The sequence below is a fragment of the Nuphar pumila genome, chromosome 14, assembly GCF_984573655.1.
Source record: "Nuphar pumila chromosome 14, dmNupPumi1.hap1.1, whole genome shotgun sequence".
NCBI classification, from domain to species: domain Eukaryota; kingdom Viridiplantae; phylum Streptophyta; class Magnoliopsida; order Nymphaeales; family Nymphaeaceae; genus Nuphar; species Nuphar pumila.
The window spans coordinates 34996530-35140708 of NC_143262.1; the positions used below are offsets into that span (position 1 = coordinate 34996530).

A 144179-nucleotide genomic window follows, 5' to 3' on the forward strand; every position below is an offset into this window, starting at 1 on the left:
TCCATTTTTTTGGTTTTTGGTGTTATCTTTCTATTTTTTGTATTTTTAGAATAAAATTCTAAAGTTTTACGAGAAACCAAAGATTAAACTAATTTTTTTGTGTTTTTGCAAAAAAATATTTACAAAAGAGAAATTTTCTGAGAATTAAAAACTATTTTGAGAAAAATTCTTCAGAAAATGGGTTTTGATCCGGATTTTGAGGAAATATGGATTTAAAGTGCTGGATTCGGATCCGGGGTTGATTTTGAATATATCGATATGAATTTTTAATTCAGAGAATCTGAAGAAATGACTTGATTTTCTCAGAAAATGAGGTTAGGGGCAAAAATGGTCATTTTTTTCAAAACTTTGAAAAATTTGGGGTGTTCACACTTACCAAGACTCGATTTCTTTTAAAAGTATATAAAAATAAAAGCCGAAAAGTAGAGAGGGGGAGGAAGGCGCACCTCAAGGGCTGGCCGACGATTTTGGGGGTAGAAAAGTGCAAATTTTTACCTTGAATCTCATGCCATGCACGTCCTTTTGTTGCTAGAACCCTTTTTTTGCTACAACACATTGGAAACTGAATATTCGAAGGGGGAGAATCAGTGGAGTAGCAAAGAGATCGATCAGTTATAGGGGGAGAGTTTCTCAGCCACTGATCATGATGGTAGATGGTGGTTCGCACCAAATTCGAGGTTGAAGCATACAACTGTAGGTACCTACAGTAAATAATAGATCCCAAACAACAAAAAGAAAAGAAAAAACAATGAAAAACAATATGGAAAGGATAAAAAAAAGAAGGAAGAAGAAGAAAACTGCAAGATGAGAAAAAAAGGAAGAGGAAGAAGAAGAAGGGAAAGGGTTGAAAGAAGATGGCATGAAACCCTCGGCAAAATACGTGTTCTCAGGTATGGACGTTCCTGTTTAAAGAAAATTTTATTACTAATTCAAAAACAAGGCTAAATATAAAACTATTTCTAAAAACTACCTTAAATTTTCTAAAATTGTTAAAAGCCTATGCGCTACTTCAAGGAGGGCTTTTTCAAAAAATTTCTTTTTGGATCTATGGACCTTAGTTCAGCTAGAGTGTGGATCAGGGTCCATTAGGTATGGTTTTGGATCGGGTATGGATCCAATTCGCATTGGTACAGATTCGATTTCCTCGAAAAGGCTCTAATTTCCTCGTTTTAACTCAAATTCTGATGAGATTCAAACCAAAACTTCTTTGTACCTAAAAGATCATAAACACAGGTACTTAAGCTATAAAATCACATATAATTGCATGAATTTATGATAAAATGATATGCATTTCATGCATTATCATATCATATCAAAAAAATCATGCATAATAGTCAATATTGCATAAGAGAGGATTGAATCTAAGGAGCATCTCATGCTCGGGATACACCTAACTATCCCCGGCTCCCACTACCAACCGACTTATGGCTCAGAGTCCTCGAGGATGTCTGCTCGTTGCCCTTTGTAGGAGACCACATGTCGTTGTGCCCCTAGTGGATAAGGAAGTTTCTGGACGGTTGGCCTCTGCTCGAACTGGTACTAGGGGTCTCCCTTGAGACAACCCGATCATTGGTGTAGGAGCACAACCACCAAGCTGCTCTATCTCCTTGTGTGCATAGGTCAAGAGCATATCTATCTGCGCATGAAGCTTCTTGACAAGCCCAGCTTCCGAAGTGCATACTGCAACTTCTTGCAGTACTCCATATGCTTTTTTATCTACAGTTTTTTTTAAAAGACAGTGTTAGAATTTCAAAAAGAATATTTGTCAAAAGTTTGAATTTCTAAAAAGAAAAAAAAAGTGGGTCTATGAGCATAAATAGGGTATGAATTTTATATTATTATTCTAAATGCTAAAGGCATATATTCCCTATTAAAAAAAAGGAGAGAAGAGTGACAAAGGCAAGGAAGAGACTATGGTACCTTGAAGCCAACAACAATCTCCAGGCGATCCAACTCCGCAAGTACCTAGGTCTGTGCAGCTATGCCACCCTCCTCAAAAGCTAAGTACCAAGCCTTTTGAGACTCCTCCAAAAGTAGCTCACAACTTATCAAGTGTGGCATCCCGCTCGAACACATCATCCTCCAGACTCCAAATATGTGCCTAATATAGTTCCTCTCGCTGAATCAGTCAACCAAGTCAATGAGTCAAGTGGCAAAAGCATGAAAGGAAAAAAAATGATGAAAGCAAAAGAGTACCTCAAAGTCTCGGGGAGGCTCTGAACCAACTAGCGACCCGAAACGATGTCAGTTTTCGGGCTGGCTCATCTCCCATAATATGCTCAAAATGGTTCTAGTGATGCTCGCCTATCAACTCCTCATAATAAAAAACATCAGCCGCTCTAAAATCTCTTAAGAAAGTTGCACCCTACCCAGAAACCTTTGTCCTGCGCTCTAGCTACTGCCACTCCCTCTTGGCCCATTCTATGGCAAAGTGGGCCCAACTGTACAAAGGAGTATCATTGTAAGTAGTTAGTGTCATCCTCAAGACGCTCCCAAGGTGCTCCCTGTAGCACCCAAGCTGCTCAGTTCTGCTAGGCAGTGCCAGCCTTTGTCATCTTCTCAACTCTTAAATTGTACCAAGGGACAATGTAAATCCGAGTACCTGACGATGCTATAGGGATGCCCTGGTGAAGGCTGAACTGGCTCATCACCCGGTCAGGATAGTAAGGCTTCCAAATCTGTTCAAACAAGAGGACACAAGGATCACAGTCCCACAGGAGGGCAACTCCCAATGATTGCTCCTCCTCTAAAGTATACAGCCTCTAAATCACCTGAAAAGAAAAGAAAGCAAGTCAGGATAGAAGTCAAAAGTAGAGAAAAGATGCTAGAAAGCAAAAGAAGAAGAAAAGAAGTCATACCTTGAAGTGATCTAGCTAGTCAATCGTTGCCCGTAGAGCTGACTGCGAGTGCTCCATCTTCGAATGAGGATCCATCCACCAAGCTAGTCTCGGATAACCCATACGTGGTAGAACCACCACCTTGTTGACAGAGATCCATGTGTACCCCCACAACTGAAAAGGTTTAGAAGGAAAAGTCAAAGGTATTCACCAAAAAAAGTAGAAAGACCAGGTGCAAAAAGAAAGAAAAGAGTACCTCAAGTAGGAGAGTGCAACCCATGATTGCATCTGTGGTCTTCCTCAGCACAAATTGACTGAAGTAAAAGTAAAAATGATGGAATGTACTACTACACCAATTATATCGGGAAAGCTCCAATGCATACTCCAAGAATCTGACAGGCACCCACGTGTCATCACCCGAAGGAAAAATCATGGCACCCATCGTATACAAAATGTAGTCAGGGCGACAAAATAGAAAGAGGATGATGAATGTCGGTCACAAAAGCAGCAAAATATGTCAGCAACAAACTCATCAAGACCATGTTATCTAAAGGAAACCAGCTCAAAAAATTCATGTTGGATCCCTACCAGAATGCACCATCAGATTTAGACCCAATAGGAGGCCCATTAAAAGATGGACCTCATTCAGGGTAATGGTCATCTCACCCCAAAAAAAGTGAAAGGTGTTGGTCTCTTACTTTTACCTCTAAACCAAAGTCAGAATTAGCTTGCAGTTGGCCAAAGTCATCCTGAAGTGAGCCAAAGGACAAAAGTTGATCTCATCAATGGAATCCATCAACTCAGAATTGTCGTGAAGTCTCTAGGTCTGCAGCAAGTCGTGGTGCGATCATACCCTCTTCTTTGGAATGTACTGAAAAGAAAGAATACCAGTCAACAAAGGACTTGAAAATTAACAGAAAACCCATACAAAGGATAAAGGCATACCTTGCCCACGAGGGCTAAGCTAGATACATGACACTCTTGGTCTGGCAGAAAGGCCCAACCAATAAAAGAAAAGAAACATCAGAGTGAAAGGACAACTATTATCGATGCCTTCATGGCACCGAGAAAAGAATCGCCACAGATGGAGAAGCCCCTTCGCCTGCCAAAGATTCTTGGACAAACTGTTCTTAACCCTCTCTCAGGATGGTCCTATAGGGAAGAACTACGATCTCCACAGGCTCTACACTCCCCCCTGAAGTAGATCTCACAAGAGAAGTCAATCTCTTTCCATCACATGCTGCAGTGACCAGTCTCTCCCCGAAAAGACCAGGTATGTCTATCGTCAAACACTACAAGAAAAATGTGGATTAGCGACGGATAGCCGCACAAACGCTATTTGTCGCTAATCCATCGCTAACATATTTAACGACAAAAAGCGTCCATCGCATAATCCTAGTCGCTAAAATGCGACAAAATTTATTTGTCGCCAATCCATTGCTAATTTGAGACGGATTAGCAACGGATCATGTCTGTCGCTAATCCATCGCTAAATAAGGATTGATTTGGTTTTGTGAAGGAATATATTCTATTGCTAAAATTTAACAATGAATATGTATCTGTCGTTAATGTCCATCACCAATTTAGCGAGGGATTAGCGACGGATTAAATTTCATCGCAAAACATCGACTGATTTAAATTGGCGACGGATATTAGCGACAAATAATATCCGTCGTAAATTTTTTTTAAAAATTATTATTTTTTAAGTATGAATATCGAGAAAAATTCTCATTATATAATTTATATAACATATGTATAAAAAACAAAGTACACATAAAAAATACATATACAAAGCAGGTGAAATAAATTTAACACAAGTTATAAGTTAAACAAATTTCACAACCCAGTACAGTCCTTGCCAAGTTCTAATTAGTTACAAGTACGTGAAACAAATTAAACACATGAATTTAATCCTCGCCAAGATTTGGGGCATCATCCTCTTCATTGTCTCGATTTGTTCCTCCATCCATGCCTCCATCATCTCCTCCATGCTGATCATCTCCAGCATCCTACAAGAGAACCAAAATGTTAGTATTGATAAACAAAATATAATAAAATAAATTATATGCAATGCACCTAATCTAATGCAATCAAAGTAAATGAATGAATGACACATAGACTAACAATAAAGTGAAGGACAATAGTAGAATTCAGATATGTGTTCTAAGACTGACAAAAAAAATTCATAGTGATTCAATCATGCTCATATGTGTTCTAAGGCAGCAAAAAAACTTTCATAGTTATTCAATCATGCATATATGTGTTTTAAGGTTCTAAAAAAACTTTTATATTGATTCAATCATGCATATATGTGTTATAAGGCAGTCAAAAAACTTTCATATATACTAATATTATGCTCATATGTGTTCTAAAGTTGTTATAGTGATGAAAGAATGCTTGTATGTGTTCTAAGGTTGTCAAAAAACTTTCATAGTGATTCAATCATGCATATATGTGTTATAAGGCAGTCAAAAAATTTTATAGTTATGAAATCATGCTTATATGTGTTGTAAGGTTGTCAAAAAAAATTCATAGTGATTCAATCATGCGTATATGTGTTATAAGGGTGTCATAAAAATCGTATAGTGATTCAATCATGCATATATGTGTTCTAAAGGTGTCAAAAAAAATTATAGTGATTCAATCATGCATATGTGTATTCAATCATGCATATATTAGCTTGAAATCTAACGACATGAAACAAATTACATGAATCTTTATACTTGATGGGCACCAAAGCTCATGTTGAATGCAGACGAAGTTTCTCTGTCCCGGAAAAAGTTACACAACTCATTATGGATAAGGTTGAGAATGACTTCATGTAAAAATTCATGCATTTTATCCTCAAGACGCTGACAGACACCATCCCAAGATATAGCAGAGTCAATCGAATGGTGGGAGTTGATGCTGGCAGCAGAACTCTGAGAGCCCTGGCTACAGGAGGAAACGACTGGTGTGGTATTCATGTTACTCTCCAACCCAAACACACGACCCTTTTTGGGTTCATTGGTTGCAGTCACCCATGCTGCAGGATCAAAAGGCGGATGCTGAGTAGAGTCATCACCATATCGCTCTACCATCTATTGCTCGTATGACTCCTACAAAGTAATGGTTACAATATAGATTAATAATTAAGAATTATAATGTTTATGATAATATAATTCATAGTAACTTGTATATTACAATATTTATTAATACAATAAATACATACCGGTGTCGCTCTCGCCTTCTCTTATACAAACTCTCTCGTGCTCTTACGTTTATGTGTTTCAACAAACACATCCTTGTAAGGCACAATGCCTCATTTTTTGGCTTCCTGCAAGGTTAAAGGATAAAAAAATCAATTAAAAAGTATGTAGAAATACTTATAAATTTGACAATATATATTGATGAGTTATCATTTTCTTTTGGTGGCTCCCAAAAGTCCTAAATCCACCTGTGTGTAGATGGGCATCGGGCATCTTCGCTCATTTTTGTGCAGCCTTTCTTGAGTAATTTCAAAATTCATTACCCACCCACTTATCTCTCATTTCCTTCCAATAATCTCTCATAATAGTAGAAGGGTCATGGCCCTTCCACTGTAGTGGATCATCTATCCCACCAACTGTTTTTATTGCTGCAGTCTTCATATTGTGCAACATGTCAACAAATCGATTGACAGTCACCTTCTGTCACAATACCCTCGCATCCTTCTCCTCGTTCGTAGTCGTGAAGTGATGCAAAGCCTATAAATACTTTCAAGAAGTTAACACACATGACTATAACAAAAAAATAAATATGAAATGCATTATTTATGATAAACGATTGCATACCATGAATGAGGATAATAATCTGTCCAACACTTTCTTCGGGTACTCTTTCCATTAAGCGACTGGTACTAGAAGATGCGGAAGTAGTGACTTCCTAATTTCTCGTATTACTTCTTGTGGCTCGAACCTCGCGCTACATATGAATTGATACACATTAACAATCGACTGTTGATATACACTATTTATAAGATAAGCATTGGACAAGTGACAATTAAATACTTACAGTTGACTATCGATATATACTATTTGAATAAGTCATCGTGTGTCAAACTGAGAAGACACTGCATCCGGCATTGTCTTGTGATGTGTATGAGTAGCTGGTGTAGGTGGGTTAAGTGTAGGTGAAAATCACCTACAGAACAATGAGTTAAAAATTCACACAATGCATATTTAAACTAATCAAGTATATAATTATTTAAATGATATACCTATCGAAGCATTACGTGAAGATGAAGGTTTAAACTGTCTATCACTGAGTTGGGATCCTATAAAGACGATTAACAAGTAACAATTTTTATATCAATATATAAGCAAAAACATAATGAATGCCTATATTTAAATATAACATAAAGACATCTACCTAATGATGTCCCACGGCCTCCACTTGGTCCTCGACCACTGGGTGCTCGACCACTGTTACCTCCACGAACCATATTCTAACAAATAAAAATGTTATTTGGATCAGTTACATGATATGCAATTCCATAGATACTTAATCAAATCAAAAATAACTTCATGCAAGCATGGATACAGTCACATCAAACATGACAATACATTCAAATCATTCATATTACATCAATGTCAAACATGTACCTGCAACAAACACACTCAAATATCCTGCTAACTACTACCATGACTAGCATGGTCTCCAAACTACAAAAATAAGAGCATATGAGAAAGTGATGTGGTATGTATTACAAGATGTATTTCACTAGCTCAAGTATGCTTCCTCATCACTTGTTTGACTTTCATATTCTTCTTCTTACTCCTCATCTTCGTCTTCTTTGTCTTCTTCTTCATTGGGCATTCATCCACTTGGTATATTATTTGGATCACATTCTTCCATACGTGTGTCATCGGATAATAGAGATGTGACATGCAAACCATGTGTGACATCGTGACTATAAGAGAAGTCATGCATATCATCTAATTGATAGTAATCACCATCTTCAACAATCTTGTCTTCTTGTAACTGATCTTCTCGGGGTATAGTTTAGATTTCACCTTGCAAACCGCCCACCATTCATTTCTATATGACTTCCTTGTATTCAGATATAAAGTATAGTAAACTTGTTGAGCTTGCGATACTAATATGAATGGTTCATATGTTCCAAACCTTGATTTATGATTCACCTCTACAATGCCTGAGGCTTTGTCGACTCGTGTTGCTATGGGATCAAACCAATGACACTTGAATAAAGTTACCCTGTTATTTAAGCCTAAGTAAGTCAACTCCATTATTTCTTTAATAACACCGTAGTAGTCAAGTTTATTTTCACCGTAACTGTTACTCTTGACACATACACTACTATTCATCGTTGACTTGTTTACACCATAGTCTTTTGTATGGAATCAATAATCATTTACGATGTATTTGTTGTAACATTGCACAACTTTAGTCAGACCATTTTGTAAATTACATATTCCTTGGTCATTAACATCACCATGTCGAACCTACAAGCATAAACAATGATTGTAAATATGATCAATTAAGTAACATATTGTTGTTTACACAGAAAGAATGCATGTCATCATCCTTACCAACTCTTTCAACCATGCCACAAACTTATTTTCGCGTTCTTTTTGTAATTCTGGATCAGTGAGATGGGAAAGTTCTTTTCGCAACTCCAGATCAAATTGCCTGCACTTAACAAATAATTATATTACCGAACCATGTACGTAGAGAACTTAGTGTAACATATTATGTATACTTACTCGATGTAGGGGTCGATCTCTAAGCAATTAAAAAGGATATAGATTTGTGTTGCATCTTGCTCTTGATCTTCCAAGAGTCTTAACCGGCAACTGCCAAAGGCATTCCCAAGTGGTTTAAATAGCGATAGTTTGTCAGCCATAATAACTTGATCTCTATCATCATTACGAGGTGGGCAAGTGTAACGTATTGGAATGTGAGGCTCAAAGTATATAGATGAGAAATTTGAAATCTCTTCTAAAATATACGCCTCACAAATTGAACCCTTCACTCTTGCTTTATTCTAAACCTTTTTTTTTGAGGTCAAACATGCATCTGTCAACAATATACATCTCGTAATACAATAAATTTCCAATAGCATTAGAGAGAAAAATATAAAAAAAAAAACCTTTCAAATGGGTACATCCACTGATATTGCACAAGACCACCAACCCTAAGTTCATATGGCAAGTGTATGATCACATGTTCCATAACGTCAAAAAATGTTGGAGGAAATATCTTCTCTAGCTGACAAATAGTAGTGACGACAGAATCCTCTAGATTCTTTACCTCAGTTACTACAACTTCCGATGCACACAATGTCTAAAAAATTGACTCAACTCGAATAATACCCCCCATATAGGTTTGTCTAACGTATTATGGAATGCTAGGGGAATAAACCGTTGCATGATAACATAACAATCATGGCTCTTCAACCCATATAATTGTTCCTCATCTATCTTCATTACCCGAACAATGTTAGAGACATATCCATCTAGAAATCTCAACTGTTTCAACCACTGGCATACCTGCTTTACTTGATCTGGTCCAAGCATGTACCTTGTATTTTGTTTCAGTACTTTGCCATTATACTCTTTGAGTTCCAATTCTGGTCTTTTACATATTACTTTTAAATCCATACGAGCCTTCGAATTATCCTTTATTTTCTCTTTGACATTCATTATCGTATTGGACATATTATCAAACACATTTTTCTTCGTATGCATCACATCAAAATTATGTCGTATCAATAAGGTCGGCTAATATGGTAGTTCCCAAAATATAGATTTCTTTGTCCAATTGTGATCCTTCCCAAATCCAAAGAAGGGCCTTGCACTAAAGGCATCTGTATGTCCATATGGAAAGTACCACAATCATCTTAAAATCTCTATGCCAGACAACCATAGGTGAACCATCTATTTCAGTTGTGCCTGCTTTGAACATATTTCTTTGTCATCAGAATGAATGGTCGCTGAGTAGAAATCAACGGTGACAATCAAACTAACATGGTTTCATTTCATGCATCAATCTAAAAGATTTTGTATCCTCTATATAGTACGGACATACCAACCTCCCATGTATGCTCCAACCAGATAACATACCATATGCAAAGAAGTCACTAATTGTCCATAGAACAATAACCTTCATATTGAAGTTTTATTTTTTTGGGCATCGTACGTGAGAACACCGTCATCCCACAGTATTTTCACTTCATCAATCAATGGCCTTAAATATACATCAAGATTTTGGCCTGGAGACGTTGGGTCAGGGATCAATAGAGACAAGAAAAGATTTTGACATTTTATACACAAGCTTGGAGAAAGGTTGTATGGGGTGACAAATACTGGCCAACACGAGTATGGGGTTGATCTACCCTCAAATGGATTAAATCCATCTGTACATAAATCGAGCCTAGCATTTCTCACTTCCATTGCGAAGGTCTGATGAGTACGATCAAAGTGCTTCCAAGCTTCCGCGTCAACAAAATATGTGATCTTGTCTTCATCATGTCGAACTTTTATTGCATGCCATCTCATGTGTGTAGCTGTCCTCGAAGACATACAATCGTTGCAATCTAGGGGTGAAAGGGAAGTAGCGGAGCGACTTGTATGACACTTCTTTTGACCTCGTGCTACCATTGCCCCTTGTCTTTGGATTGAATCGAGGATGCCCACATGATAGACATGATCTGCTATTTTCTTAATCTTTGAAATACAACATGCAGTGATTTGGACAAGCATCTATCTTTTTATACCTCATATCTAAAGCGTTGACCATCATAACCTTTGCACGATAGAAATTTTGTGGCAATTTCTCATATTTGGGCAACATACTCTTCACAATAGAGCACAAATGGTCAAAATATGATTGACTCAAATTATACTCGGACTTCAAATTCATTAGTTGAATAACTTCATACAAGATAGTGTGACTCTCGCAACCATTCCAAAGTGGCTCATCAACATCTCTAAGTAAATCATAAAATCTACTAGCTGCATCATTTGTTGCTTCTTCCTCTACCCGAGTTGGTACATCACTAAGACCCATAGCAGAACCCAATTCTGGTCCTACAGTATCAAATATCAAATCCACATATATATGGATTATCGTGCATCACATCCACCCATGCATCAAAATTGTTTCAAAATTCTTCACCATAAAGCATCCAATTCTGATAATCACTCATAAAACCCTTCCTGTATAGGTGATGTCTAACACCATGAGGTTCTATAAATCGATTGTTCTTACACATCGTGCAGAGGCACCTGATCCGACCTATGAGATCCACTGTACTGACACTTGCCATTGCAAATTTAATAAAACTGTCAACACTATCCATATATTCAATCGATACCTCATTGTCAACTATCCTATAGTACATCCATTAACAGTTGGCAGTCATTTTGTCGTATGATGTTACAGATATTATCCTAACTAGTTAAAAGAGAATTATAAGAATGCTATGATGAAGAAAATATCTAATTTATCAAGCATTCATGGTGGATGTAATGATTTAATATATCACACACACACACACACACACACACACACATATATATATATATGATGCCATTCAATCACAAGAACTACGATGCATGCATTGATAACTTAATATTTTCATGTGCAAAACCATTCATTTGAAGCATGTTTGAAGCATTGATAACTTATCATTCATTTTCATGTGCAAACCCATTCATAACACGATACATTCATTTAAAGCATGTTTTTATGATACAATTTCATATGAAAGGCATAATCAAATTGAAAATAACTTCATGCAAGCATGAATACAGACACATCAAACATCGAAATACATTCAAATCATTCATATCAAAACAATGTCAAACATGTACTTGCAACAAATACACTCTAATATCCCGCTAATTACTACAATGACTAGCATGAAATCCGAACTCCAAAAATAAGAACACTTCTATTTTCATACATTAAAATCATGCTCAGCATGATCTCCAAACACCATCAAAGCAGTTCCAGATATCCACAACTAAGTGAGTGTGTGAACAAAAAAATATTGCATTCAAGAAATTAAATAACCTGTGATGTGCTTGCATCACTTACTCACCATGAGTATTTACCTGATTTGCATTTTGCTTGTTTCTTTTCGCATAGCATTTTAAGTTGCATGTGATGTTTAGCATTAAGCATCACGCTTTTCGCTATGTTACGCACCTGCAATGCACATTACTCTTGTCGGCCAAAGACAAAGATACAGAGAGAAGCAGAAGAAAATAGGTGGAGCCCCCTACCAAAAAGTATCAGCGGCAGGGGACGCCCCCCCCTGCCGAAAAGTACCAATGGCAGGGGTGCGGGCCCCCTGTCGGCCGAGTAAACACAACGGCAGAGGGCGGATCCCTCTGCTGTTGTTGCTTAAACAAGGGCAGGGGGCAGAGCCCCTAACAAAAAATACCAGCAGCAGGGGTGCGGGCCCCCCTGTTGGCCGAGCAAACACAACTGCAGGGCCCCCTTGCCCGAAAATACCAGTGGCAGGGGGGCTCCGCCTCCTGCCGGCCGAGCAAACACAACGGCAGGGGGGCAGATCCCTCTGCCGCTGTTGCTTAAACAAGGTTTGGGGGGCTCCGCCCCCCTGTCAGAAAATACCAGTGGCAGGGAGGCGGGTCTCCTGTCGACAGATTGGAAAGAGGGACATAAGGGAGGTGCGAGGGTACGGGAGGCGAGCTCACTAACGTGGTCGCTGGTGGACTTCGATCGAGTTGCCGAAGCTGGAGGAACAAGTGGTGGGTCACCGGCGGGGTCGCTGAGGGAAGAAGGGGAGATGGCGTCGGTCGGTGTGGCCAGAGAGGGATGGGCGTCGGTCGGTGTGGCCGGAGAGAGAGGCGATCGCCGAAAGGTGGAGAAGGGAAGGGAGGAGGTTGCCAGAGAGAGAGGCAGTCGCCGGAAGGGAGAGAAGGGAAGGGAGGAGGTCGTCGGAAGGGAGATAAGGGAGGGTGAGCAACGAGAAGAGAGAAAGGAAAAGAAAGGGGGCTCACATTAGGGATTTACGGGAAATTTAGCGACAGATTCGCGATGGCAAAATTTTGTCGCAAACGTCATCGCAAATTTACGATGAAGTAATGACAAAAAATTCCTGCCGCTGATCCGTCGTGAAGTTGTGACGGCGTTTGAGACAAAATTTTTCTGTCACAAATCCATCGCTAATTAGCGCCGAAATCGCGGCAAAAATTTTTTCGTCCCTAATTCTGTAAATAATTCAAATGTTAGCGACAGATTGTTTTCTCTAGCTAATTCATCACAAGTTTGCGACAAAAAAAAATCCGTCGCAAATTGCCATCGCTAGTTAGAGTTTTTCTTGTAGTGAAATTATGTTTCTCATTTCAGCAGAGTCATTGGAACAATCTCTAACAACCTAAAGTTGTTGTCAAAGGACCTCTAATGACAACCTCATGTTGTCATGAAAGGGCCTCTAATGATGAATTATGTTGTCGTCAAAGGCTGGAAATAGTGTGACAAATATCGCAAGATTTATGAAAATCTTGTGATAATATTTCGAGAAATTGCTTGAATTTAAAACGACAATTTCTTGCGAGATTTTCAAAATATCATGAGATTTATAAAAAAACATAAATATCATGGTTTAAAAGTGATATTTACGTTTTAAATGGCCATTTATCGCAAAAAAATCCTGTATTTTCATTTTTAAATAATGTTTGTTAATATTTTCTTATAATTTTTTATAATTTTTAATTGATTTTTTATTGTCGAGATTTTGCCAAAATGTGAGATTTATGGAATTTTTTCAATTTTTGAAAAATGAAAAATTGCCGATAAAAACTTTTGTCACTATGGCTGGAAGAGATCGCTGATGATGAGTCAGCCTTGGCCCAGAAATGACTGTCATTGATGACAAGTATCGTTGTTGTCAGCTCTTAGACTGAGTCCGCTGACGATAACTCATCAGTGCAAGCATTATCATTAGTGCCTTCAGAATTGTCGTTAATACTAACGTCAACGACAAATTGTCGTCAACATCTCATGGTTTTCGATAATAGTTTGGCTATTCTTTTTTAAATCCTAAATCTAAATTTCTAAAATACCCCCAAAATACTTCTAAGCATGTTTTCAAGCATTTTAGGCCTAAAAGCTTGCATTTTTGCTAGGATTTTACCCAAAAACCCAATTTAGGGATTTTTTTGAAAAATGAAGGGTCAATGTTCGATTTGGCATTTTCATCCATGAAAAGAACCTCTATGCTTCTGTTTTTTACCCAAGAAAATGTTTGCACCAACCCAATTGGGCAAACATATCCAAAAAATCAAAAAAGGGAATTTTAAGAAAAAGGGTTTTTTGGCCTACCTCATACCCGCATGATTTTTTGAGGTTAAAAGGGTTTGCTTTGTGGAATCCGACACCCTTCCACTCGTAGAGGCCATGTGTTGCTAAAATACTTCAAATCTTTTTAGGAAAGGCTAGAAATTTTGAAAAATGGCAGAAAAATGTGCCCAATTTGGTTTTAAACATGACCTAGCACTAAATTGTCCTGCACCCGCGAATGTTGTTTGCCCTCTTAAGTTTGTGGTCAGCGAATTGGGTCGTTGGACCCAGGTCCAGTCCTCTAACGACAACTTAGGTTGTTAATCTTTTTGTTGCATTTCAAGTCCAAGTACCCAACTCCGATTTTCGATAATGACAACTTCTCATCTTAAATTGTCATTAGCGTCTACCTCGACTGACAACGTGAGTTGTCGTTGGACCATTTTCAGAGCATACTGCGGAGGCACATTGCATACATTGGTGCCCTCTTTTTCCCAACTCTGCATGCATCCGATACACATTCGCATTCATGCATAGTTTTCATGCGTATTCATTTACAAAAAAAAAAAAATCACAAAAATTTCATTCATTTATTGCATTTGTGAAAATTGCACAAAAGGGAAAAATATCATTCATTTTATTTATTCCAAGCATCAAAACATCATGCAAATTATAAAATCATCACTGAGGATCTCAAGGAGAGTAAGTGAAATCAAAATCGGGTCATACATTTTCCCACCAATGGTCAAGGTCAGCAGTAGTGCTAGAACCCTCAAAAGCCCTCAAAATTGGTATAGTAGAATGCTAATAAGAGGTAACCATGTACAAGCAAGCAATCCATTCATTGGAATCCAATTTAATTTCCTCCAGCTTGTCTTAAAAAAACCCAGTTAAACATGATTCCTTGAATTTATGAAAAATAGTGCAAGCACCGGTCATGATGATACATGATCCTGTAATAAGGATCTGCCAACCAGAGAACCTTTTGAGGAGTCGACATAGTGAACTTGAGTGGACCAAAAGTAACTGAGGGCAGAATATCCCAAGTGATAGAATCTTTAGTCAGGTCGTTGAGCAGTCTGCAATAAACTTTCAAGGATCGACATCTCAAAGATCTTGTGAAATCTGTGTATTTTTTTAGCAAGATACTCGTCGAAAGAACCTGAGAAGGGTGGAAATTTGAGAGGTGCTCATAGAACCAGATCTTCAAGAGAACCTTGATGCCAATAAAGCCCTTGTCTCGACGATATGTACAAGAACTCAAGCCGTAGCACAAACAAGCCAAAGCCGTTGTGCCCAATGAGAGGTGCCTTCCATGACAAGGCCAGGTCTTTAGCAAGTGAGCATGATGAAGGTCCATGAGCTCCTGAATCTCGTCAGAGACAACAAAGGCCACTAGGCATAGCTTAAAGTTACCCCTCAATCTCTTCACACTTTGCTCGAACAAGTTCGTGGTATCAGTAAAATTATGGTATGCCTCCCACAAGGATCGCAGAGACAAGCATGAGACCTCGTCATGATCCATATGCAGCCATTATGCCTCACCAGTCAGGTTTCACAAGGCAGTCTGCTCGTTGTAAGGAGGGCAATTCAGGAAAAAACAATACTCAATGGTCTGGTCCCGAGGAGGAGGAGTGAGCCTCAAAATGGTGATGCACTCATTTAGAGTAATCATCATCTTCCTCATCAGAAGCCAAAAGGTGTTGGTGCACAAATTTCACCATTTCGTGAGTGCCAAAATAAGGGCCCCATTCACCTTAAAGGAGCAAAGTCGAATGACCATCAGCAAATGAAAGAATATCAAGTACACCTTATGGAAAAACTTGAATATGGTACTCGATTCATAAACCAGGCAGGAAAGGTACTCGAGGGCACAATATCCCTCAAATTTTGTAAAAGAAAAGGGCAAAATCAATAAAGCGGCAAAAGGAAAAGGACAAACATAAAAAATTAGCCTTACCACGTCTCCTTCCTCTATGCAATGGTGCTCATGGGTCAGCCACAAAACATCAAAACAAGGAAAAATGTTAGATGAAAATATATAGAAAATTAAGAAAAAAGGCACACAAAATTGACTGATATAGAACCAAGCTCTCGAACTTTAAAAAAGTACCGAATATATGCTAATGATAAACTGGTTATCGTCAGAGCAAGGTCAGTTATTGTCAACAGAGTCGTCAAGTTCAGAAGTCATCATTAGCCCTCAGGGAAAGTTTTTAAAATGAAGAGCCTAATACCTTAACTTATTATCAGAGCAGAAAGAAAAGCCTCTAATGACAACCGAGTTATTGTCATCGACTTTGAAAACTTCTTTAACAACAAGTCAAGTTGTCCTCAGAGCAAAAAAAGATGGATTTCAAGTACAACCTTGCATTATCACTGGCATAAGTTGTCATTAGTGGCACCCGTAACGATAATCCAACTTGTTGTTAGCGGCTGTCTGGAATGATGAGCATCCTTGCCCCGACAGGTCCTCCCAGTAATCATTTTATGCACACTTTTTCACACATATCATGCATATTTCATCTATTTTATCATGCATATTGTATTTTCCTAACATGTTTCTTGCATGAATCTTAGTAAAACCCTTAAAAAAAACCTACCCAATCTCATCTTACGATTAACATTAGGTCCTTAGGTTGTCCTAACAGATTGATTGAGCAATCTAATACCCCTCTTGATGAGCACATGAACCATCCTAAACCCAGCATCTATCCCAAGGGCGCATCTCTGGACATCGGTTTCATTCTGTGTCAATAATGTCTCAATCTATTTGATGCTTTTTCCCCAAAAAGTTTGTCTATGTCTTCTTCTTTTTAGAAAAAGTCTTTGTCTTTGTCAAAAACATCAGTTGTCTTTAGTACGATTTCTAGCAACCAGTCACTTATTTTGTTTTTGCCTAATCGTGTTCAAGCAAGACTTCTTGCTTACAACATCGAGTTCAAGGAAAAGCCCTTGCGTGAAACATGGTGTTAGCTTAGTCTATAGTCCAACTATTTTGGCCAGACCTTTCTACCTATGTAGCGTGTCAGACGCCCAAGGAAGACCCTCACGTTAAGCTACATATACATCTTTATCTAACGTCAACTGTCAAGATGTCTATGTCTTTTAACAAAAGATCTCTTTTCAAAAATACTTTGTCAGAGTCGATCTTTCGCTCTCCTCAAAGGCCAATGTGTATACTTCTTTGTTATCGATCGAGCTTTGCATGCTTAATAACAAAGAAGGACATCTGTAGACACTCAATTTTTGACTGAGATGTTTTTTGTTTAAAAACTCATCTTTCTCCTAAGCAAAAATACTTTTAATATGATTTTTGACCCTCAAAACTATCTGTTTTAGATTTTGACCAAAAAAAAAGTTAAAGAAGAGGTTCTCAGCTTTTCACCAAGCCAAAAACCACCTTAATTGGGCATCAAAATCAAAAGTTATAATGAAAATAATTTTTCAGTCTCTAACGACAAGTTATAGTATCATTAGACCTCGTTGAATTGTCGTCAACAGTTCTTTGCAACCATCATCATCCATGAAGTGTCATCAGCATCCTTAAAGTGTCATTAGAGCATTTTTCCTTTCAAAGATATGATGTCACCATCCCCTGGTGACACTCTAAGTTGTCGTCAGAGCTCCACCGATTGTCACCAGGGCAAACACAAGTCATCAACCTAGGTCTAATGACAACCTAACTTGTCATTAGTGCCAAACTTGTTGTTAACGCTAGTTGTCATTAGTGTAACTTGTCGTTAACGTCTCCTGAGGCCAACTTGTCATCAATAACTATTTTGCACGCCCTTGGAATTGGTAAGCCTTCCAAAAAAATAGGAATAAAAGGCCATTCATTTAAAAATACATTTTCTTAAACTGAAACCCCAACCGAGAAAACTAAACCCGACTCGTTCGTTTGAACCTATGCTAGCCACAATCATCCATCTAGATTGATTTCGGATATGCAAGAAATGTATCTGGATCCACTTCAAAAGATGGGACATATTCTCCTCTGTTTAGAGGATCTGGAATTTTATGCATTCATGTTTATACTCTATTGAACCCTCTGTGAAACCTAGCCTATCCGACCTACTCTCTTCATCCTAGTCGACCTAGCCTGTAGTCCAGATAAGCCTCGTCTCATCTTCTTTGGAGCACGTACTTAGCCGAAGTACTACCTATGATCCCCCACACTTGTCAAACATCGTAGAAAGGGGCTACTTAAGCTCGAGGTAAGACATGGTTCCCATTTTTATTCATATTTTATTTATTTTATGTATTTCTTAAGATTGGATTTATCTAATGTGTTTACGCTTATCGTCTTTTATGATTTTTTTTAGTTTCAATGGCTCCCACCTCTGAACACGACTTTTTTTAGGTCTTAACTATGAAGGTACAAATGTCTCCAACGCCATCACCTAAAATAAAGATCAAGGATTCTTGGTTTAGCTGATCCCTACTCGTCAGAGGACGAAAGTCTCTTTACCTTGAAGACCAGTCCCTACACCTTCTCGAAATCTGAATCCATTTTGGATCTATTTTAAAAACAAATTTAAAGTGAAAAAACCTTGCTTTCTTTCATTCTTTTCAAAAATCGTGGGTAAAGGTATCTACAATAGACCAATGTGAAGGTCTCTTATGGTGCTTGGCTCATATAGGTAGAGAGGTCTAGCCAAATGAGGTTGGTCTACATACTAAGCTAGTACCTTGTTTCACATGAGGGTTTTCTCTTGATGTCAATAATTGTGAGCGAGAAGCCTTGTTGAGTGAGGTTGATGAATCCAATATCTGAAAATACTAAAAACAATATGGATGAAAGTAAATATATCCTGTCATGAAATAACTTTGTAAAAAATGGGGGTGTCTATAGGCATTTGGGAAGTTTGTGAACTGGTTTTGGAGAGAGTTCATTTAAGCAAGGCCCTACGAGGATATTATCTAGCTGAGTTTGGGTAAGTTTCAGAGCAACAATGAGTAATGGTTGTTTTGTGAACCGGATCCACATCAATTGTTTCATCTTGATCCATGTTAGATCTTTGTTCATTCCTTTGCTCTCACGTTTTCTCTGTAACTCGAACCATGATATCTTGGCTACCAAACAAAGTTGAGTAGATGCCAATCTGACTTTGCAAAAATCTAAGAATCGTTAGTGCTCGAACAAGTAATTTATCACACAGGTTCATTTAATGATGTTAATTGGATCTCGATAGTTTGAGAACTCTAAAATACCTAACTTGGTAGCAAATGCTTCAATGTTGTATACAACTTCAGTTTTGGGTGAGTTTGATGGCTTTGGGTCAAAAGTTTGATGGTTCATATGCAGTTTATAGGTTGGTTGAGAATTTTGGATTTTTTGGTAGTATTAGGTTGGGTTTGTAGGGTTTTGGGTTGGATCTCGGTGTGAAGGGGTTGGGTTTGGAAAAGCTAGAGTCGAATTTTGGGTCAAATCCACAATTTAAATGAGGATGTGGGCTGGGGAATTGGTTTTGATTAGTGAAATCAGTTTCAGTGCCATGAAAACCAAGGTGAATCGAATTTGATAAGGTATTAATCGAGCTGAATCGGTTCGGATTAGATCCGGTTCAGCCTTACCGACCCATTGTGCTAACGGGGGATGGGAGATGGTGTAGGTAGTTAGGGCTTGGAGCCACCCCACCCTCCCCAACTACATGGTTCATTGGGTGGTAGGAAGGCCTTGTCACCGGTGTGACAAAGTCTCGCCGGCCTCTCTTGTCTAATGAATAATCGTCAAAGAGGGATCGATCGGTGTCCCGGTAGTCTGTATGGGTAAAGAAAAGGTCAGAACCACCTCTCCCCATCGCTGGTTTGAGTGGCAGATCGGGAAGGGTTTTCACCAAGGGGGGAAATCCCGGCAGGCAAGCTTGGCCAGCGATAGGTGGCCGACCAGATGTTGGTCGATGGAGCTCCTCTTCCATGGTGTATTTGGTTCAGAGTTTGGCTGGGTTCCTATTAAGATTTGGTGGGCCAAAATAGGGGTGGTGGTGGGTGAAGATGGGGAAGCTCGTGGTGGTGGTGATTGCGTCATATACCTTTGGATGGGTGGTTGGGTAAGAGGGGAACAAAGAGGAGAAGGTGGGAGAAAAAGAAGGGACATGTGGTGGTGGAGGAGAAGAAAAAGATGAGAAAAATAGTGAGGGGCAATAGGGAGCGACCAAGGGGTTGATGGTCGAACCACAACAGTTGGCTGCCACCTCAATCACAACTCCACAATGCATCACTGGGGAGTGAATGAGTGCCTATGATCGTTCATAGGTGCACACTCCAACCACATAAAAATCTTCGTTAAATTGCGACACCACGGACATGGATGTATCACGGTAATGGTTGGGGGCCACTGTAGATTGTTGAAGTGATTGGGCATGCTGCTATGCTTGATGTTGATCCCGCTAGTTATAAAACATGTAATCTATAAAAACCCGCTCCCTAGGTTTAGATAGATGAATCCCATGAAACCAACAGGATCATCCCTCGAATGGGATCGAGACAATGATCGTTTGCTCTGATTCGATGTAAATCCAATTTATTAAAATATCATTCAACTAAAGATTATCTAAGAAAAAATAAAAAAAAATAAGAAAATAATGAGAAAATAAAGTAAAACTAAAAATAACTTATTTTAATATCCCAATCCACTGCTTAATTACAAAATCTCTCGTGTATAAATAACTAAAAATTTCTTAATTATGAATTAAACAAACTACCTAATTTCATAACCTTCTAAAAATAAAAAGATAAAACTTATCCTAACAATATGGATCAGACATAATGATCCAATATCCAAACAAAAAGATAAAAAAAATCTGAAAACTCAAATGGATATGAATGGACCCTGCTAGACCCAGTTCACTTTGCTCCATTCCTGCATCACATTGGCACTGACATGAGCAGGCCAGGGATCAAGTTTGGTCTATTGGATATGGATTATAGTTGAAATAGACAGAGGCAGGACCTTGGTTGGATCTTGGTCAAGATTTGGGTTTGGGCTAGAAATGCCCACAATGGGTGTGAGACTTCTAGCGCTCCAACCCTACGGAGCTTGTTGGCAAACATTGGCAATGGTCCCCAGCCCAGTCCAAGTAGCATCAAGTGAGGACTAGATATCCAAATGGATTGGGTTTGGTCAGATCCAATTCAAATAAAAAAATTTAATTATAGATATGGATCCTTTGATTGATAAGATCCAAATATGTATTCATGTAGGATTCGGGTTTGCTTAATCAGTTAGTTTCGAACTCACATTGGATTCAAATAAGTATTTTGTGATGAATCTGTGTTCAGATTTGAGTCAAACCCTATCAGTTTGAACCTTTACATGTAAAAGCTTGCCTGAATAGGATCTTATCAGAGCCGACTCTTATTAATCTTCTTCTACTTTCAGCATGTAAAATGTAAAAAAGAAAACAATCAAATGTCTTGCATAAATCTATTTACAAAAAGCTGCCACTTTTTTTTTTTCTGTCATTCTTTATTCTGAAGAGAAAACCTCCTGTACGCTTCCAGGGGAGGGATATTGCCCATCCATCTGTCCCAGTGAACCATCTATCGAAGCATTGCAATTGATTCTTTTTTTTTCTTTCTTTCTTTTTTCACTTTCATGTGCTGATGGGATCTGTGACTCTGTCTAACATCAACTTGCTTATAAAAAAACAAAAAGCTGCCTAACTTTATGTGTGTACATTACTACATTTCACGTTTTCAATCGATTTCTTTTACCCTCTTGTTTTAAAAACACAATTGGAATCACACGGTTGATCACGGTTTGGTAAACAAAAATTCAATAATTATATTTTTAACAAAAGAATATCAAATGAGTTATTCTCTAACAAAGATACTCATATACATTCGAATAAAGGATGGATGTAATAGTTGAAAAGTTGAGCAACTTTTATACATGGCTGATAAGTCTGGCATTTGGCGAGAGGACATGTATACCCCACCGTAACAATGTTACTCTCTCTCTCTCTTTCTCTCTTGGTGAGTGATCTGGAAATATTTTTTTTGGGGAAATCAAATTCGATTTCTAAAGGCTTCGCCCAACTGGTCATATCTCACAATTACATAGTAGGGGGAGGGGTTGATCTGCTTGTACTCTGAACTATGCACAATCACCATCTAGATTGTGATTGTTTTGCTTTTATGTTACTTTTTTGTTTCTCTCCCATCCAATATTTTGTTGGATGTATTTTGGTAATGTTGAATGGTGAATGTTCCTCTCTTTCTCTCTCTAGGCACAACTAATCATCAAATGGGGGAGCACCGTTACCGTACAAAAACAAAAAACCCTTTGGGCACATTCCATAGTAATATCAAAGTAAAATATCAATAGATTCAAAAAGCACAAATGAAACCCTGCATTGCACTGAATTAGGTTGTCGACGGTTGTGTTGGACCAAATTTGATTCAGACTCAGATGAAATCAGACTTGGACCAAATTTTTGGGTATGGTATAGGGTTTGAACTCAGATCTAAACTGGTTTATTATAATGACCCAGGTCTGGTATAAAATTTCACAAACTATACCTGAGTTCATGTATTAATCCGTCCTTCTGGTTCAGACCTGGGTCATCGTACCTCAATCCTATAGGGTTTGGTCCAAATCGGGTACGAATAAGACCGACCCGTTAACACCCTACACCGAATCGAGCGATATTGTTTACGAGGACTTGGCTAAGGGGTTGGCTCTTATTGTACATGTGAAGTTGAAAAGATTAGGTGCAATATGATTGCACAAGCACCTGATCCTGTCAGGTGTGGGGCCCAAGCCCAGAGGGCGATCGAGTGCTTAATGCACAATTTTTATTTTTGTGCAATCATATTGCACCCGAGTCCGGACTCCATGTTTTGGGAGGAGGGTATTATTCCTCACCGCAAGGCTCAAGTTAAGGATCCATTGATTACAGTGAAGTCATTGGGATTTATCAAACTAAGGACTCAGTAAATGAAGTGATGGGATCCATCTTAACATTCAATCTTAGCCGTTCAACGAACAGTTGGGATTAATTACATTCTCAGCTGATGTAAACTGATCTTAGCCATATATCCAGATGCATCAATTAGACGGTCAAGATCGACGTACCTCTGTGCCATATGTCAGGAGGGTTGGATCCTTTTTGAACGGCACTTACTACTGGAAATCTCTCTCTCTCTCTCTCGCCGTTACTGTGTTGGCTGCGGAGAATGGCGCTGTCTCTTCACTACCACACTCTCTCCTTACTTCCATCTTCCCCACCGCCCACCAAGCAACCCCATTTCGTTAAGCGTCTCTCTCCTCTTCCTACGCTCTCTCCACGGAAATCAGGTTTGGGGTTCAAACCGGCCGCGGCCAGAAGCCCTCTGCGCAGTGCCGCGGACTTCGCAGTGGGCGAGGACCTACCAGAGGATTACGGCGAGTGGTACCCCAGGAAGGAGGCTAAAGACCGAAGGCTTGCGGGCGTCTTGCTCCACCCCAGCTCCCTGCCGGGTCCCTACGGCATCGGCGATCTCGGCGACGGGGCGTTCCGCTTCCTGGATTGGCTGCATTCCGCCGGTTGCTCCGTTTGGCAGGTGAAAATTCGGTCATGGTGCCTTTTGATTAGCTGTTTCTTCGTCTTAATTGGACTGAATTTTTGGAATTGCGGTTGTTCGGTTGAAGGTTGTGGAATGTGTTTAGATTTTTTCTGCTAAATTAGCAACGCTTGGCCTGAATTGAATTTAGTTCAACCTGAATGGGGCCTTGAGTCTCGTTTGCTTTAATTAGGTTTTTCTGAACTTCATGGTTTTCTTGAAGATGTCGAACTCTATTTTGTATCTTAACCCTGAAAATTTTGTGCATTGGTAGTGATATTTGTATTCTTAGGAATACCTGTGGATTTACTTTTTTTTGTTGCATTTGTTACCCAATAACAGATAGGCTTGATGAATGTACATTCTACTTGAGCTTGTTATGAGAATGGTGATATTTGTTTCCCTATTCTCGCTGCCATTTCACCAAAATATGTCATGTTAGGGCCACGCCATTCTTTTATTGTATTTATTTCGTTTTTTTTTTCTGAATTCTTCCTTTTCTTAGTTGTTTCTGTTATTCACGGTCCTTTGACGGTTTATTTGTAATATTGCAATCATCTTTGTGTGATCATTCTTTTAAGTTTTTTCTTAATTTGAACAGGTTCTCCCTCTAGTTCCACCGGGGCGGAAAGGCGGTGAAGATGGGTCCCCCTATGCAGGCCAGGTATTATTTATGATAGTTGCACTAAGCGTAGTGTAAATGCCAGTAAGTTGCAAAGTCTAAATCAATTAGACAGTCATGTGCAGTAGCACAAGCAAAATGATGTACCTTGACAAGAGATGCTGTATTCTCATGGCTACAAGCTACTGATAGTTGTAGTTTGAATTTTTGCATTTGCATTTGCATTTGCATTTGAAAATTGTTTGAGAATTTATGCTATGTTGTGGATCCAAAATGGAGCTAAATCATAACAAAGTTATGTATGCATGACATATTGTCTGTTATGCTGTGCGGCGTTCAACTTCTTGTTTCAATGAATTCAGTTGGATTCAATTTCATCATCCAGTTTCCCCTACCAAACACTGGAGTTCTCATGTAAACTGTACTCTAGTTTTCCTCTTAGTACTGTGTAACTGCATTGTCATATAGCGGCTGAGTTGTCTGAGATGATATATACTTGGCTGCAGGATGCAAACTGTGGTAATACACTTCTTATTTCTCTGGAAGAACTTGTCAAAGATGGTTTACTGAAGGAGGAAGAACTCCCAGAGCCAATGTGAGGACTGTTGAGAGCTTTCATCGATATGCAAAGCATAAACTTTTTTGGAAAATGCTAATAATATTATTTGTGCTATATTTCTTAAATGCAAGGGATGAAGCATATGTGAGATTTGCAGATACTGCCGACATAAAAGATCCTTTGATTGAAAAGGTAACAATGTATAGGAAATTTTGCACTTGAACTTGTAACTTGCCTTTGCCTATTGTATTTGAAGACACCATGCACCGTAATTCGCTGGCCATGACACTGAAATGTTTCTTTGAAATTTGGTTAATATTTTTTTGGGTTATTTAGTGTTGGATACTTTTCCTCCCGAAGTAGCGATTCTATAGGACTTGCCTTTCTTCATTGTAGGAGTTTTTTTAAAATAGCTATTTCTCTCCATTATTAACTTGGTTGTCACGATGTATTTCACAGGTATGGTTCAAGATGTCTTCATCATACCCTTGATTTCTCTAAGCATCACATGGGCATTGCCAATATTAAAGTCATTTTGCACTGAGATTTCCATATAATAACTTCATTATTCTGCATAAATGAGAAATTTTACTTAATACATTATACTTTTACGAAGATACTACACACGCACACACATATATATATATTATTTTATTTATTTATTTATTTATTGTCTGCACCCTAATTTGAAGAATGACATCGAACTCAGACTTGGACTCAAGGGATTTGGGCTCATTTAGGTCTATCTGGATGGTTTGTTCCATCATCTTTTTAAGTTCTTAAAGACAGTTTTACTGGCTAACAAGCTTTTTTCCCTCTTGTTTTTTTCTCTTCCTCTCCCAACATCCTTCCTACTAAAATTTTGTCAACCAAGTGATGCCAGCATGGTTTTAAAGGACCCTCACTCAGGAGAGCCATTGCCAAACTTAAAAGAACAAAGATACATCTAACATGATATCATAACCCTAGTAGACAGCCAATTAATAACACTCTTTGACTTTGTCTCCTTTACAAATTCCTGAGAAGCAACTCACCTTCAATTTGTTTTCTATCATGTTGGTTAGTTGAACTTGGAAATTTCTTGGCTTCATTTTTATTAAGGGCATGCTTGAACATTTTCAGTAGATGCCTGATGTAGTATCGTGTATTTTTCCATAATTTTTAATTTGAAGAATGACATCGAACTCAGACTTGGACTCAAGGGATTTGGGCTCATTTAGGTCTATCTGGATGGTTTGTTCCATCATCTTCTTAAGTTCTTAAAGACAGTTTTACTGGCTAACAAGCTTTTTTCCCCCTTGTTTTTTTCTCTTCCTCTCCCAACATCCTTCCTACTAAAATTTTGTCAGCCAAGTGATGCCTGTTAGAAAGTGGCTTTGAATACATTAGGTTCAATAATGAACCCATACACATGCACATTAAGTGCGAATAAACCCATTTAAAGGGAACAACACAAGCACATAATGTGCTAACACATAAACCCACACAAGGGGCAAAAATATGACTTAAAGTCATAAGTTGAATATTATTGAAGAAAAGGAAGAAGAGGGTAAAAACCCCTTACAATGGAGCAAGAGCTCCTCCAAGTCTTAGGAAATACAAAGGGGAAATCCCCTATTTATAAGCACAAAAAGGAGCCACCTTGGGGGCTCCCAAAGGAGACGTTGGAGAGCCCCCAACGGTCACATTTGTGACCGTTGGGGGCTCCCAACGTCTCTATTGGGAGACCCCCAATGGTTTATGAAAACAAAAAATAAAAAAATAAAAACAGAAAAATTAAAGGAAAAATTACAATGCATATTCCAATTGGAATATGCGTAAAATGTTAAATTACAAGAATACCCTTGAGGGTATTTTAAGAAGATAAAAAATATATATATTTATATATATATATATATATATAAATAGAGATATGTATACATATATATATGTATACGTATCTTTATATATATATATAAATATATATATGTACATTTAAGGATTATATTTCAAAATATATGTGTACGAGTACACATATTTTAACACCCCCCCTCAATCTTTGCGGGGAAACGAAAAGATTGAAAAAAGGGGAAGACTCCAAGAGGCTTCGGCAATGATGCAATTGAAACTTGAAAATGCCTTCCTCCAATTGTCTTCTAAAGGGAACACATTTCCCGAACCATGCAGGGTACTTCTCTTTGTCCTATCTCCAAGATCCTGTGGAATAACAACAAAGAACAAGTAAAAAATATCTTTGCACTTTACTGAAATGGAACATTCCTAACAAGGTGCAAAATTTATGCATAATAGGATAATTACTCTTAGAAAAGAAAACCCAAAATTAAAAAGAAACAAATATCATGCTAAAGAGTGAGCGGAAACGAATTGCAAGAATGCATAATGCATTCATAAGGTCCAACATTGGACACACACAACCCCATAATGGGGAATAACAAAAAGGTCCACTAAGGGACACCACAATAAGCCTACGAAGAGGCATAAACTACATATGCTTTATTGAATGAGGGCCTCAAGGGCCATAATGAGCATATGCATTTACTATCATAAAATAAATTAATACTTAAAGAAATCATTAATGAACATGCTCCAAACATACTTTAGTCAAAAAATGAACCCAAGAGTTCAAAAGATTTTTGAAAGAACACTGATAAAAAGTCCAAAGGCATGACGAATATGATCTTCAATAAGAGGGGCTTTATAAAGATTAACATGCATAATATAGCTTTTTACATTTTTTAGGGAGAAGATCTATGCCAAACAAATGTTATAAATAAGAAGCATGATTTGACTAAGTATATTAAAACATTCACCCTAGATTCGAAAATGAATATCATTTGAGACAAAAAAAGACTTATTTTGTATATCAAATAAAAAAGTGGCCGAAAAACTGTAAGCACTTAATATATGCTAAAATATCAATTTGATTTAAAAACATATCATAGATATGATTCACTTGTATCTAAAAACACAAGAAATTTTGCAATTTTCAAAAGTAGTTCATCCACTACAAGCAACTACCTCATTAGCCCTCCAAAACCCGTAAATCAAGTGTATGAGCTACTAGATCAAGAATATTAATATAATGTCATTAAAGGCCCAAGACACACACAAAGGTGTGCAAAAGAACCTCTTGTCTACATATAATAATACTTGAAATGAGTGCATCTACGACAAGAACAAGAGAATACATGCCAACATGGACCAAAAGCATCTCTTGTCTACGTAAAAATACACTCAAAACCAAGTATGTTCAGCTACTAGAACAAGAGTAACAAGTCAACCATGGGCTAAAACACAATACATCTCTTGTGTAAAACCCACGTCAAAAAAAAAAAAAAAAATCGGACCCGAGCCGGGTCCGGTCGGGACCCGACCCGGGCCCGTTAACGGTAGGGTTTTAAAACCCGACACAGAGGGAGGAGTTGTTTAAAAACAAACCCTCCCCTGTGCGCCGCAACCCCTCACCCGCGCCGCTCCACTCCTCGGCAGGATAAGGAAACCCCTTGAGGGTTTCCCTGATTTTCTACCCTCCCCGAGCTCTTTAAGAGCATCACAGGAGGGGAGGATGGGCACACCCTCCCTTCTCTCCTCCTCCCCTCCCTCTCGACCCTCTTTGTGCCCTGCGCACAACAACACCACCGACGCCTCCCCTCTGATCCGATCGCCGCCGCCGCTGCAACCATCGCCGGTGACCTCGAAAGGTATGCCTTTTTCCCCTTCTCCTCCCCCTCTTCTAATCCCTCTCCTTTTGTGGCCATCGAAGGACCAGCAGGCGGCCTACGAGCCCCTGGCGCCTCTCTCTCTCTCTTGAGGTTGCCGGAGGGCCAATAAGGGGGCCAGTGGCCTCTGCGGCACTCCCCCCCCCCCCCCCTTGTTGCGAGCAGCGACCTCCGGCTACACCGCTAACGGCCGCCACTTGCCCCTCCTCTCTCCTCTTACGTTGGTTGCCTCAGCAGACAACCCGACAACCCTTGTTGCCTGAGTTTCTCGTAGCTGCCGACCTCCGACTGTCGGCCACCGTCGCTGGCCATCTCGCTCTTCGAGCTGGCATCAGCGACCCGCCACCTGCCACCATCTGTTCCCTCTCTCTGCTCATTTTTCTGGCAGGGGCCACTACCATTTCTCTTTCTGGTAGGGGCCGAAGGCCCCTGCCCTTCCTTTAAAGCCAGCAGGAGCCTTCGGCTTCTGCCTTCCTATTTTGGAACCCCAGCAGGGGCCGATGGCCCCTGCCTCTCTCTTAGTTGTCTGCCTGCCCTTCCTTTAAAGCCAGCAGGAGCCTTCGGCTCCTGCCTTCCCGTTTTGGAAACCCAGCAGGGGCCTTGCCCCTGCCTCTCTCTTAGTTGTCTGTCTACCCTTCTTTAAATATCCGACAAGGGTGGGTGGCCCCTGCACCTGTTTCCTTTGGCGGCATGGGTCATTGGAGCCTACCCCGTTCTGTTTAGGTCGGCAGGGACCGTTGATCCCTGCCTTGTTTTGTAGAGAAGCCGAGATCCCAGTCCTTGGTTGTCGTTTTCCCTATTCATTTAAATGCATACTAATAACGTACCTTTGCAGCTTACGCAACAGGTCCCGATCGTGCTCCGCGGCTCAACCCTCGTATTATCCTCACACGTAGGCGTACGCAGCTGCACGACATCCCAAGGTAGGGGAAAGTTGCGCAAAAAGGGCAGTATATGAATTGAATTAAGTTGAAATAACTAAAACAGTCATGCTAGATATGCCTAAGTCATACTTTATTTCCTTCCTGTACTTATCTGCCTTGCGTATTTACTTGCTTGCACACTTATTGGTTGAGATATAAATTCATACCGTGTTCCTTATTTGCACATTTACTTGCTTGCTTAGATATGTGACTGATGTATGGTTTCGTACCTCATGCCCTGTTTGCATAGTTACTTGCTGGTTTAGGTATTCAATCGATGTACAAATTTATACCTCGTGCGGTTTGCTTATACTTCTTTCGCTCAATGTGCGATTTTGCATGTCGAGTATTACTTAGTACTTTGCTATCACACTATAATGTTCTCATGCTCGCAGTTATGGTATACAAGTCGATGCAGCCTTCTATATATTCTGTCCTTGCTAATTTTTGAAGGATGCGAGTTGCACTTGTGCACAACAGTTCCTTTTAAAAGGATTCCTTATGCGAATCCAGTTTTCAGATGCACAGTTTTGCAAAGGCGAAAATTGGAAGTCTTGCAGGTTGCGAAAGTGCGCCTAAGTTTTTTCAAGACAATACTTTCGAATAAAATGTTTTACAACTATAATGTGATATTTTAATATGATTCAGAAACCCTGAAAAGGGTCACAACTTATCAAGGGTGCAACCTTGCAAAGCAAGCTCGAAGGTTTTGGGAGTTTCAATATATATCAAGTAAGTCTCTCAAATTGTTGTGTCTTTGGAGAACGGAAGCTAGACTCGCAACGATCTCCTGCATGCAATGTGTATCGTCACTTCAAAAGAGTGATTCGAGGCAAATCTCGTATCGTACAACATGCCATTGTGTTAATATAAATTAAAAGACTTGATCTTATGAAACAAAATAATTATTGTATCACTTCTCTTATAAAGGATAAATGTTGGGGTTTCTTTTGAGAAGCCATTTCCCCCGTTTATCGTAGTTGTATCTTTTAATAGGTATGGCCGTACCTTTGGACAGGTATGTCATGTTGGTGTTACAATGATCGGTTGAGAGGTATATGGTAACCTCGAAACGTGTTTTGGCACCTTATTGAAATCATGTAATGTTGATGATCGCCTAACAGGCAAGTGGCTCGTGAGGGTCTAAAGGACTAGAGCATGACAAATATGAAATTGAATGATTGTACTATGTACTTTTACAAAGCAGATGTGTTGGGGATTTCATATGAGAAATCCATTCCCCTCTCATCGTGATTGTACTTTTGAACATGTACGTTGTGTATTACGATGAGTAGGATGAGGGGTCCATGTTTACCTCGAACGTGCAATGGCGCGTATAACACACATAATGGTGATGGTTTCGCCTTCACAGGCAAGATGCTCGAGTGGGTCGAAAGACCAGAGCATGTAGAACGGGGCGGCGGTTAAGAAACCCCCGTCGTGCTCGTTCGACATGGTTCGTCAAGAGAGAGGACGGATGGTACAAAACTCCGATAGACAAGTCCTTTAATGGCAGTTACGGGCAAAAGACTCGGATTCCCCAGTCATCGGAGTTAGGGGAAATGGGCTACAAATGGTAGCTTACAGTTGGATGCATCCACAGACCACCTATGCCTTTGGGGATTTACTCTCTTGGTCACTGGCCATCCCCTTAGGAGCGGACTCAGTCAGCCATCCGGGTTATCTAAAACACATAGCATAATAAACCCCTGGACTGGTCTCGATTGTTTCTATGTTTCGTGCCCTGCGCGTACCCGCCTGGCCAGTTAATATCTAAACATAATTTAAATCAGATCACACAATTTGTTGAGTTATGCCCATATGAAAGTTATAGTGTGTAACAAGTTCAATACTTATGGAATTGCGTGTGTGGTTGATGTAGCATTGTATGTTGCTAGTTAAATTTATTATGAAGTTCTTTGCTTGTAATAGTTAGCCTACTTGTGTTAGTAAAATTTTTGTAAAAATTCTAGCATCGTACTCATGATAGTTTTCTCCATGACACTGCTGAAAGCAAATTGCTATTTAATTGCCTGTCTACTTGACATATTAAATTATTCTGCTTAATTATGTTTAATATTGTCATGTCTGTGCACCTACCAGTTTTTAGCGAAACTAACCCATTTTATGGGCAGGTAATGGATAGGTAATACAGTCTGCGATGGCGTGATGAGGTCAAGATAGAGCTCTTTCCTTGACGTTTCGCTCCTGAGGACATGTTGGTAAATTTGGTATAAAGGGTATTCCAAAATTTCTCTTTTTATTAAACCTTGAGTTACTAAAGCTGTTTTAGTAAACTTCTTCTCGGTTTCAACAAACAAATTCTCCATCATTGAAATTGCATTTCAAAACCATTTGATTTCAATAGTTGTGCGAAATTCGGCAAAGGAAAGTTTACGCTGTAATGCGCTCAAGGTCCATTGACTTGTGGTTTTAAAAATATCATTTTCCGCTGAAGTACTATTTAAACTCTGATTATTGTATGATTTCAAAGTTTTCTAAACTATTCTAAAAGTTACAAGTCCAGGATTTTTGGGGCGTTACAACTTGGTATCAGAGCGACAAGGAAAATAGTGATTCTTGACCATCCGACATCTGCATCGCAGAGTAAGTACTATCGATTTTGTTGTTTTGTACTTAATTTGATTAAAATATTTTACTTTGATTTAGATGTTGTATAATGAGATGAACGAGGCAATAAATGTTTTGACTGGAGCCGTTATGCATCTCCAATCTATGGTTCAGAACTTGAGTCATAGTGTGACTGGCGAAAACACCTTCCAGGGTCAGTGCGATAAACAAATGGATAACCATCAAGTTATCCCTAATCTATTGTACCCCCAAAATTCTATTGTTTGCTCTTTCTGTGGTAAGGTAGACCATTGAGTGAAAGAATGTCGGCATAAGCGAAAGTGCGATGGGTGGCAACTGATCACACAAGGCTTGCAGCAAGGGAAGCAGGTTAAAGATATTCAGAACAAAAAGTCAGTTGGTAATAAGGAAGTTAGCAAATGCCGACTTGCCAATGATAGAATGCAGGGATCCCCATCTAAGAAACAAAAGCAAGGCAAATGAATCAAGCTACATTGACCTTCTAGTCGAAAATGCTCAAAGTGTAATTATGGTCATTCAGGACAACTATGCCCTCGAGACACTGGAGGTTGTTTCTATTGCGGAAAGATGGGGCATTCCGTCAGAGTTTGTCGCAAGAAGGAAGCAGATCTGAAGAAGTGAACCGTGAAGGAAAGCCAACAACAACCCAAACTGCCTCACTAGTAGCAATGAAAGTAGGGAACCATGTTTTATTTTCATCATGACGGGTTAGGTAGGGAATTAGTGAATAAACACTTTAATAAGTTTGGGTAAGACTTTTTATTTTCCAGTACGGATCTTGTCAAGTAAAAGTTTATTAATGAAATTACGTATGAAGTTTGTTCAACCCAGACCCTTATGATTATGATGCTTATGCAGGTAAATGACATGTTACGCCTACAACTGATTAGTTTTTGAGTAGTTGACTTGTTACGCCTACAAATGATTAACTTTTAGGTGGTTGACTTATACGCCTATAAATCATTAGTTAGACTATTTAGAGGAATGACACCTCACGACTACAAACACTTAGTTTTTATGATATATCACGCCTACGTAGCGGTGTTGCAGGGAGTTGCATTATGATTGTTTGTGAGAATATATCATACTTGTATAGCATGATTGATGAATATCATATTGGACTAAAATGTCTTGTAGATCTGTGCGTGTGTTTCACACTGATATGGTCGAATGCGATGTGCTTTGAGGTAAAAATATATATGCATATGATGGTGCCATGATTTGGATGTCTTTGATGCATATAAAATTTGAATTCTGTGTGCATAAATCGAACCACGTAGTAGTTACGTATCTTAAGGTTTAGTGGATCCTTGTTATATACCAGATCACATTGTATAGAACTCATGCTTTGAGGTTAGATTTAGATAATGAAATGCTCCTGGTGGCAATGATATAATACACAGGATAATATGCTTTTGTATGATATGATTGAAATGCATGTGACCTCAAATTTTGAAAGTATGCGATATATGTTTAAGTTCAATAGTGAACTATGATTCTTGAAACCTTATTGGTGAAATGAGTGATTTTATGAATTGAATACCATATGAAGTGATGTGATGCTCATTGATAATATATATATATACTTTTGCCCATTATTGGTGGCTATCGACTCTGAGAGTCGTCGTTTGTTTTGATACATGTATCATTGATTTCGGTACCTGTTGAGGACCTTGTCCGCAAAGGATTCTCTGTGAAGGGTATGTATGATCAAGATCAGGTAATCCGACTAGAGTGGTGAATCTCTGTAAGGAAGTACACTGTCCAAGATCGGGTAGCCGCAAAGACGGTGAATTCCTGTGAGGAAGTATATTGTCCAAGACCAGGTAAACCTTCTAGGACGGTAATTCCTTGTGAGGTCGTACATTTCCCAGACCAGGTGATCCAGCGTAGAACTTGTAGATTTTGATTTCGTAGAGAATTATGGTGTGTTTCGATGCTCTTCTGAGAGCATTTGATATAGCTAGTTATGAATCTTTAAATTTGGCTTTCTATTGTAGCATGATTATATACTGGTTTTAAATTAGAGAATCAGATCCTTGCTGATTGTAGATCTTGATACGAGGTTATGTTTTTGTCTTCTATGAAAGATAGGGCCATTCTACGAATGATAACTTAAGCGAAGATAGGGCAACTGGCCATGTAAGGCCTTGAAATATGAGCATTAATTAAGGCTATTCCGGACATAGAGTCTGTTAGAATTAGTAAGGGTAACGAACGACAACCTGATTATGATATAGGACAGAAACTCCCGTTCAAGGAACGTAAACAAACTAGAGCAATGTCTTGTTGTGTCTCTTCATTCGTATCGAATCTAGTAGAAAGGTGATGAATAAAAATTCTTACAGTCTTCTGCAAAACCCTTTTTGTGACTCCGTATAAACTCTTGCGAAGACATAAATTATTAACAAAATTACCCACATTTTGTTCGATCGAGTTGTTGGCTTCGAACCTTTCTCAGGAATTTATTATGTGCTATCCTGATTACTTTAATAGCATACGTGTTTTAGATCACTCACACATATAGTGTATCCTCATTAACAACGATTAACTAAGAACCAGATTGTTGCAGATAATCTTTTAATGATATTTCGCGGACAAAATTCTTTTAAGAGGGGCAGGATGTAAAACCCACGTCAAAAAAAAAAAAAATCGGAATCGAGCCGGGTCGGGACCCGACCCGGGCCTGTTAACGGTAGGGTTTTAAAACCCGACACAGAGGGAGGAGTTGTTTAAAAACAAACCCTCCCCTGTGAACCGCAACCCCTCACCTGTGCCGCTCCACTCCTCGGCAGGATAAGGAAACCCCTTGAGGGTTTCCCTGATTTTCTACCCTCCCCGAGCTCTTTAAGAGCATCACAGGAGGGGAGGATGGGCGCACCCTCCCTTCTCTCCTCCTCCCCTGTAATAACCTTAATTTTTAGGTTTTTATTTAAATATATTATGATATATATTTCTTAACAATGTGATTTGGGCCCGGGATCCAAGTCGCAGATCCGGGGTCCATAAAGGGGTCTTTATATATGTATTTATCTCATAAAACATATATGTAATTACATAAGTGCAAAAATTTTCAATTTGGCGAATTATTTAAGAGATAACTACGTATATAATGTATGTATGGGCGTGGGATCCACATTTCGGATCCGATACCCAGATAGGATCCATTTGGATATAGGTAAAATACCCTATATATTCGTATACCTGATTAAAAATATATAAAAATATATATTATATGAGAATTTTTAGGGGATCCACGATTGGATCCATTTGGATCCAATCCATGGATGACCTAGTGGAAGGCAAGGGTCCGGTCAGGTTTGGATCCCGAGCCGCAGGTCGCAGACCCGGACCCGGCCCTCTCGTTAAAGAAAAAAAAAAAAGAATTTAAGTTTAAAAGGTAAGAAGCTCTTGGACCCGGGTCGAACCCGACCCGGATCCATAACCCGATAGGGTTTTTTAAAACCCTACATCGGGCTGCTCTTGTTTTAAAAGGAGGAAGGAGCAAGAATCGTGCCTAGGGCACGATTCCTGCCATTTCCAGAAAGGAAGGGGGGGCTCGGCTGGCGTAACCGAACCCCGCGCCTCTCGGAAGAGGGGGGTTTCGGCAATATAAAGGGAGGTGGAAGAGGGGGTCTCACCCTCTTCCCTCATCTTTCTCGTTTCTCCCTTCCCTCGTCTCTCTCTCTCTCTCGTGGGGGCGTGCATCAGAGTGGTGGAGGTCGCCGGCGAGCTTTGGCCACCCACAACCACCGAGGGCCGCGGCAATAAGTAGCCACACTCCCTGTCACGGTAGCAGGGAAGGGGCGACTCCAGCTAGCTCGTTGTTTCCGCCACGGCAGCCTTCGATTTGCCGGAAAGACCGTCGGAGAAATCTTCAACAAGGTACGGGTTCCCTCTTGCTTCAGATGAGAATTTGATCATAAGTTTGATTTTCATGTGGTGTTTTTGAGAGGAATTCCTGGGAAAAAGGGTAACTCTAAGTGTTTACCCTGAGATACGTAAAAGGGGTGTGGTAGATCTTGATTTTTTTTTTCTTGTATGTACAGTTTTCCACTCTATCTCTGGTGTTTGTGCTTCTTTTTACTGTTTGTTGCATTTCAGACTTGAAGCCAAGAATCTGCCCAAACCCAGACTCGTGTTTGGTTTGTAGTGTTCAGCATTGCTTACTTGTTAGCATTTTATTTCTGTTTTTTTTTTCTATGTTCGTTGCTCCCGTTCAGTTTTTAGGGTCGAGCATGGTGGTGGCCGGGACTCATCCGAGTGCATCAGTTAGGCATTTTTCGGCCTTAGCCCCAGCCGATTACATGTCGGCTGGATAACGATTTTGGGCCTGGTGTGGCTTCATTTTTGGACTGGGGTCACATATCCTCAAAAGAAGAGAAAAACAGAAGTTAGATGTCTATACATAACATTTTCGTGTGCTGGCAGCTTATTGAAAGAAAATTTTTATGACATATTATGTATATATATGTACATGTTATTACAGGCTCGTTGCATAATCATAAAAATATATATATTGTTAAATCAATATTTTTATATTGGGTCTTGTGTTGTTGAATCTGTTTTAAAAGAAAAAAAAAACAAATGAAACTAGTTAACAGGTCCAGCAGCTCTGAAAAATTAGCTTATGTTGGTTGATTACGAATTGATATGTCACACGGTCTGGTGTATGTTGGTATTTGTGTTTGGGTGAGACCGCCACAGTCTCGAATCATGGTAAAAAAAAAAAGTAAAACTGTGTGTGGTGCTCTTGTTAAGAAATTGTTGTTCTGCTGTGATAAAATTTTTGTTGGAGGTATAAACACAACCTCACGAAATCCAGATTTGATGGCCTGTACAGTTGCTGCTGATATGGTGGACAGCATGTTAAAAGATTTACGTGGTTAAATTTGTGAACGAACTCAGACCTATTTACATGCGCGGATTTCCTTTTTAGTATATATAAGCATAAAAGACCTTGAATTCTTTGGAGTTAGCATGTTGGACATGGATTTAAAATTGACCCCTTATGTAGTTTCTGTATCTATACAGATTTAAAGTTCTCTTACTAAATCTGTTTATGGTACATGTCCAGCTGAGCACAAGAGTCGGTGTGAACCGAGCTCTTGTTGGGTATGTCGAAACCAAGGGTACGACTGAAATTCAAAGGAGAGATGGGTTTGGATTTCGGGTTGATCTGTGGAGGGGGCTCCTGAATGAGTCTACTGCCCTGTCCTCAATCCTGTACATTAGGATAGGTAGATCACAATCAGGATATATATATTTATATATATTCAAGATTTCAATTAATATCTTATGAAGCTTTTGGTTATCTTATTTTCTCTATTGATCTGATTATTCATAAGTTGCCTATGTTTTGATACATGAAATGATTGAGTTTATGTTTAATATACAAATTTAGTTACGTGTTAATTATGTTGTTAATTTGGTTTCAATATATTGGCCGGGTCATTGCTTCTCAAATAAGACTACATTATATCTGTGTTAGTTCAGCTTTGCATGGTTATATTATTTTTACTCATGTGTAAGTGGTCATTTGCTTCATGATTGTTAAATTTCTTGGTAGCAAAATTGATTAATGTCTATGCCAGTAATTATGTAAATGTTGTTTTGCTTTTCATCATACTAGTTGTGAAACCTGGAATGTGAGCATGACTTAGTTATGGATAATTCTCCTTGGGTAAGAATACTGGAGTTATACACTCCCACATTCAAAGAAGTTACTTTGATTTATATCTGTATGAGAGGTGTGTGACACACACATAGAGGAAATGCATCTGTTTAATAAACGACATGCATATAGTCGAGTATGATTGCATGAGTGTATATGCTTTTGGCATTATTGGCATAGTGTTATGGGTAAACACTACTTGGTTTTATTATGTGATGCATCGATGGCCTAAATGGACCATCATCGGCCTGGAGAGTCGTGGGTTTGGTTTTCTTTTACTTATGTTTTAAATGCATCACTTAAACCACATAAGATGGTTTGGGCACATTATTATACTGTTCTAGTGGTTTATACGGGCTAGAGTCCCGAATGGGTCCCTGCAAGGGTGGATGCGGGGTTTTCACTTTACTTTTGCATATGTGTGGCAAACTTAAAGAAATAGACTTAATGAATAAGAACAGTGTAATATACATTCTGGGATATCTCATCTGGAGTATGAGAATCTTAGATATCCGGTCTTGGGGAGACTGTGAGGATACAAAAACTCCGTATGCGTTGTTGCCCCTGAACCCGATATTGAGGTTCTTCTCCTGGCCACGGTTTTAGGGAGAGCCCGCCACTTTACCCGGGAGTGGTGTGTTAATCACAGCTGTGAGTTTGTTTTGGTATACCAAGAAAGTGGCGCCAATGGATGCTGTTTTCCCTGGTGTCCCCGACTTTGGATGCTGTTTTCCAAGGTTCCGATGGATGGTGCTGTTTCCTGATATCGGTCGAGGGCTAAGTTTGGAACCCGGTAACAAAATACAAATTGTGTGAAGCTACCCCGGGAACCCTACTTAACCTCGGGGATTGTACCCGTTTGGTGTATCCGCGGGCCACTGTAATTAAAAAGAGGAACTTAAGGATGTGTGCATTTAATAGGACATGCATATGGAAAGAGGAAAACTTAAATGGAAGATAATAAATGGTTCATGCATTGCACACAAATCATGCATATTCCTGTTATGCATTAGTTCATGCATATTTACCTGTTCACTTAGTTGTTTATGTTGATCATTGTATGATGTTGATCTATTTTACATTTAATTGCCTTATTGATTAAGTTATGATCAATGTTGCATATTTCGTGTTCCCTCCTGTTAACTGTTTAATTATGCATGAATGGTTAATTGACTTAAGAATTGAGTATAATCGTATTCCTCAAAATATTACATGGATCTTATTTATGCTCTTTTTCTTATTTGATTCATTAGGGAAACCTGTACGCAGAATTCTTCGGATTTCTGACCCTCTTATTTTATTGGTTTTTCCCAGGCACAGGTGATCAGTGAAGTCGACTAGCTTCTGAGAGATACGAGGGTCACATTTGTTTCAGACGACTTCACTTACGGACAGAGTGGCTCTACTGTTATTTTCTTTTAGTTCTTCTGATTTCCTGTAGTTTGATATTTCATTTTTGACATGGAACATATTACTCTTATTGATTCATTAATAAAAGAATTCAGTGGATTGGTTATGATTGATAAATGTAAGTTGTTTTGTGGTGTGTGGTTATCCAACTGAAATTGGAACTGTAGGGACCCCAGGTCTCTGGGAAGTTTTCCGCGACTCTAAAAAAAAAAAAAATTCCGCATTTTTCAAAGGTAGGAGTTGGGGTCGTAACATCCCCTCCCTCTCGACCCTCTTTGTGCCCTGCGCACGACAACACCACCGACGCCTCCCCTCTGATCCGATCGCCGCCGCCGCTGCAACCATCGACGGTGACCTCGAAAGGTATGCTTTTTTCCCCTTCTCCTCCCCCTCTTCTAATCCCTCTCCTTCTGTGTCCATCGGAGGACCAGCAGGCGGCCTACGAGCCCCTGGCGCCTCTCTCTCTCTCTTGAGGTTGCCGGAGGGCCAATAGGGGGGCCAGTGGCCCCTGCGGCACTCCCCCCCCCCCCCTTGCTGCGAGCAGCGACCTTCGGCTACACCGCTAACGGCCGCCACTTGCCCCTCCTCTCTCCTCTTATGTCGGTTGCCTCAGTTGACAACCTGACAACCCTTGTTGTCTGAGTTTCTCGTAGCTTCCGACCTCCGACTGTCGGCCACCGTCGCTGGCCATCTCGCTCTTCGAGCTGGCATCAGCGACCCGCCACCTGCCACCATCTGTTCCCTCTCTCTGCTCATTTTTCTGGCAGGGGCCACTACCATTTCTCTTTCTGGTAGGGGCCGAAGGCCCCTGCCCTTCCTTTAAAGCCAGCAGGAGCCTTCGGCTCCTGCCTTCCTGTTTTGGAAACCCAGCAGGGGCCGATGGCCCCTGCCTTTCTCTTAGTTGTCTGCCTGCCCTTCCTTTAAAGCCAGCAGGAGCCTTCGGCTCCTGCCTTCCCGTTTTGGAAACCCAGCAGGGGCCTTGCCCCTGCCTCTCTCTTAGTTGTCTGTCTGCCCTTCTTTAAATATCCGACAGGGGTGAATGGCCCCTGCACCTGTTTCCTTTGGCGGCATGGGTCATTGGAGCCTACCCCGTTCTGTTTAGGTCGGCAGGGACCGTTGATCCCTGCCTTGTTTTGTAGAGAAGCCGAGATCCCAGTCCTTGGTTGCCGTTTTCCCTATTCATTTAAATGCATACTAATAACGTACCTTTGCAGCTTACGCAACAGGTCCCGATCGTGCTCCGCGGCTCAACCCTCGTATTATCCTCACACGTAGGCGTACGCAGCTGCACGACATCCCAAGGTAGGGGAAAGTTGCGCAAAAAGGCAGTATATGAATTGAATTAAGTTGAAATAACTAAAACAGTCATGCTAGATATGCTTAAGTCATACTTTATTTCCTTCCTGTACTTATCTGCCTTGCGTATTTACTTGCTTGCACGCTTATTGGTTGAGATATAAATTCATACCGTGTTCCTTATTTGCACATTTACTTGCTTGCTTAGATATGTGACTGATGTATGGTTTCGTACCTCATGCCCTGTTTGCATAGTTACTTGCTGGTTTAGGTATTCAATCGATGTACAAATTTATACCTCGTGCGGTTTGCTTATACTTCTTTCGCTCAATGTGAGATTTTGCATGTCGAGTATTACTTAGTACTTTGCTATCACACTATAATGTTCTCATGCTCGCAGTTATGGTATACAAGTCGATGCAGCCTTCTATATATTCTGTCCTTGCTAATTTTTGAAGGATGCGAGTTGCACTTGTGCACAACAGTTACTTTTAAAAGGATTCCTTATGCGAATCCAGTTTTCAGATGCACAGTTTTGCAAAGGCGAAAATTGGAAGTCTTGCAGGTTGCGAAAGTGCGACTAAGTTTTTTCAAGACAATACTTTCGAATAAAATGTTTTACAACTATAATGTGATATTTTAATATGATTCAGAAACCCTGAAAAGGGTCACAACTTATCAAGGGTGCAACCTTGCAAAGCAAGCTCGAAGGTTTTGGGAGTTTCAATATATATCAAGTAAGTCTCTCAAATTGCCGTGTCTTTGGAGAACGGAAGCTAGACTCGCAACGATCTCCTGCATGCAATGTGTATCGTCACTTCAAAAGAGTGATTCGAGGCAAATCTCGTATCGTACAACATGCCATTGTGTTAATATAAATTAAAAGACTTGATCTTATGAAACAAAATAATTATTGTATCACTTCTCTTATAAAGGATAAATGTTGGGGTTTCTTTTGAGAAGCCGTTTCCCCCGTTTATCGTAGTTGTATCTTTTAATAGGTATGGTCGTACCTTTGGACAGGTATGTCATGTTGGTGTTACGATGATCGGTTGAGAGGTATATGGTAACCTCGAAACGTGTTTTGACCCCTTATTGAAATCATGTAATGTTGATGATCGCCTAACAGGCAAGTGGCTCGTGAGGGTCTAAAGGACTAGAGCATGACAAATATGAAATTGAATGATTGTACTGTGTACTTTTACAAAGCAGATGTGTTGGGGATTTCATATGAGAAATCCATTCCCCTCTCATCGTGATTGTACTTTTGAACATGTACGTTGTGTATTACGATGAGTAGGATGAGGGGTCCATGTTTACCTCGAACGTGCAATGGCGCGTATAACACACATAATGGTGATGGTTTCGCCTTCACAGGCAAGATGCTCGAGTGGGTCGAAAGACCAGAGCATGTAGAACGGGGCGGCGGTTAAGAAACCCCCGTCATGCTCGTTCGACATGGTTCATCAAGAGAGAGGACGGATGGTACAAAACTCCGATGGACAGGTCCTTTAATGGCAGTTACGGGCAAAAGACTCGGATTCCCCAGTCATCGGAGTTAGGGGAAATGGGCTACAAATGGTAGCTTACAGTTGGATGCATCCACAGACCACCTATGCCTTTGGGGATTTACTCTCTTGGTCACTGGCCATCCCCTTAGGAGCGGACTCAGTCAGCCATCCGGGTTATCTAAAACACATAGCATAATAAACCCCTGGACTGGTCTCGATTGTTTCTATGTTTCGTGCCCTGCGCGTACCCGCCTGGCCGGTTAATATCGAAACATAATTTAAATCAGATCACACAATTTGTTGAGTTATGCCATATGAAAGTTATAGTGTGTAACAAGTTCAATACTTATGGAATTGCGTGTGATGTTGATGTAGCATTGTATGTTGCTAGTTAAATTTATTATGAAGTTCTTTGCTTGTAATAGTTAGCCTACTTGTGTTAGTAAAATGTTTGTAAAAATTCTAGCATCGTACTCATGATAGTTTTCTCCATGACACTGTTGAAAGCAAATTGCTATTTAATTGCTTGTCTACTTGACATATTAAATTATTCTACTTAATTATGTTTAATATTGTCATGTCTGTGCACCTATCAGTTTTTAGCGAAACTGACCCATTTTATGGACAGGTAATGGATAGGTAATACAGTCTGCGATGACACGATGGCGTGATGAGCTCAAGATAAAGCTCTTTCCCTGACGTTTCGCTCCTGAGGACATGTTGGTAAATTTGGTATAAAGGGTATTCCAAAATTTCTCTTTTTATTAAACCTTGAGTTACTAAAGCTGTTTTAGTAAACTTCTTCTCGGTTTCAACAAACAAATTCTCCATCATTGAAATTGCATTTCAAAACCATTTGATTTCAATAGTTGTGCGAAATTCGGCAAAGGAAAGTTTACGCTGTAATGCGCTCAAGGTCCATTGACTTGTGGTTTTAAAAATATCATTTTCCGCTGAAGTACTATTTAAACTCTGATTATTGTATGATTTCAAAGTTTTCTAAACTATTCTAAAAGTTACAAGTCCTGGATTTTTGGGGCGTTACATCTTGTCTACATAAGATGACACTTGAAATGAGTGAAAATAAGCCAACCATGGGCATACATCTCAGCGACTAGAACAAGGACACAAATGCCAACATAGGCTAAAATCACACACCATGGTGTGAATCAACGTGCCTTGTCTACATATAATAACACTCAAGACAAGTGTGTTCAGCTACTAGACCAAGAGAGCAAAATCCAACAAAGGGCTACCAACACACGAAGGTGTAATAAAATTCTTGTCTACGTATGATGACACTTAGATAAGGGACAAAAAAGGAGAAGACTTTTGATGCAATAAAACTTGTAACGATAAACATATATATAAATCACAAACCCTGAATCAATAGAGCAATATCTTTAAAAAAGAATACCCATAAAAATAACATTTTGGAATAAACAATGTAAAAGTATCTTCAACAAGATACAACAACCGATAGAACAATATTCTTGAAAAAAGTGTGTGAACATACGCACACCAAGAACATATGGAACACTTGTGCACAAAAGTACGAAATCACAAATGTGCAAATGCACTCATAATTTTCATAAACAATAAAAGGTTGGGCAATATTCCCTAAAACCTTGATTTTAATATACCTTAAAACATTTAAGGTTGCAAACATTATACATCCATCACATTTATATATAAATAAAAGCATCCATAAGATCAATGTCAAAAAACAAACGAGTGATACACTCATAATTAGAGATCATATACCGAATCATTCTAGAGTCCCAAGGTGCCCATAACTCACCTCAACCACCATCTATAATATGGTAAATGGACAATCTAGAATAACATAACACAAGGTGCCCATACCTCACCTCAAAAATCTCTAATATAACAATAGGGCCATAAAAGAATTGATGCATTATATAACATGTGATGGATAAAATAAGTGCCTTTAAAAGTCAAAAGAATACCTTGGCAACAAGCATAATGACATAAAGAATTCATCTTGGGATAATCAAGCTTTTAATCAAAGGAATCACAAGAACCGTAACGGTTCACAAAGAGAGTTTTAACTCAATACTCAAAGAAAGAATATTCAATAGTACTTGAAAATTTATAGATTTGGGATAAAAATCCCATACAAGTTTTAAATATCCTTTGATTGTGATGAAATATGCGGAAACGTACAAAGTGCTATACGTACTTACCATGTTTTATAATGATTTAAACAAAAAGAGTCAATTCATTATATTTTCATAAAAGCTCCACAATGTAAGAAATGTCTACAAAGAGACAATACACATGCAAGCACAAAAAGCTTTACAAAAGATGTGCACGGAGGCACTCATACAATACTTGAACAAATACACACCAAGGTGTAAACAAACATGCACTAAGGTATGTATTTCATAGAAAAGAGGAAATGCATACAAGCTCAAATATTTGAGAACCAAATGTATACAAAATACAAAAAATACACAAAAGGGAGCAAGTATGCATTTTATAAAAAGAGCAATCCTTGAGATTCTCAAACTTTAATTATGCAATTATATGCTTGACAAATGCAATTTAGGACAAAGAAGACCATATTATGGCCAACGTAGACATCTTTAGAGATATAAACAAGAGGTTTTGAAATCTTATGTGAAAAATACAAACCAACAAGTTTGTAAAGTTGCATTAATGAAATCTTTTATACCAAAAAGATGTAATAGACACACTATGCATTCTATAGAGTGTGAGAAATTCTTTTAAAAGATCCTTTACAATGGTTCGAACAACCTATTTATCACAAATAATTTTTCAAAAATCCTTTAAATAAACCAAAATCATTGAAACATCTTTAGGAGTTCTCATAAATAGATATCATTAACAAGAACTACTTAGGAAAAAGGTAAACTACAAAGATTTAGATGTGAGAAATTCTCATACAAGAATTATATCAAAATATAGTAAAGATCATTAATCAAGAAATCGTATTTAAAAAGTTAACTTATAGGTTAATCACAAAATTCTTATGAAAAATCATAAATCTCACATAATTGAAAAACAATTTTACAAAACATAAATTACTATTATATGTGATGAGGAATCGATAAATATATAACCAAGAATTATATATTTGAACAATAAACAAGTTTACCAAATTTAAAAGTAGATATTTTAAAAATATACGAACACGCGAAATGTGAAAGGAAATGATTCAACTATCAAAAAACACTAAATGTGCAAGAAAAATAGTTTCATAATGCATAATATGTTAAGGAAAAGAGATACATACCAAAAACTTCTAAAAAAAGAGAGGAACAATGAATACTTCACCATTTTCTTGAGCACCACGCTTTCCGTTGCGCCAAGAGACAACCCCATCGTAACCGGGCTCTGATACCATGTTAGAAAGTGGCTTTGAATACATTAGGTTCAATAATGAACCCATACACATGCACATTAAGTGCGAATAAACCCATTTAAAGGGAACAACACAAGCACATAATATGCTAACACATAAACCCACACAAGGGGCAAAAATATGACTTAAAGTCATAAGTTGAATATTATTGAAGAAAAGGAAGAAGAGGGTAAAAACCCCTTACAATGGAGCAAGAGCTCCTCCAAGTCTCAGGAAATACAAAGGGGAAATCTCCTATTTATAAGCACAAAAAGGAGCCACCTTGGGGGCTCCCAAAGGAGACGTTGGAGAGCCCCCAACGGTCACATTTGTGACCGTTGGGGGCTCCCAACGTCTCTATTGGGAGACCCCCAATGGTTTATGAAAACAAAAAATAAAAAAATAAAAACAGAAAAATTAAAGGAAAAATTACAATGCATATTCCAATTGGAATATGCGTAAAATGTCAAATTACAAGAATACCCTTGAGGGTATTTTAGGAAGATAACAAATATATATATTTATATATATATAAATAGAGATACGTATACATATATATATGTATACGTATCTTTATATATATATATATATATAAATATATATATATATATATATGTACATTTAAGGATTATATTTCAAAATATATGTGTACAAGTACACATATTTTAACAATGCCAGCATGGTTTTAAAAGACCCTCACTCAGGAGAGCCATTGCCAAACTTAAAAGAACAGAGATACATCTAACATGATATCATAACCCTAGTAGACAGCCAAATTAATAACACTCTTTGACTTTGTCTCCTTTACAAATTGCTGAGAAGCAACTCACCTTCAATTTGTTTTCTATCATGTTGGTTAGTTGAACTTGGAAATTTCTTGGCTTCATTTTTATTAAGGGCATGCTTGAACATTTTCAGTAGATGCCTGATGTAGTATCGTGTATTTTTCCATAATTTTTAAATTTGAAAATTCTGATTTTTAAATTAAGTATTTAATGAAATTGATAAAAATTATGGAAAATATATTTAAAAATAGTTGATGCCAGCTGGGTCTGGGCATGGCTCAGAGCCCAATGACAAAACCTAATTGAGCCAATTATTATTTGAGATTTTTTTTTGTTTTTAACCTTTAAATTCGAGTGAAAATTAAGTGAAATTTAGGTTAAATTTGGGCGAAATTTGGGGGTAAAAATAAAGTATGTGTATCGTTTGATGCACCTCATAATTCTAAGCATGTTGGTGTCCTGTTTTTCTAAAATCGGGTTACGGTTTGCCCGAAAATCACATTTTTCAAAAATGACCCGCCTCTATTTTTGCCTTTTTTTGAATTGGACCGGACTGGATCCGCTCCGTTTGATCCAATCTAATATGAATTTGGATCCAGTCTATGACCCATATTAACTAGGATCTGGTTCAGGTAGGATCCATATGGATCTTAGATATGAATTTGGATCTTGGATCTGGATATGAATCTGAAATCCATATATAGCTAATTTAAAACTTTAAAATTAAATTAAAATTTAAATTGGGTAGGTAGAGTGTGAAAAACTCTATAAATAGAGTATGTGTATACAAACACAATACTTAAAACAAGAAGTGTGCACAAAGGCACAAGGAGAACTCTCACAAGTGCACAAAGGCATGGATACACATGCATGAAAGCATGAAAAATAAGGAACTTCTTTTATTGAATGTCAAAGAGCTTTACAAAAAGCTTAAAGAAAACTAAAGGGGGGCACTCCTATTTATACAAATGGGAGACCATGGAGGGGCTCCAAATATGATTGTTGGGACCCCTCCAACGGTCATAATTAGGACTGTTGGAGGGCCCAACGATCATATCATGTGGACCCCTCCATGTGCTAAAAAACAAAAAGAATAAAAAGAAAAAATAAAGAAAAATAAAAGTAGAAAAATTACATACATATTCTATAAAAAAGAATGTGTAAAATGAGGGAAAAGACTAATTTACCTCTTCAGGTATAAATATATATTTATATACATATAATTAGATAGATACATATACATATATACGAGATATATATGTATATGTATCTCTCTCTCTCTCTATATATACAAATATATATAAAAGATACGATACAATTTAACACCCTCTCAAACTTAGGGTGACATAACCGAAAGTTTGCCAAGAAGAAAGTTGAACCGCGGAGAACACAGGGCTTTGGTGAAAAAAATCTGTCAACTGATATTTTGAAGTTACATATGGAAGATCTATGATTTCTTTCAGATATGCTTCTCGAACATAGTGACAATCCATTTAAATGTGTTTAGTCAGCTCATAAAATGTATGATTTTTGGCAATATAAATTGCACTCTTGTTATCACAGCATAGCTTGGTGGGCCGTTCTACATTGATCCCCATGTCTTCTAATAGCACAGCATAGCTTGGTGGGCCGTTCTACATTGATCCCCATGTCTTCTAATAGCTGATGAATCCATACAATTTCCATGGTAGTAGTTGCCATGACTCGATATTGAGCTTCGGTAGAAGATGAAAACACTTTTTGCTGCTTCTTATATCTTCATGAGATCAACGAGTCTCCTAAAAACACACAAAAATCAGTAGTGGAGTGACGGTTATTTGTGTCACCTCCCCAGTCAGAGTCAATATAACCAATTAATTTCAATTCAGTAGAAGATAAGAATACTTCCTTATTTAATGTACCATTTATGTATTTGATGATCTACAAAATGACACTTATGTGAACATATGTTGGTGCGTGTTGAAACTGACTTGCAGTATGAACTGCATGATAAATATCTGGTCTAGTAATACTTAGATACATCAACGATCCCACAAGCTGTCTGTAGGGAGTGGGATCTGTGAGGGGAATGCCATCATCAATTTTCATTTTGGCTCTTACTATAGCAGGAGTTTCACAAACTTTATCATCTATAATACCTGACCTGTCAAGGATCTCAGAGCCTAGCTTAGTTTGAAATAAAAAATACCTCTATGAGAGTATGTCACTTCAATACCCCAAAAATTTGTTAAAAATCCCAAGTCAGACATCTCAAATTTATCCTTTAAAATTGATTTTATTCTTTTAACTCCTTTAGTATCACTTTCAGTTATTAGCATATCATCCACATATAAAAGCAATATTACTATCCTTGCATTGGTTTTTCTAGCAAACAAAGCGGTATCAGTGAAACATGATGAGAATCCATTTTCTAACATTACAGAATTAAATCTATCATACCAAGCCTTGGAGGCATGTTTTAGACCATAAAGTACTTTACGAAGACGAAACACCTTTTCTTTGGGAGTCTCCATTCCTGACGGAGCATCCATATATACTTCTTCATTTAGATCACCATTTAAAAAGATGTTTTTAACATCCATCTGATAGATTTTTATTTGTTAATTGAAACAACAGTGATAAGGCATCTAACAGTGACCATTCGGGCGACATGGGCAAATGTTTCTTTATAGTCAACCACATATTTTTTACTATATCCCTTAGCAACTAGCCGAGCTTTATATCTCCCAAGAGATCTGTCGCTTTTAGTTTTTACCTTAAATACCCATCTACACCCTATTGATTTCTTTCTTTTGGGAAGATCTTGAAATTGCCAAGTTTTCGCCTTGTTAAGGGCTATAAGTTCACAATCCATTGCTTTTAACCATTCAACATTCTTTTTGGCTTCTTCGAAGTTTCTGGGCTCTACGTAAGAGTGAATGGCACTGAGACAAGCTTTATGTTTAGGTGTAAAAGAATCGTATGAGATGAACCTAGAAGGTACCTTTCTATTTCTTTCAGTTCTTCGTGGGTTTTCTTCATTTGTTGAAGTGGAGCCACTAGGTTCACTATACTTTTTTATTGCATTTCTAAAACTGCTTTTGTCTCTATGAGTATATGTTATAAGATCTCTCGATGCTCCTTCATCACTGTGTTGGTAGGTAGCTAGATGGAAGAAAATATTTTCCTCATCTTCATTATCGCTAGCCTCATTATGAGTGAGTTCATCATCACTATCATCATTTTTAGATAACAGCTCCAAAAAAAGGAATAATCCATATTTTCTTTATAAGGTTCACTTCTTTCAAAACCATTAACATTTTCCAGAAAGCTCACATTTCTAGAAACATATAATTTGTCATTCTTAACATCATAACATCGAAACCCTTTTTGGGTTTCAGAGTATCCAAGGAAAGCACATGTAATGACTTTTGGTGAGAGCTTGTCGTTCTTGTTAGTAAGAACACAACATTTGCAATCGAAAATTCTTAACCGACTATAGTCAGGTTCTTTGGTATACAATATTTTGAAAGGCGAGGTTTTGTTCAAATTTTTAGATGGTAGCCGATTTATAAGGTAGACAGATGTTAAAGCAACTTTGGCCCCAAACCCTTTTGGGATGTTTTGAGAAATGAGAAGGGTTCGAGTTGTCTCTATAATATGTCTATGTTTTCTTTCGGTGAATCTATTTTGTTGAGGAGTTTTCGGACAAGATCTTTGGTGAAGGATACCATGACTTTCAAGATAATTCTTGAATTCACTTGAAAGATATTCTCCCCCACAGTCAACAACAACAACAACAACAACAACTACGCCTTCATCCCAAAACAATTGGGGTCAGCGATATGAACCAAAAAAGAAATTCATTTTGGGTCTTCCACATGAATCCTTTTCCTCCAATCATTTCTATCCAACGCCATGTCCTCGGTGAGGTTCAAAGCATTCATATCATTTCCTATCATCTCCATCCAAGTCTTCCTAGGCCTACCCTGACCTCTTTTAACTAATATATTTTCCCATTTCTCCAACCTTCTAACTGGAGCATCATTAGGCCTTCGCCGAATATGTCCAAACCACCGTAAACGATTCTCTCGCATCTTATTTTTAATGGGTGCAACACCTACCTTCTTACGTATCTCTTCGTTCCGAATCTTATCTTTTATTGTATTTCCACACATCCATCTAAGCATCCGCATCTCAGCTACACTCATTTTTTGAATATGATGTCTCTTGGCAGCCCAACATTCCGTACCATATAGTAAAGCGGGTCTAATAGTCGTCCTATAAAACTTTCCCTTCAACCGCAATGGCATTCTACGATCGCACAACACTCCAGTAGCACTTTTCCATTTCATCCACCCAACCTTTATCCTATGATTTACATCTCCATCAATTTCTCCATACTTTTGAATGATGGATCCCAAATATTTGAAATAATCATTCACCGGTATATCTTGCTCACCAAGCTTCACTACACTCCCATCACTACTTCGTTGCTTACTAAACCGACATTCCATATATTCAGTCTTACTCTTACTCAACTTAAAACCTCTAGCTTCCAATGTCTGTCTCCATAATTCTAACTTAGCATTAACCCCAGCTCTAGACTCATCAATCAAAACAATATCATCAGCAAACAACATACAGCACGGTACATTTTCTTGAATTGATCTCGTAAGCTCATCCATCACTATCGCAAATAGGAAAGGGCTTAAAGCAGATCCTTTTAAAGATTTTTAAGTTTCCATTAAATTGATTTTTATTCATCATATGATAAGTTTTGAAAGTCGAAAAAACTTTATATTTGTGCTTAAGAAAAAATATCCAACAATATCTTGTGTAGTCGTCAACAAAGATTACATAATACGCAAAACCCCCTTTTGATAAAACTGGTGCCGGTCCCCATACATTCGAATGGACAAGTTCAAAAGGTCTTGTTGTAAACATAAATCTTTGACAAAAAGGTAATTTTTTCATTTTCCCAATAATACAATCGTTACAAGTGAAATCATTTTTACATAGGTGTTTAACAAAAGGTAAATAGGAAATTTTTACAACATTTGGATGTCCAAGTCTCTTGTGCCATACATTAATACCTTTTTGTTGGACAACATTACAAAAAGGGTTCTTTAGAATTTAAAGGGAATCGACATAATATAGATCTCCCTTTCTAGAGCCTTCCCCAATCAATCTCTCGGACCGGCGATCCTGTATCCAACATTTATTAGATGAAAAATTTATATCACACCCATGATTCGAGAGTTGAGAAACCAAAAGCAAGTTTAAGTTCAGTTTTGGTATAAATCTATTTTTTGGGATAAAGAACCCTTGTTTTTCAAAATTTTCAATTCCTTTTACTTAAAGAGAAGTTCCATCCGCGGTTGAAACAAAGGATGAAAAAAGATAAAGATTGTTTGAATATTCAGAAAAGGCACTAATACTTGGGGACATGAAATGAAGCACCCGAATCTAAGAGCCAAGTGGTCTTACCTGGAGGCAGTGTTATTAAAAATGCGCCTCAAGGCGCAAAAAGCACGCCTCGCCTCAAGGCGCAAAAAGCGCGCCTTTATGCCTTGAGGCGCAAGGGTAAAGCGCAAAACCCCCGAGGCGTGCGCCTCATAGGCCTTGAGGCGCACGCCTCGAGGCGAGGCGCGCCTCAGGAAGAGGCGTATACGCCTCAATGCATTTGGTCAAATGAGGGTCAAAACCCTCATTTGACCAAAAGTTAGGGCTTAAATAAACGCCCCGACTCTAATGAGGATGAAAACCCTCATTTTTTTCTTACGCCTGTTTTTTTTTCTCACAACAGTCGCACTCTCTCGGCTCTCACACAGTGGCGGAGCCAGAAGTTTTTCGTTGGGTGGGCAGACTTCGGGTGGTGATAATCGACCTCTATCGGTGGCACAATGGCTCGAAGTATCAGTCACGCATGGTGTTTGATCTCGCAGTACGCCCAAAAAGATCTGCAGATTCCTGTTTTTTTTTAGCCATATATGTTATGTCAGAAAATCTTGATCTACGAATCATGCATATGTGCGTGATTCATAGACCATAGTTGTCTGGTCTGCAGCAGTCGATCTAGTAGTTTGGGAGAGCGCAGTTGGTCCTCAATCTGCCTCGCATTATCGGCCAGATGAAGCCAGCGTGAGCACTGTTAAAATGTAAACTGCAATATATATATATATATATTATTTAATATTATTATATTTTCTTTTATTATTTTCTTTTTCTATTTTTTTATTTTCTTTTTTAGCATCTAGTTCAATAGAAACTAGATATTTTGATCCAGTCAAGTTCCTGTTGGAACTTGACTGTGCAAGTAGCTGTTGGACTGTAGTCCAACAGCTATAATAAATGCTGTTGGACTATAGTCCAACAGCTATAATAATAAATGCTGTTGGACTGTAGTCCAACAGCTATATTAAGAGACGTTGGAATCCAACGTCTCTTTTTGGAGAGCTCAAAATGAGCTCTCCTCTCTCTCCCATTGTTTTGTATATATAGGGGTGAACCCCTTCAATGTATATAACCATGCTTCTTAAGCATTTTGTTCATGAATAAAGTATTATTTATTTTTCAAGTGTTCTTCCCTTTATACCCTTTCAAGGGTCATGCTTGTAATGTCTCCAATAGACACTTGTTTGTGAGTTATTTGTGCATTTGTTGAAGACCACCATTTCATTTCATGGTATCAAAGCTACGAAATCCTTAGATCTTGAAGTGCTTCCGCCTCGATTTCCGTGCCACATTTACAAAAGGTGTTTCATCACCTTGTTCTTGGCTCAAGAAGATTTGTTTGAAGAAAGGCGAACTTGTGCTACAAAAAAAATTGGTTTTGTATCCTCTCTTATTCCTTTGTCTACTCTTTTTCTTTTCTTTTTATTTTTCTCTCTCTCTCCTCCTATTTATTCCTCTCTTACCATTGTAAAAGATGGATGACAATGATAAGATCACCATCATTCCTATGAAGCTAAATGATACTAACTATGTAATGTGGGCTTCGATTATGAAGCACCACATTTGGGGAAAAGGTTTATGGGGTATAGTGGATGGTTCTGATTTGGAACCTAAACTATCTCTTACCAAGAAAGAGCGTGATAAAGAGGTTCCTCTAACGGAAGAAGAGAAGAGTAAGGCGTTAGCCACTTATGAAAAGAAATGGAAAGAATGGACGATAGGGCATGCAAAAATTATGTCATGGCTCATCAATAGCATAAACATTAAAAAATGCTCTAGTCTAGCTAAGTTTGAGCATGCCGATAAGGCTTGGGAATACCTCAAAAACATGTATTCCCTTAAAGATATTGCACATGTATGCAATTTACAAGATAAAGTTCGGACAATGACTCAAAAAGATAAAACTATTCGAGAATATTATAATGAGTTGTCCGAACTTTGGGAAGAGTTGGCTCTTCTTGAGCCCAAATGGCATTGTGCCGAAGACATCGAGCTTTGCCAAAAGCAACTCGATATGGAACATTTCTATCAATTTGTGAATGGTCTAAGGCCGGAGTTTGAATCCACCAAATCGGCCCTTTTACATCGTGGAAAAATTCCTTCTATTGTTGATACTATAGAAGAGCTCACTATGGAGGAAAATAGACTTAGAAAAAGTACTCCAAAAGTTGATGATGACTCCGTTTTAGTTGTATCTAGACCGGAGAATCATACTCGTACTTACAAGCCGCCTCATTTTGGAAGGCAAAACGGCGACTTTGATAAAAGAAAAGTTATTTGTCATCATTGTCATGAACCGGGGCACTATAGGCCTCAATGTCCAAAGTTAAAAAGAAGAGAAGAAAAAAGAGTTGCATCTGTTGAATCTGAGTCAAAAGATCAAGATGCACCTGTCTATGGCTCAACTGATGGAAATCCTTCAACCTCTTCTCAAAGGGGTATCCTCCTCAACCGAAGCCTCAACTGGAGCGGCAGTTGCATCTTTCTTCGATCCAGGTAACTTTCCTTGGCTTTTAGATTCTGGTGCTTCTTTTCATATGACCCCAAATGTTAATAGTCTATCCGAATGTCTTAAAAATGACTCAAGTGTGTCAAAGGTTTTTACAGCCGATGGCACATCTCTCGAAGTAAAAGGAATAGGATGTTTTGAAAATCTTCAAAAATCCAAAAGATTTTTTATCCCAGAAGTTAGATATATCCCTAAACTTAATTTGAATCTCTTATCTGTCTCGCAAATATCTGATTATGGATGTAATATCTCCTTCTCTTCTCATGGTTGTTGGGTACAGGATCGCCAGTCAGGGAAGCTGATTGGGGAAGGCCATAGAGAAGGAGGACTTTATTACATGGACTTTTTGGAATTACCCAAGAATGCATTTTGTTATAATATTCAGAAATTAGAATTGGATTTATTGCACAAAAGGCTTGGCCATCCTCATATGTCTAAAATTCAATATTTTCCAAGTTTGAAAAAATTTTGTAATTCTGAAAATTTTTCTTGTAAAGACTGCATTCTTGGCAAAATGAAAAGGTTACCATTTCTTAGTAGAACTTTTGTTTCCTCACGACCACTTGAGTTAATACATTCGGATGTTTGGGGCCCCGCACCAGTTATTTCCAAAGGTGGTTATACATATTATGTCATTTTTGTTGATGACTTTTCTAGACATACTTGGATTTATTTTCTTAAACATAAATCTGATGTCTTTGCTAACTTCCAAATATTTCATAAAATGGTTAAAAATAAGTTTCAAAATGATATTTCTGTTTTTCTTACTGATTCAGGGGGAGAATTTATGTCCAACGAATTCAAAGACTATCTCAATTTACATGGTATTACACATCAAAGATCATGTCCACACACTCCACAACAGAATGGCCTAGCCGAACGCAAACATCAGCACATTATGGAAACTACTAGGACATTGCTAATTGCAAATCAAGTTCCAAAAAGTTTTTGGGCTGAAGCGGTCCTAACTGCCACCTACCTCATTAATAGGATGCCATCTTCCTCATTAAAGAATACAACTCCAATAGAAAAGCTTGTTAATTTAACTCCAGATTATTCTAGATTAAGAGTCTTTGGATGCAAATGTTTTGTTTTCACCAACAAAAATGATAAACTCTCTCCTCGTGCAATCCCATGTGCCTTTTTAGGATATGCTGATAATCAAAAAGGTTACAGGTGTTTCGATTTTCAAAATGACAAATTATATGTGTCAAGAAATGTATCTTTTTTGGAAAAAGAAAGCTTCTTTAAATTTGAAAAATCCAAGGATGTCACTGAATACTCGTTTTTAATTGATCTAACTTCAAAATCCAATGAATGTGATGTTGGATATGACCTTGACAATGATCAAAGTCCTATTGTTGTTGAAAATGATGATAATGAAGAGCAAATCCATAGGGATGTTAGTCTACAATATTCAAGACGTAGAGAGCAAAATCTTCCATGTGCATTACAAAAATACTCTGAAGTCCCACCTAGAAGAACGTCTAGAATCTCTAAACCTCCAGAAAAATTTGTGTCTTATGAATCTTTTTCACCCACGTATAGGGCCGCCATTACATTAATACAATCATATGTTGAACCATCATCCTATTCTCAAGCAAAAAATCATATAGAATGGATAGAAGCCATGAAAATAGAATTGGATGCACTAGAAAAGGCCAATACTTGGACGATACAAGATATTCCTCCGGGTAAGAAACCTATAGGTTGTAGGTGGGTATACAAAGTCAAAACCAAAAGTGATGGGACCCTGGAAAGATATAAGGCCCGTTTAGTAGCAAAAGGATATGCCCAAGAGTATGGCATCGATTATGAAGAAACATTTGCTCCTGTGGCCCGTATGACCACTGTTAGAACTTTAATAGCCTTGACCTCCATTAGAACATGGCCTATCTTTCAATTAGATGTCAAAAATGCTTTCCTGAATGAGAATCTCGTTGAAGAAGTATACATGGAAGCCCCACCTGGTATTAGTATCCCTAAGGGTAAAGCTCTTCGTCTAGAAAAAGCTCTTTATGATCTTAAACAGGCTCCAAAAGCCTGGTATGACCGATTTAGTCATGTTATGCTTGATATTGGTTTTCAACCTTGTTTAACTGACACTGCTTTGTTTGTTAAGAAATCTGATGCAGGCATCATTATTCTTCTTCTCTATGTGGACGATATGATCATCACCGGAGGCGACAAACAGGGAGTTGCAAATATCAAATCTCTTCTTAAAACTCACTTTGAAATGACTGACTTAGGTTTATTAAGATATTTTTTAGGCATTGAAGTTGCTTATTCCCCTCGGGGGTATTTGATATCTCAATCTAAATTTGCTCTTGATATCGTTTTCAGGTCTGGAATTACAGATGATAAGAAAGTAGACACTCCAGAAGTTGTCAATGTTAAAATGAAAATTGATGATGGAGAACTTCTTGATGATCCTACTCCTTATAGACAACTTGTTGGAGCTCTTTCTTATCTTTCCATTACTAGGCCAGATATAACTCATGCGGTTCATACAGTTAGTCAGTTTCAGCATGCTCTCACCTCCGTGCACATGGGAGCGATTTTGCGTATTATTAGATACTTAAAATCCTCTCTTTCACGAGGACTCTTCTTGTCTGCTTCATCTTCATTAAATTTAATTGCATATACTGATGCTGACTGGGGAGGTGATCCCAATAATAGACACTCAACTACTGGTTTTTGTGTGTTCCTAGGTGAAACCTTAATTTCGTGGAGGTGCAAGAAGCAGCAGAAAGTCTCTCTTTCTTCCACCGAAGCTGAATACAGAGCCATGGCAACCACCACTATGGAGGTTGTTTTGCTCAGACGATTGCTAGCAGATATGGGAGCTAAAGCAACGCAAGCTTCAAAGATGTGCTGTGACAACAAAAGTGCGATCTACATTGCAAGCAACCGGACATTCCATGAGCGCACTGAACACATTGAGATAGACTGTCACTATGTCAGAGAGGAATACTTACATGGAACCATTGATCTGCCATATGTTACATCAGAATATCAATTAGCAGACTTCTTCACCAAGCCTCTCGCTGCTCCCAGATTTCACTTCCTCTTAGACAAACTTTCGCTCATTGTACCGTAAGTTTGAAGGGGAGTGTTAAAATGTAAATTGCAATATATATATATATTATTTAATATTATTATATTTTCTTTTATTATTTTCTTTTTCTATTTTTTTATTTTCTTTTTTAGCATCTAGTTCAATAGAAACTAGATATTTTGATCCAGTCAAGTTCCTGTTGGAACTTGACTGTGCAAGTAGCTGTTGGACTGTAGTCCAACAGCTATAATAAATGCTGTTGGACTATAGTCCAACAACTATAATAATAAATGTTGTTGGACTGTAGTCCAACAGCTATATTAAGAGACGTTGGAATCCAACGTCTCTTTTTGGAGAGCTCAAAATGAGCTCTCCTCTCTCTCCCATTGTTTTGTATATATAGGGGTGAATCCCTTCAATGTATATAACCATGCTTCTTAAGCATTTTATTCATGAATAAAGTATTATTTATTTTTCAAGTGTTCTTCCCTTTATACCCTTTCAAGGGTCATGCTTGTAATGTCTCCAATAGACACTTGTTTGTGAGTTATTTGTGCATTTGTTGAAGACCACCATTTCATTTCAAGCACTTCGTAAAAAAAAAAACTCTGATTTAGTGCGATGGAGCGTCAGCAACCTGTGTACATCACGCTGCAGATCATCGCTGATCTGCAGCCCTATGTATAACGAAAAAATTAATACAGTCGTGGTCTGCAATGAATCAATTTGATATACACTCGTAGATTTGCTCAGATCTGAACACCCTGCACAAAACGTAAATTTTTTTATTTCTTGTTTTGGGTCGGTAGCATATCGGCACCAGCGTGGATCAGATCACTGCGAGTCTAGATCTGTTGATCGTTGACATTCAGCATAAGTATTGAAAATAATTTTTCTCCTATACGCTGACCTGCGAAATCAGCAGATTGCACTGTTAGGTCCATTCAACATGATCAACGGTGAAGTTATTGATTATTAGCTTTACGTGTGTGCTGTAGTATATAGTTAGGTCAATCATTTTTTTTTCTTCATTTCTGTAAAGAACTTAGCGACTTTGAAATGATATTCACACAATTGATCACAAATATATTTACACAAACACCACATCTACTTCACTGTCTTGTAGTACAACCAACAGCAGTTTTGCATCAACAAGAATACACGACCCTGACCCTTTCCCTTTACCCACTCAGGGTCCAAAGAAACAACAAAAATAAAAAGGAAAGAATTAGTAAACTTGAAAAAAAAACAGCAGTTGTTGCTTCATCAATAAAGCATTTCTTATTTATTTATAATTTTAGATAATTTTTATAGTTTTTTTTAAGTTTTAATAAAAAAAATTTTGAGGCTTACGCCTCGCCTCAAATTTTGGCGGAGCGCCTCGCTACGCCTCAACGCTTTTCACAACACTGCCTGGAGGTGAAGAGGTTGACATGGCGGCTCTGAAAATTTTTCCCTAGAGAAGAGGTTGAAGTGCATCCATAATTTGTTGTAACGAGAGTGCTCCATTTGAAGATGACAAGCACTCTTCCTTTTGAGGTTGAGATGTGGTAGCCATAACTAACAGTTTCTTTCATTTAGGACAAAATGGTTTGATATGCCCCGGTTCCTTAAAAAAGTGGCACACAAACTTGCTATAATCTCTCTTTTCGCCTTGACCACTTGCTCCATGGCTTTGATTCTTAAAATAGGGATGTTTCTAGGTTCTCAAATTGTTTCTCAGTCTTGAGACAACATTAACACCTTCACTTTCTTCATGGTTGAAAGGTGTTGCTAGAACACTTGGGTTATTTTTGCTTATACCCATACGAGTCTCTTCCCCCATTTAGTTTTGTAATTACATCTTCAAGAGAGGGGAAAGTGAAAGAGGATAGAAGGGATGATCGAATTTGTTCAAATTCGGGTCTAAGCCCATTCAAAAAGTTAAAAAAACGATCCTCCTCTAATTGTTTATGCCTAAGCTCAATAGTCTCTCCACTCCATTTGGGCTCAAGCATAGCAAGCTCATCCCAAATAGAAGATAATTCTGCGAAATACTCTCTAATAGTCATTTCGTTTTGTTGAAGGGTCAAGACCCTTTTTTGAAGATAGTCATTTCCCACGCTTGAGAGGCTTTCTTGAACATAATGATGTTGTCATTAATCCTTGTCTCAACGGATGAGAAGATCCATGATAGGATTTTGAAATTCTTCATCTCTCATTCTTCATGTCTCTTACTATAGTCTTCAAGAGCCTTGACTCTTTCTTCTTCTTCAAGGATCTTTATTTATTCTCTTTCCATCAATGTGATTTTAGGCTCTAGTTCCGGAATCGAGCCTTGGACATAGTTCTAAAACCCTTTTCCTTTAATATGGGCCTCCATGTTTCAGGCCCAAACGTGATAATTGGAGCCATTAAGTTTAAAACCAAGAGAGAAATATGAGTCTTTTTCACCCATTAGAGAGGAGAAATGAGAAAGAGATACGTGCCACAAAAGAATTTTAGATTTTTCTTGGTAAAAGAGGCTCCTAAAATAATGGATAAAGAGAAGAATCCACACCAATTACCAAAAAACTTGAGGGTACATTTTTCAAGTCACCCCAAAAATGTGAAGGCCCACACAATCTTCTTTCTTCAACCTTGCTCGAAAAACTCTATAAATAGAGTATGTGTATACAAACATAATACTTGAAACTCTATAAATAGAGTATGTGCACAAAGGCACGAGGAGAACTCTCACAAGCGCACAAAGGCACCAATACACATGTACAAAAGCATGAAAAATAAAGAACTTTTATTGAATGTCAAAGAGCTTTACAAAAAGCTTAAATAAAACTAAAGGGGGAGCACCCCTATTTATACAAATGGGAGGCCATGGAGGGGCTCCCAATATGATCGTTGGGACCCCTCCAACGGTCATAATTAGGACCATTGGAGGGCCCAACGATCATATCGTGTGGGCCCCTCCATGTGCTAAAAAACAAAAAGAATAAAAAGAAAAAATAAAGAAAAATAAAAGTAAAAAAATTACATACATATTCTATAAAAAAGAATATGTGTAAAATGAGAGAAAAGACTGATTTACCCTTATCGGGTATAAAAAAAAAAATATATATATATATATATATATAATTAGATAGATACAGATACATATATACGAGATATATATGTATATGTATCTCTCTCTCTATATATACAAATATATATAAAAGATACAATACAATTTAACATAGAGTTCTACCTGTTAGATCTTGAGTCTCCACCAAAGCCGATCTGCTATAGGAGCAATAAAGAAGAAAAGAAGGTGGAAGAAGAGGGAAACAACAGGGAGTTATGAGCTGCAATAGGCTCACATATTTTTCTTAATGATACGTGACCTAATAGTTGATATTTATATACAGTAGAGGTTACAAAACAGTTTTGAAGTAAATACAATATTACAAGAATGACACAGGGACGTCAAACACGGAAAACCCAGTTTGGGTGTGATCCCAGACCCAAACGGGTCCAACCTATTTCACGACACTTAATAGCCTCCCTAAGTTGTGCGTGGTCTTGTACCATGGACAACTTGTTCTTCAAGAACTAGAATCTATTTTTTGTTAATCCCTTTGTAAATAAATCTGCCACCTGGTCTTCCGTAGAGATGAAGTGAGGCTCAATCTCTTTGTCTTCAACCTTCTGTTGGATGAAATGTTGATCTATCTCAATATGTTTTGTCTTACTGTGATAAATAGGATTAAAGGATATTTTGATGGCACTCTGGTTATCACACAATAGGATAGATTTCGATATTCGTTCTTTCAATTCATTCAACAAATGCCTTGTCCAAGTAGCTTCAGCAGCCATTGATCGGTATTCAGCTTCAATACTTGATCTAGCTATTGCTTTTTGTTTTCTACTGCTCCAGGATACTAAGTTTTCTTCAAGAAAGATGCAATACCCAGAAACTTACCTCCTTTCATCAGGATCTCCTGTCCAGTCGGCATCACTGTAGACCATGACGTTGTGCATATCTTCTCTTTTCCAACTTTTCTTATATACCAACCCATCTCCAACCGTACCTTTTAAATACCTCAAAACTCTTTTGACTGCATCCATATGTCGTGTTCGTGGCTCATGCATAAATTGAGACACTTGATTGACTGAGTAAACAATATCAGGGTGAGTAAAAGTAAGATATTGAAGCATACCGACTACACTTCGATATCTTGTAGGATCTGGGTACAAATTTCCATCCTGAGAGCTGAGCTTTTGATGCAAGACACTTGGTGTAGGCAAATGCTTACAATCTTGCATGCCAAATTTCTTCAACAAATCCAATGTGTATTTATGTTGTGTCAGTGTTAAACAATCATGCTTCCTGTCTACCTCAACTCCAAGGAAGTATCGCAAATCTCCTAAGTCTTTCATCTTAAATCTTCGACTTAAGAGTCCTTTTATTTCCTCAATGTGGCTCATTGAGTTCCCTGTAACAATGATATCATCAACATATATCAACAACATGGTGGTGATGCCTTTGTCCTTGAAGATGAACAGTGAGTGGTCCAAGAAGGATCGAGAGAACCCATGTTTCTGTATTTCCAGGGAGAAACTTTCAAACCACGAGCGTGAAGCTTGCTTCAAGCCATAAATGGCTCTGTTTAACCTGCATACATGTGTGCTTGGGTCTCCCTCAGCATACCCAGAAGGTTGTTCCATGTAAACTTCTTCCTTCAAGTCTCCATGAAGAAATGCGTTTTTGACATCCAACTGACTCAATGTCCATTTATGTTGGACCGCTAAAGACAATATAATTCTTATTGTTTCCATTTTGACTACGGGACTAAAAGTTTCATCATAGTCTTGCCCATATCGCAACAAGCCTGACTTTATATCGTTCTATGGTGCCATCGGGTTTATACTTAATCTTGTAAACCCACTTGGAATCAACAACATTCTTGTTAGGAGGTCTGTGAACAATTTCCCATGTCTGACATTCATGAAGCACTTCCACTTCTTCATTCAGGGCCTCAATCCATTTATTTGATTTCATTGCTTGATTAAATCCCACGAGTTCATCATGCTTATCAACTTGAGATAAACAGAGTTGAAGATCCATAGAAAAATTATTGTAGCTGACCCACCTGTCAATAGGATGTCTGATTCTATTTGAACTCCTCATGTTTCCAACATGCACATAGGTATTTGGTTCTATGTGAGGAACAGGAAGAGTACCTTTTTCTCTTCGCACGTAGACATTACCTTTAAATTTATCAATAGGGTGAGACTGTGAGTTTACACATTCTTCAGCATATGAAGCCCCATTTGTCTGATCACCCAATTGAGGTAAGTACGCTTGGCCTGAGTCGATGTCATTCTGGTCAGTCGACTGTGTCTCCTGAGTACACTAAGGTGAGCAGTCGCCATAAACACTTGCAAATAATTTTGCATCCAGCCATGGATGATAAACTTATTCTCTGGGAATTATTTGGCAGGTATTAAGCAATCCAAAATCATTCTCATCGAACACAACGTTCCTGGAAATTTTGACACGCCTAGTTGTAGGGTCATAGCACCGATACCCTTTGTAATCATCTGCGTATCCCATGAACCTACACTTGGAAGCCTTTGGTTGAAATTTATTTCTAAGAGAATCATCAATATAAACATAGCAAGTGCATCCAAAAACACGCAGAGCATTATAATCAGGCTGAATTCCGAAGAGAGAAAGATATGGTGAATTATTATGTAAAACTGTCATGGGCAAACAATTTATAATGTAGACTGCTGAATGGAATGCTTCTGTTCACAGACTAATGGGGAGATTACTGTCATGCATCATGCCCATGGCTGTTTCAACAATATGCCTATGCTTTCTCTCAGCGATCCCATTCTGTTGTGGTGTATGTGGGCAAGACACTCTACGCTTTATTCTATTACTTTGGAGAAAATCAATAAAATCCTTCGATGTATACTCACCACCTCCGTCACAATGAAGATGCAGAATATTGGTAGAGAAGTGGTTTTGAACAAAGGCATGAAAGTTGTGAAATATGTGAAAGGTTTCAGACTTATGCTTCATAAAGAATATCTAAGTATAACGAGAGTAACTGTCAATAAAGATGAGATGATATCTGCTGTCAGAAGGGGAACAAACGGATGCAGGACCCCAAATATCAGAATAAACAATTTTAAAGGGCCTTGAAGCTCATTTATTTATATAATCAAAAGGAAGTACATGACTCTTACACATTTGACAACTGAAGCACTTTTTATTATTTTCATCAAGAGTTAAACTTGATTTAGGAATCAATTTTCTTGAAACAAGTTTCTCAAGAAAGGAATGACTGCAATGACCAAGACGGTCATGCCAAAGACTTGGCTTATTACATTTGGAAAGACTAAAAACAGACTCAGGACCTGACACAGATAACTCAGACTGAAAAGACTTAGTCTTCAATGGTGGCTTTAAGACAGAACTGGTATTCACAAATGGATCTTCCTTAAAGATGTACATATTTCCTTGTCGCTCCCCTTCAGCGAATGTCTTTCTCGTTCAAAGATCCTTGACACACACACAAAAGAGGGAGTAAATTCAACATAAGCATGTGTATCATCAACAAGTTTAGGCACAGAAATAACATTCTTTTTAATGTTAGGAGCATGAACAACATTTGACAAATTGAGGGGTGATTTTGACAAGGGAATAATTGCATCTTCAATGTGAGAAATATGATGGTGAGAGCCATCTCTAGTGACAATACTATTTTTACCAAAATAAGAAATCGAGCTTGAGAGCTTACCAACATCCCCCGTAACATGGGTCGCTGCTCCTAAATCAACATACCACAATCCTTGATCATTCTGCTTCAAGTGCAGTCCAGACAATGCTGCCAGTAAAAGTTGTTTTACCTCCCCATCGGTTTTGGTAACATTATCTTCTTGCTTTCCGTGTCTTGCAACTTTCCTTTATTTTGAGGATTAAATCAGCAATTTGTTTTAATATGTCCCTGTGCCTCCGATTCATAGAGGAGGGGCTCGACCCCTCCCCGTTTTCCATTTGTTCGGTAGGGGTAAGAAGGAGGAGTGGGAGAAGGAGGGGGCTCAGCTGACAGGCCGAGCCTTGCCCTATCGGACAAAAGGGAAACGAGGAGGGGCTCGACCCCTCCTCGTTTCCATTTTGTTCGACAGGTGTAAGAAGGAGTGGGGGAAGGAGGGGGCTCGGCTGACAAGCCAAGCCAAGCCTTGCCCTGCCGGACAGAAGGAAAACGAGGAGGGGCTCGTCCTTCCCCCACTCCTCCTTACACCTGTCGGGCACCCCTGCCAGAAAAAATAACAAGGTAGCGGGCTCTGACCCTGCCTCGTTCTTATTTTTCGACAACCCCCCCCCTCCCTGCACCCTTTGCTCGCAGAAGAGGGGCTCGACAAGGTTCAACAGGGGCTTGAATTAGAAGATTCTATTTTATTTACTTATTTTTTTTTAGTTTTCACTTTTCAGATATAATGGCAAGTTCTAGCGGTAGTGTCAATATATTTGGTTCAAGTTCTAACCCTGAATTAGAAGATTCTCAACCACTTTGGAGGCTTGTGACAAAAGGGATAAAAGCTAGTGGTGGTGGTGGGAATGTGCAGTTTCATTGTAATGTATGTAAGACTGTTTTTATAGGTTCTTATACACTTGTGAAAGCACATCTTTTGCATATTCGTGGTCAAGGAATTAGGGCATATTCTGGGGTTGACAAAGACATGTTAAAGCAATTAAAGAAAGAACAAGAGGGAGCTGAAAAGAAGAAAATTGCAGAGATAAAAAATGATTTGATTAATCTGTCTTTTCCTATTGCTAGTGATATACAAGAAGAGCTTTTAAAAAAAAGAAAGATGGAAAGCAATAAAACAATACAAGCGTCATTCAAAAACATGACAAAAGCAGAAATTGATAAAAAGATTGGTCGATTCTTTTACTCAAGCTCAATTCCTTTTAATGAAACTAGAACTCCATACTGGAAATATATGATTATATCTTTGGCTAATTGTAATTTGAGTGGTTATGTGCCTCCTAGTTCAGAAAAACTAAGAACAGTCATTTTTGCAGAGGAAAAAAATAGAATCGAAGACTTGTTAGAGACTCAAAAATCTGCATGAAAACGACATGGAGTGTCGATTGTTTCTGATGGGTGGACCGATATACAAATGCGACCACTGATAAACTTCATTGCTTACTCACTTAATGGGCCAATCTTTTTGAAGTCTGTTGATACATCTGAAGAGTATAAAGATGCTGAATATTTAAAGAGATTATTTGTCAAAGTGATAAAAGAAGTGGGTGAAGAAAGTGTGGTGCGAATCATTACTGACAATGCTCCAGTTTGCAGTCGTGCATGAATGAATTTGGCAAGTGAAGATATATATTCACATATTTTTTGGACTTCTTGTGCAGCACACAATTTAAATTTGACACTTAAGGGTATATGCAATCCATCAAAAGATGATGCACATGCACATGAAATGTGCTTATGGATTGTGAAAATAGAGCATGATGTTCGAAATATTAGAAATTTTGTTGTAAACCATCATCATGCCCTTTCTATATTTAATAGGCATTCTGATCTCAAGTTACTGAAAGTTGCTGAAACTCGTTTTGCTTCTCTCGTTGTTATGATGAAAATAATTATGCAACTCAAGAATGCATTGATGATGATGGTGGCTGATCAAGATTAGGATTTTTATCATATTGAAGATGATGTCAAGGCTCAAGTTATCAAAAAATGCATCTGTGATGATTTTTGGTGGGATAAAATTACATATTTTGTTGAATTTACAGAGCCTATTTGGGAAATGTTGAGAGAAGTTGACAGAGATGTACCCATCCTTCATAAAATTTATGAAATGTGGGACAATATAATTGAAAAAGTTCAAAGTATCATTTTTAAACATGAGAAGAAAGATATTGCACTTGATGATTCAGAATTTTACAATCATGTGCATTCAGTTTTAGTGAGAAGATGCGATAAAAGCAATGCACCTTTGCATTGCATGGCACACTCTCTCAATCCAAAATACTATGCAAAAAATGGTTGACAGCAGGTGTTGGTCGTGTTTCTCCAAATGAAGATGCTGAGCTATCAAAAAATAGAATGATATGTTTGGGAAGATTTTTTAATGATCCTCACATGTTTAAGGTTGTAAATAGTGAGTTTGGAAAGTTTTCTACTGAGAGATTTGATTCTTTAGCAACACTCGTGGCAAGGGGTGAGGAAGATCTCCTTAATTGGTGGGCAACATATGGATTAGAGACACCAAATCTAGAACGTCTTGTAATGAAGTTGTTATCCCAACATGCTACATCATCTTGTTGTGAAAGAAATTGAAGTACATATGCACAAATTCACAACATTAAAAGAAACAAACTTACTAGTAAAAGAGCAGAGGATTTGGTTTATGTTCACGCTAATCTACGATTGATTTCTCGCCGCACCAAAGAAGAGTATATGTACTTTTTTTTCTTTGTATTCAAAGTTTGTATTTAAATATCTGTATTCAAAGTTTTAACTTAGATACTAATATAGTCATTTTTTGATGTAGTTGTGGACCATCCAAGAATTGACATGTAAATCTAGAAGATTTTTTGACTTGGAGGGAGAACATAATTTGCATACTCTCAACATGAACTACATCGATCCTGTTCTTCCCTCAAATTCAGACGATGAGGTAAATTTATGATAAGTTTTGTTGTTTATCACACTCACAAGCTTCTTTATGTGTTATATTTTGGTAAGTTTGTGTTGTTAAGAATTGCTTTTTTATTTTTGCTTTAAAATTTACAATCTTTATGTGTTAATTTATTGTTATATATATATATATATATATATAGTCGAGTCCCCGTGTTCGGATTTTTTGAAATTGCGCTGCACCCACACCCGTACCCGCACCCATGTGACATAGCCTGGGCAGTGGCTCTGTTTCGCCGCCCAAGGCTACAACAGTGGTAGCAAGACTGCTGTTGTGCCATCCTAGGTTCAGTTTTTGCCGGGGTGTCCCAAGTGGGGGTGCACCCTGGGGCTCGGGTTGGGCTTGGCTCGACTCAGTAGAGTCACCGAGCTGCCATGCCCCCCTCTTTCTTCTGATTATTGCCCCTAGCACGCAGCCGCGACAACTAGTGTTGCCTTGGGCTCAGTCAGAACTAAGCGGAGCTCGGGCCAATCGAGTTCAGCTCGATCCCTAGTCGATTAGGGATCAAGACCGTCTCGGTTGGAAAACGAGTTTAGCTCTATAGTCGACCTAGCTTGGCTCGACCCGGTCAACTCGAATTGGGTTTAGGTTCAACCCCTACGACACAAACGTCGCTTATTCTGTTAAATTAAGTTTGTTACACCGTTCTATTCGTAGCACGATAAAAACCATTTTCAGTGCACCATTCGGCACAACAGACGAGACACACTTACCCACGATTTTTATCAGATAAATAAATTTAGATTTTAAGTCATTAAGGTGATACACGAATATTTTATTGTTTTAATTATTTATTCGTAATTGGATCTTGGATAACCTATTTGGATCATTGAAGTAAATCGGATTTTAATGGGAATTTTTCTACAACACTTTAGTGGGAATTGGTATAGCTTAAGGCGATGTTCGGATCCACAATATTGCATTTGGATCTTCGATATCAGAATTTCAATATTAATCTGGATCCTTGTATTGAAACCATAAAGATCAATGTACATTTAGCTGAATCCATAATAATTCATTTGGATCCATAGTTCTAAATCAGAGTAGGATCAAAACTTTGGATTTCTGGATCCGAATTTTATTAAAAGGATTGGCGAAGCATAATGGATCTTGGATCCATATTAATTTATGTTAATTTTGGATAACGTAAATGGATCTATAGTAACCTATGAAAGACCCACAAGATCGAATCGAAGAATAAACCAAATGTATTAAGAAAATAATATTTTTAAAGCTTGTAATATTTTGAATCCTTAGACAGATCCAAATTGCCCAACTGAGTGGTTTCATTAAAGATTTGGGTTGCGGGTCTCAGTGGTGGCCAAACCGAAACCGTACCCAATTGGGGTGTAATATATATATATACATATATATATAAATAAAAATAAGATAATAATAATAATACTAAGTATAAATAAAAATATATGGATCCATAGTTGGATCCGTATGGGTCCAAATATCAGACCCAAACCATCGATGGGCCGTAGATCCAAACTGTGGCGAGATCGCGGGTCATGGATCCAGTTGATCCATGCCCCGCACCACACCGTGCGTTAAGTAAAAAAAAATGAAGTTAAGTATGGGGGCACTATGCAGGCCCGATAAAATGAGTGTTAGGGTTCGGAACCCTAACACAGGCCAAATCAAAAGAGGAGGAGGAGGGGGCAATGCGCAGCCGCCGTGTGAAAGGGAGGATAGCGGATCCCCTTTCGATTTTCGTGGCACCCTTCCATATCTCGCCTCCTTCCTCTCCCATTTAGCCGAACCCCTCTTCCATCCCTCTCTCGCTATCTCTTTTCTCTCTCTCGCTCCTCTCTACCTCCCGCACTCTTCCTCTCTCGTCATCGCTGTCACCGCCAGCGACCTCCCTGCAACATTCTCCCCTGGTCGAGCTCGGGTAACATCGCCGCCACCTTCGCTTCTCCTTTTTCCGGCAGCACCACCCAACGATGACCCTTCTCTCGTTACATTCCATTCTCACATTCGTTGGTGAGCAGGAGTTCGGCTGCACCCAGATTCACGGTAGATCGAGAGGGGAAATCAGCAAACTAGGTTTTACTATGATTTCACATATCTACTGAGTTTTCAAGCATGTTTTGGATTTGCCGTAACTCCTAACTCGAAAAATTGGGGTTTTGGGTTGCCGTGAATCCCCAAATAAAAAATTTGGGATTTAGGATAGGGTTTTACTGTGTTTTTGCATGGGTACTACGTTTCAAGCATGCAATGTGGGTTTCACTGTGATTTTAGTGGATGACCTAAATTCCAGGTATGTAGTGGGCTTGCCGTGAGCCCCAAATCAAGAAAAAAAATGGGTTTAGGTTTGCCGAAAATCCCAGATCTTCGATTTGTGGATTTTGAATTTCTGAAAGTAGGTTTTCTTATGATCTTCATAGGAGTATCCTGTTTTCAAGCATGACATGTGTTACTGTTAAAGCTATCAATGTTTATTTTGAGGAATTTCGATTAGGAGGCAAGTTTTCCATGTTTTGCATGATTATCGGCCGTCTACGGGCTGTTTTTATTTCTTTTAATGATCATTTGAATTGCATTTCTATATTGTAATAGCCCAACAACATGGATTGAGCTTGCGTAGATGTTATAGTGTTTTAAAATGTTGAGGCTGCTATAAAATATATAAATATAGGGGACGGGTTGTATTATGTATGACTCCTATGTAATTGTTACATTCGTGCACTCAGTGAAAAAAAAAGAAAGAAAATTCCCTTAGGTTAACATCGAAGAACCCCTATCGTTATTGTGAATTCTTTTTTTTGTTGTTTTGTGTTAACTGACAACAAGAACAGATGGTTACATTTTTGTATTTGTTGATTTTCAGTATTGAGATTTATGGCAATAAAACCGACTGTTGTGTATGCTCCTAAAACAGGGTCTGTGTGCATACATTGTTAAAAGTTTTTGTGAAGTATCGATAACAACAACGCATGCTTGTGTTCTTTTACAAATACTTCCTGTTTCCGGTGTTAAATCCCCTGACAAAGAAAAGAAAACAGTTGTTGCAGTCAGTGTCTTCTATATTACATTCAAGGAAAACATATATATATATATATATATATAACAGAATTTTCATGTTACAAGTAGCCAGTATCTTCTGTGTAAATTCAAAAGAAAAGAAAAGAAAAGAAAAACATCACTCACCGGAAGGTTCACATAACACATTGTTTTAATGGTTTTCAGTGTGATAATCTAATGGTTAAAATTAGTGAATTGTATATCCTCCGAAAACATGAGTTGTGAACTTTTTTGAACCTGATCTTTCATAACAGAGGGCCAATTAGTGTGTTTAGTCATTTCACATTTTATGTTGGTCCTATACTAAATGGAAATTGATGTGAAATCCTGTGGTAAGATGAAATTTATCTTTTCTTTCATTCCAAATTTTTCTTTGTTTGACTTAGATTCAAAACTCTGAATTTATGCTTAGAGGTTCTGACCCTATGTTAGGTTTTTGAGATTTACCTGCGGTTGTTCTTTTGTTTAACATTTGATGAGTATTAAGTTTTGTTTGAGTTAAGTCACAACTATTAGTACATTGAGGATACCTATGCATACTGCATAATAAGCATGGAGGATTCATGATACACTGCGTCTGAACTGTATACTGCCACATAAACTGTTGCATAAAAATATATTCCTGTATCGGTTTATTATTACATTCATTAAACTCATATGTTGATTTTTATGAGATGCTATATCTTTAAAGTTGTAGGATGTTTATCAATATTATGTAAATTGCTGAATTCCTATTCCTGAAAAGTGGAAATACCCAACAGAAACTAGAGCTATGAGTATGGATTTCTTACAGATTTTCTTTTGCATAATACATGCTTTTATATTGTACCAAAATCATGTTGTAACAAATGGTACTTATACATGCATGCAAATGTTTCTAGTTACAAGTTACATTATGTCCTGCATATACAGGGGTTCTGATTATGCCATAGTTCATGCTCATTATGTTTAACCTTGATTAGTGATCAACATGTAAATAAATATCTCTGAATATATTTCCATTTCAGGGTTGGTATAAGTATATGTCTTCAGTTGTTTGGGAAACCCTGCCTAATGGGCAATATGGGTTGAATACCCGATACGAGTATTTGGGCTATTAGCCTATGTGTTATGGCAAGAAAAATGATGAAAACTTAATCATAAAGGTTGTGCGACCGACTGGTTTAAAGGTACTCAGGTCTTGGTACTTTACGGTTTAAAGGTACCGAAGCATTTAGAATAATGATCATAATACTGATAAGAAACTTAAGTTTAATTGTTTGGGGAAAACCTTGCCCAAGGGGCGATACGGGTTAAGTACCTAATGCAGGTACGTGGTCTGGTTCAAGTATATTGGTAAGGAAATTAAATAATAACTTTTGTGCTTGACTGGTTTAAAGGCACCAAAGCACTTTGGGTGGGTTATGCAATTAATATGACAAAGGATTGGGACTGTTCTATGCACCTTGGTAAAATGACTAAGGTTGAGAATTTTACTACTATGATAGTAGAAAGAAGTTGGGAAAATGCCCCATACTTCGGGAAAATAATTAAATGAAAAGATTAACCTACTCAGATTCGGGCTTACCTTGGAGAGGGTAGGTGGTACAAAACTCTGGGGAAATGTGTTTAGTTTCGAGCGTAAAGCGACTCGTTGGTCCCAGTCCTCAGAGTTGGGGGACCCGGACTACCAAATGTGTCCTAGGTGGTAGTTCCATGTTCTTCTGCAGAAGTTAAGGATGCATCCTGTTTTGGTTTTGGCCTTTGGGAGTTTCTCTCGGTCACTGGCCGCTCCTTTGGGATTTCAGTCACAGTTAATAAAACAACTTTGAATAATATACCCCCGAACGTTCTCTTCTGTGATGGTTGCCTTGGCCCGTGTGTACCCGCGAGATAAGAAAAGATAAACATCAATTAGAATATTTTAAGTATCACAGTGATTGAAATTACTAGGGAGACATGCTTATATTCTTCCAGCATGTTCTGAGCTTGTGATGAAATGAAATACTGAAAGGTGTAGATATGAGATAATTGAATTCATATTGTGGTTGTCACATGATTGAGATGCATGTTGCTGTTGTTGCACAATTCGCTTTACTTGCTTATGTATATGTCTGTTACAGTTGTTGCATAGTCTGCTTCACTTACTTTTAAGCATTCAATGGAATCGGTGGCCATGATATATTTAAATGCTGCAAATGATATTACCTTATCATGAGATGAATTCTGTACTCCTGCAATGGTTGATTTGGTCTTGGTAGTGTTCATATATTCTAGCTAGAAACTTAAATTAACAATGTGCAGTAGTTTAGTAATGTTCATATTCTCATGCTATGTTTTATTATCCGTAATTAAACAAATCCCTTGCATACTTGTTACTTAGTATATTTGCCAAATTTACAGTAATTCCTACTTAGACGTGGTAGTCTAATTCCAATCAATTTACTATTTTCAGGTAAAGAATAGGGTTTATGAGCGGCTGCGGGATGAGGCATCGGATCGAGATTTTTGGATTTATTGTTCCAGGGATCGCTTGAGTTTATTGTAAATTTTAACTGTTCATATCATTTAAAACTCTGATGATTTTCATTAATATTGAAATGAAATAAATGTCTTGGGTTTCTCTCCACCGTAATGTCTCGAAATGCTTAACCTTATTTTATTTCTTGTTTCCGCTGTTATAAAAAAAAATCTTCAAATTTTGGGTTAAAATTTCAGGGCGTTACAAATGGTATCAGAGTTTGGGAACAATAAATCAAAGATCACGATCGTGCCACACCCTGTAAGCGCTCTGTGAGTATAATTTATTTTGTTTTATTATTGGTCATGTTACTTGTTCTTTTGTGATGCTCATATTAGCATATAAGTAAATTCACGTTTACAATTGATCAATTTTGACCTATTAGGTGAATGGCACATCACTTCTACAAATGATTAGCGTTTATGTTGTCGACTTATCACGCCAACAAATCATTAGTGTCAACCTATTAGGTGGATGATATACTACGCCTACATTGTTTCATTATAGATGACCTTATTATGATTGTCAGAATGGATTTAGCGTGCTTGCATAGCTTGATTGATGCGTGTATCATAGATATCTGAGTAAATTTCTTTGTAGATATGTGCATGTGTTTCACGGCGAAATAATCAAACGTGATATGAGATAAGAATTATCAATGCTCATGAAACGATCTGGATATTTTAGATACATATAGGATTTGAGTCCTGCGTGCATAACTCGAACTACGTAGAAGTTACGAATCTTGAGGTTTAGTTGATTCTTGATATATACAAGATCTCATTGTGACTCATGCGTTGATTACGCATGCTTCGAAGTTAAATTTGGAAAATGCCATATTCTTGGTGGCAATGATATGATGCATAGGATAATATGCTTTAGTATGATATGATTGAAATGCCACGTGATCGGAGGTTTTGAAAGCATGCGATATATGCTTAAGTTAAATAGTGAACTATGATTCATGGAACTTTATTGGTGAAAGGTGTGATTTTATGATTTATGTACCAGATGAAGTAATGATGCATATTGATGATATATATATGCTTGTGCCCATATTGGTGGCTACCGACCTTGAGAGCGGTCATTGGTAGTATCACTATTTTGGCACCTATTGAGGACCTTTTTAGTAAAGGATTATCTGTGAGGGTGTGTATGACCAAGATCAGGTAATCCGGCTAGAGCGGTAGATCTCCATGAGGTAATACATTGTCCAAGAACGGGCAGCCGCAAAGACGGTAAATTTCTGTGAGGAAGTGTACTGTCCAAGACCGGGTATACCATCTAGGGCGGTAATTCTGTGTGAGGTTGTGCATTTCCTAGACCAAGTGATCCGACGTGGATCTTGCTAATCTTTAATTAATAAAGAGTTATGGTAAATTAGGAGAACTTGCTGAGATTAACTGATATACCCAGTTAGAGATCAATAGATTTGACTTTAGTTATAGCAGAATCGGATCATTATTGATTTTAGATCTTGATACAATGTTATGTTTATGTCTTTCGTGGATATATGAGCAATTCTGTGAGAGAATTATGTCTTGAGCGAAATCTCGATTAGAGATAACTAACCGTGCAAAGCCTTGAGAAATAGGAATAAGTGGAGGTTAGTTAGGATAAAAGGTCTGTTAGAAGTAGCAAAGACAAAAACAACGATGTGGTTATGATAAAATAAAGAAAATTCCATCCAATAATCTAGAACAAGCTATAGGAATAACAGGTTGTGTCTATCATTCATGACTAAACAAGTAGAAAGTAGTGAACATACACTCTAACTGTTTGAGGTTAAGACTTTTCTGTGATTTAGTATATTTTGTCATCAAAGAAATCATATATGAATTTTGTCAAGACCAAATTTTAGCTCCAAACTTCTCTTAGAAAATCATGGTGTGTTGTCCTGGTTTTTATATATTGGGATATATGTTAGGAGCTCGCACACATACGTGCATCCTTGCCGATACCAATTTCCTCAGACTACGATCTCTACGGGAATCCTGCAATGAAATTTCGAGGACGAAATTCTTTTTAGGGGGAAAGGATGTAATACCCACGATTTTTATCAGATAAATAAATTTAGATTTCGGGGCATTACAACCGAGCTGCCATGCGCCCCTCTTTCTTCTGATTATTGCCCCTAGCACGCAGCCGCAACAACTAGTGTTGCCTTGGGCTCGGCCAGAACCAAGCGGAGCTCGGGCCAATCGAGTTCAGCTCGATCCCTAGTTGATTAGGGATCAAGACCGTCTCGGTTGGAAAACGACTTTAGCTCTATAGTCGACCTAGCTTGGCTCGACCCGGTCAACTCGAATTGGGTTTAGGTTCAACCCCTGCGACACAAACGTCGCTTATTCTGTTAAATTAAGTTTGTTGCATCGTTCTATTCGTAGCACGATAAAAACCATTTTCAGTGCACCATTCGGCACAATAGACGAGACACACTTACCAAGGCATGAGCTTTTAAGAACCTATGCTCAGAATTGTCAGAGATCTATCTCTGAGGTAGGAGAAAGTTGCGTATGAGAACAAATGACAGAATACTTCTAACTTATTATATATATGCTTTTAACTCAAGGACGCAATTTTGCGTATTCTTGTTCATTTAAATTATGTCATTTACTTTGCCGCCGCGTTGTAATGTACACAGGCTTCTGCTTATGCAGTTTATTTAGTCCGATGTACGGTTTCGTACACTGGGCATCGCTTACGCAATTTATTTAGTCCGCTGTACGGTTTCATATATCAGGCATTGCTTACACAATTTATTTAGCACGATGTACGATTTCGTATACCGACCATCGATTGCACAATTTATTTAGCTCAATGTGTGGTTTCACACATCAGGTCTTGCTTTATATCATTTACTTTGCTGTCGCGCTGTAATGTACACATGTTTATGCTTTAATATATATGTATTCTATATACGTGTATAACTTTATAAACTGTGCAATTTTGAGTACTCCTGCCTACTTTAGATTACGCGTGTATGTATTTAAAGACGCAAATTTGTGCATCCTTGTCGAGTCTCTATTTTTAAAAAGATTTCACATATGAGATTTCAAGCTCGCATTGTTTGCTGTCTCAAAAAGTAAAACAAGTATTTGGCATTTGCGTATTCGCAACTGAGTTTTCTCTTCAAACCAGCATAACATAAATGCTTTGACTACATAGTCGTAGGTAGTATGTACGCCCAATCTTTTTTTTTTTTTGTATCCGAAATGACTTGAATATTCCTCGACCTTAAGCATGGGAGTTTGAAATTTTTAAATAATATTAAGGTTTCTTTCCGGGAAACAAATATCCTTCTCATCATGGTGGTACTATCAGACATGCACGACATATTTGTACTACAGTGATTGGACGGAAGGTTTACAATAACTTCATAGTGTGACAATGCACGGTGATTAAAAAAAATCACATAAATGGTGATGATCGCCTTCACAAACAAGATGCTCGATTTGGTTTAAAAGACCAGAGCATATTGAATGGGTTGTTAGATAAAATAAAACCTGAGATACCCATTTATTCTTTGGTTCTGTCAAGGAAGATGATATGATGGTACAAAAACTCCGATGAATAAGTTGTTAACAAATATGCTCTTCGAGTAGCAATGACTTGGTGTCCCCAGTCATCGGAATTAGGGTCTGGGCTACTAAAAATTATCCTAGGTGGTAGATCCTATTGGCTTTTGCAGAAGTTCGGATGCATCCCTTACTATTTATGCCTTTGGGGAATTTTCTCTCGATCACAGGTCGTCCCTTTAGGAGCGAACTCAGCTAGTTGTTCGGGGTATCAAAATACGTAGAATAACAAACCCAAACAATCTCAGTTATTTCTACGTTTATCCTATGCGTACCCTCAGGTCAGTTAATTATCGAAATAAGATTACCTTGCTCATTTTACCTATTCTAAATTGCACGTCACAAAAGGAACAACACATCTTTGTCTTGTTTTGAATTTTGATATCTATGCATCTACCAGATTTTTATAAGTTTGACCTGTTTTATGGGATACATGTGATGATTAGTTTGATACGGCAAGCGATGATGTGATGGCGTGATGATATTAAGATCCTACTCTTTCTCTGTTGTTTCGCTCCTGAGCACGTTTTGTAATTTTGTACGAGGGTTTCTTTTGAAATTCCTTTTTTGTATAAACTTTAATTATCAAAAAGCTTGTTTTGAATCTATGTGGTTTCAATGCTTATATGGAGATACAAATCTAATCTGTAAAGGAAAGTTCGCCTCTAATCCGCTCAAGGTCCGTTGGCTTGTTATTTTAAACACCATTTCTGTTGAACTACCATTTTAAACTCTGAAAATTGATTGAGTGCAAAGCCTTTAAATTTTTACTAAAATGTTTACAAGTTTGGGATTTTGGGGTGTTACAGAATTGTTTTGTATCGGCTCAAAAATAATAAAAAATTATTACATGTCAATCATAGCATGCTACATGTTAAAGCCATTAAAATAATGTAAAATAATATTAAAAATATATTTTTTGGTATTTTTTTTACATTTATTAAAAAATAGCCGGTTCAGGCTTGCTGTATCGATTTTCTGCCTAGATGCGTATCAGCCGATATGCACTGATACCGATAACATTGGTATTGCTCTCTTCCTTTCTCTTTCCTCTGATACTTTCTTTTCCCTCTTCTTTCCTCTCTATTTTCTTCTTTGTTTTCCTCCACTTTTCTGTGTATTTGCAGGCATCAAGAAAAGACACCCAGGCTGAATAGAGCCATCTATTCTCGTTAGAGAATCCAAGTTGTTACAAGACCCAAAGATGAATTACAAGTGTGACCCATAGCCTTTATATAGACTCTTAGTTACCCAATTGTCCAGACTGACCTTGTAACAGCCCAGCCATTACATTCCCAAAATACCCTTGCCCAATTACATTTAAGGCCCTTACATCCCATCCCAATACCCGACCTGTCCATTGGACCCACTTGTGCACTACCCGATTCCATATAGAAGTCCAATTTGGCTAGGCTTGCATTGGAGTGGTACTGATCAATCCTATCAGGTGCGAGGTTCCTTGTTTTTTTCCCTGCTGGCCATCATTTATGATGCGTCCTGGTTTATCCAGTGCCATATGGCCACATTTTGTTATGATCTTTTGTCTAGTTCCATGACTCCATCTACCTGCCACTGACGTCCTCTCAGCCATTGGTGCAAGCCAATAACATACTTTTTCATAGAGACTTCATTTTATTAGCAGTAGCTGCTTCATAGGATGTGTATGTTTAATGTAGTTTTGGGTTGAAAAGTTAGCTTCAGGTTTAGATTTGGGAATTTTCAAAGTGATTTCACAGATGGTGATCTGGATTCTGGATTTGTTTTGGGAATTTGGATGGCAGGAGACCTCTTGAGACAAAGAACTTGGAAGTGTAATAATATCTTCTACCATGTCTAAGAATTTTGAGCATGGAAAGGCAAGTTAATGATCTTAATCTTCTATATTTGTTTGTGCCATGTAATAAGATGGCAGTGTTGAGGTAGTAAGAAGCTTTCTACTAGAGTGTGCCAATCATATACTTCTGTTCATGCAAAAATGTGTTTCTAGGGTTTGAACCATTCCTACTCTTGTACGTCTCTATCCTGTCTCTGCAGGGATGTGCAACAAAATTTTTAGTGCATCTGTATCCTAGTAAAATAATTAAGTTTTGAGCAATGTCATCAGTATCGGTGTGTATTGGCTGATACACATATTATCGGCAGAATTTTGATATGCTGCAGGCCCGATTCGGCTATTTTTTAATAAATATAAAAAAATACCAAAAAATAAATTTTAAATATTATTTTTATGGTTTTAACACGTGTCACCTAATGATTGACACAATGTTTTTTTTATTATTTTTGGGCTGACACAGAACGATTCAGCTGTGTATTGGTATCGACCGATACAGCTAAATCGGCAGCCCAACGATTCAGGGCCGATACTGACAACATTGGTTTTGAGTGACTACTTTTTCTGGCTACTGGTGTAGGTTGAGAACAATGACATTTTGTATGATTCCTTGTCGCCGGATGCAACTTTTGTTCATTTTGCTTTATATTAATGAAATTTTCCCTTTCTCCAGAAAAAAAGGGGAGGACTGTGTGTAATATGATTTGGTGTCCGTGTACTATTTTCCTTAGGATGTTGCTATTGATGTTATTTTAGGTTATCTTGATGGATTTGTTTTATTCTTGCATGTATTACTTGGCCTTGAATAAAAAAACCTTCCTTGTCCCAATATTATTGTATATGTGTAATGACCCAAATAGGGGCCTCTCGAGCCCAGGTTCGTGAACGCTAGTTTCCAGAGGAAAATTACCAAAAAAACCACAAAATCATGCCATTTTTTTTCATAATGATAATAATAGTAAGGTCCATTTATCCATCAATTAGCAATGATTACCATTCCAATAAAAAAAATTTAAACATATTCTCAATGAAAAGAAAATGCAAAGATGAAATAAAACACTACAAGTACTTTATTGTCTAATAGTAGCCGAGTCTGAGTCCAAGATTACGTCCTTCGATCAACAACAATCCTTGAATCTACAGTTGTAATTAGGTGGAGGTGAGTGTACAACTCAGTAAATTCATATTTACAAATAAGACACAATCGTTACAAGTGTAGTGAGCTCTAGGCTCTTAATCTTAGTTTAGTTTGCTAACTAAGCACACATGCTATTTATGAATTTTATCTCTCTTTATTGTTTCTCTATCATCATTCTCAAAGTAGACATTCACATTCAACACTAAACAACTATTCTGGAAATAGCCTCCTTGGGCGTAGTAATCCATGTAGACAACTCAGAGTCTACGATGCTGGCTAGACATATGAACCAGTCACAATAACATAGTCCAAACCAGCCCAGACCGTGGACTCACAATCGTTGCAGCTTGCTCGTCGGGAGCCTCAAAATACTCATTGGTAGCTAGCCGAAGAGCCCGAGAGGCTATACCTGCTCTCAAGGTACACGAGGAGTTATATCATTCCCCAAGGTGTCTAAGGAGTTAAATCTACCCCCAAGGTTTGTGGTTCATGCTACATCCTACATCCTACATGTGTCTAGTGGACAATGTTTTCAACCCCTAAGGGTTACCTAAGAATCCTGAGTAAATCCCGATGTACGAACGAGGTACATATACCCCAAACAATGCCCTAGACCATATCTTTACTAGTAGAGTTCTTTATCATACTCTGTATTGTTATCCTATATGCATCATTCTTTCAACTTTCAATTCTTGGTGTTAGTGCATTATACAATAACCAATGTATCTTCACTAACTACTTTTAATATGTATTATCAAACACATATCATATTTCTAAGAATAACAACCCATCACAAGGTCAGTTCATTACGTCACGATACTTACAATGCCTCTCCCAAGGCATAAGCGTGAAATTCTCAGGACAAGTCCTATCTTGAAACTTTGAAACTCTACTCTCATTTCTCAAAGTCAAACATCCACATTTAACAACAATTTTCATGTATCAATGTCATGATTATCTCTACACAGGATACATTCATAATCGAAAGCATGTTACAAGTTAAAGAACATGAAATATGTGTTAACATTTTTAAGCATCATATCGAACACCAAAATTATAGATTCCTAAGCATGCTACTCAGTTGTTCTATTCAAAATATGATAACAGTAGCATAATTATCACACATGGAATCACATTGCAAGATGCCTAAATTAATCATGTATTTTATTTAACTAAGGAGAAATTTGCAAATGTTCACTTACCTGGAAAGCTTAAATTATAAATCTAAGGAATAATATTAGTCATTTCGCAAATTTTGATATGAAATAGACAAAAATTTCATATCATCATTTAGAGTTTCGTCTTGTAAAAATTATGAAAATATCCCTAAGCTTTCGTGCCAAATTCTGACTCTATTTTCTCAGAGTTTGTCATGTCTCCTGCTAATGGATTCTACACGAAAAGAAGAATCCAGGGATAAAAAAATCATTTGAATCCGATATCGGGGTGAAAAATTACGCCTAATTTACCAATTGAGCATAATAAAGGCAAAATGGTCTTTTTACTTTTCGACCATCTTTGAATTCATAGAACTTTATCCCAGATTTGTTTTGTGATGAGTCTCGTTTTGTCTTTACACCACACCTAATTTACACTCATTTTGGTTTCATTAGATCTTTTGATTGAGTTTCAGATTCAGATCCAATCTTATTCTAATGTGGATCATTTAAGTTTTCAAACATAAACCTGATTGGATCCTGGATCCGATACGACCGATCTAACCATTGTTCATAATGGGTTTGGTACTAGTGTGGTGTCAATGATGGAATGAGCTTGGGTTTGAATTGAACCCAATTGGATCCAAATTTGTTTTGGATCTACCACACGTCAACAAGATCCGATCTGAGTTTGGATCCGATTCAGATCCAAACCCAGTTCCGACTCGTATGAGACATTCACCATGTTCAATCTACACCTATATGTATATATATCCACACACACACACACACATATATATATATATATGCGTATTTTCATTATTTTTATTTTATTTATTTCTAAAAACATGACCGACTCGGTCTATACCGAGTCGGTTTGTTAATAGCAGACCCGACTCGGTCTCTCAATAGTAGACCCGACTTGGTCTGGACCGACTCGGTCTGCCAGAAAACAAACCCTATTCATTCTGGAGTACACCAACCTCTACCCATTTAATGGGAGAGGGGGGTCCCACCTCTTTACACCGACCGAAGCAGGTGGGTTCGAACCCACCTGGTTGGGTATTACAATATGAAATAATTGTGAATGAATTTGTTTCTTTCTAGCCCTTTTGCAGGCAGCAGAGAGCCTTAATTTAAGTGCTGGGGAACTGAGAACTGTTATCTTGATGGATTTATTTTATTCTTGCATGTATTATTTGCATTGAATAAAACAAAGACCTTCCTTGTCCCAGTATTGTGTATAAAAGAATTATGTGAGTGAATTTGTTTCTTTCTAGTCCTGCAGGCTGCAGAGAGGCTTGCTCTAAGTGATGGGGAACTGAAAAAGCAGCTTGAGATCTTCCGCAAGGCACCAGAAATTTCAGGTTATATGTTCTGGAGTTCTTAACATTATGTCATTTGAATGGATCATTTTGTTTCTTCTTCCTAAGTTATCATTGATATTTGTCACATATAATGGTTTGATTTGCGTCAATCCTTGCACACTGAGTTCAGAGTTCAATATCAAAAGTTTCATGAGCTGATATCTGACCTATGTCACACAGACACTTCAAGACACTCCACGCACACAGTCAAGCCAGTGCCACACATAATCAACATTGTGTCATTAACTTTATTTATTTCCTTTTATGTTCTTATTTACTTGTTTTATATGCATTTTTTTTAAATCTGTCATCAATTACATTATATTTCAATTTCAACGTAGTTTCATTATTTGATGTTCTTAATTATAGTGATTTAGGGTTGCTGTTTTATACACATTACATGCACATACATACATCTATGCATTTATATGTCTGTGTCCCCTTGTCCTAATTTTCGAGGATTGTCGTATCGTACTAAGTGTATCCGCATTGTGTCCCATTCCTACATCTGTATCCACTTGACATAGTGTCTGGTTGATGGATGAAAAGAAACAAGGCGGAAAAGGCAGTAGTCTTTAAGAATGAAAAATTCCCAAATATGTGTACAACAGATTTACACATTTTCCTTTGATTTTACCCCTTGCAGATGGTTATTTTTATCCTAATTTTGCTGGAACAAGATTATTGGAAGACAAGGTTATGAGAAGGATGAAAGTGATTCAGTCGCATATTCTGCAATGGCTAGAGAGGTGTACACACTAGATTTAGAATACTTGACTCACACTGAGGCATTGCCCAGATAGTTGCATGAAGCACTTAAACTGTTGCATACTATGTCACATGGGTGCGGGTGCGGTGCAATTTTAAAATTTTTGGACACGGGGACTCTGCTATATATATATATTTTAAAATATATATATATATATAATAATATATCCTGTGTGCATATATGTGGATATTGTCCTCTAAAGTTTGGCACCAGCATGAGTGTTTTTATAAACTTTGCAAATTGTTTTTTTTTTCTGGGGCTTATGTTTGAGGCTTCGCTGCAAAAAATGTACATACTGCCAAGAAAAGGAAAAGATAGAAATGTCAAAATTTCTCAAAAAATTTGTCTGCACATAATTATGATGGTTATTTGTAGTGAACCATCCTTGACATGCATGGGCAGGGATCTCACACCCAATTTGACAGGACAAGGAATCACGTAATGAAGACTTTCAATTCCAGAAATCCCACCATAACAAAATCTTAACACAAAGTCCTTAATTTAACAGAACTACTAAAAGGACCAACAGAGACTCCAGTTATTCTAGCAACATTTAACACAAAATGAGAGTAGCTTAAGAAAACCCAGTTCAACCAGAATAAGCGGTGACTCAGAAGCCCCAGAAATGATTTTTTTTTACCTTAAAATGGACAATTTTTGGACTCGGTCAACGTTGACCGAGTCCAAAAAAGGATGGACTCGGCCTCGACTCGTTGACCGAGTCCGACTCGGCGTTGACCGAGTCCGGGCCGAGTCCAAAGCCGCACCCGTGTCGGGGCGTGTCGACTCGGGTGCGGTGCCTCCCTAGCCGAGTCCGTGTGACATAGGTTGCATATGTATCAACGATGTGCTAATACTTCTCTCCTTTTTTTCTCAAAATGAAAAAAAAAACTTCATTAAGGGCCTGTCAATTTTCTAGAGAAATTTTTCATGTGGGAGAAAGATGTCCAGAGATTGTGGGGCCCATACATTTCTCCAGGTCCTATTAAACATTTAAATTTTTTCTCCTGGATGAAGTTGCCAGCTTAAGCAGTTTTTGTATAGAGAGGGGTTGACCTCAAGAGGTCCAACTTTTTTCTTCATAAAAGTGTCTGCATGATTTTCAAGCTTTTTACTCTTTAAAACCAAGAAAGTGCAAAATTTTTCTTTTGACAAAGAATTCTGGATAAATTTGGTTGAATGATAAAATGTCTTGGGCTATCAAATCACCCCAAAGAGAGCTAAAGAGAGAATAAGATGACAAGAAATGGAAAAAGAAGCTTCGTTACGTGAGCCAAAGAAAGATTAAGATGGTATGGAGTCACCATTACAAGTTTGTACTATCAGTGACAAATATTGGTATTAGGATTTTCTTGATGAAGGAAAGTCTTGCATTAAATTAAAAAAAGTTTTTTAGGGAAAACCTATTGAAAATAGCATATATAAAAGTCTATTAGAATTAAGAAAATGATAATATACCAATAAAATTACAAGTTTACAACATTTTCAACATAGCTAATATTTTGAAAATGATGTGATGATTCTAAATATGCCATTATGATTTTATCTTTTCTTGAAAATATCACGATAAAAATATGACATTTTCAAAATATCACCAATATTTCTGATTATCGGACTAATACTTTTCTCCTAGTTGCTCATGCTTGATAATTTATGGCTATATCTGCCATCCGATTTCAATGGCACCCATAGAGATCTTATTATAACTGTAGCATGTCCTTACTGAGTGCACTGCGAGGAGCTTATTTTTATCAGCTAAGCAAGTAAAAAGGTGAACCTGCATTTTCTGTAAGTACTTTTTGCCAAATAAAGTAATATTGTCGGCATCAAGACTAATACGTATACTTTTCTAGGTTGGATCGAGGATGCTGCTCTTTTTGCTGCTATCGACAATACTCTAAACACATTGACCTGGTACGAGTGGCCTGAACCTTTAAAGGATCGCCATCTTGTAGCCTTGGAAGAAATTTACCAAACACACAAAAAATTTGTAAGTGATTAAGTAGCATTTGAAGCTTCTGTCCAGGATTTAAATTTCTTTAAACATTTCTAAGTTGATCTCCTAGCTGATAAGTGATAATCAATATGTGGCATCCTTTTAATCTACTTTGCAGATGGACATATTTATTGCTCAGCAGTTTTTGTTTCAAAGGCAATGGCAAGCAGTTCATCAATATGCAAAATCAAAGGGAATCTCCATTATGGGAGACATGCCTATTTATGTGGGCTATCATAGTGCAGATGTTTGGGCAAACAAAAGCAAATTTTTGCTGGTAAATAATAGTTGCTGGATTTGAGATTACTTTGTCAAGTAATAAGAAATGTGGGTGATTTTTCAGCTACTTTTCTCCAATTGCAGAACAGGAAAGGATATCCTCTTCTTGTCAGTGGTGTTCCTCCTGATTTATTCAGTGAGACGGGCCAACTTTGGGGCAGGTAGTAACCATATCAACACTTAGATGCAGAAATAGGGCCTATTGCATTGGTTTTCCTCTCTTTTACTATTGAAGTCCTGAAATTAATCTTGGGACCAATATCATAAATATCATTGTTGGGCATTTCTTGGCAAGGGATATTGTGGGCAATTTAAAAATGTTTTTCTTTTGAAAATCTTGGAAAATACTTTGCAAAATTTTTCCAAATTTGAAAATATGTAGAAATAAAAAGTTACAGAATAAAAATATATGTTATAAAGTCTATATGAGAGAGAGATATGATAAAAATGCAATGGATTTAATTTTGGCAGTCAGTTTTAATTTATCATGCTTTTCATTTATATACTGGTTATTAAATTTATCACAAGAAACATGAGAAAAAATATAAAATATCGGTGATATTTATGACTATGCTTGGGATTGTAAAGCCCCCAGTTCCTGGCAGTCCAGTAGTGGAGTTTAAATTTTGAAGGGCTGATGATCACCAATATGATCTTTCTATTTGGGGCAATAATGAAATTTTAGGAACTAGATTAGTTTCCATATTGGTTGGTTTACCATTATTTTCTCTCAATTCAAAGATTGTTTACTTTTCTCTTTGTTTAATAAACCAAAATTTAGCAGAACCTTATAATTGTATTGGCTCTACCTATGTTGTCAAAAGCACCAGCCAGTGCCTAGTCAATGAGCTCCTAAAAGGCTTAGTTGGGGACTAGGTGGGACTTGTTGTCCTAGTCAGCACTATGGAAAATAAAAAAATTCAAAAAACCACAAATTATAATAAATTGTAAAACATAATAGAAAGCACATTCAACACAATTTATGAAGTTAAACAACTGAAACTAGAAAAAAACACATAACTCATGAATGATACTACACAATTAAAGAAAACACAGAAACTAATCAATTAAAGTAAGCACATTCAGCAAATTTATAAAGCTAAACAACTGGAACTAAAAAAACACCTAATTGATGAATGAAACATATGTACATATCTGTGAAAACCACATATATATGTATGTATGTATATAAGGAAGATGTATTATTAATATATATATATATATACACACACACACACACACACACACACAAGAAAAAAAAGAAGTGAAAAGGAAGAAGAAGAAGAAGAAAAAATGAGCCCAGTCTGCCCTTAGGTGTGGGACTGGTCAGCCAAAATGGGATCAGTGCCTAGTTGCTCTAGCCTAGGCGCTGAGCTGGCACCTAGGCTGGCTAGTTTCAATTTTTGACAACATAGGGATCTACCATACATAAATATGTGATGGAGCTGATACACATGCATCAATGAACTGAACACACTCATGAATACAAGAAATTGAATACCTAATAGTTCAAACATTAAAAAATAAAATAAAAATAAAAGATATATCAAGAACATCTTTTGGACTGTGAGATTACTGATGATGACAGACATTTTTTTTCTTATTCCTCCCTGTCTCTCATCACCTTTCTGTATGTAGTCTTTTATAGAAATCTTTAACTTTTGTACCATATGCTCTTATCTGGTGCATGATGTAAGCTCATACTCTGTTGTTTTGTTGTTTGTTTTATAGTCCTTTATATGATTGGAAAGCTATGGAAAAGGATGGTTTCTCTTGGTGGATACAGCGAATAATGCGTGCCTATGATCTTTTTGATGAATTTCGGATAGATCATTTTCGTGGATTTGCTGGCTACTGGTCTGTTCCTTCAGGTAATATCTCTTAACAATTATGTAACTTTTAGACCATATGTTACAATTAATTAGATCTGTCAGGTACTAAAACAATGGAATTTTGCAGAAGCAAAGGTTGCAATGGATGGAAGATGGCAGGTCAGTTGCTTCATTTGAACTCTCAACTGTTTATTCTATGTTGTATACTAATATCTTTTTTTGGATATAGGCTGGACCAAAAGAAGCCTTATTTGATGCAATAGCCAAAGCAATTGGAAATATCAGTATAATTGCTGAAGACTTGGTATGTAATTAGCACCTATATATGGTACAAATTTATAATTGCATCAGGTTGACTGTTCTGTTTGAAATATTTTTGCTAAGACAGTCACATGATTTAATATTTTTTGCATCGAGCTTGGGAGTTTGTAGCATGATGCAAACATAATCCAGCCAAGAGAACCAATGTCCATCTGAGATGTCTGAAATCAGAAAATATGAATTCAAATTCAATGATTTATTGGTCAAGAAATCAGATGTCACTCAGATATTTGTTAAAATAAAGTCTTTGTTAGGAAAATCTGAATACTTTTCAATATCAGATGACCATGGGTTCTCATAAATAAGAAGACAAAGCATGTTTGGGAAGTTGTCTGGTGTTGTTTGATGATGTCCCTTGTACATTTGTCAGGGGATATGTTTCATATTTGCTCAGAAAGATTTCAAATCAAGTAAACGTTTTAAACTTTTCTGGTGTGCTACACCAACTGAAGATCCAAGGATATGTGTCAAAGTGATACAGCGGCTCCATGATACTGCTTTCTGATAAATGTTAGCATGAGTTCTTCTTTTCGTGTGCAAATGGAAGTTAGAAATATAACCAATCTTTATATGTTATAAAAAAATTTATATGGATTTGGAATTTAAGCTAATATTTAGATCTGAGAGGGATAAAGTGAGATAGGTGGATGGTTAGTTTGTACTATCATAACAAATGGAGTCTCATGTTCAAATCCCATGTGGGTTATCTCCTAGCTTACTTGTCAAAAAAAAAAAAATTAGATCTGAAAGTGAGAGAATATCTGCAGTAGTTTCACCAGCACTGTTTGGTAGTTTTTTTGTTGTTTCTGATCTAGGATTATCTTCCAGAATGACCTTGTGATTGTTGACAAGACACATGACAAGTTCAGCCTACATGCAAATGTTAACAATTACGTAGGCGATGAGAATGCTGTGAATTGCATGTGATGCAATGCATCTCTTGATGAGAATAACAATCGTAAGCAAGAAACTCTAAGGTGTTCCACAGCCAAATTTTCTCAGAGAAGATGGATTTTGTGTGGTTGTATGTTAAGATCTCTATGAGGGAGGAAAGGGAACAAATTAGATACTGGGGAAGTACTAATGAGAATAGAATAAAACTAGGGAAATCAAGGCAAAATAAAGGCTTGTTTGGAGGTAATGCCTTGCCATAATTTGTTCCACCTTTTCATCTCAAAAAGTGCATGGCATACAATGTTGAGAAGTCCAAGACAGAGAGCAAAAAGATGCCAGCTGTTATGCTGTTAAATGACTTGACAGTAATAAATAGTTCCACGATTTGTCTTCTGTCTTTTTAAATAATGTCACTTATTGTCTAAAAATATCTTGTAAATACTTTTTCTATTGAATTATAGAAAAAAATGTTCTCAGATAAGAATTGGAAGGTTGTTGCTTGTGCTACCATTTGCTTATAATCGTCTTCCTGGTTTACTGATATTTGATCTTTTAAACAGGGGGTAATCACGGATGATGTTGTTAGGTTAAGAAAAGCAATTGATGCTCCTGGAATGGCTGTTCTTCAGTTTGGTAATTCTTGCTAATATATTCTATAGGATAAATTTTCTCATTTCTGCTTAAGATATTTCAACATATTTCTTTTATCATTGTAATATCTTCATTGCACTTATGTGGCAGCTTTTGGAAGTAGATCAGATAATCCCCATTTGCCTCATAATCACGAAGTCAATCAAGTTGTTTATACTGGAACTCATGATAATGATACGGTAGGATTCTTCTCGTGGTTGCTTCATGACAAATTTTTTCTGGTCAATTTATGTTCACTGTGGAGCACTAGTTCTGCAATAAAATTGATATTACATGCCTAATCTGGATCAGCCTCCTTGCACCTACAATTTATCTGCTTTGAGCAAATGTGTCTGAATCAAATTTCTGCTCCATTTACTGTGCTCCTCATGTATATACTATTTCTCCAGGCTCTTGGCTGGTGGGGAAGTTTGAAAGAAAATGAAAAATCAAATGTAAGTTTTTATGTGGATATGGTTCACTCAAGATTCAATGCAGGCTTTTTCATTTGATTTTACATCAGTTGCATGGACTTGGACCCCAAAGGCTGTGGTTTCACATTGATTTGGGAAACTTTATTGGGGTTTTATGTCAACTGCTGGGTTGCACCCAATCATCAAGCAACTGATAGTGAGCTTATAAGATATTTCCGAGTCACCAGATGCTTGACTTAATACTCACTGGGATTTCAGAGTTGTTTTTTATTAATATGGAGCTGCGACTTTGTCATGTTTTTCTCTTTATTTGTTGTAAGAGGTGTAATTTGTGGCAAGATTTTTACTCATGTATGACATTTGACGTACCTATTGCAGGTTGAGAGGTATCTTCACCTAAGTGAGAAAAGTCGCATCCCATGGGCATTAATTGAGGCTGCATTATCATCAGTTGCACGAACTGCAGTGATACCCATGCAAGATGTCCTTGAACTTGACAGCTCGGCAAGGATGAATACTCCAGCCACCCAGGTTAGAAGAAAGAATTGTACGATTTGCATTAAAAAAATCTGTTCTTTTACTAGATCTTTCTAACAGAACCACCATTTTGAAAGGACAGTAACTGTACACTCTCTCTCTCTCTTGCTTAAGGTTCATCTTTGAGTTACACTTAATGCATGTAAACAAACATGAAATTCTTGAAAAACTTGTTCCAGACTGAAGTTGATAGTTTTTTTATTCTGCCCCTGTCCTGCGTCATTGGGTCTAGAGTCTTGAATAACATATTTTCCTTTTTTCATTAGCATTATCCAAGCCCAAATGATTTTGGTGTCACTGGATCCATAAACATCCACTCATAATCTGCATCCAGCACATATGCGGTTGGTTCATTTGTTGTTGCCACTTAACTCCATCCATGGAGAATGCATCTGAAATGATGATTTTAATTGCTCAAATCAGCTACTTATTCCTATTCAGTAGTAAGCCTTATATTAGTGCCTTATTGTCATGAACTGAAAAGTATGCCACTAGCAGAAAGAATTACGATAATATTTACAAAAATGTTGAAGTTCAAACCATGGGATTTTGGCATAATGGTAATAATGATTATATTTTGGAAACATTGGCATTAAATAGTTGTGAAATATCATGTTTTATTTTGTTTTTATTTGTATAGCCTTTTCTTAGTTTATTACTTCATTATTTTTGTAAATCCCTTGGTATCTTTTTCTTTTTCAGGTTTTGTGCAAGAAACATTAGTAACATCTTTTTCTTTTTCCTTTCTACATGCTTTTAAACATTTTTTGCCTTTTAAACAAGACTTTCTTAAGAAAGATTTTTAAATTTTATTTTCCCTCTAAAATGCCTCTCCAGAGAGATTACCAACACTCATTCTGGTGATTTTTCTTAAAAGCAAGAAACAAGTGACATGTCAACCACAAAAATGGAAAACAAATTCTTAAAATTACAATGTGAAGCGACCAATCTGAAAAGATCCAATCGAAGAAATATCTTCATCTGTCCAGCGCACCATCGCAATCATTCAAAGGTACTGCTGCAATATTTCGTAAATATCCTCAACCTCTCTTCATATAACCCCAACCTCAGACAACCTTGTGTCTCCCTCTTTCCAAATCAGCCACCGCAGCTGAAATAGAGCTACCTATACCCCCTTTTCTGAACTAATGTTGTCAGAATAAGGTTATATGTACAAACGTAATAAAGCTAATATATATATATATATATATATATTTTATAATCTTTGTACATTATTGTAATAGGTTATACCCATTACGGATATTTTTGGTCTTTTTAGTCTTTGTAATAGGCTGTACTCATTAAGGGTACATTTGTATTTTTTTATTATTTCATTTTTCCTTTTTAAAGGGCTTTTTGGTCTTTTGGCCAAATAGAGCTATTGGGGGCTCCCAATGGCTCTATATGAGCCCTTCTCTTGTATATAAAGGGGATCTCCCCCTTCTCTCATTTTATGCTTGTCTCAAGCATTTCAATGTAAAGTATTATTTATATTTTGTGTGTTCTCTCTCTCTAATACTCTTTGTGAGTTGTTTGTGCTAGCCCTTGTGGCTTATTTTATTTTTCCCGTTAGTGGCTTTTGTGTTTGTGCACTCTTTGTAGCTCTTAGTGGCATTTATTCGTGTGCATTTGGTTTCATTACATGATTTCATAGCCCCTCGGTGTTCTCACTCTTAAGCATTGGTGATCATGCTACTCAAAGTATTCGTATCAATGTTGTATGTATCATACAGAATCGTACGATACATATGTTACTATTTAGAATATCGATACGATACACATTTGTATCGCGATACAGGTGCGTATCATAGTTGTATCATATGTATCGTACGATACATGTCCGTATCGTATCATATCGTACGACACGAGGTGTATTGTACGATACATGGTCAACACTCTTAAAAAATGGTCAAATCGTAATTTTTTAATTTTGGGTTTTAAAGACCTCTTGAGGGCTGACTCCCTCATTTGTGTAGAAGCCATTAAAGAGGTATCCACACACTCTAAGACTCGTGAGAGCCATTTGGGGGCCGATCCGTGCGCAAGTGAGAGGGCTTTTGCGGTTTGCTAAAGTAAAAGTACATTTTCACCATTTTTTCACTCAAGAAAGTGGGTTAAGGTAAAAAATATTTATTATGAGTAAACTCACAAAGCTACCCTAAAAATTTTTTTGCCTCGAGGGTGCTTCTCCTCTACGACTCCCGTCAACTTACCGTGAAGTTGGATCCACGAAAATTAGTGATTTATATCAAGGTAGAAATCAGGCTCGACACTCCAATAAAGATGCATCAGATGATCCGGCATGGCAATGAGGCACACAAGTAATAAGTGAAAACCGATTGAAAATCCAGTGCAACTAATATTTTTGTTTATATAATATGAAAGTATGAGTCTTGTGGCATGTTCTTAATTGCAAGATATTTAATATTTTGCATTGTTCTTATGAGATAGTTGATGTTTGATGATGTCTTATGCAGCTCATAGAGACATAAATGCTTCATATGTGATTTTCTAATTGTATTTTATACCATTCATTATTGTTTTGCATGATATGATTTTTTTAGAATTTTTGCTATTTTTTCTGGTTTTCTTGATTTTTTTGGATTTTTGAATTTTTTTATTAAAAAATTATGATACTTTACGATATGATATGATCTTAATTTGGGACCGACCGATACGGGTAATGATACGATACTTACAACCTTGGTTCGTAGTGTTCGGCGTGGTTATGTTGGTGGTGATCGTGTTCATCCTTAACCATTCCCTTTTTTGTCTCTTTTATTTTTCTTCTTCGTCATGGCCGTGAAAGATTCAAAGATCTATTTCTCCTTCATAATGTGGGTGTCCATCATGAAAAATCACCTCAAAGGCAAAAAAAACTTTGGGATTATGTTTGTGGTACCATATCCGAGCCTATTCTTAAACTCACCGAGAAGGAAGGAGATCAAGCATAGATTCTTGTTGAAGAAGAAAGAGAACAAGCCATAATTGAATATAATCCAAAGTTGAATATTGAGAAAGTGAACATGCCAAAATCTTGATGTAGTTTATGAGCAATGTTCAACTCAAAATTTGTGCCACCTTGCAAAATTCAGAAAAGCCAATGAGGCTTGGAATTTCATGAAGGGTATGTATACCCAAAGAGGCTTAGCAATGCAATATTTTTTGGAAGAAAAAGTAAAGCTACTAAATAAGGGGATTTGAATGTGCGTGACTACTTTAGCACATTATCCTCTTTGTGGGATGAACTTTTCCTTCTTGAACCCAAATGGGTATCCACCGTAGATGTTGAACTAAGGCAGGAACAAATGGAGAAGGAACATTTTTTCCAATTTCTTCATGGTCTTCGCCTGGAATTTGGGCAAGTTTGGTCTTCCTTATTACACAGGACATCCCCACCTCTTCTAAATGAAGCTCTTGCCGAAATATGCCAAGAGACTTGTTTGCCTATGACCAATGTTGTGAAAAGCGTTGAGGCGTAGCGAGGCGTTCCCACCAAAAACCGAGGCGAGGCGTAAGCCTCGAGGCGCAAAGCGTAAGTCTCAGATTTTTTTTTGAAAACTTTTAAAAAATTATAAAAAAATATCTAAAAATACAAATAAATAAAGAAATGCTTTATTGATGAAATAACAACCAATAAGAAATAGAAAATCTCAAATAATTACTAAAAAATATGAGATTAACATATAAAAGTAACTAAAAGCTGATTGTATAACTGGAAAATATATGAGATTAACCAAAAAAGGTTAAAATATACTAAGAAACTTATTACATAACTGAAATAACTGAAAAATATATGAGATTAACCTACAAAAGTTAAAATATATGAGATTATTCTAAAAAATATGAGATTAACATATAAAAGTAACTAAAAAAATGATTACATAACTGGAAAATATAAGAGATTAACCAATAAAAGAAAAAATATACTAAGAAACCATTTACATAACTGGAAAATATATGAGATTAACCAACAAAAGTTGAAATGTATGAGATTATTCTAAAAAATATGAGATTAACATATAAAAGTAACTAAAAAACTGATTACATAACTGAAAAATATATGAGATTAACCAACAAAAGTTAAAATATATTAAGAAACTGATTACATAACTGGAATAACTGGAAAATATATGAGATTAACCTACAAAAGTTAAAATATATGAGATTATTCTAAAAAATATGAGATTAACATCTAAAAGTAACTAAAAACTGATTAAATAACTGGAAAATATATGAGATTTGATGAGTTGTGGAGCCTGATTCAAAGTTTTTGCCCTTGCAGGAAGAAATTTTTTTTGGGGCTTATGTTCGAGACCCGGTTTCTTATGGATCAGACCCAGTTTATTGTTTCCTTCGGTTGTTTCTTGCTCGTGGTTTTTGTAACAAGATTAACCAACAAAAGTTAATATATATACTAAGAAACTGATTACATAACTGAAATAACTGAAAAATATATGAGATTAACCTACAAAAGTTAAGATATATGAGATTATTCTAAAAAAATATGAGATTAACATATAAAAGTAACTAGAAAACTGATTACAGAACTGAAAAATATATGAGATTAACCAACAAAAGTTAAAATATATTAAGAAACTAATTACATGACTGAAATAACTGAAAAATATACGAGATTAACCAACAAAAGTTAAAATATAGTAATATACTAAGAAACTAATTACATAACTGAAATAACTGGAAAATATATGAGATTAACCTACAAAAATATTTTTGATTATGTCTGAGAAGTCTTGTTGTAATTTTTTTTTTTGCGCCTTAGGCTTGTGCCTTGAGGCACAGAGGGTCGCGCCTCAAGGCGAGACACACATTTTTTATAACACTGCCTATGACGAAAGAGGTTGATGAAGTTCATGTTGTTTCAAGACTTGGAAACAACTTGAAGACATATAAGCCTCCTCACTTTTGGAGGCCTAACAATGGAGGAAAAACAAATTGTTTTAGCATTTTTGTAATGAGTGAGGACATATCAAACCTGATTGTCCTAAGCTCAAAAAAAAGGTTGCTTTCATTGGAGAAAAGTTCCTTAAAGCAATTGAAGAGCCAAAGAAGGACGAGGGCCTCAAGGAAACCATTACATAATTAACAGAAGCTCTCCAACAATTTTTAAAGACAAACTCTTCTACTCCATCCACATTCGGTGCTGCAGTCTCATCTCCTCCCGGTATGTTTTCTTGGATTTTTAACTCGAGTGTTCGTTTCACGTTACTTCGAACGCCTCATTCTATCTGAACAAAGCGCCAACTCATTTAAAATTTTTGTTTCTACCGTCGATGATACATCCTTAGATGTCAAAGGTATAGGAAACCTCAATAAAGTTTTAAGCAAATCAAAAGAATTTTTTGTTCCAAAAATTAAAGTTATTTCAAAACTTAATTTAAACTTTTTTTCGGTTTCTCAAATATTCGATCATAGTTGTAGTCTTTTTTTCACCTACGGATTACTCTATGCAGGATTTCCGATTTAGGAAGCTGATTGGGCAAGGCACAAAAGACTTGGTCATTCAAATGCATCTAAATTGTATCTATTTTCTTGAAACAATTTTGTAATGAAAATGAATTTACTTGCAATGATTGTATTCTTGGAAAATGCATTATTCTCATTTTTCGAATAGTAACTTTGTTTCTAAAAAACCCTTCAAGTTTGTGCATTCGAATGTATGGGGACCGGTGTCGGTCATGTTAAAGGGAGGATATACTTTCTTAGGTTCAAATCTGATGCTTTTTTCATCTTTAAAGAATTTCATGTTCTTATCAAAAACCAATTTCAGACTAATATATCTATTTTTAGATTCGATTCGAGTGGTGAATATATGTCAAACGAATTTCAAAATTATTTTAAACAAAATAAAATTATTCACCCAAGATCTTACCCAAAAACTCCTAAACAAAATGGTCTTGTGGAAAGGAAGCATAAGCCCACTGTTGAAACAACTAAAACCCTTCTCATTTTAAAAAATGTTTCAATTTTTTTTTGGGCCGAAGCCATTCTTACCGCTATATATGTTATCAATAGAATGTCTTCTTCTCTTAAAAATATTTCTCTTTTTGAAAAAATTGCTCAAAATATCCCTAGATTTCAAAAGATTAAGAGTTTTTGGTTGCAAATGTTTTGTTCTTTTTCAAGAAAAGAATAAACTTTCATCAAAAGCTCTTAAATTTGCTTTCATAGGCTATGATGAAAATAAAAAAAGGATATAGATGTTATGATTTTAAGAATAACAAAGTATACATTTCAAGAAATGTGATATTTCTGGAATGTCAAAATGGTTTTGAACAAAGTGAACCTAAGGAGGAAGTGGATTACTCTTTTCTTTTTTATTTGTTACCTAGAAATAATTCCAATAAATCAATTAATTGTAATGACATTGAATACGGTGTTGAGGGTGGGATTCTTGATTTTGATAGGGATAACTCCCTTAATGAGAATTTCAATGAAGTCTGTGTGTATACCCGACATGAGAGGGAAGGACATCAAAATGCTTTTGAAAACTATTCACAAAATCTTCCATTAGAACATCTAGAGGAACCATTACCTAGGAAAAATCCTATGACTTCTAGGCCTCCTCAAAGGTTTGTGTTCTACAAATCTTTTTCCCCAAAATATAAGGCTTGTTTGATGATACTCCATGCTTATCATAGACCTTCTAATTTTCATTAATCCAAACAACATTCACATTGGGTAGATACTATGAAATTAAAACTAGAAGTTCTTGCCAAAGCCAACACATGGGAAGAAGTAGGTCTATCTTTAGGAAAAAGGCTATTGGGTGTCGATAGGTTTATAAAGTGAAGACTTGAAGTGATAGTTATTTAGAAAGATATAAAGTTAGGCTAGTTGCAAAGGGATATTCACAGAAGTATGATATTAATTATGAAGAAACCTTTGCTCCTATTGCTAGGATGACTCGTGTAAGGACTTTAATTGCCTTAGTATCCATCAAGAATGCTTTTCTCAATGGTGATCTTTGTGAAAAAGAGTATATGGATCCTCCTTCTGAGTTTGACGAAAAAGTTTTTAAACTTAAAAAGACTCTTTATGGTCTTAAGTAAGCTCCAAAGGCTTGGTATGACCATTTTAGTAAAATTGTTATTGATAGTGGATTTGTTTATTGTTACAATGACACAACCCTTTTTGTTAGAAATGCAGGAAACAATATAACTATTTTGTTATTATATGTTGATGATATGATTATCACTAGAAGTGATAAAAAAGACATTAAAACTATTAATAATGTTCTTAAAAGAAATTTTGATATGATTGACCTTGGATTTCTAAGGTACTTTTTAGGTATTGAAATTGCATATTCCCCTAGAGGGTACGTGCTCTCCAAGATGAAACTTGCATCAGATATAATTGCTAAATCTAGATTAACTGACGAAAAAAGAGTGGATATTTCATAAGTTATCAATGCAAAGATGAAGGCCAATGATTTAACTCCTTTATAAGATCCTACGCTTTATTGTCAGTTGATTGGGTCTCTTACGTATTTATCTATCACTAGACTAGATATAGCGTATTTGGTTCATAGTGCAAGTCAATTTCAACATGCACCTATCATTGTTCATATGACAAGAGTCATGCACATTGTCATATATCCGAAGAAGACAGAGACAAAAAGGGTTTTTCTTATTCTTTTCTTCATCTCTTAGTTTAATTGGAGTGGTAATCTCAATTATCGTATTTCTATCACAGGATATTGTATTTTTCTTGGCGATTCACTGATATCATGGAGATGTAAGAAACAATAGAAGGTGTCACTGTCTTCCACTAAAACTAAATCTAGGGTGATGGAGACCACTACCACTAAAATTATATGGATAAGAAGTTTGTTTAAAGACATGGGAGTCATCATCTTCACTCTTTCTAAGATGTGTTGTAACAACAAAAGCACAATCTACATTGTCATCAACCACACATTCCATTAACGGACAAAGCACATTGAAATGGATTATCATTACGTTTGCAACGAATTTCTGAAGGGCACTATTGAACTTTCATATGTTACATCAGAATATCAACTTGCAGATTTCTTCACCAAAGCGTTGTTGTCTCTATGTTTTTCTTCCCTTCTAGGCAAACTATCGGTGATCTCATCGTCAGTTTGAGGGGGGGGGTGTTAATATATATATATATATATATATATATATTATAATCTTTGTACATTATTGTAATAGGTTATATCTATTATGGGTATTTTTGTTTTTTCAGTCTTTGTGATAGGTTGTACTCATTAGGTTTACATTTGTCTTTTATTTCTTTTTCCCTTTTTTAAAGAGATTTTTGTTCTTTTGACCAAATAGAGCTCTTGGGAGCTCTCAACGACTCTATTTCTTGTAACGACCCCAATCCATACCCTTTAAAAATGCGGAATTTTTTTTTTCTAAGAGTTGCGGAAACCTTCCCAGAGATCTGGGGTCCTCACAGTTCCACTTTCCATTGGATAGCCCATCCACCACAAACGAAGTTGCAATTATCATCCATATCAACCAACTAAAACTCTTTTATTAATGAGTAAGAAAATTTCAAAGACAAGGTTTTCTTCAACTGAAAGTAAAGTAACAATTGCAGAATTTAAAAGAACTGAATGACAAAAGAAAGAGCCAATATATCATCTACTGAAGCTGACAAGCCCAAGTATAACTCATCCATCCCCAGATGCATGTCCAACTTCACTGTTCACCATTACCTGTGAAAAACCAACAAAGTAGGGTGTCAGAACCGAAATTCTGAGCACAACTACTTCTAAAGAAACAGGTGAGAGAAAGAACATGAATAAGATTTCATGCAGTGATTTGATTGAGTACAGATATAAATTTTGCAACATTCAAATATCTATAACTACCAACAGTTGCATATACTTACTAGTCACGAACAGTAAAGCAATGTCACATATCAATAACTAAATAACCAACCTTTCAGCATGATTTCACAAAGTAAGCTACCACCAAATGATGTCATGATATCAAGAATGATCCAAACATGCATGATCTAATGCATAACAGAAAAATGCATGATTATATGCAATGCATTATTTCTTCTGTTATCTTTCATTTAAGTTTCATCTTTCCATATGCATGCCCTATTAGATGCACACATCTTTAAGTTCCTCTTTTTAATTACCGTGACCCGCGGATACACCAAACAGGTACAAACCCCGAGGTCAAGTAGGTTCCCAAGGTAGCTTAACAAATAATTTGTATTTTATTACTGGGTTCCAACTTAGCCCTCGACCGATATCAGGAAACAGCACCATCCATCGGAATATTAGACCTCCACATCTAATGTCGGGGACACAAGGGACACCCCACGCCCACAAGTGTCACTTCCTTGGTACCATAAACTCACAGCTGTGACTAACACACCACTCCCGGGTAAAGTGGCGGGTTCTCCCTAAAACCGTGGCCAGGAGAAGAACCTCAATATCGGGTTCAGGGGCAACAACGCACACAGAGTTTTTGTATCCTCACAGTCTCCCCAAGACCAGATAACTAAGATTCTCATACTCCAGATGAGATATCCTAGAATGTATATTCACTGTTCTTATTTATAATATTTTTAATTAAGTCCATTTCTTTAAGTTTGCCACACATATGCAAAAGTAAAGTGAAAATCCCGCATCCTTCCTTGCAGGAACCCATTCGGGACTCCAGCCCGTATAAACCATTAGAACAGTGTAGTAATGTGCCAAACCATCTTATGTGGTTTCAGTGATGCAGTTAAAAACATATATAAAAGAAAACCCAACCCACGGCTCTCCAAGCCGATGATGGTCCAATTTGGCCATCTGTGCATTGCATGCAAAAATCGTAACTTGCAATGTATGCAATCATACCAACATAATTTCATATGCACATTCATTCATACCATTTTAACAATGTGCATGAGCTTTCGCAGTCCTATGCATGCGTAACCATTCATGTGTAAGTGTTTTCATGTAATCACTTAACACACATACATTCATTCATAGTTTCATGAGAATATTTATGCATGATTACACAGGCCAATAGACTTCGATCCCATATATGGACATGCATTTACAATTTGCTATTTCATGAGCAACACATGCTTCCTACGAGTGGTCCGCACACACAATCACTATACAATTTAATAAGATATTGCAGAATTTCAGTGAATATAAGGTACATATAGATATTCAAGTTTTGTGTTCACCATGCCACATTTCATAGCAAATAAAGAAATGCACATTGAGCTAAACATATAAATTTTACCATGACAACTGAAAACACAAAATTTTTATAATCATTCAAATTCAACATCTACTATCCTTAGATTTAGTTGACTGTCCAAGACAGATCGGCTTTACCACTTTCTAAACAAAGTTAGAGGCAACAAAAATTCAGATTCCATTTGAGTTTCCAAATAGATTTCTTGTACATGCCAGAAATTTAATTTCCTTTTAGAATCAGATTGAATTAAAATTCTACAACAAAACAAATTGCAACAATCATTCAGTTTAGTGTTAGTTGACTATTCAAGATGGGTAAATTTTATGGTTCCAAAAGAAGTTAACATTTGGGACATCATAAATAAATTTCAATATGTTAAACCTCTTTCGAAATCTGATCCAGTGTTTATACTCATATGTTTATATACTCATATGTTTATATACTGATATATATATATATATATATATATATATATATATATATATATATATATATATATATATATATATATATATTGGCTGATTCAAGAATCTACCTCGAATCTATCAGCCCCAAAATCGGTCAGTATTACTGTTAAAACTTAACAAACTCTAGGTCAAGGAATCAAAATCATATTAATTTTTTTTTCCTAACTAATCACATGCATCTGAACTTGTGCATCTACATATTTCTCAAAACAACACGCGCTGAACCAAATTTTCTTTTGACACTCTAGGGCACAAAAAATTATACAGATTTATGTGTGGTTCCTGTTCACACAGAAAAAGATAACAGGATTGAGTGTGGTATATGTCGACACCCACACACAGGAAAACATATGTGTGTTCCAGCTCTCAACAACACATTTAATCAATGCTTAAGCAAATCAGCAATTTAAAATCAAGTTTATGCTAACAAAAATATTTCGCCTTTGTTACATATCAGATTCTCATTAACTATTTGATTCACATGAAAATAAGTGGAGACCCAAGATAAAATTGGGAACATAGAAACTAAAACAGCAAAAGGAAGATAGCCCCAAATTTATTAAAGAATGCTCAAAGAAAAATGAAAGTAGAGATGGAAACCACAAAGAACCATCATCTGAATTGGTATTGCATGACTCAATCTACATAGTAATAGTGTAAATGATAGCACCTTTGCTTGAATACCAACCAAGCCATCCTAACTTGGCTGGTTCCTATTATTAAAAGCAGAAAAAAAAAGTGAGGACTTATTCCTAAATAGAACTATTTGACCGACTCGGATGATGCAGGGATTGCAAACCTCTAATGTATGCAGCCCTTGCTCAGGCCAGATTCAGTCATCAAAATCAACTGAATTAATTTTGTTCTTTATACTTCACGAAACAACAAAAAAAACAACCAACAGACATGAAAAAGGTCCTCAGGGACCCTCACCTCAAAAGACTGCACGGGATCGAACCCATGTTCGATCCCTCACCTAGAATCGAGACGAGCACTGTACCTTATTGAAGATTTCCGGCGATCGGAGGCTGTCGTGACTGCAAGAGAGGGGTCGGCTGGGGTTGCTCCTTGCTGCTGCCGTGACAGGAGTCTCGCCGGAGGTCGGTGATGGCAACAGGTAGCCGGAGCTTTGCCGACGACTGATCTCCCTCCGGTGAGCACGAAAACGAGAGAGAGAGAGAGAGAGAGAGAGAGAGAGAGAGAAATCGGGGAAAGAGACCCACTTGGGACCCCTTTTGAAGAGGAAGGCCCGGCGAAATCGGAGCCCCCTTCCCTCCAGCGGCTGCGCTTCAAGCCTCCCTTTCTTTCCTTCCGGCGATTTCGGTTAGGGTTCTCTCTCAGAACCCTAACCCCCCCCCCCCTTTCTTCCTTTGCTTCAAACATATCGAGCAACCCTTATCGGGTTGCCCTTTACTTTTTTTTTTAAAAGGGCTGCTACAGGGGCGCGGTTCGGGTCCGGACCCGAGGCCCGTAACCCGACCCCCAATCTATATGGATCCACCAGTTGGATCCGAATGGATCCAACTGTGGATCCCCGGATAAATAAATAAATAAAAATTTAAATTTTATTTATATATTCTTCTTATTATGATATTATTAGTTTTATTATGGATATGGATATAAAGACCATTTTATGGATCTTAGATCCACATGTTGGATCCATTTGGATCCAAACACGGATCTAACCTTAAATACTTGGTTTTTCTTTTCTTTTTCTTTTTTTTATACTATTAATTATTTATTTAACTATTATAAGTATAGTTTTAATACCCCATGGTGGGTTATTTATGCATTCATTTCTGGATCCGGTAACGGATCCGAGGCCCAAATTTAGAAAAGTACTCGTTATTTTCAAATAAATTTAAATAAATAAATTACAAAAATTGAGGTTATTACATTTCTAGCTGTTAGGAGCAATGCAGTCAAAAGCGCTAGGTGTACCTAGTCAGTGGACCCCTAAAAAGCCTAGTCGGAGACTAAGGCGGATTAGTCGGTACTTTAGTTAAAAAAATATAAAAATATAAAAAATATGCAAATGAATTACTAAAATTAGTAACAAACATATATGCTACATAAAATCAATCAACAATAAGCAATAGACCAAAAAAAACATGTCGAACATTCCAAAACTTGCCCAAATATTAAAAACAATTTTATAAGCAATGCAAACAACTATCAACAAATGCCAAATAATTTAAAAATAATCTAAATTCTTAAAATAAAGTGCTAAAACTAACAACAAACATGTATCAAACATAAAATTAATCAACAACAAATGCATGAAGCATAAGATATTGCTATCATCAAGCATAGTAAACATGTTATATTACAAAACCTGCCCAAATATTATTAAGACTAATAGAAAAGATGTATTCAATATTAAATTAATCATCAAATGCACAAAGTACAAAATACTATTATCGTGAAGCATAGCTGCATAGTAATCCTGATATATTACAAATCCTGACAAAAAATTAAGACACATCTACATACATAAACAAACACAGATAACAATTCAATGTCACATCTACATAAACAAACACACATAACAAATTAATTAAAAAAGAAAACAAAAAATGCACATAACAAGTCGCAAGGACCGATTAGGCACCTAGGCGGGAAAATTGGTACCCTTGAATGGGAAAAACTAGGAATCCTATTCCTAGTTTTTCCTTCGACTAGCCGACTAGGTGCCTAGTCGGTGCCTTTGACTACGTAGGTTGGGAGAATCCCAACGGCTCTATGTAAGCCCCTCTCTTGTATATAAAGGGGATCTCCCTGTTCTCTCATTTTATGCTTGTCTCGAGCATTTCAATATAAATTGTTTTTTATATTTTGTGTTGCTAGCCCTTGTGGCTTATTATATTTTGCCCATTAAAAACTTCTGTGTTTGTGCACTCTTTGTAGCCCTTAGTGGTATTGTATTTGTAATGAAGTATGGGGAAGAATTCAAGAATGCCAAAGCATTCACAATGTCCAACAGGGACAAATGAAACAAGCACAAGAGAGAAAATCCACCAAGGGATATACGAAGAGCCTTATAATAAGGCTACACACATAAAAGAATATTTCTTTTATTGAAGAGGAGCTCTCTAAGAGCCATACAAAATACAAGGGGGGTTCCCCCTATTTATAAGAGAAGGGACACCAAAGGGGGCTCCCAATAGAGTCGTTGGGAGCCCCCAACGGTCACAATTGTGACCGTTGGGGGCCCCAACGACTCCATTGTGGGGCCCCTTTTCGGTATCCCAAAATACATTTAAAAAATAAAAAAACAAAAATAAAAAACAACAAAATAAAAGAAATAAAACAAGTACCCCTATTGGGTACTTATGAAAAGACCATAATACCCCTATCAGGTATTATGGTAAATACATCTATATTTATATATATATATATAGATAGATAGATAGATGTATTATTACATATGTCTTAACACCCCCCCTCAAACTTTACGGGGAAACGACCAAAAGTTTGCCAAGAAGGAACAAGAAGCGAGGAGCAGGCAGGACTTTGGTAAAGAAATCTGCAAGTTGATATTCTAAAGTGACATATGGCAGTGTAACTGTCCCACGAAGATATTCATCACGTACATAGTGACAGACCATTTCAATATGCTTAGTCCTCTCATGAAAGGTGTGGTTGCTGGCAATGTAGATGGCACTTTTGTTGTCGCAACAAAGCTTCGAAGCACCGGTAATTTCGACTCCCATATCTTGAAGAAGACTTCGAAGCCACACAAGCTCCATTGTAGTAGTTGCCATAGCCCTGTATTCTGCTTCAGTAGAAGACAATGAGACTTTCTGCTGTTTCTTGCACCTCCAAGCAATTAGCGAATCTCCTAGGAAAACACAAAAGCCAGTAGTTGAGATTCGATCATTTGGGTTTCCTCCTCAGTCAGCATCAGTATAAGCCCTTAAGTCTAAGGAAGAGAGTGAGGATAGGAATAACCCTTTAGTCAAAGTATTTTTGATGTATCGAATGATCCGGAGCACAACACTCATATGCACAGATGTAGGAGCATGCTGAAATTGACTTGCAGAGTGCACAACATGAGCAATATCCGGCCTGGTGATAGTCAGATAGTTGAGGGAGCCAATGAGTTGCCTGTAGGGCGTAGGATCATCCAGCAGAACTCCATCCTCCAGTCGAAGTTTAGCATTGATAACCTCGGGAGTCTCCACCTTTTTGTCATCGGAAATCCCAGATTTGGAACATATGTCTGCAACAAGCTTCATTTGTGACAATATATACCCTCGAGGAGAGTATGCTACTTCTATACCAAGAAAGTACCTGAGAAAACCCAGATCAGACATATCAAAATTATGTTTTAACATATTTTTAACATTAAGAATACCACTTTCATCATTGCCAGTGATGATCATATCATCAACATAAAGTAGAAGGATGATGATACTATTACCTGCACGTTTAACAAAAAGAGCAGTGTCAGTATAACATGACCAAAATCCTAATTTCAACATGATAGCACTAAATCTATCATACCAAGCCTTAGGGGCTTGTTTAAGACCATATAAAGCTTTTAATAACAGAAGAGTTTGACCTTGGTTAACATTAATTCTCGGTGGAGGGTCCATATATACTTCTTCATTCAACTGACCATTAAGAAAGGCATTTTTAACATCTAATTGAAATATAGGTCATTTCTTAGATGATGCTACCGCTATTAGAGTTCTAACGCTTGTCATGCGAGCCACAGGGGCAAAAGTCTCCTCATAATCGATGCCATATTCTTGTGAATATCCCTTAGCAACTAATCTAGCTTTATAACGTTCTAGGGAACCATCGCTTTTTGTTTTGACTTTGTAGACCCATCGACATCCTATAGCTTTTTTATTTGGAGGAAGGTGAACTATTTCCCAAGTTTTAGCCTTATTTAAAGCATCTAGTTCAACTTTCATTGCTTCAACCCAATGATGAATATTTTTTGCTTGATTATAGTGGGAAGGTTCATAGTAAGAATGCAAGGCAATTAGACAAGCTCTATATTTAGGTGAGAGAGTTTCATATGAGACAAACCTATTAGGTGGAATTAATTCTCTAAAAGAACGCCTAAGGGAGGTTTCTTCTAGGGGTTCATTAAGCCGCAAGAATTTTTCTAAAGCACTAATAGGTTGTGCTTCCTCACGCCGAGTGTATACTTGGAGATTGTCACCATTAGTTGGTGATATACTATTGTCATGAGTATTTTCTAAAAATTCCGGATGACTCAAAAGGTCATCATTTGAGTCTTCTAAAAGATCATTGATAAACATATAATCAATTTCATTTGGTTTTTCCAAAATTTCAAATCCATTTTCATCTTCTAAAAAGGTGACATCTTTGGAGACAAATAATTTATTGTTCTTATAGTCAAAGCATTTATAGCCTTTTTGATTTTCACCATATCCTAAAAATACGCATTCTATTGCTTTAGGTGACAATTTATCTCTTTTATGTAAAAGAACAAAGCATTTACACCCAAAAATACGAAGACGATTGTAGTCGGGTGTCATATTGAAAAGTTTTCCATAAGGAGAGATATTGTTCAATTTTGAAGATGGCATCCTATTAATTAAATAGGTGGAGGTTAACACGGCTTCGGCTAAAAAACTTTTAGGAATATTTTTGGAAATAAGTAAGGATCTAGTGGTTTCTAAAATATGTCTATGTTTTCTTTCCGCTAGACCGTTTTATTGAGGAGTTCTTGGGCAAGATTTTTTATGACAAATGCCATGTTGTTTTAGATATGATTGAAAATCATTTGATAAGTACTCTCCACCCGAATCGGATCTAGGAATGGATATTTGACTTTGAAATTGATTTTGAACTTTTGCATGAAATTCTTTGAAGAAGTTAAAAACTTCCGATTTAAAGTTAAGAAAATAAATCCATACATATCTAGTATAATCATCAATAAAAATAACATAATACGAATAACCACCTTTGGATAGAACCGGGGATGGTCCCCATACATCGGAATGCACCGATTCAAAAGGTCTTGTTGTCACAAAAGTTCTAATAGGAAAAGGAGTACACTTCATTTTTCCAAAAATGCAATCTTTGCAATTGATATCTTTTTCTTTACAAAACTTGTTTTCAAAAGGAAAAAGATACATTTTAGAGTAACTTGGATGTCGAAGCCTTTTATGCCAAGTTTCAATATTTTTGTCTTGGACATAAGTACAAAATGAGGTATTTGGAAGTATTAAGTTATCCATAAAATAAAGGTCTCCCTTCCTATGGCCTTGCCCAATCCGCTTCCCGGACCGGAGATCCTGCACAAAGCACCCTTGGGATGAGAAAGATATTTCACATCCATGGTCGGCTATTTGAGAAACGGAAAAGAGGTTAAGATTTAATTTAGGAACTATTCTAACTTTTGGAACAAGAAAATTTTGAACATTTTTAGAATCAAGGGTTCCAAGACCATTTATTTTGAGAAAAGTTCCATCGGCCGTAGAGGCACAAGATATTTTTAAATTGGTGTGCACATTGGTTAATGCATTTTCATGAGGAGTCATGTGAAAAGAGGCTCCAGAATCTAAAATCCAAGAGTACGTACCGGGAGGTGATGATGAGGCAATGGCGGCACCGGAGGTGGAAGAAGTAGCCTTTAGAATTTGTTGGAGAGCCAAGGAGATTTGTCCAAGAGTATCTTTGAGATCCCCGTTCTTGCCGTCATCTTCTTTGGTGGATGATTCTTCAACAGAAGCCACCTTTGGCTTGAATGCCCCATTTAGTTTTGGGCAAACGGGTTTAATATGTCCCGGCTCATAACAATGATGACATATAATCATTTTTCTTCCTCCACTCCCTTGCTTACCAAAATGAGGTGGTTTGTATGTTTTAACATGATTGCCGGGTTTAGATACGGCAAGAACTTCCTCTATGCTTTTACCCATGCTATGCCTAGTCTCTTCTTGAGTAATCTCGGCAATAGCCTCTTCTAAGGGAGGAAACGTAGATCTATGGAGAAGTGAGGATCTAACTTGTTCAAATTCGGGACAAAGCCCAAATAAAAATTAAAACAATCTATCTTGTTCCATTTGTTTTTGTCTTAGTACCACATTCTCCATAGCCACCCATTTAGGCTCTAAAAGAGGCAATTCATCCCACAAAGGATTTAGAGCACTATAATAATCTTGTATGCTCATGTCACCTTGTTTTGTGGTTCTTACTTTTTCTTGCAAAAAATAAGCTCTTGCAAGATCCTTTTGGGTAAACATACCTTTCATAAAAAACCAAGCTTCATTTGCCCGGCGGAATTTTGCAATATTTGCACATACCTTGAGTTCGACATTATTCATAAACCATGCTAGGATTTTTGCATGGTTGCTCTCCCAATCTTCCATTTGATGATTATAATCTTCAATGGCCTTGAGACGAGCAACGCCTTCAAGTGCTTTCTCTTGATCTCCTTCCATCTTTGTGAGCTTAAGTTGGGGTTCCGGAACGGTTCCCATTACATAACCCCAAAGCTTCTTGCCTTTGAGATTATTCTCCATTGCGGATGCCCACATCATGTAATTTTTCCCATTGAGTTTGAATGATAGATCGATCTTGACTTCCATTGCTACAAAATGAAGATGTGAGAAAGAAATGAAGTAGAGAGAGACATGATTTTACCTTAGAAGATCGTATGGCTCTGATACCATGTAATGAAGTATGCGGAAGAATTCAAGAATGCCAAAGCATTCACAATGTCCAACACGGACAAATGAAACAAGCACAAGAGAGAAAATCCACCAAGGGATATACGAAGGGCCTTATAATAAGGCTACACGCATAAAAGAATATTTCTTTTATTGAAGAGGAGCTCTCTAAGAGCCATACAAAATACAAGGGGGGTTCCCCCTATTTATAAGAGAAGGGAGACCAAAGGGGGCTCCCAATAGAGTCGTTGGGAGCCCCCAACGACTCCATTGTGGGGCCCCTTTTCGGTATCTCAAAATACATTTAAAAAATAAAAAAACAAAAATAAAAAACAGCAAAATAAAAGAAATAAAACAAGTACCCCTATTGGGTACTGTGAAAAGACCATAATACCCCTATCGGGTATTATGGTAAATACATCTATATTTATATATATAGATGCATTATTACATATTATTACATATGTCTTAACAGTATTTTGTACACATTTGGTTTCATTACACAAGGTGCCTAATGAATAAAGGCTGAAACCTGTCCAACCTCCAATTCCCGGCAGGCCAAATTCATGTGTGTCCAAAAAAATAATCATTGGTAAATTTGTGATCAGTGTGCTCTTCTGCATTCCTGCATAGGATGCAGAAACTCACCATGCTAGATGCCCTCAACTTCAGTTTACTTTGAAAGAGGACTCTGTCCTGAGCAATCAGCTAGGCAAAAAGCTTGGCTTGCGGATTCAAATGTGCCACCCTGATTGAATTCCATGGTTAAACCCTGTTCCCAGCAGGAAAAAAACTGAAATAGCATGAGGCAATTGAAAACTTACCTGTGGGGGAGCTTTTCCAAAACAACTTGTTCTAATAAGCATTCAGTTTCACCTATTTGGGCAGGTCCATCAGCTTCAGTCACTCTGAGCCCCACTTCATTGGGATGTCTTCATACTGTCACCTGCCAACCCATATCTTTATGCCAACAATCCTGCACTATTTGATGTTGAAAGTTAACAATATTAAACAGTAAGGGGAACTGAATATAGAGAGGTGACTCATAGCCAAGGGCCCCACCAAAAGGAGATCAGAAGGCTCTTTTTTGGTTCAGCTCTAATTCTCTCCATGAAAGAGTCAAGGCACTTAAGCCAACGTTTCCAAATACTCTATCCATTTCTCCACCTAGTTGATGCCTTCCATTGTCATGGCCATCCACACATCCCATTCTTCTCATTCATCAGTTTTATCCCATCAGTTGTGGTGATAGATATGCCACCAACACTTAGTAATAAACACTTGAAATTCCTCAAGTCCCTGATGCCCAACCCACTTCTATTTAAGAATAGAGCCACCTATTTCCAACATATCAAGGAGACACCTGCTGAATCATCCCCTTCCAAAGGAATTCTCACAAGAATCTTCTCAATCACTTCTCTGTTTTCCTTGGAATATGATAAATCACAATAAGATATTCGGGCAATGTGGATAAAACATGCCCAATTAGAGTTAATCGCCATGCCATAAAGAGCTAATTTGGCTTCTACCTGTGAAGGTTCCTTGCTACCTTCTCTTTCAACCCCCTCCATGTTGGTTCTCTTTGAGATCCCTTTGAAAGATGGTCCAGCTAGGTCATTCTTCCTATGCATGAATGTTTCTGCTCATTGTATCATATCATAACTATATATGATTAAGGTTTTTTTCAACCATGGCCTATGTCACGTTGATGACTGACCTAGTGTGCTTATGACAATGTGGTGCCATCACACACACCAAATTTGCCCTCAAGTTTTCTGATAGTCTACCATGTGTCAGACATGCCTGACACCTTGTCATGTTTTTTTGTTTCCTGTGTTTCCTGTTTTGATATTTGTCATTGATTGTGTACCTTCTAGTTTTCTACTTGGACTTCTTATTTAGTGTTTATTTATCATAATGTCTTAAAACAATTTCAAAATTCACATTTTTAAGACACCATCTATGCATTGTTGCTTTAGGTTGTGAATTTTGAATATGCACGTTCACACACACATTTTCTACACTTACATTTGGCCATTTTTGTCTTTTTTAGCAAATTGCAGATGAGCAGAAATTTGCGTCTTAAGGTTATGGTTCATGTTTAATGTATTGACTTAACAGTGACACTACTTAATTTAGTTAAACTATGTGCCCTGGCATCACGATTTATTTCGCTTCAGTTCTGGTTATTCTTAGCTTTGCAAGCAAATTAAGTTGACACCAGAAATCTGCATTTATGGACCTGTCAACTGCATTGACTTTGTGGGCCCCTCTCACATAGCTGGCATATTGGTTTTCTGTATCTCTAGATGGCTTGCCTGTCATTATTGGGCAGTGAAAAAATCATGAAATTGACTTGTTACATGTTCTTGATACTGTTGTACATGCATTTCTGTATTTGAAATCTGCTCCTGCTAGCATACAGAATAACCATCTGATTTTCCTCCAGCATTCAATTCATATCTTGGCAGAATGCTTATTAAAAAAGACATTACATGAGAACACTTGGAAATGAAAAAAAAAGTTATATTCATATGGAGCTAAGCAGATGTTAAACAAATGATAAATTGTATGTTTGTTGTTTCTTCTCCTGTACTACAAAACAGTTTGGGAACTGGCGCTGGAGGATGACTAGCTCAAGGAGCTTTGACAAGTTAGAATCTGAAGCAAGGAAACTCAGGGATATGCTCTCCATGTACAATAGGCTGTGAAATGAAACCGGACCAGCAATTTTGCTGCCAATAGAAGCCAATGGGTTGAAACTTGTAGCATGTACCTTTATTGGCAAGAGTCATGTTCCTGCATTCGCTCTTTCTTTCCAGGGATGCCCTAAATTTAGTGAGTCAGAAATTTTTATAAAAATAAGGCTTCATGTGTCATTTTTTTTTGGCATGTGAAAGAATGAATAATCTAAGTGTATAACGAACAATGAAATAGAGTAGGCCATTTCTTTAATAATGTAATTTGAGAGCGTACAAATGTTGATATAAAGAATGCGACTATATACTTGCCATATAGTTTGTGTTTCATCCTCTCTTCTTTTGAGTGAGTCCTGACGGTCATGGATAGGAGTGAGCAATTTCAATTGCTTTCGTGCAGTCAACAACAGAAGCTTTTGAAGATATTGCTGAAATCAGTGTTTTCATGGGCTACTTTGTTTTTCAAAGAACTTGTAAAGAATACCTGCAGGGACTAGGCCCTACGTAGAATTCTACGAGAACAGTTACATCAATCATGAGCGCCCCTTGCTGCAAGTTCGGAGCTGATTGTTTTCTTCCAAGTGTTTACCAATTAGATGTCTGCCACAATGTTGTCAGTATTGTTACGAATCAGTGAAAAATCGGTACAAAAATTATATGTATCCTATAGGCAAAAAATCGGTACAAAAATAAGTTGATTCAGCTTCTTTTTAAACAAAATTTTAAAAATGGTTTACAATTTTTTAATATTTTCCAGCACGTCATCTGCTGGTTAAAAACTGGCTGATTCAGTTCAATATCAGAATTGGCCTATCCGATTCCCTGAATCAATTCGAAAATCGATTCATGGTGACAAGGGGCTTTTTCCTTGGCATTTGCTGAAAAAAAAAAAGGTTGACAGTCGCATTTCAAGTTAGTGTGAGAAGTGACCACAAAGATTCCGCATGCCTAGCTAAGGGCTGGTTGAGGGCATTCAAGTTAAAAGACATCAAGAGCCACAAGCATAGGAACAGGGCCGGCTGGCCTTTTTGATATTTGAGGCCACCGCCTAGGGCCTCAAATAAAAAAAAATATATAACGCTTATATTTCACATGCTGCCAATGAAGCATGGCACATGCATGTGCCTCATGCTGAGGGCCTCCAATGAAATATGCCTAGGGCCTCAACTTCTCTTGAGCCGCCCGTGCATAGGAAGCCACTGAGGAGTTTCAACTGCTTGGAAATAGGTCATACAGCAGAGAGTCAATCTCTTCCAAGCTCCAGGAATTAAAGGTGTGAATGTGTCAGGTTTGTGTTGAATGGATTTGTATCGAATACCTGATCCAAACTCCGGAATTCAAATGTGGGCATAACACTACAGTCCTGAATATTATTAGGTCCACCCAAACTTCGAACAGCATAGTCACATACAAATCCGCAAAACTGTAGAAGTATGCTATTTCATACAAAATCCACTACTTATGAAGTCATAAACTGTTGATCATGAACTTTTATTTATGAAAACAATCGTTTATTATTAACCAAAATTGAAAACCATGTTAAAATATATAGTTGAAAACTTGTGATCAATGTACAAGACTAAAAACCAAATTTATTACTTGTTAACTATATATTTTGTGAACATATATAGCTAACATTGTGCACCTTTAATCTTGCATAGCTGACCAGATCATAAAATGGATCAGATTGACCGATTTAGGTTCGATTCCAATTGACCCATACCCAGAACTATCTCGTACCAATACATTTGTTGACTATATGACATGGGCATGGGTGATTGGTAGAAGTACCCATGTTATATAGACTAAAAGAGTAAGAGAACCTCATGCAGTAGCTGGTCTTGGCCATTGCAGGAGCATGAAAGTTTTATCTAAAACCTGCAAATTTGAACAAGATCTACTTTTGAGATAATCATATTAGGTGCATGCAATCTTTACATATACCACAGTTTACGATATTTTTATTCAGGAAGCAATAATTTAAGCGATCTAATAAGATGCATTCTGTTCATAGAAAATGATCGAGATGATAATAAGTAGTTCTCCATCCATCTAGCTCCTGATCAAGCTGAACACTGTAGATCATGTTCCCATCCTTTCATTTGTTAGATTCACATGCTTCCTGCCAATACCTAATGAGTGGCAAGGATTGGTTTGCTAAGAGAATAAACAACTAAAAGATGAAGTGGGACTTGATGGCACATACGTGGTGCCTGAATCTGATTTTGCTTCAAGAGGGCTATGCATTCCTTTACATATCTCATTTGGTAGAGACCCTCGGTTTTTATCATTTCCCCTCCTGGTGTTGCCATATGCTCAAAAAACCAACCTATCACCATCCCCATTATCCAATAACTACCACCACTTTAACTGCACAAAAGGAATCTACTAACTAAGTGGTTTATTGGATTCTCTGGTGAGACCCATATGACCATACTTTGGATCCAATATTTAGATCCATACTTAGGGTTCAATACCTAGATCCAACATCTCTCACTTGGCTATAGGGGCATACTAGCATATTATAACACATTCGGTGCATCATTTGAAGCCAAACATGCATCAAGGGCTATATCAATATTTAAGCATGATGTTTTCCTTACATGTCATAGGTTATTTTCTCACATAGACATGATTTTTTTCATTATTATATGAATCATGATTATTTCACGCATATAGCATGGGTTTAGCCATGACATCATGAGGTTTTACATACACTAGCTGAACTTTTGCTTCATGACATATCTCTATCATGAGGATATTTACAAACTAGGTTGATTTTTCATCATGATCCTTTCATGCACTCATTTCACGTAATCATATGGGTTTCACATCATGTTAAAAATTTCAATCATAACCATTAATGTGCGAAAACATGTGCAAAATATATTTTCATTTTTACTTTCATTGTATCCTTAGCAATGCAGTCTATAGCTTTGAAGCAAACAAATACATATCACAATGGTGAATTATTTTGCACATATATCATAATGAGGGTCTCACTTTTTTAGATAGTCATGGGGTTCTGTGAATACCCCAAATGTTTCAAAAATTCATAAAAATCCCCTTTTTGCCACTGGCCTCCATTTTATGAGTAATTGAGTCAGTTTCGATCTAAAATCCATTTATTTCTTGGATTCACTGAAATCCAAATCTATTTTTCATATCTGACCCAATTTCAGATTCGGATCTGATATCAAAATTCAATTCTGAGCCCTGTTGTCTAATTTTTAAAATCAAAACTATAAGAATACAAAAACAATTTCTGAATGGCTCAGACAATCCATCCGATATTCATTTAGATTCACTGCTCTATATTCCTCGATTCGAGATCCAAAACTAAAATATTTTTGCAAAACTCCAGATCCAGACTCGTTTTCTGAAGAAATTTCTGAGGATTAACTCTGAATTCTCAGAAAACCCCTCTTTTGTAAATATTTTTAAATTTTACAAAAATATCTTAAAACCCCTTGTTTTCCCCATAATTTTAGAAATTTTTATTTCAAAAACACAAAAAATATAGAAAATACAAAGAAAAGAACAAAAAAAAAGAAAAAAAGAAAAAAAAGAAAAGAAAATACGAAAAAATAGCCTAGAAACCCCTTTTTGAAAATACTTTCGTAGTTAAAAACCTCTTTTAAGAAAACATTTTGAAAAGAACCACTATTTTGAAAAATTTCAAAACTAAGAGGGACCTCCTTTGGCCTAACGACCTTCTGTTATAAAACAAAAGCCGAGGGTCCCCGATTTCTCATCGCCACTTCACCCCCGCATGTTCTCCATTGCCTTCTCTCCCTCTGGTTCTCTTCTTTCAGATCCATCTTCTACCCCTCCATGTGCTTCCTTCTTCACGCATCGCTTTTTCACCCCTCCACATTCGATCTCGCCTTCTTCCCTTCCTCTTCTCTTCCCCCTGTTTTCTTTTCTTCTTCCCCTGGCTTCTCTCTGCCGATCAACCTTCTGAGCTTCACCATATCTACAGAATACAAGAGGTGCCTCTCATTCTTCAATTAAAACAAAACAATCCGGTAAGAGCCTCCCCCTTCTTCTCTTTGTTGTTTTCAATTTCTTGGGTTTTTCGGTTTTGTCCCATTAAAGCATCCCTGGCAGTAGCGAATTGTTTATAGCAATATCACTCTACCTATAAGCAACATCAATGGAATGATCGATTCCAACATCCATTTTCTGTTTTATAATTCATTTTTTTGTTGAATTTTAATTCCTTTCTCCCTTCTTCGTAATTCCTTTCTTAATCTCCTTGATTTTTTCGTGTGCTTCGTGTATTTTGCAATTCACTTCTGCATCCATACAATTTGTTTTTCGTTTTGATTTTTTCCCAGCCACGTTCTCTGCAATGGATTTAGATGAGCCCATTTCCATTCTGGCAGAATCATTGCATCTCACCCACATATTTTCTGTTTCATCATCGATTCTCTGCAAAACCACTTGCATTTTTAGTTAATTCACTGGTTATCATATGCACATCACATGCATTCATGGTTCATGCTATGAATTTAACTTCACATGCCTCTCAAGTATGCTTTGCATTTCATTCGTTTCAGCACCATTTTCATCCCTCTATTGCATTTATATTTTGTTTTTCCCTATCTTCAATACTCTGTACCGCATACCATAATTTCTTTGTTGTATACAGTCATATCTTACTTCGCTTCACCAATTCATATTGCTGCCCATTGCTTGTTTGTCATCAGCTGTTAAGATGGAAGAATGCAGGATCCCACCACTCTCTAAATTCCAAAGAGGGGATTATAGATCCTCCAGTAACGTAAGAATAGAACTCTTGATTTTCTGATATACTAGAACGGAGGCTGTATCCTTTTACCTAATTTCTGTTTTATGGAGTGTAATGCTAAAACAAGACATGGAGGGCTCGGTTTTCAGAGTCATGTACTCTATTTTGGGCATTGTTGAAGCAATGAACACCACCAAACATTGCAGAAATATATTCTTATGAAACTGTTCCATTGTTCTTTAAGTTTTTTGGGCTATTCAGATGAGGTTCCTTTTAGCACTGAGACTTATGATTGCAAGGCCGGTAAAGAATGGATGATTTTTCTGAGAGAGTGACTCAACTTATTAGAAGGGATGCAAAATCCAAGGTCTCTACGCGGTTGCAATGTACTGAAGGAGATTTTGATAAACAGGTTTCTTGATGTTATTGATTCAGATATTCAGATGAATATCATGGATCTTTTATCAAACTGGAAGGATAAGACACCGCCTCTATATGATGTGCCTCTGAAAAATTTGATAAATGTGCAGGCTCTACGAGAGGAAATGACAACACGAAAGTTATCCAGAAAGTCTAATTCGGTATAAGAAAGGCATAAAAAGTACTTAATTTCTCTAGAATATAGATGCCAAAAGTCAGAAAAAAAAAATTAAAGCTCTGACATCACGGAAGAATGTTGGTGCAGTTCGACAAAAAGCTATATCTTGTTCCTTAACTCAGCTTGAGGTCGAAGAGCTATCTCTTTTCTTCTCATTATGTTTTCGACACGTGTATGTTACATGGATTCATTGGCATTGTTCATCAGTCATACTCCTTGCAAACACATGTTCCTTACACCTCATCACACAACAACACTTGCATTTCACATAAATTTTCTGTTAGTGGCCATAGCTTTATTAGATCCAGCTCATTGCCTATCATCAATTCCATTTCCTACATCTTCTGTAGCCATCCCACTGTATACCACTTTACTTATATCTTGCAATTACCCTTACCTGTTGTGCACTACTGTATGTCACCTCTTCCACTTCCATCATACCTTCTCTATCTCACATTCATTGTTGTTTCAATATACACCTCACCTATCACCTTCACCAATGCATGGTATATATGGCACATCCTCTTCCCGAGTACACTCTTAAGTTGTAGTTTTACTTGTATTTCATAACAGTAGTAGCCTTACAGACGCTCATAATTTATCACAGTGAGCATGAGTCCAATACATTGCTGTGATTTCCTGTGCATTCAGGGAATAGTGGCTAAGAGATTGCTGTAATCCCCTACATCTGCGTACCAACCACTCAGTTACACCTTTGCTGCACACATCTCCTTAAACACTTTCAGCGCCCTCTCACTAAGAACCTACATTACAACACATCTAACTCCCTGCACTACAGCAACCTCACTACCAGCCGCCACCCGTAGAGGTGCTAATCACCTCAGCACCTACACTCAGCATCTTCACAATACACCCCAGCACACCTTTACCACCTGCACTAATTCTCTTATTGCTACTTACCACACTCATTTACACCACTTTCACAACACAGCATATCTACTGTCAACATTTTTCCAGCACTTATGCTTCATTCACATTACACCCACTGTTATTTTACTATTGCTGTCTCCACAACATCAATTTGCCGCAACACATTGCCTCTCCATTCCACCTTTGTACCACCTGTTGCCTAACATTCCATCAAATGCACAACACTATCTCCCCTCTTATTTGCATAGCCTTCACCAACACTATTTCTCGGCATATGCCACATCACCCGCATGCTTTCACCATATCAGCCTACTACTGAAAGGCTCCACCCACTGCTGCCACTGTAGCAGAACATCCCATTAACACCTCACCTGATAACAACATATTCCCTGCATGTCCCCATCTCCATACCTTCATCATGTTTGCTGCCACATAACACCACCTTCAGCCCCTTTGACTTGCACTTACACCCATCCATTCACCTCCTATAGCATCATCTTCCACCTTCATCCCTTCACATATGTTACACAACACCTGTTGTATGAACTATGCACCCCTTTAGCACATGCTCCATCTCCCTCTTCACTTCCCAACAACCTCATAATATACCTTTACTCACGATAATATCACCTGCAATAGTGCCATTGTGTCCACTGCTACAGTGTCTTCCCCTGTTCTTCTTCACTGGACATATTCATCTCATCACCACTCTCATCCTACATGCATTCTCATGGCACCTATGCATCACGTAGGCATGTTCAAGTTCTCATATTAGAATTTTTGTCACAAAAGCATATGCATGTCCTCATATCCCTCCTCACTTAAAACCACCTACACTGTCACCTTGCTTCACTGTTAACCTATACACAGCCCTCACTCAATATACAACACTCTCATGCTTACTTCTTGCATACACCTTCAGCACTTATACCTTTAGTCACTCACACACCTGTCAACACCATCAATACATCATCCATTGTCTTCCTCGCAGCAAATTTCTGTATCATTATTACCATTTCCATTGCTACCAAAAAGCACCATCCTAACAACATCATCACTTTCATGCCACTTACACTTTGCATCTATATACCCTTACACTTCACCCACATTCTTTGCCAACATCTTACAGCCTGCTACAGTTTGCTGTAACCTCGTTAGGAGCATGCATCCACTATACTTTCCCCTTCACCTGTTATCTCCACTCCAATCCTCTTGACTGCTACATCACCTCTCCAGCACCTATCATCTCCAACACAGTTTGATGCACTTCATCTTCAACCTCCCTGTTTCACCTATTACATTAGCACCCATCCTCTACCTGCAACACCTACAACCCATTGATTCACCTATGCCCTGCACCACAGCCTCCTTCAAAAACATTCTAGCAGTACCTTCACTCCACCTAATGTCACTCAATATTCACCTTTCACAGCACAAGTATATCACCTACTGCAGCTATATTCAGCACTATACCTGCACAACATCTTCATGCTTCAGCCGCCCCATTTTCACTCCATCCTTGCACTATGTCATCACTTGCCTTGTCGCAACCCATAGCAGCAATGCCTATATGCTACACATCACTACAACCTTTTCAATGCATCTCTCCATTACACATGTTTTCCTTCCAAACCCCTTCTACAAGTATTCCTAATCATGCACACCATATGCATTTTCTCATTTAGTTTAGGTGTAACACTTAGGCATATACACATGCATCCTCTATGAGCCTTGTATTTAGATAGATTTATCTACATTTTATCACTAGCCCAGGGCATATGATCACATGTATATTGGTCTTTAGCATAGTCTGTTCCATTTTCTCCGTACTATGCATCTTTTATCTTGTGCAAACTATGTTTTTTAAGAAAGATGTAAATTGTTAAAATTCCTTTTTTAGATTAGGATTTTGTAATTTTAAATTCAATTCAAGTTTGTAATAGTTAGATATTAATGAGAATTTTCATTTTTCTGTATTAGATTAGAATGTATGAGCATGTAGATGTAATAAATTACCTGTTTTATATTATTTTTCTTTTATTTTTAAAAATCCACAATGGTGAAACACGAATGGCACATGCACCATTCTAATAAAAGATAATTAATCCCAAGTAGACGATTCACATTTATGGTCATAGTCAAAATGTGAACAATACTTAGAATTTTTATCTTTTATGGAATAACATGGGACCCACACTTGGGTTTCTTTTTGAAAATCATCATATTTTATGAAAAAAATTTCCTTTATCAGAATTTGATATGTAAATTAGCTTAAAATATATTCATGGCCATAGTCAGAATATATTGAGGGTTAATTTCATTTCAAATCCTGTAAAGGCACCAAAAATTTATTTTATCCTTTATCTGAATTTAAATACAGATTATATTATAATACATCTGTGACCATAGTCATGAATGTATTATAATATTAATCTTATTTCAATTCTCTTAAAGGATGAAATATGCTTTTTAAATCCAATTTTCAAATTCTTTTCAAATCATGCATCATTTAGGATATAATTGCATTTCTTTTTCAAATTATTTCAAGTTATCTTCAAAAATCCAAGTGATTTTGAGATAAATTTTTAAATATTTTTCTCATTTCTCAAATCAATCTTCAATTCTTATTTATAAATTCAAATTCATCTTTTTATTCTCAATTCTATCTTATTCAAACTTCAATATCCCAATTTCAAAGTTTAATTCAACTTTCAAATTTCAAGTTCATCTCCAGGTTCAAAAATTCAATTTCCAAACCAGATCAAATTTCGATTCAACTTTGAAATTTCAAATTCATTTCCCAATTTTATGATTCAATTTCAAAATCAAATTCAATATTTCAAATCAAATTTCAAAGTTCAATTCAACTTTGAAATTCCAAATTTGTTTCCAAGTTCAAAATTCAATTTCAAAATCAATTCAATATTTCAATTTCAAAGTTCAATTCAACTTTGAAATTCCCTTCTGATTTCAAACTTCAAGTTTGAATTCAAGTTTTATTCTCCATTTCCATTTCAAACTCTAAAACCTCCAGGTTCTACCTAAATTCTGAGTTTAATTCTCAAAATTCAATTCACTTTGAAATTCAAAATGAAGTTTTGAAATTGCCTCTAAGTCTCAAAATCGATTTTCTCTAAATTTAGTCCTAATTTCAAAACTTATTTCAAAATCACTTGGAAAAGGTCCCAAAATTTCTGAAATACTTTCTCAAAAGCATACATCTTTGCATTTTCATTGCACAAACATGATTTTTTGTGCATTTAGGATTTTAGAATAATTATTTAGACACTATTTAGGCAAAACAAAAGGCATTTATTCGATCTTTGGTTCAATTACCTCTGGTAAAGGCACAAGGAACGATTGAACCTCGTACCGATGAGCGAATCCCGTCTCTCCATTTTTCCGGCAAATTTTCAAAAAAACGGAGGTGAGTAATTTTAATTTTTTTTTCAAATAAAGGTCAAGTGAGATCCTGCAAAAGAGCTCCTCTCTTCTTTCTTTTTTTCCTTTCTCTTCTCTCTTCTTTTCTATCTTTTATCCCCTTCAAAAAGGGAAAAGAGGCAGAAAGGAAAGAGAAGAAAGAGAAAAAGGAAAAAAGAAAAAAATTTGCAATGATCACAGGTTCATATTACTCTTCCATGACCATGACATAGGATATCTTCTTGTCTTAATAAACTTGCACAAAATTTTCACGCACATTAGTAGATTACTATAAATTTTTAGCATCCCATGAATTTATAAAAAAATAAAATTTCAAACATAGTTATGCTCTTACTTTTCAAAAATTTACCAAAGACAATATTCTTACTATTCATGTGCATCATCATTACATGCAATATGCTGAAACACTCATCAGGTTAATCACTACATGATCATTTTGGATCAATTATATTTATATCCAAATAGTCATAAATATTATTATAAAAATTAATATGATCATGTTTCATACCATGCACAAAGCATCTAAAGAATTAAAAACAAAATATCCATTTATGCATTCAAACAATATTCATGCTAAATATCTACATACATGTGTTAAATGGTTCATCAACCCATTGATGTAAGATATTCATGTCAACATTTATACTGATTGTAATTTTCAAGCATGTTCATGCTTAAAATCAACATTAGTGGACCTTTATCTGGATTCAAATTAAAAATTTAATTATATTGCATGCAATTTACTTTAGTAAGCTTTAAATATATCAAACCAAGTTTATTTAATCAATTCTTAAACTATGATAAATGCTCCCACTTTTTATGTGCATTAAGAAAAGGATAAGTATGTTCTTTATTAAATATGCAATCAAAGTTATTTACTCTTACTTTCTCAAAGTGAATCACAACCTGATCATATCATCTTTGGATCTATGTATCTATATCCAATTTGTGTGATTTGTTATCCAAAACAATAAACAGAAGTAATGCGCTAAGAATTCAAAGCATGTCAAAAAATATTTAATCATATTTTTATCTAAATTATTCATTCAAGGAGCATATAATGATAATACTACTCACATTTCATGTATATAAGAAGAAACTTGAAAATATTTCTTTCCAAACATGAATATTTTAAAGTCGTGCTCTAATTTTATAAAGTGATTCACTGCATCAACATACCAACCTTAGATTTTATATATCGAAGCATATAATTACAAGCTATACAATATTCAAAATATGCAAAAAATCATGCAATCATGTTTCCAAATAATTAGCTCATTTTGAAAGCATTCCAAGTGGAAAGAACGTTGCTTCCACTTTTATAATAGTTGATATAATTTAAGGGAGCATTTTAGAACTTTAATCATGTCATGCACTTTCAAGTATAAAACCAAAGCCTTTTTTATTTTATTTTTTTATAAATAATGTGTCAAGTAAAATAACATTGGGAGCTCAACACACATTTGTGTCATTTAATTTTTAAAGCCTTGATGTTTAGTCCAATTTAAACTTATACGTACACTGTGGATCATTTCATGATATGCATATGGATGAGATAATCAAGATCCATGGAAGAAGAAAAATCAAGATAATCATGTTTGGTCTTAAACAACAAGAAAATAAATCATTCAAGTCCTAACATGATATAGCACTTAAATCAATCAAACATGTTTCATTTCAATGCATGTCTCATCAAGTTGTTGAAATAAGCTTGGATCATGTCTTTATTTTGAATGCACTTCATCAACATCTACTTATTTAATTACCATATTGAAGAATAAGATAATTTCAAGAGCCATTTGTCATAGGACTATACATATAACATGTATGAGTCCATGGCCATATTTATCAATTAGCATGCTCTTGTGACTTCACAAATTTGTAATGGTAAAAGACATATACAATGAAACATAATCAACCTTGTGCAACACATGTATCATTAAACATTAATATAGCATGAGAAGCATGTCTTGTGACAACATTATGTATATTATCGTACCCATTACAAGAACTTTCACATAGAAATCAAATAATGTATTACACATACATCAACATGTATGCAATTTGAATTAAATACCAAATTATGGTCATTATGCATCTAAGTTTAATCATAATCTATATTCAAATTCATTGTATTTAGGGTAGAAATTCAATCCTAACAAAAATTAAATTTACAATAAGCTATAATCAATCATTAACTTTATGGGCACATAACTGACATTCTCTCACTTGCCCATAAAGTTGTATAAACATACTTTCACTTTTGGGCAAAATTAATATTAAAAAAGAATGTGCAATCATGCTTTTTATGGGCACTATACTAAAATCCTTTCACTTAAGGCAAGTTCCATTTTTCAGTTTAAATAAATCTAAAAAATATATGCATCATTCTCTTGCCCATTCTATGAACAAAAATAGATCCAACATCCAAGATTCATATAATGAAAATAATATCTATTTTTAGTGCCAAAAAGAATATAAATCCATAATATTCATGTTGTCATAATTCCATCTAATTTTGTCATGCAAATCTATTTTTTTGCAATTTTAGCATGATTTTATTGTCATTTTTAAGTATCAACATCTTTTCTATAAAAACCAAAAATTACAGGCACTAAAAAGTAAACCAAAATGTTTAAACAATAATTATGCAAATATAACATGTTGTAACAATTAAATAATAAATATTATAATCATTTTTTACTCTATGGTCAAATATGAAATTCCAATCTCTTTTTTGGAATTTCCAAAACTATAACAACTTTTCTGCAAATATAAGAACTCAAACAACTTTTTAGCAAAAATTAATAGTTTTGGTAGCCTCTGAAAAATGATAATTTTGATATGCCATTTTCTGAAAAAATAATAAAAAAGTTAACATTTCTATAAATATGGATTCTCAAACAGCCTATCTAAAAAAACAAGTTATGTCTTGCATTGATATTTTAGCAAAAGCACCACCTTTTTGAATTATATCAAAATAAAGCCTCTACTTTAATATGCATTTTTACTTTAAACCCAATTTTTAAATCTACAAAAAAAACCCATCTATATGGATATCCATCATTTAACCCCGCTTCTAAAAAAAGGAAATGAAACCCAATAGCTTAGGTTTTCATTCGATAACAAGAAGAAAAGAAGGGGCGACACAACAGAGGAAGTTGACGATGACGAAAGGGCAATGTTATCTTTCACCATGCCCTCTGATGATGACTCAACACACACACACAAAAATGAGAAGGGTCGTTGGAGACGTAACTCGACAGGACGACAACTTCCCTGGCTATGCCATCATTGTCCTCCGCCTCCATTTCCTCCATCGTCTTGCAAGACGTGGGCTCCCCCATTTATTTCAAGGCCTCTGCCGCCTCTGGTGTGGTATTAATCAAGAGCTCCGTTGTAAAAATGGTCTCCTAACGGGACGAGGCATTCAATATGCTAAAAACTGAACGTGAAAAGGATGATGATGTCGAAGTACATATGCTCCTCCTAATATCTCTTCTCCGGCCGGTGGTAACGACTACTTGTAGTTATGGCAGGTGAATCTCATCAAAAATTGGGAAATAGGGTGGAGTTTTTCAGCTGTTTTGGTGCCTTTTCTGGTGAGGGACCGACTTCTCATCAGCGACGCTGTAGAGGTCCTCGGCCACAAAGCATCAGAGGTCACTCATCGCCTCTCACTCCTTAGCTCAGTCTCTATCTCCTTCTTCTTCGAGTGGCGACCAGACCTCGAGATTTATGCGAGAGAGATCCAAAAGGTCTTTGCAACAGCCGGTGGTTGAAGCCGAATGTAATGACCCAAATTGAGGCCTCTCTAACCCAGGTTCATGGACGTTAGTTTTCAGAGGAAAATTATCACAATAACCTCAAAATCATGCCAATTTTTTTCCCATAATAACTGAAGGTCCATACATCCATTAATAATAGTTATTTTCATCTAAATAAAAGTGTCCAATTGCATAAGCAAAATAAACAGAGAAGTGAAAGTGAACAATACTTCAAATGTGATGAATTCTGGTGACAGAGTCAAAGTCCTCGACTAGTTCTTGCGATTGGTAGCAGTTCTTAAAGCTACAATTGCAACCAAGAGAAGGGATGAGTCTACAACCCAATAAGTTTTCATTTACAAATAGACATGACTGTTACTACTATAGTGAACTCTAAGCTCCTAGTCTTAGTTTAATTTGCTAATTATGCACACATGTTATTTATGAATTTTACCCTCTTTTACCGTATCTCTATCATCATACTCAAACTCATACTTTACTCTAATCGGCTATTTTGGACATAGCCTCCTCGAGCGTAGAAATCCATATAGACAACTCAAAGATTATGGCATTGGCCAGACATATGAACTACTCACAACAACATAGTCCAAACCAACTTAGACTATGGACACAAGTATTACAGCTGCTTGCAGGTTGTAAGCTAGGAGCCACAAAGAACTCAATCGGTAGCTAACCGAAGAGCTAGGATGCTACACCTGCCCCCAAGGTAGTCAAAGAGCTATACCTTCCCTCAAAGTGTCTCAATGAGCTATACCTGCTCTCAAGGTTTTGTGGTTCATGTTATATCCTATATGTGTCTAGTGGGCTATGTCATAACTCTTAAAGGTCACCTAAGAATGTTTGAGATATTTTCAAGGTATACACGAGGTACACACCTCAACAATGCCCTAAACTATGCCTCATAGTAGAGTTCTTTATTATACTACGTGTGGTTATCATATACACATTCTTTTAATATTCATATCTTAAAGTTAGTGCATTATACAATCATCAATATATGTCCATTAACTACTTTTTAACACATGTTCATATGTTAGAACTTTAAGGATAACAACCCACCACAGACTTATTAAATCACGACACTTACAATGCCCCTCTCAAGGCATAAGCATTGCATTCTTAGGTTAGTTCTTATCCCGAGACTCTGGAACTCTATACTCAATTCTCAAAATCATACATCAATCTTTTACATGAAGTAATGTCATGATTTCTTTCACACAAGATACATTCATAATTAAATCATGCCATGAATAAAATGATATGCAATATGTATCATCATATTTAAGCATCATACTGAACATCACAATTTATAGATCCCTAAGCATGCTAAACATTATTCTATTCAATATAAATAAAACTAGCATATTTAAACATATAAAATCACAATGAAAGATGCATAAACCAACTAGCATGTATTTTATTCAACTAAGGAGGAATTTGCAAATGTTTACTTACCTGAAACACTTAAATTCTAACTCTAAGAAAATACCTTAGCTTTCTCGCAAGTTTTGATTTAAAATCAACGAATATCTTTTATTATGATTAAAAGTCTCATCTTTATAAAAATTTATGAAATTACCCTTAGGTGTTAATGCCAAACTCTGACTTTGTTCTTTCAGAGTTTGCCATCACATCCCCTGCTAATGGATCCTACTTGAAAAGAAAAAACTAAGGATCCAAAAATCACTTGAATTCGACCTCAGAATGATAAGTTATGCCTTGTTTACTAATCAATTATATTGAGGGAAAAATAATATTTTTACTTTTTGATCACCCCCGGTTTCATGTAATATTTCCTAATTATGTTGTCTTTAAACAATATCTTTACGCCATATCCAATTCACATTAAATTTTGAATCTAGATCTGCTCTGATTTCAAAGCGGATCTCGTAGGTTTTTCAACAGTAACTTTGACTGGATTTTGGATTTGATACACCCGATCCAAACCTTTTCGTGATGGTTTGGCACAAGTATGGAATTTATGTTGAAAAGTCTTAGATTTAGATTAAACTCAACTAAATCTACTTAATTTTGGATCCACTTTGGGTACCCACGATCCGATTTGAGTTTGGATCCAAACTTGCATCTAGTTAGTATTTGAAAATCGAGGTCTTCGCCATCTCATTTTTTTATTGCACCCATCCATTTCTACTTACACACACAAAATATATATATCTCTCTATATATATATATATATATATATATTTTTAAAAAAATCTGATTGTCTCGATCTAGATTGAGTCGACCTGACCCCAATCAGGCTCGACTTGGTCTAGACCGAGTCGGTCCGCAAAAAATAAACCCAACTAGGTCTGCCTTGATCAAGTCGGTCTGCCCTGAATATAGATGTAAGATCCACAATTTTCAGCTAAAGTTCTGAATAAATTTACTGGGCATTTCAAGTAAAAATAGCATATGAATCTGAAATACGAATTGAATCAATTTGTATGAACCAGTTATGCTTAGGATATTCATATCTTTGCGAATTTATACTCAAACAGTCAAGGAGTCATAACTTCTTCCCTAAATAAAATCAAGAGATTTGTACGATCCAACTTTCTTAGTTACGTCAATATGAAGAGAATGGCATACTCAATTTTTTTCGAAAAAAAAATCGCCAAAAACCCAATTTTTTTGCGGGACTCACAAAAATGTTGGTGGGATCCACAAAAATATTCTTCAGAAAATATCTTGTGGGACCCACAAAATATCTCATAGAAATATTGTGATCATTCAAAAAATTTCTTTTTCCTTTTCCTTTTGCTTTTTCTCTCTTTCCCTTTTCCTTTCTCCCCTTTTTTTCCATTTTGAAGGGAAAAAAAGAAAAGAAAGAAGAGAGAAGAGAAAGAAAGAAAGAAAAGAAAAAACTCTTTTGCAAGGTCTCACTTGACCTTTATTTGAAAAGATTTTAAAATTACATGCCTCCATTTTGAAAATTTGCAGGAAAAATGGAGAGACGGGATTCGCTCGTCGGTACGAGGTTCAACCATTCCTGACGCCTTTACCAGAGGTAATTGAACCAAGGATCAAATAAATGCCTTTTGCTTTGCCTAAATTTGTCTAAATCTTTATTCTAAAATCCTAAAATGCACAAAGAATCATGCTTGTGCAATGAAGATGCAAAGATATATGCTTTTGAGAAATGCCTCAGAAATTTCGGGACTTTTCCAAGTGATTTTGAAATAAGTTTGAAAACATCTTTGAAGAAATGGTTCAAAACGTTGAATTTGATTTGGAGAACTGAAACTCAAAACTTGGAATTTGAAGTGAAATGGAAATTGAAAATGAGAGTTGAATTTGGAATTGATACTGTGTTAACACCCTAAATTTTTACTCACTTCCTCGATATTTCCACCAACCATCGTGAACCATCCTTTAAGATCACTAGAGGGCAAAATGGTCATTTTCTGAGCTTGAATCTAGTAGGAGTTCAGATTTCACCCAAAATTCACAGAATTTCTCTACTTTTGCTCGGAATTCACCTTCAGTCGTGAAATTTTCAAGGGTCTTATCAGGAGATCGAAATCTCCAAATTTTCATTCGGCATTGAATCCCCAAGGCATGTCATTGCATATCACGGCATGAGCATATCATATCACTGCATAGCATGTCATTTCAAGGTCTAGAACTCGGATTTTCAAAATTTTCAATCCAGATTCAAATTTTAACCGTGTCAAAAGTGATTTCAAACCCCTAGGTCTTTTAAAACTATCAATTTCTCTCCTTTTAACCCCAGGACCCTAGATTTTAAAAAGTTTTCTCAAGAAAACGATCTGAATAGTTTTCAATATGGATTTTCAAATTTTATCAAATGGACAGGCTCTGCCAAAAGAAGAGGATGAAGCTTTGGACTTTAAATTTCTATTTTCTTTGCAAAAAGACTTTGAATTTCTTTATAAAATCTCTCCATTTTACTATTTTGCTCTGAAGGGCCACCTTTCTTTTAAATTTTTGCAAATTTCACTTCGTATTTTTTAGTTGGTCTAATTTTTATAAAAATTTCAAAAAGAATTTTATTTATTTACATTTTCACTTTAATTTTATTTTTATTTTTTTTATTTTAAATAAAGAAATGATCTGGGACCCACTTTGAGGTGGTGTCACACTTCAATTTCCTTTTTACTTCCTTTTATTTAAATTTTTATTCGCATGGGGCCACCCAGAGATGATGCCACCTTCTTCTCTCTCATTCCACCTTCTGCCACGTGTCGTTTGCCTTCCTCTTTAGTTCTGCGCCATTTGACAATGTGGGGTCACTCTGATGTGACGCCACATGGCCTCTCTTTTTTTTATTCTTTTATTTCTCTGCCATGTGTCAGTATGGGGTCACCCTGAGGTGACGCCACATGTCCTCCTCCTTGCACCTCCATTAGTTGCCACTTGTCCTCTCCATATCTTTCCCTTTTTAACTTCTAACATGTGGCAATATGGGGCCTCTCTACGGGGGTGCCACATGTCTTCAGTCTTCTTTATTTCATGCCACATGGTAATGTGGGGCCACCCTGAGGGGGCGCCACATGGCCATCCTCCATTTCTCCTGAATCAACCAAGTTTGAATTTTAAATGAGTCCAGAGGTGGCACCATCTGGGATGCTTCCTCCTGCAGCTGACACTTGTTAGTGTGGAGCCACCATGAGGTGGTGCCACATGTCCATCTCTCCCTCCTCCAGAAAAAGCAAAAGTTCAAATTTTAAAAGTACTCCAAGCAAGAGGGGCGTCCCACTCTGAGGTGGCGTCATCTCTGGAAAAGTCTCCTTAAAAATAGCTCTGCAACTTGATTCTAGGAAAAAGCTAGAACCAGAATTCAAAAATTTTCAAATGCTTCTGAGGTGGCGCCATATGCTTCCTCGGCTTCTCCCCTCTAACACATGTCAGTGTGGGGCCACCCTGAGGTGGTGCCACATGTCCATCTCTCCTTCTTCCAGAAAAACAAGATTTTGAATTTCAAATAAAAGCAAATCCAGAAGTGGGCCCACACATAGGTGGCGCCACACTAGAGCCCCCTGCAGAGAAAATCAAGCCAACTCATTTTCAAAAAAATTTGAATTCTTCTAAGGTGTCTTATTTACAAAATTTGCATTTTATTTTATTTCAAAAAAATTCCAAGGTGGCACTCTCTGAGGTGGCGCCACATGGAGGCTCCTGCAGACACAAGAATTTGAATTTTAAATGAGCCTCAACTCTCTTTAAGACAGGATCCCACGCCCCCTAGGGAGGCATCTGGAACCCTGAAAATCTCTCTCTCTCTCATTTCACGCCCCCTCTGGAGAACCCTGCACTTCCTTAATTCCATCTTCATTCTCTGACTCCCTCTAGACCTCTCTGGAGTCCATCCTCGAAGAACCATTCTAGGACCAAGGAAGGCCAGTTCGTAGCTTCCCAGAAATCGTCCATCTCGAAGCTCTAGAACCGTCGGAAGAGCACAAGGTGGGTCTTCATGTGAACCAGCTTCATAAAGCTATCATATTCATTATTCGCATTAGAATTCAAAAAATGACAAGTAATAATGTCAATTTCGCCATTTCAATGAATTGACTCGTCTAGACAATAGACCAGGTCTCTCTCATAAATGACATACAATGAAGGGTCAATCGGCTTTCTTGATGTATTTTTCTGTAACATTTCATCATAATCATGCATTTAATAGGTTAGATTCATGTTTTATTTCGTTAAAATAGCATGTTTTATGATTTAATTAGGTATTTTAGGCATTCTGTTTTATTTCTGTAATTCTCTGTTTTGGCAGTCAGTCCACACGTTATTTTATGTACATATTTCATTCTAAAAATGCCAAAAAACTCATATTATGTGCATATAGCTGTCCCTTATATTCTGCAAAAAAATCGGAATCATTTGAACCTGTTTACTTTACTCAAAGCCTATTGTTCTGAGATGGGTTTCAAGACCTGGGAAACACCTAGAATTTCGGATTCTGTGTTGTAAAATCAATATATCCCTCATGGGTGGTTCGATTTTTTATCCAAAAAATGCTATGGATTTGGGATGGCGTATAGTATGTAATATGATTTTATCAGATTTGTTTGATTTTTTTGTTACCTGAAAAAAACTTGAGACCAGGTGACACGTGTCAGAGCCCAATATGAGCTTCTGAGATCCAGGGTCGGTTTGAGTCAACTGATTCTCTCTGAGTATAACTCCAAATCAGGATCTATAAAAAAATAACTTCATGTTCTAAATGTCCACTATTTGACTTTAGAATTTTAGAATTTTTACAATGGTCTACATATCAGTTTTGTAATTTTAATATCAAACTACTATTTTGACATCCATATCTGCTTTTCTAAATTTTATATTTATCATTGTATTTTTATTCCTCTATCAGTGGATCAAATGCCAAAACCGTAAACATGAAAGTTGTTTGTATATGTGTTAGGAGTATTCCCTTAAAATTTTGGGAATGTTTATGGCAGATTTCTATTTTTTGTTTATTTCTATAGAAAATTCTGTTAATTCCATATCTATTAGAGTCAAATCCCTGGTACCGAACGCATCGTAGGTCAAACCCCATGACTGTAAAAGCCAAAGTTGTTCATTTTTATGTTTTACAGCACCCTTTATTATATTAGGCATTTCTATAGTAGACTGCTCTGTTATTATGTAAAATACCATAGTTGGCTCGTGCCCATAGGCGAAACTTGCTTATTTTAGAATTTTATTTGAAATTTTGCATCTGAGTCATGCTATTTCATGCATTTTATCATTCTATACTGTTCCTAAAGGTAAAGTAATGTTCTTTGTCAAATTTGGTATAATTTGAAGATCTTTTGACATTCAGATCAACCATATAATCCAAACAAGGCTCCCGCGGATCCAGATCCAGGCGGAAAATAAGCGGAATTCATCATTTTGGCCAAAATTCTGATATTATTTCTGATTTTACAGTGCCACCATGTTTAGCAGCATGTCATCATGTCTCATCATGCATTTCATCATCATTTGGTTTAATTCAAATTTCTAAATTCCCGAATTTAATCAAAACCCTGATTTAAAAAGGTATAACCTCAATATTAGGGTATTTTGGTTATTTTGACCATAATTCCGAATTTCAAATCTTTATGATCCTATTTTCTTATATTTTCATGATTTCAAAGTATAGTCATATCAATGAGGCATTAGATTGGGTTTATGTCCAGATAAATCCGATAATTTCTAGATATTATCGGAAAATCCTAAAAAAACCTACATGTCTATAATAATCTAATTTCTGGTTTTGAGGGGTAATCAAAAGGAGAAATTAGAGTTGAAAGTGCACTAGGATCGAGGCAACGAGCACTAGAGGGGGGGGTGAATAGTGCTTTTAAAACTTTCTGCGGAATATTGAAGGATTTTGCAAATCTCAAAGCAAACACACAAAGAACACGAGATTTTATCCTGGTTTGGTCAAACCCGACCTACATCCAGTCCCCAAGCAAAGCTCGCTTGAGATTTTCCACTATCAACCTTGTAAACTACAAGATCACACAGACCATAATCGGTCCCACTTTCAATAACAATCCCACTGAAAGCAAACAACTCCTTTACACCAAGGAGTCCTTCTTTTTACACAAAAGAAATAACAACTTACAATACAACCTATGAGCCTTCCTTTTGAATGCAAATGAGATGCAATTGGCTTTTGAGGTTGTTGAAACACTCTACTCACGAATTCACTATCTCTCAAAGTGATTTGAGTGAAAAACTGAAGTGAAAATATCACGTGAGTGAGAAAACAAATACTTGAATGAATAGGAGTGAAAAGCAAGAAGTAATTCAATATGATTCTATTGAATTTTCATTGTTTTTGAGTGTAGAATGCACTCATATTTATAGTTAAAAGATTACATACGTGAGAGTATGAAAGGTTGTCAAAACTGTCCATTTTGAACGATCAAAACGTTTGAAAAATGAAAAGACACGCCTTTTTTGAAGTTTCAGCAAAACGACAAAATTAGTCGACTGAAACATCAGTTAGTCGACTAATAGTTAGTTATTAGTAGACTGACAGTTATCGTCGGTCGACTGATCTGTTAATCGAGCCGTTTGAAAATATGAACTTTTGAAACTTAGTCGACTTGAGAAAAGTTAGTCGACTGATAATATCATCAGTAGACTGAAAAACCTTTTAGTCGACTGCTGCTAAAAACTTCTGAAAAATAAACATTCTGTTCGGTCGACTGATGAAAAGCATTAGTCGACTGCTGCTAAATTTTTCAGAAAACACATGTTCTGTTCAGTCGACTGATAAAACCATTAGTCGACTGCTGCTAATTTTCCAGAAAACAGACATTCTGTCCAGTCGACTGATAAAACCTTCGGTCGACTAATTTGACAAGAATGACTTTTTAGAAAATATGGCGCGAAAGGATTAGTCAACTGATAAGTCTATTGGTCGACTAATAAACATGAAAATTTAAGAAAAGAGTTTTCTAAAAAGATTTTCAAAAGAGTTTCTTTTAGAAAAGTTTTTCTAAAGACTTTTAAGGTGAAATGCAACCTAAATATGCACTCTAAGTAAGGCTCTTACAAGAATCTAAGACTTTTAATGAATTAAACATATGCACACTAGTCTTCAAAGATTCTTCACTAAATTCTTGAATTTCTTCATAGCCTTAGCTGAAATGCAGTTGATTCCACTTGCTCATCATCAAAACCTTGTACTTGAAGTATCATGTATGGCTTCATTGTTGTAACAATCTCCCCCTTTTTTATGATGACAAACTTAATCAAAGTTGAAACATTTAGATGCATAGATGGAGATTTTACTCCCCCTATCAATATGCTGCAAAACATTAAAAGTTAGCACATTTAAAGCACATATATCACATATTGATTGGTTTGCATTTCCATTCATCATTTCTTCATGCATTTAGAAATACATTCATTCAAAGCTTTCTTTTTCTCTTAATTTTGCATTTCTCATGCAAGATCTCCTGTAATGTAATTGCTATCATCTTTTTCTCAAGATCTCCCTGCAATTTCAAAGTAATGCTATCTTTATCTTTTTCTCCCCCTTTGTCAGAATCAAAAAGAGTAAGGGCAAAAATAGCATAAGCAAAATAGAGATTACAAGTTTAAAAATATTACAACCCATAAAGTAAGTTTTTCAAAGATCAAAGATCAAAAAAGAGAGTTTAGCAAATCCTTAATGGCAGTTACATCCTTCTGAATTGAAGCAAGTTGTTGAGTCACATCTTCACGAAAGGTGTGTTGATGCAGCTCCAAAGCTTCCAGTCTCTGCATAACTTCATCATGGTCTTGATTTGTCGAAAATTTCTTTCTTTTTGCATGAGATGAAGGTGTCGCAGAAGGTGAAGGTTCAAAAATAGATGGTTCATTAGGATCAGATGGTTCAGTTTGATCAACATTTAAGGGAGGCAGATATTTAATTTTCATTCTTTTAAAAATTGTTTGATCAAAGAATTCTTTTTGCTCAATGTACTTTTCATTTGTTAAAGGAACTTTAAAATGTCTAAAAATACGGGTTAAAAGACAACCATAAGGAAGAAATGGTTTTTGTTTCCACAAGTTTGTAAAATACACATTGGCCCAGTTGACAGAAATATTTTCAAATAAAACATAAAGAGCCGTAGATAGATCTGTGGAATAATAATCAAAAGAACCAGTTTTGGGTAGAACATTGTGGGCAATGATTCGTCCAGCAATGCGTGCACGAGTTTGAAGATTAGTATTTTTAAAAGGAGGGCAGTGAGGTGCTTCTGGAAGAAGAATTTGTTCAAAAACTCTTTCATCATTCAATTCAATAGTGTTGAAAAGAGTGTCTGAAGGTGGAATTTCAAGAATTTCTCCAAGCAATTTCGAATCAAACTCGATTTCAACATCACGAACAAGAGAAGACAAAACTCCAGTTTCATGATTCATTTGTAAATTCGTGTAAAACAAGTGAATAAGAAAAGGACAGTGAAGGGTATCTGCACAAGCATCAAAAAGATGTGAAATACCAGGAAATAATTCTCTTATTTTGTAACGAGAAAATAAGTGAAATAGAACATTTCGGCCTGTTAAAATAGGTAGTGCAGAAATTGATCCAAAAGTGTCATAGAGAAGAGGATTGCGAAGTAATCTTAGTGAAAAAACATGTCTTGAAGTAGGTGTAGGAGGAGGAGAACCTAAACCTTTTGCAGATGCAGACTTCGTACGAGGCATGGTTACCAAAATGTCGGCTTCCAAATGACGTCCGACAAAGGAAAAAGCTTTCCGGCGATAAAAAAAGGACGATGCGGTGGCTGACGGCGAGGAGAGGTCGGCCAAAAGGGGATTCCGGCAATGCACTGTCACGGCAAGAGAGTTCCGGCGTGTTTTTGAAGATGCGCCAGTCACTACAAGAGGAGTCCGGCGTTTCAAGATCACGGCCAGAAGATTCCGGCGTCTCCTTGTTACGGTAAGAAAATCCCGGCGATGATGGAGTCGAACGGCACTCCGAGGGTTTTTCGGAAGAGAGAGAGGCAAGAGAGAAAGAGGGGTTTAAGGGTTTCGTTTTTAAGAAAAAACGAAAAGGTACGAAGTGAAACGATACCTCTTTTTTTTTAAAAAAAAAACAGGTTTTAAAACAAATCCAAGTGGTGTTGGGTCCCTTCACTTAAATTCGACTAAAACTTTATCGGTCGACTAAAAAGTGCGACTTATTCTAAAAATATCATCAGTCGACTAGAAATATATCGGTCGACTAATATGGTGCGATACATTCCAAAATATAAAACACCAGTCAACTAAAATTTTATCGGTCGACTAATATAGTGCGATTTTGAGATTTTGTTCAAAAATCAGTATTTTTATAAATCCAAAAACGAGCAAATACCTAGTTCTCTCCTAATTCTCATAAAATCTTCATTTTTAAGAGGTTTAGTGAAGATATTGGCATGTTGTTTTTTAGTGGAAATAAAATTTAACGAAATATCTCCTTTTAACACATGATCTCTTAAAAAATGATGTCTAACTTCAATATGCTTAGTTCTTGAGTGCTGAATAGGATTTTTCGAAAGATTTATAGCACTAGTGTTATCACAATAAATAGTTGTTGTGGAGTAATTCAAACCAAAATCTTTTCAGGTCTGTTTCATCCAAAGTACTTGTGAACATGCTAAACTAGCCGCTATATATTCAGCTTCAGTTGTTGAGAGTGATACTGAATTTTGTTTTTTACTAAACCAAGAGACTAAGGAATTTCCCAAGAAATGACAAGTTCCACTAGTACTCTTGCGATCAAATTTACTTCGTACAAAATCTGCATCACTATATGAAACTAAATCAAAGGAAGATGATTTTGGGTAAAACAAACCGAAATCTGAAGTATCTTTCAAATAACGAAGAATTTGTTTTACTGCAGTTAAATGAGATTCCTTTGGATTAGCTTGAAATCTTGCACACATACAAACACTAAACATAATATCAGGTCGACTAGCAGTTAAGTATAATAGAGATCCGATCATACCTCTGTAGAGCTTAGTATCTACACTTTTACCATTTTCATCTTTATCAAGAGAAATAGTTGTACTCATAGGATTCCTTCTTGATTTCGATGAGTCCATCCCAAATCTCTTGAGAAGTTCTTTTGTATACTTAGCCTGATTGATGAAGATTCCTTCTTCAGTTTGCTTTATTTGAAGTCCAAGGAAGTAGTTTAATTCGCCCATCAAGCTCATTTCAAACTCTTCCTGCATAGCCTTAGCAAATTCTTTACAAAGAGAATCATTAGTAGAACCAAATATTATGTCATCAACATAAATTTGCACAATAAGAATATCTGAATTAAAATGTTTAATAAATAAAGTGGAGTCTACCCGACCAATGGAAAAACCAAATTGTTCTAGAAAATTTCGTAGTCTTTCATACCACGCTCTTGGTGCTTGTTTGAGTCCATACAGAGCTCTTTTCAATTTGTAGACCTTTTCTGGATATTTCTCATTTTCAAAGCCTGGGGGTTGCTCTACATAAACTTCTTCATTGATGTGTCCATTTAAAAATGCACTCTTAACATCAATTTGATATAACTTGAAGTTCATGTAACTAGCAAAAGCAAGCATCATACGAATTGACTCTAATCGAGCCACTGGTGCATAGGTTTCATCAAAATCTATGCCTTCTTCTTGATTATAGCCTTGTGCCACTAGCCTTGCTTTGTTACGAATGACTTCACCATTTTCATCCAGCTTATTTCGGAAGACCCATCTTGTTCAAATTACTGGATGATCCTTTGGTCTATCAACTAGATCCCAAACATCATTCCTAGTAAATTGGTTAAGTTCTTCAGACATGGCTAAAAGCCAAAATTCATCATCACATGCCTCATTGATATTCTTTGGTTCTAATTTAGATATGAAAGCAACATTTGCAATATATTTTTCTAACTGCCTTCTAGTTTGGACACCACTCTTTATTTCACCAATAACTTGTTCATGTGGATGATTAAGAACTTCTTTCCAAACCGGTTGAAGAGGAATATTTTCTTGAGAAGTACTCTCTATCAAGGGTTCTTCTTGAAGTGTTGATTCTTCTTCTTCGCTTAGAGGAATAACCTGCTCACAATTCTCATCAAATGCAACACGTAGAGATTCTTCAATACAAGATGTTCTTTTATTGAAAATACGATATGCTTTACTTCTAGAAGAATATCCAAGAAATATTGATTCATCTGATTTTGAATCAAACTTATCAAGATTATCTTTGGTATTTAACAAGAAACATTTACTACCAAAAATTTTGAAATATGAGATCTTTGGTATACGATCATAATACAATTTAAAACATGTTTTATGTAAAATTGGTCGAATAAGAACACGATTTAAGACATAACATGCTGTATTAATTGCTTCAGCCCAAAAATATTTTGGTAAATTTTTATCTTGAAGCATGGTTCTAGCACATTTTTGCAAAGTTCTATTCTTTCTTTCAACAACTCCATTTTGTGGAGCCGCTCTAAGAAAATCAAAGTTGTGAGATATACCATGTAAATCACAAAACTTTAGAAAAGATTCATTTTCAAATTCACCACCATGATCACTACGAATTTTAATAATAGATGTAGATTTTTCATTTGTAATTCTTCTACAAAGTTTAGAAAATTCTGAAAAAGCATCATTTTTGCTTTTTAGAAAAATCACCCATGTAAACCAAGAATAATCATCTACTATAACAAAAGCATACTTGCTACCATTCAAACTTTAAATTCTAGATGGTCCAAATAGATCTTAATGTAAAAGTTCAAGAGGACGTTTTGTTGAAACTATATCTTTAGCTTTAAAAGAACTCTTAATTTGTTTACCCCTTTGACAAGCATCACATAAGTGATCCTTTTTATATGGTATTCTAGGTAGGCCTCTTACAAGATCATTCTTGGATAATTTTGAAATATTTTTAAAATTAACATGTCCAAGTCTCTTGTGCCATAACCATTGAATTTCATTTGAAACAATAAGACATTTTTCATTAAAAGAGGGTAATTCATCTAGATATAGTTCATACACATTGTTTCTTCTTTTACCTTTAAAAATGATCTTTTTAGATTGAAAATCAGAAATTAAGCATAAATCATTTTCAAAAGAAACATGAAAACCTTTATCACATAATTGACTAATAGATATTAAATTATGCATTAAACCATCCACTAAAAGAACATTTTCTATCAAGGGAAATTTTGGATTACCAATATTACCAATACCTATCACTTTTCCCTTGTTATTGTCACCAAAGGTGACGGTTCCTCCATCCTTATTTTGGAGGGTGGAAAATAACTCCGGCCTTCCAGTCATATGTTTGGAACAGCCGCTGTCTAATATCCATTTGCTCCTTATGTTGTGTACCTACAACAAAATCAGAAAACAGAGCATTTGACCCCTTTCTATTTTCGGGTCCATGAGAGTTAGTCTTAGGAACCCATATCCATTTAGATTTTGGTTTCCTTTGATAATAAATATTTTTTCTATAAAAGAATTTAGAATAAACATTTCTAGAATAATCATTTCTAGATGCATTTCTATTAGAACTAGAAAGTTTAGTTTTATGAACAAAAGGTTGAGAATAATGTTTTTGATTTTTCACCACATAGTTTGGTCTATTTTGAGTATCAAAGAAGCTATATCTCAATCCGGTTTTATTAACCGAGCATCTTTGAGAACCAAGAAGTTTTTCTAGATTCTCTTGACCATTTGTGAATTTGGTCACTATAGAAAGAAGATCATTTGACTTTTCTTTAAGACTAAATATTTTATTTTGTAAGAGATTGGTTCTAACTCCAATTTCTTTTATCTCAAGTGCTTGGCAAGAATTTTCCTTCTTGAGATCTTCTATTTTTTGAAGTAACACTTTATTTTGAGAGTCAAGAGTTAAATTTTCAGTTTTTAACTCTTTATTTTTAGAACTAAGACTCTTAAATTTAGCATATAAATTATTAAATGCTTCAAATAACTCATCATAGTCAAATTGACTTACCGAATCTTCTTGTGCTACAAAACACATGTTGGCGACTTCTTTATTTGATTCTTCATCGGAAGAGGAGTCACTATCATCCCAACAGGCTTGAAATGCCTTTTTCTTCTTGAATTGGTCCTTGGGCTTGAATTTGAGAAGAAGACAATCTTTCTTGATATGTCCTGCCTTTTTGCAGTTAAAGCACTTTACTTCATTGGGAATGGAAGAATCTGCTTTCTTTGCCTTTCTTTAAAATCTTCCCTTTTTGATGAATCTTCTGAATTGTCTTGTGATGAGGGCAATATCTTCATCTTCATCTTCATCTTCATCTTCATCTTCTTCAGAATTTTCTGAGTCAGAAGTAGCCTTAAAAGCAAGAGATTTCTTTTTAGGCTCTTCTTCTTGTCTGTCTTGAAGTTGGACCTCATATGCCATTAGGTTACCAACTAAGTCTTCAAGAGTGAGAGTATTGAGATAATTTGCTTCTTCAATAGCAGTGGTTTTTCTCTCCCATTCAGGAGTTAAACACCTTAGAATCTTTCTGACTAAATCCACTTGTGAATATTCTTTTCCAAGGGATTTTAAAGTGTTAGTTATATCGGTCATTCTAGTTACCATGTTCGATATAGATTCATTTTGCTTCATTTTGAACAATTCAAATTTATGAACTAAAGAAGAAATTTTAGATTCCTTTACCTTTGACGTACCTTCGTGTGTTACGAGAAGAGTATGCCAGATTTCATTAGCTATAGAGCATTTCTCTCCCATTCAGGAGTTAAACACCTTAGAATCTTTCTGACTAAATCCACTTGTGAATATTATTTTCCAAGGGATTTCAAAGTGTTAGTTATATCGGTCATTCTAGTTACCATGTCCGATATAGATTCATTTTGCTTCATTTTGAACAATTCAAATTTATGAACTAAAGAAGAAATTTTAGATTCCTTTACCTTTGACGTACCTTCGTGTGTTACGAGAAGAGTATGCCAGATTTCATTAGCTATAGAGCATTGAGAGATGTGATTGAACTCTACCTTGTCAACGCCACAATATAAGGCAGTCATTGCCTTGGCATTAAGTGAAGCAGTCTTCTTTTCATCATCGGTCCATCGGCTGAAATCAGTTGATGGAGTTTGGTACTTTTCTGAAGCAACTCTTCAGATATCGAGATCCATGGATTGTAGGAATATTGTCATTCTTACTTTCCAGTATCCATAGTTTGTTCTGTCGAAGAGAGGAGGACGAACGAAGGAGCTTCCTTCTTTGTGCTGAGATGTTGTAGTTGCCATGCTATTTGATGGTCAAATCAAAGTAATAGCAAACTTGTGCTTTGATACCAAATGAAAGTGCACTAGAATCGAGGCAACGAGCACTAGAGGGGGGGTGAATAGTGCTTTTAAAACTTTCTGCGGAATATTGAAGGATTTTGCAAATCTCAAAGCAAACACACAAAGAACACGAGATTTTATCCTGGTTCGGTCAAACCCGACCTACATCCAGCCCCCAAGCAAAACCCGCTTGAGATTTTCCACTATCAACCTTGTAAACTACAAGATCACACAGACCATAACCGGTCCCACTTTCAGTAACAATCCCACTGAAAGCAAACAACTCCTTTACACCAAGGAGTCCTTCTTTTTACACAAAAGAAATAACAACTTACAATACAACCTATGAGCCTTCCTTTTGAATGCAAATGAGATGCAATTGGCTTTTGAGGTTGTTGAAACACTCTACTCACGAATTCACTATCTCTCAAAGTGATTTGAGTGAAAAACTGAAGTGAAAATATCACGTGAGTGAGAAAACAAATACTTGAATGAATAGGAGTGAAAAGCAAGAAGTAATTCAATATGATTCTATTGAATTTTCATTGTTTTTGAGTGTAGAATGCACTCATATTTATAGTTAAAAGATTACATACGTGAGAGTATGAAAGGTTGTCAAAACTGTCCATTTTGAACGATCAAAACGTTTGAAAAATGAAAAGACACGCCTTTTTTGAAGTTTCAGCAAAACGACAAAATTAGTCGACTGAAACATCAGTTAGTCGACTAATAGTTAGTTATTAGTAGACTGACAGTTATCGTCGGTCGACTGATCTGTTAATCGAGCCGTTTGAAAATATGAACTTTTGAAACTTAGTCGACTTGAGAAAAGTTAGTCGACTGATAATATCATCAGTAGACTGAAAAACCTTTTAGTCGACTGCTGCTAAAAACTTCTGAAAACAAACATTCTGTTCGTTCGACTGATGAAAAGCATTAGTCGACTGCTGCTAAATTTTTTAGAAAACACATGTTCTGTTCAGTCGACTGATAAAACCATTAGTCGACTGCTGCTAATTTTCCAGAAAACAGACATTCTGTCCAGTCGACTGATAAAACCTTCGGTCGACTAATTTGACAAGAATGACTTTTTAGAAAATATGGCGCGAAAGGATTAGTCAACTGATAAGTCTATTGGTCGACTAATAAACATGAAAATTTAAGAAAAGAGTTTTCTAAAAAGAGTTTCAAAAGAGTTTCTTTTAGAAAAGTTTTTCTAAAGACTTTTAAGGTGAAATGCAACCTAAATATGCACTCTAAGTAAGGCACTTACAAGAATCTAAGACTTTTAATGAATTAAACATATGCACACTAGTCTTCAAAGATTCTTCACTAAATTCTTGAATTTCTTCATAGCCATAGCTGAAATGCAGTTGATTCCACTTGCTTATCATCAAAACCTTGTACTTGAAGTATCATGTATGGCTTCATTGTTGTAACAAGAGTTTCTTTCGTTTCCATTTCTTTTATTTCATTAATGTAATTGTAAAGCGAATATTGGAATAAGAGTTACTTTCCTACTTAGATTAAGATGCATATCATATAGTTTACTTCATGCAATATCCTGATTATATGAATCATGTGTTTTCCTTTAAAAATCACTATGGATGAACACGTATGTCACATGCACCAACTCTTGGGAAGTTGATGAACTCAGTGGAATCCATATTTATTGCCCTAGTCAAAATACGGACGAGAACCAGATTCAACATCTTCCTACTAGTCACATCAAGCCTGCACTCTTAGGCTATCTTCCAAAATTCACTGCATATCTTTAATCTTTGCAAAATGTTTTAGAATTAACTAAGTAAATTATCCGCGTATTTACGGCCATAGTCGGAATATGTGGTAATCTCACCTTAGTTTAATTGTAAAATTGTATATTTTCCTGAAAAGATGTGTTCATAAAAAGACATTCATTCAATTAGGATAGTTTGCATCATTCCTTTTTCCATAGAACCAAGAAAATTTCCATTTCAAGGAAATCGATCCCTCAAGGATACTCTGAAAAGTTTTCAAAGTTTGATTTTCCCAAGTTAAGTTTTTCATGATTTTCCCAGAAAATATTTCTTATCTTAGAATTCATTTGAAGTTTTCTTCATTTTCCAGAGTCAAAATCGATTTCCAATTTCTCAAGGCTAGGATTCTTAGAATTTTAATTTCCCGGGATTTAATTTCCTTTCTCAAGTTGGTTTTCCTATGAATCTTCAATCATCTTCCAAAGATAATTTTCAAAGTTGGAGTCTTTCTTGACAAATATTTTCCCTCCAAGTGTTTGCCTTTTCTCAAGAATTCACACTATTTCCTAAGGATTCTCATCCCTTCGTGATTTTCCCAAAATCTTTAGAGACTTTCTTAAGATTTTCAAATCTTTTTATTAGGGTTTTCTCAAGAAATCGATTTCCATCTTTGCCTTAGAAATATTTGTCATTTCCAAAACATTTTTTAAGCATACATCATGTTTTCCAAGCTGCATTTTACAAAATTCCATAGCACATGCCTGGATTCTATGTGTATTTAGGATAGAACACAATTTTGTTAATTTAACTAAGTCAAACACACATTTGGTCCTTGGTTCGATTACCTCTGGCAAAGGGGCCAGGAACGATCGAACCTCGTACTGACAGGTCGAGTCCCATTCTTCAGAATTTTCCTGCTATTTTCAAAATGGAGGCGAGTATTCCAAAATAATTTTCAAACTCTGGTCAAGTTTGACTCGCAGGATCGTTTTCCCTCTCTCCCGCAGGGAAGGGAAAAATTTTGCGACGATAACAGGTTTGGCGACCGTGATGGGACCTGTCCTTGTCTGATCAAAAGTGTGCTTAACTTAGTTTAATTGTCAAAACTGTGTTCTCAAAATGTCAACTCTTTTACTTCTTGATATCATGCGAACTTAGGAGCCTAGATTCTTACCTAACCGACATTGATTGCATATAGCTTAGGCATGGTTTGGTAGGACTATATTGAGGAGATACTTTCATGCTCATATAGACTTAGGTCCAAAAACAACTCTCCTCAATTTAGGATCTGAATGTAAACAATATATGCTTCTTCAAAACTTTTCAAAAATCTATCTCTCTAGGACTTAGAGCCTTCTATTTCTTGCATGTGATCTTTTTTTTCAAACCCCCTACCTACCTTTAACCGGTCTTCACGTTGCTGGGCTCTCTTCTAGAACCCTAGTTCGGGACAGAGCCTCACAACTGGACCACCTATTTGGGTTGACGCCCCCATACCACGTACTAAGGGCCACAGTCCAAAGTATATCGGTAGGCGCTCAAGGATGTTGGGAAACTCAAGCCTAGAACCGGAGTTGAAATTCTATGTCACGTACTTTGGGTCTCAACTCGAGTATATCAGCATAATTGGATTGGACAAAGATGATCTGAACCTAGAGTTAGGATTAGGGTCCTATAACTGCTTTTCAAAATGATGCATCTAGAGTCAGCCTTTTAGGGAGTGTTGTATGTGCATAAATGTCTGTGCAGGATGTGATTGTATGTACTTTACCTTTCTCAATTCCTTATATTTCCCATTTTTTTCCAAAATATTAGACCATTTTATAAATATCCTTATTTTTTTTCATTTTCATAAAATATCTCTCTTATTTCCTCCAAACCCTGGACGATTTTTCTAAACCATCTAATTTCTCTCAAAACTTCAGGTGATTTTCCATTCTTCTGATCTACTGGATCTCGAATTTTCAGCCTTATTCTGATCCTGCCTGCAAAATTTTGAAATTTCAAACTTTGTCGTCTATCTTCAAAAACTTTTCCATATCTTCCAGTATATCTTCCAGATTTTATTCAAAAATTTTGTTTGTCATCTCCTTCCAAGATTGTCAACCTGATCTCATCATTTTTTCTTTCTCTCAAGATTGTTGCCTTCAAAATTCTTTCTCTATCATGCTAAACATCCCATTTTGCCCTACAGAGGGCATTGGCATGGTTGCGTGATCTAGACGAGATCAAAGACCGCACCACTTCGACACATTAGTTACAAACAATGAGTAAGAAATGGATTTCATAAAGTCTGCCAAAGAGGGAGCTCAGACCAGCAAGGATGAGACCGATCCCGCTATATATCGGTTGTTCAAAAACATGATGATTGAGATATTATCCGAGCAACTTGAGGCCAATTTCAGAAAAGTTCCTGTTAAAGAAGAGGCATCTATCACCATCCCTATGAGCATTATTGGCAACCACAACAACGCAAAAAGTTCTAAACCCAGCAACAACAAAAACAGAGGCAATTGAAGCAGCAATTTAGAAGAGTCTAATGGGTCGGAAGGGAAAGTATTCCAAAATCCAGGACAAACCTTTTTAATCCAGCCCTCAGCAAAAGGAAAAAAATCAAGAAAAACCAAAGCGCGAAAACTGAAGCAATGATCGAGATTTCACTCCTATAGACGAGCCACTCGATAAAGTCCTTGAATACATGCTGATCAAGGGATTAGTCAGGCTCCCAAAACCCACGGATCCTCCCACCATCATGGGAAGATTCATGAACCAGTTCTGCAAATTCCTTCGGGCAGTAGGGCATGGCACTGATCATTGTTTTATCTTCAAAAACATTGTGCAAGACTACATTGATAAGAACAGCTTTGTTGAAGACAGAGAAGAAGAAAATCCAGTAGCCCTAACCAAGCAAGTTCAGTCCAGTTCCCAGAAAGAAGTCAAAGAAGTCAGCACTCAACAAAAATCAAGCAATCCAAAGAAGATAAAGCATGATGGTTGGGGTTATGATCGTGAGTTTAC

At 36.8% G+C, this 144179-nt stretch overlaps 1 protein-coding gene across 1 annotated transcript; it reads left to right on the plus strand.

Annotated features, from left to right (window-relative positions):
- The first annotated feature begins 23269 nt into the window (after positions 1-23269).
- On the plus strand, positions 23270-110526 carry DPE1 (disproportionating enzyme). Its single transcript, XM_089986750.1, has 16 exons — positions 23270-23678; positions 24280-24342; positions 24807-24895; positions 24991-25051; positions 81397-81475; positions 84098-84234; positions 84359-84517; positions 84604-84680; positions 86251-86390; positions 86479-86510; positions 86581-86655; positions 88127-88199; positions 88308-88396; positions 88607-88651; positions 89009-89161; positions 110107-110526. The coding sequence occupies exons 1-16, from the start codon at positions 23313-23315 to the stop codon at positions 110209-110211; spliced, it is 1743 nt and encodes a 580-aa protein (XP_089842876.1). The 5' UTR covers positions 23270-23312; the 3' UTR covers positions 110212-110526.
- The last annotated feature ends 33653 nt before the right edge of the window (positions 110527-144179 follow it).

What these genes read in the sequence shown, in the direction of transcription:
- DPE1 (XM_089986750.1), top strand. Translation starts at nt 23,313, where the DNA reads ATGGCGCTGTCTCTTCACTACCACACTCTCTCCTTACTTCCATCTTCC. An exon ending in GAAGAACTCCCAGAGCCAAT is followed by an intron (nt 24,896 to 24,990) that starts GTGAGGACTGTT and finishes CTTAAATGCAAG; the next exon opens with GGATGAAGCATATGTGAGAT. An exon ending in ACCAAACACACAAAAAATTT is followed by an intron (nt 84,235 to 84,358) that starts GTAAGTGATTAA and finishes TCTACTTTGCAG; the next exon opens with ATGGACATATTTATTGCTCA.